At 37.9% G+C, this 121,896-nt stretch overlaps 1 protein-coding gene and 3 long non-coding RNA genes across 4 annotated transcripts in view; 3 read left to right on the top strand and 1 right to left on the bottom strand.

The window, feature by feature from the left end:
• Nucleotides 1-602: 602 nt before the first annotated feature.
• On the top strand, nt 603-16,740 carry CLDN1 (claudin 1). The gene is made up of 4 exons (XM_072807834.1): nt 603-1,000; nt 9,989-10,153; nt 12,309-12,393; nt 14,072-16,740. Exons 1-4 carry the CDS (start codon nt 778-780, stop codon nt 14,232-14,234), a joined length of 636 nt encoding a protein of 211 aa, XP_072663935.1. The 5' UTR covers nt 603-777; the 3' UTR covers nt 14,235-16,740.
• A 2,254-nt stretch (nt 16,741-18,994) lies between these two features.
• On the bottom strand, nt 18,995-62,377 carry LOC140622196 (uncharacterized). The gene is made up of 4 exons (XR_012021937.1): nt 62,252-62,377; nt 32,433-32,510; nt 21,698-21,807; nt 18,995-21,375 (listed from the first exon to the last, which is right to left on the bottom strand). It is a non-coding gene; the product is annotated as an uncharacterized lncRNA (long non-coding RNA).
• A 16,766-nt stretch (nt 62,378-79,143) lies between these two features.
• Nucleotides 79,144-84,232, top strand: LOC140622429 (uncharacterized). Its single transcript, XR_012022194.1, has 3 exons — nt 79,144-79,264; nt 81,776-81,841; nt 83,947-84,232. It is a non-coding gene; the product is annotated as an uncharacterized lncRNA (long non-coding RNA).
• Nucleotides 84,233-88,667: 4,435 nt separating this feature from the next.
• The window catches only part of LOC140622427 (uncharacterized), a 39,734-nt gene continuing 6,505 nt past the window's right edge, over nt 88,668-121,896 (top strand). The window contains exon 1 of the long non-coding RNA XR_012022192.1: nt 88,668-88,794. This is a non-coding gene — a long non-coding RNA (uncharacterized lncRNA). The remainder of the gene's footprint in view (nt 88,795-121,896) is intronic.

Below are 121,896 nucleotides of genomic sequence, written 5' to 3'. Positions count from 1 at the left end.
TACAACCCGTGCAGAAATACATGATTCCAGGAGAGACCACGAAGGGAAGAAGGCGACACAAGGAGGGGACGGTGGAGGGACGGATGAGCCAAAGACAGTCGAGTGTGTGCGAGGGACAGGAGGTGTCACGGGGATGGACAGCGAATGCCTTTTAGTGAGATAGCGACAGAAGTTGCAAATGAAACCGTGGGTCTCTTGAGGCCTCTATTTCTCTTCTGTACGGATTGTTAGTGTTTCCACGTACAGAGTCATTTGGGGGTAAATGTAGACTGAACCAATGGGAAGAGGAAGAAGAGGGAGGATGCAGATGGGAGGGGGCGAGGCCCTGATCCTTCCCAGGGGTCGCCCGGGGCGCAGGGGCGCGCGCACACGCACACACACGCGGGGTCCCCGCTCCCCGCTCCCCGCCGCTGCCCCCGTCCGCCGCCAGGGGGCGCTGCGCTGCGCTGCGGGCGGCGGGCGGCGGGCTGCGGGCGGGGGGCGGAGCTGCTTTAAATCGCGGCGCCGCGCGGGTCGGAGCGCAGTCCCGGAGCCCGCGGCGCGGCTTCTCGGTCCCTTCTCCGGCGCCCGCCCGACCCCGGCCCCGACCCCGGCCCCGACCCCGACCCCCCGCTTCCGCGCGGGCGGCTGGCCGCGGTACCCCCGTCCGCCCCTGCCGGCTCCTCCCCGTGCACCTGCCACCTGCCACCTGCCTCCTGCCACCTGCCACCTGCCTCCTGCCTCCTGCCTCCTGCCACCTGCCAGCCGAGCGGCGCGGGCGCGGGCGCCGGGCGAGCCATGGCCAACGCGGGGCTGCAGCTCCTGGGCTTCCTGCTGGCCTTCCTGGGCTGGGTGGGCTCCATCGTCAGCACGGCGCTGCCCCAGTGGAAGATCTACTCGTACGCCGGCGACAACATCGTGACGGCCCAGGCCATCTACGAGGGGCTGTGGATGTCCTGCGTGTCGCAGAGCACCGGGCAGATTCAGTGCAAGGTCTTCGACTCGCTGCTGAATCTGAACAGTGAGTCCCCCCCTGCCCCCGGCCCCGGCCCCGGCCCCAGCCCCGGCCCCGGCCCCGGCCCCCAGCCCCAGCCCCAGCCCGGGGCTGCGCTCTGGGGGCACTGGCCACCGCTCGGCCCTGCGGCATCCTTACGTGGTCCTGAAACTTCAGCAGATCAAGCCTCCTGACCATGCGCCTTGTCGTGAGGAAGCAGGAGCAAACTGTGGTTCTGGGGGGGAGAGATGCCCTGGTTTTTCCTCTAACTCGCAGGTGACACTTCTGCTCTAGGTGTGGTCTCCTCTCAAATCCCCATGAAAGTGGGGTGCAGATTGAGGGGGGAAGGCCAGCCTCCAGCCTGGGCTCTTAGGCTCTCCCTGAATATCCTTAAGATTCTGTGTCCATTGAAGGATGGTGGGGTTTGGCCAAGAAAACAATCCGCTTTGAAAAGTTTGGTGCCTGGTAGCTTTTCTGGATTCTACGATTCATACATGATCCTAAAGTCTTAGGTAGATTGTGAGGGGGGGGGGGTGGGGATTTAAATCTATCTTTACTATGAATTTTCATAGTAAAAGTTACATTCCTACGTGGAATGTCCCAACCTGCTGCTCACACTTGAGCTTGAATCTTTCAAAAATCAAAAGTGATTTTTAACATCCTGTAAGTATGGGGAGGCTCCTTTCCATCCTCTTCCATGACTCCTTGAAGAAGCCTCTTGAGATCCCCCTGGACGGTTTAGTTTTTCAAGCCAGGGGCCTGCAGAGGAGGCAGATTGCATAGTGTTGTTTTGGAAAAAGAAGGTGGATGGCAGATGGAAAAGGGTGACGGGAAAGAAAAGTTCTAAGCAAACTTTTACGAAGGAGAATGAGGGCACTGGAGAAGATGCAGCAGGGGAGACTCAGCTGATGAAGGCAGAGCTCAGCCAGGGAGGAAGGTAGAGAGAAATGGTGGGTCTTCTCCAAGCTTCCATCTTCCTTAATGGAATTTCTGGGCAGCACATGTCTGTTCTTCTGTCAAGTTGGAAAGAACTATGTAGAGAGAAATATTTCTCTCTTTTTAAAAAGATTTTATTTATTTATGATATACATAGAGAGAGATGGGGGCAGAGACAGAGGCAGAGGAGGGAGAGGCAGGCTCCATGCAGGGAGCCCGATGTGGGACTCGATCCCGGGGCTCCAGCATCGCGCCCTGGGCCAAAGGCGGACGCTAAACCGCTGAGCCACCCGGGGATCCCCAGAGAGAGAAATATTTCTAAGAATGATGGGAAGAAGGATGATAGGGTGGCCTTCTTACTTTTATTTTCTTAGGTAAAAGGTTTTGAGTGCCTTCTTAGAAACTCATTAAATTCCCACTTACTTAGGTCATAACCGTTCATGGCTGGAGTACCTTCCTTGAGATGCTACATCAGTTGTCTTGCCCCAGTGTCTCTCCTGCCCTGGAACTAACCTGAAGAAAAGCTTCCTTCGTCTTTGGCTGGATAAGCAAGCCTGTCCACCAGCCCACCTGGTGCACTGAGAGTGAGCCATTGTTGCCATTGCTCAAGCTTCCTTCCGTCGCCCTGTCCACCTCCTCTCTGTACTTTTGTCAAAAGCCATACAGCTGAGAGATATTAAATCCGTTCTGAAGCTGTTTAAACAGGTCGAACACCTGTTGGGATTTGGTTGGTCAGTGTGCATGGTGGTTTGAGTGTTGTCACTCCAACCTTTCAAAGTTCCCACATTAGGATCCCTTTTTACCATATATAAGAAGTGTATTAAGTACTTCCCTGTATATAATCATTGAATCTCTCCCCCACCCCATGAAAAGACAAAATGCGGGTAAGGAAATGGTGTCAGGCTTTCTGGGTGTCATGTCGAGGACTTGGCAGATGGAGAAGGTTTTAAGGCAATTCCAGAGGTCCCTGATTCTTCTGATCAAAACAGCTTATTTTCAATTTGGTTAAATAAGTTTCCTTTTATTTCTTTAGGTGACCAAATAGAATCCATTTGGGACCCCTGGGAGGCTCAGTGGTTAAGTGTCTGCCTTCGGCTTAGGGTATGATCCCGGGGTCCTGGGATGGAGTCCCACATCGGGCTCCCTACAGGGAGCCTGCTTCTCCCTCTGCCTATGTCTCTGCCTCTGTGTGTCTCTCATAAATAAATAAATAAAATCTTTTTTTAAAAAAGAATCCATGACCAGATTGAGCCATGCCATAAATACTCCCAGCAGGTCATCACTGTACATGATAATGTGTTAAAATGTTTTATTTTCATTTATTCCTAGTTAATATAGTTGTTATAGTTTTTGAAGCTGTAGCGGAAGAACTAAACAATACTTCTCTCCCCCATATGCATTTTTTTAACTGATTTTTTTAAACTTCAGATCAGATTCCTCTTTTTGTTTTGGTTAAAACCAGGATTTATTCAAAGTGGAGCTGAGTCCTTTCTCCCAAAACTGATTCCCAGAAGAGGGAGCCTTGACTCACAGGTGCTTTCCCAACCTGCCCATGACTCACTGGATGCCTTTTGAATGGAGCCCAGAGAACCTGTCTCTGTTTCTCTGCCTGAGCAGTGGTCCTCACTCTGCTCTGATGTAGAGACCTGGGTTTGGTGGTTTTGTGCAGTTTTGTGATTCATTGCCTGGTTTTGGTGCAGTTTTGTGATATCTAGAAGAGAACAGGATTGTCTTATATGTAAGTAGTTTTCCTTGTAAAGGGTTACATCTCAGAAAGTGCTTGTAGCTGATAGCCTGGCTAGAAGTTTCCTGAGATTGTTCCTTGTTCTCTTTGCCAGTGGGGCCCACTTGGCATCTTAGAGAGGAGAGACAGAAGCACTAGATGTGTTAAAAGCCCTTGATCGCCTGTTCTAACTAGTGTCAACCATAAAAAGCACATGACATTCATAAAAATATCTAAAGGGTGTTTAAACCAATAGAGGAAATGGGATACAACAGGGCTCCTTTTAGGTGGGTTTCTTGCAGAACCGTTTATAAAAATGTAACTGAGAAACTTCTCTGAGGGAGACAAAATGTTATGCTGCGTATTGTGAGACAATGTCATTTCCATCCCAAGTATGAGATGTTTATTTACACTGATGACTCCTGCAGCTGAGAGTTGGCATCTACAAAGCGGAGTGCAGTAGACTTTTTCTAGATTAAACTGTACATCTTGCCCTGTTGATCCAATTCTCAAACTTTTGGCAAGCTTGTGCTTATTTTAGGTACTTAGCCAATTGTTTCTCCTTGCTTGATTTTAATAGTTAGAGCTGTCCAAAGATTGGGCTATCCTAGGAGGCTGCATTGTGGGAGGTGCGCAAGCAGAGAAGTAAGCATTTTATAGGAATGTTGTAGGGAAAATCCAAGCACCAGACAAATGGAAGGTTAGGCCAGACTCTCTCTAAGTCTCATCTAACCTTGAGATTCTGTAATTTGTTTATAAGCTCCTCTAGCCTGTTCAACTTGCTTTGCATGAATCCACATGTGTGTAGGTGTGCTTAATGAGTATTGGTTGTCAGTGAGGTTTCCAAGCACTCTCCCCATGATGTCAGGCTCAATCAAAGAGACGAAATCACTGACTTGGATTTTAAACTTTTCAAAGTCTTGAAAACATAGGCAGAGAGGAAGGTACCCACTGACACTTCCCCAGACTGCATAATGCCTGCTACATCCCAAGGGTGTTCAACGGGCTATTAGTGTTCAAATCTGTTTCATGAACTAGTTTTGACTCTTGGAATGATGGAAGTAGAAGAAAACAATCCAAGCTTGAGATCAGAAGTTCTCAGTTCTGACCCTGGTTTTAGTAATATACATACTAACCAGCTATGTATTATGGCAAGCCACTTGATTTCTCTGAGCTGAAGAGAAATAAAATAAGACTTATTTTACAAGCCTTACCTATATAATAGGGCAGGGTAAGAGGAATGGGGAGATGAATCCACGATTCATCCATCCACTCAACAAACGGAAGCCAGGCCTTATTCTTGCTCCCAGGGATGTCACTCAGATGATTTATAAGGTGGCAATGGTGATTCCTTCCAGTGTCAACATTCTTTGTTACTAACTGCCGTGATTGAACATGAAGAAGCAAGTGGTGGGGTTTAGGTTTCCTTGATTGGAGTGATGAGTAAGTGGTACTATAGAAGCATAAATTTAATCACGAGGCAATTTCTCTAAGGAAAAAAAGAAGTTAGCAAAACCACTCAAGACATCCTGAGAACTGGCAAGTCCTGCCTCCTCCCAAACACTTCAGTTACTGACTATAGTGGTGTATTGAGGTCATACCCAGCGGCCACCAGCTTCTGCACCAGTACAATGGAAATCCTAACAATGCGAACTTGCGAGAAACTTTGAACTTGAGTCAAAGTGAAAAAGCCATGGGAGTATGGTTCTGTGACAGTCTGTGATGAGCTCATCTAACTGCGGAGAAGAAAACGTTTTAGTTCTAGTCACCCGATGCTCAGTTCATTTACTTGTCTAATACTTATTAAGCAACCACTCATGCAAAGGGGGGCTACATGAGGATGCAGATTTAATTAAAATTGCATACGACATAGGGTAATAATATAGCAATATGGCCAGTAAGTTGCATAAATGATGTCAGGTATTTATAGGAGATTCTAGTACTAATATAGTAAGACTTTTAAAAAACCATTAGAAAAAAAATTGACATTCTTGTCTGTGCTTGTCTTTCTACACTTATGTTGATTAACCCAACTGTAGTAGATCAGTAACTTCTTACTCATTTCTTGTCTTGTAAGTAGAGATCTTTGTAAGTATATTTTCAAATTATACTTTCAGGTTGAAAGTGGTGAGAACTCCTTAGGGAGTCTTTAATCTCAAGATTATCGGTCTAGCTAAATGTAATTAAAAGACTGCCTCCTCTCTCTACTGCTGAATAATGACGAGAAACAATACTGTCGGTTTTTGAATGTTTGCTAACCATTTTCTCCACAGACAACTTTAGTCAGTGATAATAATATTGTAGCGGCATCTCCAAATTTAAAGGGCCAGGAAAGGAACATATTTGCTTCTAGAGTAGATCTAATTAGACAAGCTCAGAGTTAAAATTCAAGGTTATTCTGTATCTCTCAGGCTCAAAATGTTATTTTGTGGCTTGCAAATATTTCTCAATTTCTCTACCCTGCTGAGCATCATTCCACTAGGAGAAAAACTTTCTCAGAAGCTCATCTGATGCAGAATTTAAAAATTTTTGAAAATTAAAAAAAAATAATCAAGTTAAGCAAAATGTGTGATCTGTTCCCTCCTTGTATAAGTTTCCGACGTTTAATGATTGAAATCAAGTCTGGCTTTATATAGCAAAATTTTATTTTGCTGAGGCATTTCTCAGTAGTATATCAAAGATTAAGCTAACCACAAGAGAGTATTTTTTCCCCTATTGTATTAGTGCAATTTTGAAAAAGTAAAAACATGTTCTAATTTGAATTAATTGAACACAGATTGAATAATCATGTAGCCTGCCAGGTATTATTCTTAGTGTGTTTTGGATAGAACAAATATCTGGCCCAAGACATCAAGGAGCTCACAATTACATATTTTAGATCTCTGACTTAAAAGACTTCCATAAGACCTTAATTTGAAGGATTCATCTGGTTCCAGTTTAAAACTGTGCAATTTAGATTCTATCTCTACATAAAACCCTCATAACTTGTAATACAACACTTGCTTACTCTGACTTTGTAATCCATTGTTACATATGCCTGACTAGTGAGTTTTGATGTTGTTCTAATTCTCAGCCTTTTTTTTTAAATATCCCTCCTCCACCCCTACATATCACTATAGTTAAGAGTTCATCTAACTGTCTCCAATGGAGCAAGATGAGATTTTGTGTTTGAGGTCCATCCAGTATTGTAAAATACAAAAAAAAAAAAAAAAATTTGTAAGTCAATGGATGCCAAAATGTAAATGAAAAATATTACTTTGCAAAATAATGCTATTTCTTTATCAGATTTTTAATAATAAATTTATTTTTATTGTTCAATTTGCCAACATACAGAATAACACCCAGTGCTCATCCCGTCAAGTGCCCCCCTCAGTGCCCACCACCCAGTCACCCCCACCCCCCGCCCTCCTCCCCTTCCACCACCCCTAGTTCGTTTCCCAGAGTTAGGAGTCTTCCATGTTCTGTCTCCCTTTCTGATATTTCCTATCAGATTTTTAAAGATGAAACACGGTCCCCTGATCTATATAGCTTATATGATTCCTAAGGATTTTCCCCCCCATTTTCTCCATTATTTTTTGTACATGATACAAATACATCACATTTTGTAAAGAAATAAAACATGGGGGGTTGTAGCAAACAGAACAAAATATCTGCCTCCCCCTCCCCTTTGGAAACTTTGTGAAAGAGGTGGAAAGAATAAAATGGATATGGCATGAATCCCCTGTGCTTTCCTGGCGAACTTGAAGAGAACAAGATTAGAGATGGGAACTGTGAATGTTAGATCATTCCAGGTGAGCACAGATGGAGCCCTGGTGTGGTTTATCTCTGTGCGCTCCCTGCCTGGGTGGTTTTATACAAGTCTGACTCATGAGACCGAGAGGCCCAGGAGACTAGACTCCTCGTGAGGAATACCTTGTGATCCAAGTGCTCAGACCTGCTGGGCTGGTGGCCTGCTGTTTTTATGTGAAGTGCAGATCAGAATAATTATTATAGGAGCTGGGTCAGGTTGGAAGCCCTACAACTCAAACAAAGTGGAAAACTTGGAGAGAGATCAGAGATTAACCATAAAGGTGATTAATAAAGGTTGGAAAACTGAACGTTTATGAGAAAAACAGCGGAAGTGGCCGAGAGATGTGGAAGACTGAATATATCTGAAGGATTATCATAGGAAGAATATTTACTAATTGTGTTCCTTGTACTGAAGGCAAAAATCCTGTTACCCCTTTTTTAAAACCCTACAATGACTTCTGACTATGCTTAGAATAAACACATAACACCTTACTGTAGCTTGCAAAACCCTGTAGGGCCTCTACTTTCTGATCACCCTCTAAATGCACCTCATTTTGTCACATTCTGACATCCTCCAGTAGAGTGGCCAGCTGTCCTCATTCGTCCAGGATTCAGGTTCTTCTTAGCAGGTAGGACTTGTAGTTTTAAAACCAAGACAGTGCCAGGCAAACAGACGGGCCGTCGTCTTATCCTCCTGGCACATGGATTATCTTTGTGATTTTTAGTTATCTCTTCTTCCAGCATTCTTTTGCCTGAAATGCTTTTCTTCTGAGTGGCATTTAGGACCAAATCTGAAATTTGTGTTTCGTATAAGAACTTAAGTTATTTCACTTTTCAATCTCCTGTTACGTAATGATTGTCTTTGCAAAGACTATTGGTAAATCAGAAGGAAGGACACGCCATAACGGTGGATTCTTTGGTACTTTCCTCCTCTTACCACAGTATTGTTTGTGATCCAAGGAAGAAGTCTTAGGCTAATCTTATAAGCAGCTTCAGTTCCCAGGAAACCCACAGTCCATGGAACATGTGTTTTGATTCAGCAATTCTTATCGCCTGGAATCTTAAGAGAAGTGTGTAGGTAGGGTGCATGTGCACCCACACAAGTTTACGGGAAGCTGGATATGTAAGGGGATATGTATCTGTTTTGCTGTTTACTTAAATCAAATAAAAATGCATCTTGGCTTCCAAAATATCTCTCAAGTACAGTAAAAAAAAAAAAAAAAAAGCTTTTGATTCTTCTTAGAAAGAGGTCATTGTGATTTTAGCAGAGATTGTCTGGTTATGGCAAGGATGTAAGTATTAAATTAAAATCGAATGTTTTAGAAACCTTTACAGTTCATTATGATTGGAAATGTAAGTTTTCAACCCCGAACATCATAGGACTGAGCTTAGATATCAATTTGACAGTGAGATACAACGCTTTTCCATCATGTCAGCCACTTTCAAAGACCATCAACAAGTAAGTTGTTCCAACTTCCTGGTTAGAGATATCATCATTCACACTTTACATAATAGAAACTTGGTCCCAAAGAATAATAAGTAGCTTACCCAAGATAGCACGGTTTGTTACAATGTAAATAATAGTTATGCATGCAAAAATAATTGTCACATGTTAACACTGTCAATAAGATAATGATCTTTATCTGAAGGAGGAAACAAATCTAGAATTAATCAAACTCATTTACCCAGAGTAGTTTCAGATCATTTTTTTTTTTAAATCTGTGCCTTTATATCACAATGATGGTGTCATGTTTATATTCCATAAGAAACATACTGGCATAACCTCCTGAAGCTGACTCTACCATGATTTAGTATACCAACGACAACAACAGGAAATGAGAAAATTAGTGGAATCTTGAGAAATACTGCATTAATTTATTGTCAGCTATTTTACAACATGACAGTTTAATAGTTTTGAATACTAGTGATATCTCTAGTATGAAACTACCCTGTTCCAAAGTAACATCTCAAAGGTTATTTTTCTTTGTTCTAAGAAAATAGCATTTATATCCCCCAGCCCCAACCCAGTCACTGGAGATGCAAATATTACTTATCCAGCCATGATAATCTTTGAGAAATTCATTACTTATCTTCCAAATTCACTTGTTTTTTTTTCTGAAGCTTGATGATTGGAGTATAAAGCTGTTGACTATTACCAAAGTATCTTGTAAGCCATTTTAATTATAAATGGTTTAACATTAAGGATAATGCATATGATTGTTATTTCAGAATTAAAATACTCTGTTCGTGAGGATTAAAGATGTATTAGTTCTGCTAAACCTATTCAACCAGACCATTAATTATTTTTCCAGAGGATTTGAAGTTCATATTGAAAACAAAATGTGAGGGCTGGAGGGCTTCTTATTCATCATGCAGCCAGGCATTTATTTTTCTGGAGTGGAAATTGTGTTGGTCACCTGCAGAAACATCACTAGAACTGGGGTCTCCTGACTCCTCGTTCTTATTTATCTTTTCCATTCAATATTAAAATATACATGGCCTTCAGTCACCCTCCTCTTGTTGGCCTAGGCATGTTTTTTTACGTGTTCTAAAATGTTTCCCACCAGGTACTTTGCAAGCAACCCGTGCTTTGATGGTGATTGGTATCCTGCTGGGACTTATAGCCATCTTTGTGGCCACTATTGGCATGAAGTGTATGAAGTGCATGGAAGACGATGAGGTGCAGAAGATGCGGATGGCTGTCATTGGGGGAGTGATATTTCTTATTGCAGGTAAGAGAGGCCCTGTCCCCCTTTCACCTTCCTTGTCTGTCTCTGGCATGGGTAAAGATATAGTTTTCAGTTTCTGTAGGTTTTGTTGTATTTGTTGTACCTGGATTGAATTTTTCAGTTTCTTTAAAATCTTGAAGACATAGAAACCTTAAGTCTAGTTGACTTTGACATTCTCAAATAGGATCCAAATGAAAAACTGAGATCTGTGCTCATGGTAGGCAGGTCTATTCATTGAGGTTCCAGGTGCCAACTGATTTGCTAGAACCAGTCTTCCAGGTGAAGAGAGATAGTTTCTATTTCACAAACACTAAGAAACTATTCTATAAAATTCAGAAGATTTCTGTAGTGTCTCCACAGGCATTATGTGGCAAAGATGGGGAGTTATGACAGAGGATGTGAAGAATGTGTGAATCGTACAGGTCTGTGAGGAATGGATGGAACTGGGATTTGGGGAGAAAAATGAGGACAACATTTCAGGTAGACAGATCTGATTCCAGAATAAACAGGATGTATTATAGATACAAGAAGAGAAAGGCCAAATGGAGTGGAGGTAGAAGGTTGGAATGACAGAAAATTAGGTTAGATGAGTTAAGAAAGAGAAAACTTTGGTAAAGGAATGAAATTACATTTTCCATAGAAAATACATATGTGTGGGCAGCCGGGGTGGCTCAGTGGTTTAGCGCAGCCTTCAGCCCAGGGCATGACCCTGGAGACCCGGGATCGAGTCCCACATGGGGCTCCCTGCTTCTCCCTCTGCCTGTGTCCCTGCCCTTCTCCCTCTCTCTATCTCTCATGAATAAATAAATAAAATCTTAAAAAAAGAAAATACATATGTGTTCGTTTTATTCAAGTGCTGATTGATGAGTTACATATGTGAACTTTGAGAAAACGAGTACCAGAAAAAGACATGGTTGGTTTCATTATAAAACCATATGATAAGGATTATATTAAATAATATAGTATGTATGTATGCATATAAAATAATAAAGGGATCAGTCTTTCAGTTCACTCAGATTAACTCCTATCAGGAAAAGCATGAGCAGCATTTTATTCCCAACCATTTGGTCCCAAAGGCCATGAATAAACATACTGTGTAGCATCCCTCCCTCGCTTGCCCTCTTATAACTCCTGTAAGTGACTGCAACACCCCCACTTCCATTTCAGGGACTTCCTAGGGAGTGAGGGCAGCAGGTTCCAGAACATTCTCATGGTCTGAGCAGCCAAAAGCAGTAGTGTTTTCTGTCAAGTATTAGAGGCAATTAGATTAGACTGGGTTTTTGTTTTTGTTTTTGTTTTTGTTTTGGGGGGAAAGAGGGAAAGAGGAAATAGCATGGAAATATTTAATCTGTTTATATTGATGACTTTGTATGATTACTATAAAAAGAAGTTATTTAATTTCCTTAGATAAGAGATATTGAGATACTTTATACTTCTTATAAATGATAGAAGTAATTATGTTGGCAGAGTAGTTTCCCTAGTAATACTGAAATAAGAGATGCTTGGAAATTGAGAGTAAGCTGTGTAAATTGATCCAGTATGGTACCTCAGCAAATCCCAAGGCAGTACCTGGTATGTCTGACCAGCAGGACAGTACGATTTGGGTGGTTGGATTTGTACTGAGACAGGTCCTGGTCTTCCCTGCTGTCTACTTGTTTACTTTCCTTTGACCCCACAGAAATGTAAATTTTGAATTTTGGTCAAGATAAATGTGGAAGGGTTTTCATCTTCCCTTTTGCAAGGATCTCTGTCTATACTAATACAGACATCGGTTTTATCAAAAGTTGCTTAGTACATTATGTGCAAAAATATCTTTGAAGATCTTAACTGTTATCAACCTGTTGAATTGTTTCCAAAAAAGCATTAATTGTGCCCATAACCTTGGACCGTAAATGAATAAGGTGACATGAAGAGTATAAACCTTGCCCAACTTCAAACTGATTTTTTTGTCTGTCTTTACAGAATATTTGGAATAAATCATGTCCGCATCTCGCATCTTCCTAAGTTAAAATTGTCTAAATTAAAACTGACTAAATTTAAAATGTCAGCACTGTTGATGAGATTTAATTCTTGTAAAATGCTTTTATATTTAATGGGCTGTGTATTTACGTTCATTGTTTCATAGTGATTAACAGTCTCTTGTTTTGAATTTCTGTAGGTCTGGCTGTTTTAGTTGCCACAGCATGGTATGGCAATAGAATTGTTCAAGATTTTTATGACCCTATGACCCCGGTCAATGCCAGGTAATGCTATTCATGCATAAAATAATTTGTTCTCTGAGAAAATACCCTTTCTGTCTCCTGCCAAGTCCAGCTAGTGCCATAACTTCTCAGATTTGCTTTCTATAACTTTATGAAATTTTAGTCAAACCTGAAGATAGTCTAAAAGGCCTGTGACTCATGTTAAAATGAGCTTCGTTATTGCTTTAACAGCCTATATTGATGACAAAATGTACTTAAAAGTAGAAAATTTCTAGGCTCTGTACTTTCCAACTGTGCACTGGATCTTTTTTCTTGTTCATTTTTTTAATATCAATAAAGATGTTAACATATTTAACATTTCTTTTTTGAGGTATGTCCTAATACTTACAACACTTAATTAAGTGATTTGTGTGTGTGTGTGTGTGTGTGTGTGTGACTTAACACATGGTTAATGATTGATCGAAAAAATAACACTACTGTAGGGGTTGATGAATAATACTTCATTCCCAATAGATTAATTTTATTTAGGAAGACACAATTTAACTTATTTATGAGAAAAGTAAGTTGAAATACACTTTGAAACTTTATGCTCCATCACAACTATAAAATTGGCTTTGCTAAAGTCATTTTTGTTTACATTGTGAGTTGTAGAAAAGAAAGAGCTGATTCTGGGCTCTCATGTAACAACAGTCTTTGACCAGGGTCAAGGCTCTTTGTCTCACTGTGTTCACATCATTAAAGCCTAATAACTTCATTCAGAGTCAGGATGTTAAGGTGTAATTATTGTTTGTTGAGTGCTAAGAAGAATCCCTGTGGTCAAGAGATAAGACATGCTTCTCTTCATATAACCGCCCTTACCAGGAGAACATATCCTGCAGTGATCATGGTCATGTTGGAGCCTATTTCCTAAGACTTACAACATAGGAACAGAAACTGCAAGAGGTCAATAGGCTACATTTTTACCAGTAATGGATGTGGAAGCACTTTATAAATTGCTTGGCTCTATATTTGTGTCACATTGTCTCCCATGATCCTATAAGCTGTCCAGTGAGGCAGGTGGAATTATTGTGCTTTAAGAGAAGCAGAAATTTAAGGTTGGGAGGTGGCATTACTAGCCAAGAGTGCAGCAGTAGAGAGTCTGCATCAGGACTCAGGGCCAGGCCTCCCCTGGTCTGCCATCATTCACAGAGCGTCTCCCCAAGAGTCCGGCTCCATACATCCACATGTATCAGCTTAATCTAGAATGGTCTATGGATTGTTTACAAGTTGTTTTTTATGAAGCCATACATTTCTGATTTCAGTGTGTAGGTACCTAGGATCAATTATTGAAAATTCTAATAGTCCCCATTGCTTGCCAGCAATTTATAGGACACCATTGCTACTTGGCAATAGCATAATTGTTAAGTTTTAGCCTGGGAATCATAAACATGCTTCACAATTGTTCTCCATGTGGTAAAGTCTTTGGAAATACTGTGTGATTAACCTGGTGCTGCCTGCCATATTGCCTGAGCTACTATTGCAAAGTATCTGCAACTGCAATGTAAACATTCTGGTGTATCTGTAGTCATGAACCTTAGAGTGCTTCCCCAAAGGGATCATGGGGGATTTTTTTTTCCCTAGTGGAAAAATATATAATGAATATTATATCGATTTCCTTCCTTAATTATATTACAAAAGTTCCCAGTGATTCATTAATGAAACAAATGCATTGTCTTTGCAGGTATGAATTTGGTCAGGCTCTCTTCACTGGCTGGGCTGCTGCCTCTCTCTGCCTTCTGGGAGGTGCCCTGCTTTGCTGCTCCTGTCCCCGAAAAACAACATCTTACCCAACACCACGGCCCTATCCAAAACCTGCGCCTTCCAGTGGGAAAGACTACGTGTGACATGGAAGCAAAAGGAGATGACGTTGTTGACACAAAGAGGAAATGGACATCGAAATACTGTTATTGACATTAAGACCTCAGACTCTTGACTTTTGTAGTCTGAACTGTGGTATTGCAAACAACAGACAAATGCAAAAACAAAACAAAAAACATATTTTTTTAAAATATGCATCACTAAAAATGCCTTAGTCTCATTTTATCTCCTTTCCTCAATATGGGAGGGAAGTCTTTTCCATTTTTGTTACTGTTTCCCACCGAGTAATCATCTCAAACATGGGGAGGGGGAGCTCCTTAAATATATATATAGATATGTACATATACATGTTTTTCTATAAAAAGTTAGATAGCAAAAACACTTATCATTATGTTGGTACCAGGATACTTAAAATATATCTAAAATAGAAAAAAATATTTAATTCTATATTGATTAAAAAAGCAGTTTATTGGCATATTTCCCTTCTTCTATATGGACATATATAATAGGTCAAATATAATTTTCCATCTTTCATCAGCTGTTAGTGTCTTCGACAAAAGACCTAACCTGCTTTACCAAGTATGAGGTTTTTCACTTCTTCATGTGCTTCTTTTATATTATTTTTATTACAACCTTATATCATGTGCTTTCATCGTTCTTCGTGCTTTTTTTTATGAGGCTGAGCTTAAATCTTGAATGTGATAACACATTTCATATGCCTACGATATCATTCCTGGGGTCAGGAAGAGTCTCTTATAAATCAGAGCTTTGGGAGCATGTCTTTCTGCAAGACCAGATGATCTATTCTTGTTGACCTTCCCACACGCTTTCTGTACTCTGACCTACAAGGCTCTTATTTGCTTTGAAAATATTTGTCTGATTGACTTGCTGTGTGCTGCTTTCCCAGGTGTTGTAACACAATTTTATTGATTGAATTTTTAAGCTACTTATCCACAGTTGTATATCCCTGCAAACTATCTTTTCTCCCCCACCCCCCCTCCACTGTATTGTTCTCTCATATGTAATTATCGTATAGTTTACCTCTTTCTAGAGAAAAAAATGGCTCACGTGTCTGTTTGTCTGAATGAAGTACTAGACTTCCTGTAGTGATAATCTGATGACAAGTATTCTCTCTCAGGCTGTAAGCGAGTCACTTAATCTTTCTCCTCTTTTCCCATCTGTCAAATTGAGATAATGATACTTAACCATCTGGTAGAGGCGGTGTGAGTATTAATTAGTTGATATTATGCTCATTCTTTGAACATGAACTATGCGTAAGTAGTGTTTTTATTTGCTCAATTGGCTGTTAAGTCACTGAATCAAACCTATGCACATATTTTTATATCGTTCAGCACCTTCCTTTCTTCAGTGGCCTATTTCCTTTCTCTGAGCTGTGTCCAGCCTAGCTCTTGGTTCTCTGCTCCATTTGAACAATTGCTCTTAGTTTTCCTATCTGAGAAATTGCTACTTCACTTGAGCAAGATGATGTAATGGAAAGGTGTTGGCTTTGGTGTCTGGAGACCTGCTTTGAGTCTTGGTGCTATCAATTACTGTGTGAGTTTGGGCAAGGCACTTGGCTGCCCTAGATTTATTGTCTCATCTGTAAAAAGGGGATTGTAATTCTGGACCTGCCTACCTCACAGGGCTGTTGTGGGGATCCGGTAAGATGCAATACATGTAAATGTCATTTTATAAGGTTAAAAAATAAAAAGTATACTGTATGGAGGAAAGGGTTAAGGATTTAAGTGCATCAGTTTGGGATTACTTTTCAAATCCCTGAAAAGAGAGAAGTTCTAAGAAATGGGTTTCTTGCCTTAATCTCTCATGTGATGGAAGACTAAAGTGAAATACAGCTTACTAAATGAAAAAAATTCTAAGGAAATCTTAGTTTCTTCAATCAGTATGGCCTGATGCTTTTTGTGGCTAAGCTTTTCTCCTTTCAGTAATGCAGACTTGACCTAGGACAAGTTTGCAGGTGTAATGGGTAAAACAGAAGTGTAAGCATCAGCAAAGCCAAAGTATGGAAGTTTTTTTTTTTTTTTGAATTATAATAATTTGAAGGGTATACAAGGTGAGTTTCTGTTAAGTGATGCTATCAGAGTTGTAGCTATTAGCTGGCAGTTAGCACCTCTCAAATAGGTAGTTTGGGAATAGTAATTCATAGTGAACCCACATCGGGGGAGTTATCCAAAGGACTGCATCATGTGATGATAAGAACCAGTAAATTTTAGTATGTCTACCGAACCTGAGACTGTATGTACCTAGAAGGTATAATTCAAACAGCCTTTGCTTCATACAAAGCTTCTAATGATGTCTGAGTATAAATGCATGGTGGCTACTAGTTGCTAAGCTCTACAGAGAAATTGATAGTCCAAAATGGCCAACAGAATTGTTACACCAGAATTTATCCAATTTTGATATTTTTGTACTCTGCTTCTGTGCCTGGAAACAGACAAATAGATATTTTGGAGTTTTGTAATGGGAATTTGTATAAAGCATTACTCTTTTTCAATAAATTGTGTTTTTTTTTAAGATTTTATTTATTTATTCATGAGAGACACACACAGAGAAAGGCAGAGACATAGGCAGAAAGAGAAGCAGACTCCCTGTGGGGAGCCCAATGCAGGACTCCATCCCAGGACCACGGGATTGTGACCTGAACGGTAGGCAGATGGTCTACCACTGAGCCACCTAGGCGTCCCAAAATTGTGTTTTTTAATAAAAAACAAACAAACAATAAATCCTTAGCTTGTTTTTCTGATTATTTCAAGATCACCATGCTTTGAAGATGATATGGTTTGGGATAGGATCTGACTCACTCTATGTTCCTAGGAAAGCACTCTTGTGCCTCTGGGCCATCTGTCCCAGAGTAGTTGAGTGACTCTGCCCACTTGAATGTCCCTTTTTTTCTCTCAAACTGAGTTTCTTTCTCATCAAGGCTAGTGATAGAAGAGAATGCCAAGAGAAGTTACTTTATTTTCCTCATCCACAAACAGGGGATATGCTACAAAGAATGACTAAATAGTAAAATAGCTGGAAAGCATTGTGCAAGCTTAAGCTGGTTGTGTTCCTCAGAAGGTGGAAGAGTGACAGACTGGAGGCTAGAAACCCATTATCCTTTTTGTAATGATTATCATCAAAACCACCTTGGAGGAAAGCAAGTGATGAAGCACATTTACGCACTATCTGAAAATATCAATAATTGATAATGCTTTAATTGTAATCTCTCCCTGGGCAATTTTCCTCTTAACAAGAGAGGCTTGTCCACAAAAATTGCAGCTCTGTGTGCAATTTCAGGCATCAGCAGACTGGGTGAGAGAGGGGCTAAGTTCTGTTGGATCTGAACTGTTAAGCAGTTGCATCAGAATCCCCACTTTTCCTGCAGAATTTAAATCTCTGGGGGTGGGGTCCAGGCCCATGATGTTTGAGAGCAAATAAAATGCCTAAGTGCTCCTGCCAAGAACTCTTAAGGGAAAAACATGGATTGTAAATTATGTCAAGTAGAATCCTCTTCTGGGTGAGCTCATCCTTGCTGGATGCCTTTATTCTGGGCACTGTTTGACTTTCCCTTTCCTCACGTAGCACTTCCTGTATGGATGTGTGTCCTGGTTCAGAGAAAACTCCATGCCATTTTTATATTGCCCACTTTTTCAAGCCTGTTGCTAATCCTAATAAAGTCTGTAGTGAATTCTCTCTCTTCTCCTTGCAAGCGCAGAGGGGTAAGATTTCTGCACTCCCTCCTCTCCCACACCAGACATACTCATGCCCCCAGCCTGCCCTAAAATCTCAGCAATTAGCTGGTACCATGGAAACTGACAGAAGTCATTACAGATTCTTAAGTTGTATGGGAGCAGCTTGTTGAATCCAAAAATAATCAAAACCTTCTCAATGCTCTAATCTCTGCAAACCTCATGGCATTTTGTATACTTGACTTCCATCAATAGGTTTTTCCAACATGGCCAGTATGAGCGATTGGACACGAGATTGGAACTTATTCAATTAATATTTACTGAATATCTATAGTAGGCCCAGGGCCATTAAATGCAGACAAGGCTAAACGATGTAGGAAATGAGTAAAACCCCCTGGGACTGAGCATGGTGAATGATGTTAAGTGGAAAGAGAACTGAACTAGCACTGGTTTGGCCATTGACTTGCCACAGTGAGCTATGGAGATCCCCATCCTTTTTTTTTTTTTTTTTTTTTTAATCTGCAAAATGAGGAGCTTGGCCTCATATCGTGGTGCTTATCTATAACAAAATCAGAATCACCTGTGAAGTTTTGAAACTACCCAATTCGAGGACCTACCCCAGATCACTGAAATCAGAACCTCTGAGAGGGAGGCCCCAGGTAGTAGCTTCCCAAGACATTCTATAATGCTTGATCTGGACTATAAACCACGGGGCCATGTCATCCTTCAGGATCAATGATGCTCAAAAACTTTCCTGGCTAAACACATACCTAAGTACTTCATAGATTACAATGTTGTCTAATTATCCTTTCTCCGATTTTGCAGTTTTATTTTCTGACTTTAGGGGTTTTTGTTACTGTTGTTTGTTTGTTTGTTTTGGTGAGGGGGGAAAGAGTTAAAGGGAGGTTATTTTCATAGACTGTTCTCATACTTCTTCAGTAAATAATCTTTTTTTGTCGTTTTCTATTATTTTTAAATTACCTCCCAAAATAATCATTAAGACAAACCAAATTTGGTTTTAACAAGCAGCCTTCTATTTAATAAATAATATTTTTTCAAAAGGATAAGTGATTAAAAAGCAGAGCCTGAGTTATTTTCTTCTGTTATGTGAAATTTTCACGAAAGTCCTTAGCAAAACCATAATCTTGATACGTTTATTTTAAATTAATTAATGATTTTATTTCATTTATTTCATCATCTCCACTATATTGTTAAGGCATTTATATATAAGAAAGAACCCTATGGAAAAAGAAAAGCATGGGAATGATAAACACAAGATTCAATGCAGTGTTACATGTGGAGGAAGACAAGTGGTGGGATAGGTGAAGAGCTTAGAGGCCTATGGATGTTGTTTGGCTATGTTTTAGTCATGGGTTAGTTTAGAGGGTTCACAGATATTCATTACATATAATTATTATTCTTTAAAATGTGCATTACTATATATTCAGGTATAATATAGCAAATGGTGTATCAGAAAAGACAATAAAGAAATATGTTGTAAAATGAAGAAAGTCAGTAAGCTTCCACTTTTATCCATAAAAGTGGATAGAACGGTGTTCCCATGGTCACATTCCATAGCAAGTTGGGAATTTTAGTTGCGCAGATGAGCACATCGCTGCCCATAAATAGCAGATTTTGCTTGCCTCGTTAGTTATATCACCTCAGCCAACTTACTAATGTCTCTCAGCCTCAGTAAGAATTTGTGTGTGACTTAACCCACACTTTTAGTAGGAATAAAATGACATAATATATGGGAATATCCTTTATAAACCAAAAACACTGAACGAATGTAGGGGAATATGGGTCCCAGGAATAATTCTCTTGGTAAAATGAAAGCCATTACCTTGACAATTTCAAGTGCACAGTTGATTGGGTAGGGTCTTTGCTCTGATTTCATATATTCGCCTAGCTCTGGGTCTGTCTTCAGGAATAATACACAGACTCAAAATTGCGAGACCCATACGACAGAATTAAAAAGCCAGGTTATCATTTCATGCACACTTCCTAATGATGTGACTTTTAAAAAATGATAAAACATAAAATGCACATGTAATAAAAATGCCTAGATGCAGCCACTTTACCATTTTACTTCTTCATGAGATGTTGGAAGGGAAGCAATTTTGCTGAGATGCTATCAGTTGAAACTATCCTTTCCTCAATTTAGTGCTTACTCTGTGCCAAATCCTGATCCAAGCAGAAATTACAGAGATGAGTAAAACATAGTCTTTGCCTTAGGGCCACTTTTTTCCCCCCAAGCCCCAGAATGACGTTCCCCAGGTGGTCTATATGAATGATGTCCCCTAGAGGGTATGCGGTGGATAGCCCAGAAGCCCACACCAGTGGCCTCAAAAAACAGAAATTATGAGAAAAATAAAAAAATAAATCAACAAGGATACAAATAAGGTTGTGAGAAAAACCTAGAATAACCACTAGGAATCAGAGAAGCACCCACAATTAATATTCTATTCATCGGAGTAGTAAAAGTCTTAAAACCTAAAAATACCAAGTGTTGGATAGGATATAAAGATAATGGCTTCTCATTCTCATAGATAAATTGGTACACACTATGTATTAGAGAACCAATTTTGAAATAGCTAAGAAAATTGATCCTTTCACTGTGATCCAGAAATACTAACTTGGGCTAGAAATCCCTGAATATCTTGGTGGCATGTATGATAGAGATGAGGCTTTTGGTGGTGAGTGCTAAGGGAGGCCCAGAGGCAGGGAGCATGTAAGAGCCTTGCAGGGTCTGAGAAAGCAGATAGAGAGGGAAGCACCTGACTGAGGCATTGCCAGGAATCTGCCAGGTGGGCAAAAAAAGAAAGACATTCCCAGTGGAGAGCAATGTGGGAAAAGATAAGAGATTTACACAGTGCAGTGAATGAAATGCGAGAGTTATGCCAAGTGACCCAGAATACTAAAAGCAAAAATGGAAAAGAAAATGTAATAAAGATGAGACATATGCAAAGATTCAAATTTCAATTAAGGAACTTGGGTAGGTGCTTCATGATCTACAAAGATTAAATAACCTTTTCTTCTGAGAATTGATGGGAAGATACGATACAAGCTCTAGAATTCGAGAAAATTTTACACTAGTCATCTTTTGATACCAGACATCTTTAGTGATTTTTTTTTCATAATGTCCAGTATTCACTCCCCCTTCTAATAAGAGCACTACAGTTTGTTTCAGAGAAACATCCTACATTACTCTCTGTAGGTATGGTTTGGATGGCCTGTCCTGCCACCCAGCAGGATAGGAACGTTGGTGTATAAATATTTACAATTTTTTGGAACATCAATATATTCCATATTCTTGGCAGAGCTGTAATAATCATGATGAATATTATTATAGAAGATAGAGGGAAAATAGCCAAGACTTCCTTAGACATGCATATCTAATTTTCCATCTCCATTCCATCCCTTGGAAGCTTGGTGTGTATAGTGGATTCTTCTTATATTATGATTCTTGGTCTTTCTCCTGAAGAAAGATATTTAATCCATTGGTAAACCCTGTCAACTCTACCTTCAAAATTCATCCCGAATCAGACCACTTCTCTCCCTCTTCTACTGTAGTCCAAACCACAATCATCTCCTATCAAGACGAGCAGAATAATCTCCCAAATGATCCCCTGCTCCCAGTCCTGGGCCCTATAGTCTATTCTCCAAATAGTAAAAAGTCTGGTCTTTTGAAAATGTAAGTTAGATAATTCTCCTGTCTTTACTCTTCACAATCCTCCAAAATTTCCAATGAATTTAAAATAAAATCTGACACTAGCTATCTTCCCATCCTCGTCACTTACCACTGTGCTCCTAAATCACATTGCTCCAACCTCTGGTTTCCTGGCCAGTCCTGTGACACAACAAGCAAGCATCTTCAATTTATTGTTTTGCTCCCAGTTTTTCTTTTCTCCTAGAAGAATCACATATCAGAAAAATCTTGTCTAATCATTTTCTATGAAAAAGTGCCCTATCTCTCTATTCCCTTGTCCTGCTTCATTTCTCCTAACATGACAAGAATGGCAGATGTTATATTGCATATTTACTCATGTGTTAGTGTATTGCCTGCCTGTCCCTCTGATTAAATACTCATGAAAGCAGGAGATTTATGTATGTATATCTTTATATACTCGTTCACCACTATATCACAGATGTCTAGGACCATAGTGCCCATCCCGTAGTAGAACTCAAGTAGTTATTAGTAAGCAAATTAATTAAGCAAGTGGATAGGGACTATAAGGCAGAGCATATGAACCAAGTTGAACCAATGAGACTTCATTCTTGTTTTACTCTTTATTATAATTGTGAGAAGGAAAAAAAATCTCTCTTTTTTCTAGAATTTACTAGATGAAGAAAGAAAAACCTAGGGCCAAAAATAAATAAATAATAAATAAAGCCCTCACTATGAGGAAAACAGTTCTGCAGGATGGAGAAGAACAGTGCCTAGTAACACAATTCCAGCGCCTAGATGCAGCCATATCTAAAGTTAGCTATAATTCTGTACTTTTGAGGTATGGGCACCAGTAAATTTCTTATTCTCTTAATGCCTTTGTCTTAAATTTTTGCCTTTTGCTTCTGAAAGAATCCTGACTAATTTAATCACCAACCTCTTAGATAGATCAAGGTATGGGGGGCATGTTTCACCAAACTCACAAAATTAATGATGGAGCCCAGACTTATGCTATAAGAATGTCTGAGTCCGAAACCTGGTCTTTTTTTCCACTCTGTTGCTCAGCTGGCTGTACAAACAGATTCAAACCCCCTCCTACTCATGATCTCAGGTTGTTGGACATTTATAAAACAGCCTTGTATTGGGGCCAAGAATCCTAGGAAATTAAGTAGATTGAGATGAAGTTTCTTGTGTTATTTAATCTTTTAAAATTTAAACTGCTACCTCACCATGGGGTAGTCTAGCTCAGAAAAAAGAAAAAAAATTCCTCTAAAGAAAATATCAGGATTAATCCTCTCAGTCAAACTATACATTCGCTAAAGAAAGGAAAATCGCTTTTATAAAGGCTCGTTTTTTTTCTCAGAAACTTGTAACATTCATGTTTTTTTTTTTTTTTCTTCTGCTGGGTTTATTGCACGTCATAAATCTTTTAATTCCCTGAATCCGGTTGAATGTAACTGAATCATTGTTTCTGTGCACTACTGTGGACCTGCCAACCCCCACAAGCTTAATCTTGGGACTGTCAGAGAGTCTACGAAAGTGTCCAGCTCAGTATCTGGCACATGGTGGCATTTGATAACTTCTACTCTTTAAAAATAAACATGAGTGTGTCTTTTCTATAGTAATGTGGAAGTTTGTAGGACACTTTTCCAAATTTTTGCAATTTTCAAGCTCTGAAACCATCATTTCTTTGGAGTCCCGTGGTTTCAATACATACTAGAAGAAGATTAAAATAAAGCTATAAAGGAGCAATCCCTACACTATATTCTGATTTTACTGGAGAAGAGAAAACATGAAATTTTGTAGATGTTAGATAAAATTCTTTTGAAGAATTTTTGTTTTATGTTTTAAGACTTTATGTTTTAATCCTCATTACTTTCTTACTGAATTTTTAAGCCATTTTCAAAAACTCTACTTAATCCAATTTTATGAAAAATGCAGTTTCTGGGTTATAGTCAAATATTTAATATACTAGGAGAAAAGTAAGTAACACCTGAATCTGTCAGAACCAATGACTTGGTTGATGGGATAAAATTAGGTTAAAGAATGTTTTTCTTCATGGGACGTCTGGGTAGCTCAGTGGTTGAGCATCTGCCTTTAGCTCAGGGTGTGATCCTGGAATCCAGGGATGGAGTTCCCACACTGGGCTCCCTGCATGGAGCCTGCTTCTCCCTCTGCCTGTGTCTCTGCCTCTCTCTCTCTTTGTGTCTCTCATGAATAAATAAATAAAATATTTTAAAAAAAGAATGTTGTTCTTCAGGTCTACATTAGAGTTGATCATTTTAAAATAAGGCATATAAGTAATATTTATTGAATATATAATGTGTATGAGCATACCAATTCGTATGAAAATACCAATTTTTTAACTCTTGAAGGAGAATATTTAGTCAATTGTTTAAACAGGGTGCACTGAAATGTTTTTACTACTAATGGTTTTTTAAACTCTCTATTCAGAAAGTATAAAATGTTATTGAATTAGTTCATATTGTGCATTGAGGTTTTGTAGCTCATGTATTCACTTTTTATTAATACATTGTGCCCTTATACTAATCAGCCTTTTATCAAACCAAAATTATTAATTGAATGCCCACAACAAACTATATACGATGTGCTCTAAACACTTACCTAACACTAACAACTTAACTTATTATCATTTTTTTTTTAATTGAACTGTCTGCTCTGACAATCATAAAGCCAGAACTTCCCTATACAAAAACTATGAGCCAGGGCTTTAGACTTCAAGTAGCTTAAAGGGTAGTGTTTTCAGTTAAAAACAAAACAAAACAAAACAAAACAAAACAAAAAAACTGCCCTAGCTGAAAAATCCTCCAGGGTGGGATAAATCTGAACAAGAACAAGTCTCAGAATAATACTCATCCCCTTTTGGTTTCTCCTTCATTGACAGCAAATGCTGTCAATTCCTTCCGGTGAAAACCATCTGAAATTTAAGACTTCAGGCTCAAATTGTTTCAAAAACCCCAAACTTGATATACAGCAATTGACTCAACATTTCCACCAGGAATCTAATAGAAGTCTCCAACAAAACATGGGCAAAAGCAAATTCTTGATACCGAAGCAAACCAAGTGAAAACTTGAGAAGGCCTCTCCCTTTGCGGTTTAAGTGTGACTGGTCTTCAGGGCGCTGGGCCAAAGTCTTAACTATACTTCTGACTGCATTCTTGTCTTCACACAGTAAATTCAGTCCATCATTGAATCCTGCTAAAATCTTCCTCAAATCTAACTACCTCTCACCACGTGACTCCAAGTCCCATAATCTCTCATTTGGACTACTGATGTTTCATGAGACCCTTTCAATGCTCACTGGGCTTTGACCCTCATCTACTGATGGACTAATTTCTAGGCAGCAGCACAATTATCTTAAAACCCAATTCATATCATATCATTCTTCTGCTCAAAACCCTCCATAGCTTTGACATCTTACTCAGAATAAAATTCCAATCCCATACCTTGATCCTTTGCCTATAAGGCTCCATATATTATACAACCTTTGTTTCCCTCTCTGATGTCATCTCTTCTCCCTGGATCCTTCTTTCTGAACCACAAATATCCTTCACATACAAAAACCATATTCTCAACTGAAGGACATTTACATTTGTCATAACACCTGACTACATAGCTCCTCCCTCAGATTCACCCCTCATTTACACTCAGGTTTTAGCTCCAATGTCACTTTGTTCAAAAGGCCTTCCTGACCAACCTAAATGCAACAGCATATAACCCAAACTCTAAACACTAATATCTTACCTGCTTTTTACCCATCATTCTTATCACAGATAAATTATATACATATCTGCTTGTGTGCATGTCTTTCACCTCTCCAACAGAATGCAAGCTACTTAACAGTGGAGGATTTTTCTGTTTTGTTCACTGTTATATTTTCGGTGTCTACAACTGTGCCTGGCCCAGAGTGGGTATTCAATAACTTCTTAATCAATTAATCATTAACTTTTCTTCTTTTCCTTTCACACTGTCCTAGAGTTTATTTCATGGATTCCTGACAAAAAAGAACTGGAATAATTCTGTATGTCTGATTTTTTTTCCATACCCCCTGTATAAGATGCAGTATTATATTTCTGTTGTAAGCTACTTATTGTGAGACGGCAGAGGTATGGAGTAAAAGATGAAATGTCCCACTTAGTTACATGTTTTTGTAGAATTCTAGGCATGAACTGACTACCAAGAAGGGAGCTTATGGGGATGACAGTGATGAGGAGGAAGGCAGTATGTTTTCTTTGCTCAAAATCCTCCTCCACATAGCCCTGAATAAGATCTTAGAGGTCAAATATGTTACAATCTAGAGGAAGCTGAATCCCTCCTCCAGCCTCCTACACAAGGGATCATCCCCTTTACCACCAAAGGCAAGAAACTCACCCATGGATGTCATGAGTCAGAAGCTCCGCCCAAGTAAACTCTACCCTCTGGAGTATCTTTCAGCACATTATGAGATTATACTCGATTTGTCACTAGAGATTTTTTTCCTGCCGAGTCCCCCCAAAATTAACATCCAGATCCTCTGTCAGTCTTGATCTTTAACCAAGTATAACAACTGTCAGCATTTCTGAAGCTCAAATCAGGCCCTACTCTCTCCGCCCAGCCTCCAGGCCTTGTGGCAATGTTGTCAGGGTTTCTGTGACTGTGAATCAGCTCCCAGAGCACAGGAAAAAGATACTGGTGTCTGAGGACCTCCTGGGAAAGACTCTTTTGTCATGAATGCACATGAGGGCTAGATTATGTGAGGCTTGTCAGTGCCGGTGGACAGTCATGCCAGTTACAGTTCAAAGAATGAGGAGCCACCTACTTTGACATGAGCTTTCTTAACTCTCTCTAACCAGTTCTGGAATCCACAATGACACTTATATAGCTTTATGATTAAGCCTCTTCCCTTTATTACTTTGTGACCTTGGTGAGGTCATTAACCCGCTCAAAGCCTCAACTTCCTCAGCTGTAATTGGGAATTGTGAGTACCTAATTTATTGAGTTGATGTTAGTATTAAGTAGTTACACTTCTTGCTCATAATAGTCACTCAATTAACCTTACCTACTATTAGTTATTCTTTATAATGGCATGGGGAAAATAGTATATAGGCCCTATCTTCTAGTATTCTTTGCTATCGGTTCAGCAAAAGCTTCCCCCTTAAATGTAACTAAAAGGTAAGATGTGTCAGAATTTGTAAAAAAAAAAAAAAAAAAAAAAAAATTGAATTATTGATCATTCAGATAAAATTTTTATATTTTGAAAATATATTATTCTATTAAAAGGTAACCAAGTACTTGAAGACATTCCACTTAATAGTATCATAATTACAAAAGACATTTTATTCAATTACTTAGACAATTTGGTAACTTTCAGTTACACTTATCTTTTCTTGGAATTATTATCAACATTTACTCTCCATGGTAACCCTGTGTCTCTCAGATATAATGAGATTGGATTTTTGCACAAGTGGGATGGTCCCGTCAATGTGTTACAGGAAATCATAATATTGAAGTCTTTTCTTTTTTTTTAATTTTTTATTTATTTATGATAGTCACACAGAGAGAGAGAGAGAGAGAGAGGCAGAGACATAGGCAGAGGGAGAATCAGGCTCCATGCACCAGGAGCCCGACGTGGGATTCGATTCCGGGTCTCCAGGATAGCGCCCTGGGCCAAAGGTAGGCGCCAAACCGCTGCGCCACCCAGGGATCCCCTATTGAAGTCTTTTCTAGTTCTGCAGCACAATCACCCAGATTCATAGGTTTTCAAAGTTTGATGTTCTTATGGAGGATCCTGAGATGTGTTCAGGTGTTCCCTGAAGTCAAAATCAATATGCCTTTTTGCCAATGGTGCAAAACTTCCGGGGTATGAAGGTGAATCAAGGCTCTGACATCAAATTGTATTCACAGTCACTGTATTCTTCTCTGCCACATCAGTTTCATCCATTCATCGAAGAATATCCTTCAGAAAGTGCTAGGAATTATTGATTCTGTTAAACCTCAACTCTTGGCAGTGTGCCTAGCTAACGTTCTGTGTGATGAAATGAGAAGTATGCATAAAGCACCTCTATTGCATGCCAAAGTATGATAGGTGTCTCAAGGAAAAGTATTTGTATGGGTATTTGAGTTGAAAACTGGACCAGCTGCTTTGTTCATGGAACACTATTTTTACTTGAAAGAATGACTAAAAGACAAACTATGATTATTCGAACTTGAGTATTAGGCAAATATTTTTTTGAAAATAAGTGAAGTGAAACTGTCACTTCACAGAAAACAACTAAGAGTATTTGTGGCCAGTGTGTGATTTGCACTTTCAAATGAAATTGTATATCCTTTTGCAATTTGTAAAATATGGATCCACCCCCAGGAGCTTGATGGCTTACCAATACTTAGACTTCTGATGAGATTGATTGTATTAACCAAGATGGTTTGTCAGTATTGTGGAATGAAACATACTATCCCCTGGGGAGATCTACATAACTTAGTGATCTTAGTTATCTACATGACTACAGTATTTTCCATCATAGTTATGCCAGTTTACATTCCTACAGACAGTGTGTAAGAGTTCCTTTTCTTCAATTTCTGGACTGATTGCTGGACTCAGGGCTTGCAGCAGTATGTTAAATAGATGTGTGGAGAATGGGCATCCATGTGTTGTTCCTAATTTTAGAGGAAAATTTTTCAACTTTTTACTATTAAGAATGATGCTCACTCTGAGCTTGTCATTTATGATCTTTGCTATTGAGGTACATTCTTCCCATATATAATCTGTTGAGCATTTATTTAAATCATGAAAGGATGTTTAATTCTGCTAAATGCTTTTTTGCATCTATTGAGATGATCATAAGATTTTTACTCTTCATTTTCTTAATGTGGTGGCCACATCTATTGATTTGCATATGTTGAACTATCCTTGCATCCCACAGATGGATCTTAGTTGCTCATAGGGTATCACCGCTTTAATGTGCTATTGAATTTGGTTTGCCAGTATTTTATTGAGGATTTTTGCATTTATGTCTTTTCTGTTTTTTCTTAAAGGTGGCAATCATATCCCCATTCTACTAGACCAGGAAAAAATTAAGTAATATCTCAGTCCTCTGGTATAAATCAAAATATCAGTATTTTGCTATAAAGCCTGATTAGTAAATAACTAATCAAGAACATCTTGAGCCCAAAAGAACATCCTATTTCTACCCCATAGAATTGATTTATGCACCTAGTCATAGGCAGGGGAGTTGAAAAATCTCAGGAATTCTCTGCAGGAGGAAGGCCTGTCCCAGGATGCTAACCCATAGGAGGATGCTGGAGAAAAGAATGGCTAAAGCCTGAGACTTGGTCAGGACCCAGAAAAGTGAAAAGGCTAGATTTTACATGTGCAATGACCTCTTTTCTCCAAATCACTGATCAGATAAATCACCTATCTCTCATGAGTAGGGATGAATGAGGGAAAGGGAAAGAGGTCAGGCTTCGCCACCCCCCCAAAAAAAATTCCAAAATGATAGAAGTTCTTTTATGAGGTGCTGCAGAAAAGCAAGCCAACAGAAAGAAAGATGCTTACCATACTACCATCTGGGGACTGTCCACGGACAGATAATTATTTTTCTTTTCTATTACCAGAATATGCCTTTAATTTAATGTTCTGTTTATTCCATTCAACATTTATTATATTAATATTTTTCATGGTTCTGCTTAGTCTCCATAATCATTATTTTGTAAGCTAATATTGTCCATTAAAAATGAGACATATTTTAGTTAAGTATTCTCTTAAAATACACATTTAAATTGTTTCCCATTTTCAATTTGGTGATGATCTTCTTGCATGTAGCCTCTTTCCAACTTTTAAATTTTCTGTGTTGCATTTACATAAATGGGATTATTGACTATTTTTATAATACTTCATATGTATTACTGAATTGGTATTTAACAGATGATGCACAAATGCCAGACTTTGGCCTAAACATCACGAGATAGGGGTCTCCAAATTTGAAAATAATGTTTTTTCAAGGGTGCAAATTTTTTTAAGTCCCCTCCCTACCTCAAATATTCTACACCTTTCTTTCTGTTATCTTCTTTCTCCCACTGACCAGCTTTCCAAAGCTCCAGAATAGACAACATCCCTTAGACTTTTGTGGAGTTGAATAAAGCTGGAAAACCGAAGCCAAAGTCAAGAAATTTTCCAGAGAAAGAGAATTGAACATTACTCTGAATCTACTCAGGAGCTCCACCCTTTCCTCTTTTCCTCTCCTGCTTCACTGTCCAATAAATCCTTTTGACTTGTGGATCTGCTTCTTGCTTCTTTAGAATGGCAAAATTCCTGATTGGACACTGATTGTAGGTATCAACTATCTTAGACAAAGTCCTGGCTCTATCTGTAAGCTTTTAATTATCTGCCAACATAGCTCTATTGGTTTTGTATATGTAGATCGCGAGTTAGATGTTAATACCATCCAAAAAAATCAGTGATCTCAATCTCAATAGTTTGATCAATTTGCCCTTCATATATTTTCTATCAAGACATTTATACCCTATTCTTCAGGTTCCCAGCACTGGCAAGTCACCTGATTTCCTAACTGATTTTCAATTATTTTCCTTTGAAGATGATCCAATTTTTTTTTATTATTATTCCTGGTATAGAAATACATCTCCTATAATTATCTTGTTGGTCTTTAGGGATCCTATGCAGGTCAGGAGAGCATTTGGGGACTTTTCTGACATGACTAATTGTTTAATAGCTCCTTTGTCTATCTCAAACTTCTCCTTTGTTCTAGTTTGATCGTATCCATATTGTAATTATCTATTCAAATCTTGCAACCCCTACACATATGTCAATTTTTTCTGATTCAAAAATTCATAGATTCGTAGATTCATAGATTTTTTTTCCAAAAATGTGGATGGAAATTTCAGTATAAATGAGATCTCAATATATACCAGGAAGGTGAATTTGTTTGGAATTCAATGTCATTAGACCTAATAAATTATGTTACTAAAATTAAAAATGGAAGGATTTTGTTGTAACTATGCTGAAATTTGCCCTATATTTCTTTGTAGTCCTTTCAGGAGCTAGTCTAAAAAGCTCTGCAGGGATCCCTGGGTGGCGCAGCGGTTTGGCGCCTGCCTTTGGCCCAGGGCACGATCCTGGAGACCCGGGATCGAATCCCACATCAGGCTCCCGGTGCATGGAGTGCATGGAGCCTGCTTCTCCCTCTGCCTGTGTCTCTGCCTCTCTCTCTCTCTCTCTGTGACTATCATAAATAAATAAAAATTTAAAAAAAAAATTAAAAAAATAAATAAATAAATAAAAAGCTCTGCATTCGGTAAGTACTTTAATATCTCTTTACTGAGCCATAGAGAGACTTTATCATTATACACTTGGACTATTATTAATAAATTGCTTCAATTATCTTGCTCACATTATTACTAAAGTTCAAAATTTATAAAATAATAGTAATGGAAGCATTTCATGTCAAGTTTCTGGCTCTGCATTGAGGAGTTAGCAGGCAACAGCTGCTGACAGTCAGTCTAGGGACTACTGAACTCTCCTGTCCATTCCACTTCACTCCCTTACATGCAGAGGCAGCCCCATGAAACAAGTCTGCAGCCATTAGTGTTTTGACCTGTGAATTCCTTAGTCACACCTTAGTCTCCACCTTTGTTCTGACACCTTGAATTTAAAACCCTATTTTTGGACTGCCTAATTGGCTCTTTATAGAAATTCTCAAAGTACTTTCAAGTACTTAATACACATACCCCCTCCCCCACTCCCCCCCACACACACTTCCCTGGCAATTATTACCATTACTTCTTGCTATAGTATCCTCATTTTTCTAGTGAGTTGGTCTTTATAACCAGTAAAACAATAGTGCTTTTCATCCTAAAGAGTGATCCAGGAGATGTATTATTCTGCAAATCCTCTGTTCTTCATTTATACAACTTGCATTCTCTTCTATGTCTCCTGATAACAATAACCAAGGACAATAATCATGATAACCCCAGCAGCAGCCAATCTCCATCTTTCTCTGTGGTCCAACCAATTACTGACCGCCTTTCCTTGCTTATTAATAATTGGAAAACAGTGTGGTCAAACACTCAGGGATTATTTTGAGTGGCAGCCTTATAATTCTGCAGAAACTACAAAACAAACCCAATCAATGAGAATGGTTAAAGTCATTCACAACACTTTTCTTCCTTAATTCTCAATCTAGTCTGTCAATAAGTCATGCTTTTTGTCCCCTCATAAATATACCTCAAATCATCTATTTTTTTCCATTTCTCTGCCACTACCTTAGTCTAAGCCACTGAACTATTTAAATACCTTCAAATACGCAACCCCTCACCTGTCCATTCCCACCTTCTTTGCCAATCCCCTTAGATCAGTCCCTCCCTCTTCCCATGTACTGCTTGACATCCTAGGAGGCTGATAACCAGGCTATGTGTCAGGTGGCTTCCCACTGGTTCTGCTACAGGAGATAGTGGCAGGAGATTGGAGGATGAAGGAAGAGAGAAACAAGCTATTTTCCTCTTCCTTCCCTACCATGGGCAGCCTCTCCGGCATGGTTCCAGCTTCTGCCGGGAGACCCCGGTCCCTAATCATGTTTACCACCTCCTTCCTTGGTCTCTTCAGTCCTGGCGTTTTAGAGACTTCTAGCTGTTGCTAACTCTGGGGTTACCTTGTTGTCACCGATTGTCTTTTTTTTTTTTTTTTTTTTAATTCTTATGATTTTTTTTTTTTTTTAAGAGAAAGAGCACATGAGCAGGAAGGGGCAGAGGGAGAGAGAGAATCTTAAGCAAGCTCCATATCCAGCATGGAGCCTCACATCATGACCTGAGCCAAAATCAAGAGCTTAACCCCCTAAGCCACCCAGGAGCCCCGTCACCTGTTGACTTTTCATCCACTTCATTAGCTGTCGACTGTCGGCCGACTCTTCCCAGACTGGAACTGTCAGGAGAGAAATCTGGCAAATATAATCAAGGAATTTTAGAGTCTAGCACTGTTGTCCTCTACTTCTTAAGACCAAGACTAACTCCAGTGGCGCAAAGTAACAAAGCTATTATCATAGATTAGGTGATGAATGTCCTTTGCAAGAGCCAAGACTATAAACCCACCTCTGAAACTGAATAAAGTCAAGTCAGAAGGAAAAATCATCAACAACATAAAACAACAACAAAAAAAACTGACCTTGAACTGTTACTCCCCACATAGACCACTAATGATTGTTTATCATGTGGATTCTCTCTGACATTTAACTCTTTCTTTTTGAATATGATGATTGGTGGGGGCATCTGCATCTGAGTAGACAGACTGCATGAAGGTAGATGCAGAGGCAGCAGTCCACAAACGGTGTTAAGATGAAAGTCTCTGGTGAGCAGAGTCTTTCTTCTGTTGTTTGTACAATTACTGAGCAAAGAGTACCAGTATGGGCTTCATCTTTAATTGCTAGACTTCTCTACAGTGCACACAATTCCCTTTCTGCAATCTTAGCAGTTTCTCAGCAATGCTGGTGGTCAAAAAAAGCCCTGTATCATTCAAACCCTTTGGACCACTGCGTAATTTTAAAATGCACGGGCTTTTATATTTATATCCCAAGAAATCATACTTTGAAAATGGCTAGTTCTTCTTTCCTCACAGACTTAATTTCCTATAAACTCATTGCAGCTAGGTTGGAAAGAAGCAAAAAGGCCTTGAAACTATATTCAATCAGATGCAACATAACATTTATAATTTGATAATTATGAGTTGGAAACATTATGGTCTCTTTTCATGGGAGCTCTGACTATATGACTACTTATCTTCAAGCTGAGTTTCTCAGAAACATGAATATATAAATATTTGGAAGACACATTCCAGTCCTCAAGAAGTTCAAAAGGAGACAATTTCACAAATCATGATGCCCAATTATTTTTTTAGAGTTACACTAGAAATACAAGAAATGTGTTAATGTGGTTTGCAAATGGTTGAAAGAGATCACATCTGGCTAGAAAATTTGGAAAGGATTTCCAGGAGGAGTTTTGAAAGGTAATTATGGTTTCATCATGAAAAAATAAGAACAACAAGAGCAGAGATATCCCAGGAATGTCAGAGATATTTGTGGGGAGTGCAGAATAGTCTATTGTCTTAGGCTTCTCCTGAGTAGAGGTAATCAAGCAACTAAAAATGAGAAAGGGATTGGGGACCATTTTGTCGAAAATTCAGAACATCAGAACAAACAGTGTACATCTGGTCTGATAGCCAATAAAGAAATTTGTAAGGCAAGATAACAATGTTTATTATCGTATTTTTGTTTCTTGCCATTTACTTTGCTGCCCAGGTTCAAATTCTAGAATACTTAGACATGAAATATAGCAACACTCAAAATCCAAGTATAAGACCTAGCCAATTCTTTTACTTAAAATATGAACATCTGGATTATTGCTTGAAGATTTAAGCAGCCAAGGGTTTTTGTGCCTTAAATTCTTTGGGCACAAAAGTAAATATATTCAGGCAGCCTGGGTGCATCAGTGGTTGAGCACCTGCCTTCAGCCCAGGGCATGATCCTGGGGATCCAGGATCGAGTCCCACGTTGGGCTCCCTGCATGGAGCCTGTTTCTCCCTCTCCCTGTGTCTCTGCCTCTCTTTCTGTGTCTCTCATGAATAAATAAAATATTTTTTTTAAAGGCAAATATATGGGCAGCCCCAGTGGCTCAGTGGTTTAGCACCGCCTTCACTCCAGGGCATGATTCTGGAGACCCAGGATTGAGTCCCACATCAGGTTCCCTGAATGGAGCCTGCTTCTCCCTCTGCCTGCATCTCTGACTCTCTGTGTGTGTGTCTCTCATGAATAAGTAAATTTTAAAAAAGGTAAATATATTCATAACTGTATGTTTGCACATGTGCTTAGTTTCATTACAAGCCATGAGACGTGTCAGAATAACTCAAGTCACATTCTCCTATTTCTCCTAAACATAAAGAGAGATTCAAGGGTTTTAGTTCAATTCACTTGATAGAGAATTGGGGAATTCCAGTCCTTTTAAGGAACTTCAAGATGAAAAAGAAGATTGTGTTCTGTATCATGTGTTAGAACATTCAGGGCAAATAAATACCTATTTTTTTAATCAGGAATTTAAAATTTTATGAGGGGTATCATAAATTCAGCTGCTATAGTGAATCCTTGTGGAAAAGTGGATCATTTATAAACAACTGCTTTGCAAAAACAAATACAGCATTTGCTAACCCAAATTTTCAAAGACATTGCTCAAGGTAGCAATTGTTTCTTCATTCTATCTTTTCTCCCTTTTTCCAAGCATTAAAGTAAAACAAATCTGTTTTCCTGCTTGTCTCTCTCTTCCCTTGCTAATCTCACCAAGGATTAACGATTTCATTAGTTTTTTTCCAACAATCAACATTTGATTTTTTGGATCCTCTCTACAGTATAATTGTTACCTATTTCACTGAACTCTGTGTCCTCTATCTTTTGTTCTACTTTATTTGGATTTAACTTGTTATTCTTTAAGAAAAGGAACTTCTTGAGATAGATGAGCTAGGGGTCATTGATTTCCTGCTTGCTTTCTTTTCCCTTTTTTTAAGATTTTTACATTTATTTATCCACGAGAGACACCGAGAGAGAGAGAGAGAGAGAGAGAGAGAGGCAGAGACACAGGCAGAGGGAGAAGCAGGCTGCATGCTGGGAGCCGGACGTGGGACTTGATCCTGGGTCTCCGGGATCATGCCCTCAGCTGAAGGCGACACTAAACCACTGAGCCACACGGGCTGCCCTTCTTTCTTTTCTAATACATAAATTTAAAGATAAAAATTTCCCTCTAAGCACAGATTTCCCTGAATCATCTAGGTTTGGGATCATAGTATTTTTTTTTTAATCATTCAGTGAAACATATGGTGTAACTTCCGTTTTTATTTCATTGCTCTGTGAGTTAATCTGAAGCTCTTTTTTTTTAACAAGTTTAAAAATCAAGTTTAATTAAAACAAGTTTAATTGAGAAAAAAAATATATGGGGCACTGTTGTAACCTATAGTCACAATGCTGTGCATTATATCTCCAGAAGTAGTTATCCTATATAACAGAAACTTTGTGCCCTTGACTCTGCTAAGTATCACTCCACTCTTTCTTCTAGAAGTTTGGCTCTTTTAGAATCCACACATAAGTGAGATCACACTGTTTGTCTTTCTGTGTCTGGCTTATTTAGCATATTGTCCTCCAGGCCTATCCAGGTTGTTGCAAATAGCAAGATTTCCTTTTTTCTTACGCTAAGCAATATTTCCTCATATGTATATACCACATTTTCTTTATTCATTCATCTGTCAATGAACACTTGGTTTGTTTCCATATCTTGGCTATTGTGACTAGTGCTGCTACAGGAGCTCAGGTATCTCTTTAAGATCCTGATTCTTTTGAATAAAAACTCAAAAGGAGAATTGCTGGATCATATGATAGGTAGTTCTATTTTTAATGTTTTGAAGTACTGTTTTCCAGAACAGCTGTACCATGAAGTTCATTGTTAAATTTTTTAAAATGTGACAATTTTTATTTAGCCAACTCTCTTTTAAATCATTAGTTTTTGTTTTAATAGCGTTTTGTCAAAGGATACACACTGCGATGTCAGTCCATTGAACTTTCTGAGATTTACTTAATGATATAGAATATAATCAATTATTATAAATGTTTTTTCGGTGATTAAAAAGAATGCACCTTTTGAAGTTTGGAGCTTAGTATTTAATGAATGTTAATTAGATCAAATTCTTATCTATATTTTTCAAATATTCATAGAGGAATTTTCAGTGTTTTGTTTAATCACTTTTATCTTATATAGTTTGAGTCTGTGTTTTTATACAGTGTGTTATTTGCATATGAACTTAAATTTATTATATCTTCTTTGTGAATTAAATCTTTAATCACTTTGAAGAGACTGTTTCTATCTCTAGAAATGTTTATTTTGCCTTAAAAGTCTACTTGTCTGATATCATAATAGCTACACTGGCTTTCTTTTGATTAATATTTGTATAATATATATTTTCCATCCTTCAACTCTCATTCTCTTATAAACAGTATAAAAGCTTTGTTATTCCAGCTTGATAGCATTATCTTTTAGTTGCAATATTTAGAATCCCATTAGATTTAATTTAAATTTAATGTCATTACTGATATATTTTATTTAAATCTTTATCTTATAATTCATCCCAATCTTTTTATTTTCTTTATCTCCCGTTCAGTTCATTTGAATTTTTTAGATTTTATTCCATTTCCCTGTTTATAGTAACAGGAAAGTTATATATTCTCTAACTCTTCTTCAAGATACTAGGATATTCTTTTAGAGATTCAAATATGATTCCTTGGTTTATAAAATCTAATACCCATTTGCTTTTTAATCTTCATCTTCTACAAACACCAAAGAACTTTTTAACTCCATTTAGCCCCTTCTGACTTAGATACCATTGTTGTAATGGTATGGTAAATACAACATTTCAATCCTATCTAGAGTATAAACTCAGAAGATACTACTATTAATCGGCCAGTATTCATTTATATTGGTGGTGCCTGGGTGGCTCTGTTGGTTAAGAATCCAACTCTTGGTGTTGGCTCAGGTCGTGATTTTATGGGTCTTGAGGTCAAGCTTGGCAGCTGGCTCCATGCTCAGTGAGGAGTCTGTTTGGAGATTCTCTCTCTCCCTCTCCCTTTGCCTCTCCCTCCCTCCATGTGCATGCTCACACTCTTTCTCTCTCTCTCAAATAAATAAATCTTTTTAAAAATATTCATTTATACTGACACCCATATTTTTAAAAATTTATTTGTAATTTTCTACCTATATCTATAGTCTTTGATTTGAGATGATTTTCTTTCTTTCTATTTGAAGAACATTCTTTCATATTTCCTTTACTACATGCAGATCCACTGGCTTTAAATTCTCTAATTTTGTTTTTGTTACAACGTCCTAATTTTTGTCATTATTCTTGAATGATAGGTCTAGAATTCTATATAGGTAGATATTTTCTTATACAAAATTGGATATGTTAATTTTTATTAAAAAGTCAACTGTTAATTTCTCTGGAGATTATTTTTTTAAAGATGTTATTTCTTTATTCCTGAGAGACACAGAGACAGAGAGAGGCAGAGACACAGGCAGAGGAAGAAGCAGGGAGCCTGATGTGGGACTCGATCCTGGAACCCCAGGATCAAGCCCTGGGCCGAAGGCAGGTGCCAAACTGCTGAGCTACCCAGGGATCCCTGAAGATTATCTTTTTCTGGCTTCTTCTTGATTACGTTTTCCTAAAATAACTGAATAGATTTATTTCTGTTTTCAGATTTTAAGTGGTTGAATTTTTCCTTTTTTGGTTGAATTTTTTCTAGTTAAATTTTTGAAACTAGTATTTCATGTTAGTGCATTATGAATAAACATAGCTGTTCATTTTCACTTTTGCAGTATTGTACTTTGATAGTCTTATATGTGATTAATTTTTATAAATGTTGCATGATTATTCAAAGGGAATGTATACTTTCTGAAATTACAAATATGAGTATGTATCTGTTTAACCATTTTATAATTTTGATTCTCTTTATTCTTACTTAGTTTTGCTTGTATTTGTCAAAGATTATGAGTCTTTCAGTACTATCATCATTTTATGTAATTCTAATTCTTTTTCCTTATGTTCTAATGTTATTCTATTCATAAAGGTTCTATTTAGTGTGGATTAAATATTTTTCAATATTAAATGATTATTTTGATCCAGCATAGTTCTTTTTGTCTTGAATTGCCATTATTTTGATTATTATTTGCCACCTCCCTTCTTATTTATCTTTGTCTGATTTATTTATTATAATTTTCATCCTTTTATTTTTAACCTTTGTATGACATTTTGCTTTAAATTGGTCTCTTGTATAATTAGATTTTATTTTATTTTTGAGTCTTTTGTTTTTCATAAGGAATCTAACCTACTTACATTTCTTATTTGTGCAAAGGCACAATATTTCTGCATAATACTAACTCACCAATGGGCTACTGGAAAGTAAAAAGGGTTCTCAAATATCTACCTGTTCCTTTCAAAATGGGAAAGCCTAGATTACTTGATATATTAAAATAAGTACTATCATATATTTAATAATATTTCTATATATTTGTATAGTAATTCACAATTTATAATGTATTTGTGTAAAAGTTACACTAATCATTATATAGAAAGTATCAAGCAAGATGTTTGTAAGATAACTCATGTTAAAACATTCTGTATTAGCCGATCTCTTATGATATTGCTCTGAGTCATAGTGTAAGTTCTTCCCAAAATCTTATGAAGTAAGCAGGACACTTCTTATCTGATTATATAGAAGAAACTGGTCACAGAAATAGCATGATATGTACAGGAATGCACAAATTTCAATAAAGAGGACTAGGACTCAAACCCAATTCCAAAAATCTCAGGTACATTGCTTTGATCTTGAAATCTGAGTTTTAGTTCTATTTTTGTAGTTTTTATTAATGCATATTTTCTCATTTAGATGTCACTGTATAACAATACGCTGATCTAGTGTCATTGTTCAAATTGAAAAAAATGATTATTTAAATAACACTGCCTAGCGTAAAGAGGCCTAAATAAAACTCATATTGTTTGTTCAGCTTCTATGAAGATAAATAAAATCAAGCTATGTTGTTTTCTAGTTTTTAATCCCTCTCAATTGAATGATTCTACAGTACTCCAACATATATGGAAAAGTGGCAACGAGTTCACAGAAGTCAGATGTCATTAAAAAATAATAAAATAAAGGCTGAGCTGCAGCCTTAGTCAGGCTTCTTAGGAAGGTGACTGGCATTAGCCAGCCTCTTCCATGGGGTTGGACAGCAGCTGGCCTCAGCTTTCCCGAAAGGACAGTAACAAAGTGGCAAGCTTTACTAAGACATAGAAAGGATTTCTTAATTCCATTTACTATCATGTTTATGGATGAGACATGCACAGAATCATTTTCTAAAAGTGATGTAGAGAAAATTCTCAGTGCTACAGGTTTCAGCTAACTTCAGTACTACTGTACGTTGAACATATAAACAAGCAGATGTTTTGATTGGAATATTTAAATACTTAAATGCTTTGAAAGCCTCTTCCTTTTTAGTTTAGTGCTATTTTAAAAGCCTAACTTCTCTGTGACAACTGGTCAGATACATGGAGAAAGAAATCTTAGCTGTAAAAAGGATGGCAAAATTAGAAAATTTCAATGCATCAAAATTGTCTCTAATGCTGAGTGCATGGTGCCTACAGTTCTGTTCTGATAGTATTTTCCCAAAAGTCCTTGAGGAAATGCTAATAGATTTTGTTTGTTTTTTGGGGTTTTTTAGATTTTATTTATCTATTCATGAGAGACATAGACAGAGAGGCAGAGACATAGGCAGAGGGAGAAGCAGGCTCCCTGCAGGGACCCTGATAAGAGACTTGATCCCAGGACCCCAGGATCATGATTTGAGCTGAAGGCAGATGCTCAACCACTGAGTCACTCAGGTGCCCCAACTAATAGATGTTCTTATAAAGCAATGGTGAGAGAAGTATTTTCCTTTTATAATTAATTTTAATACCGTATTTAAAAAGTAACAAAGATATTTTGTCTCTTTTTTTTTCTTTTTTTTAGAATGAGAAAGCAAGACAGCACAAGCAGGCAGAGAAGGACAGAGGGAGAGGGAGAAAGAGAGAATCACATGGATCCTGTCCCTGGGCTCAATCTCAGGACCCTGAGATCATGACCTGAGTGGAAATCAAGAGTCAGACATTCAACCAACTGAGACACCCAGGTGCCCCTGTATCCTTCTATTATTTGAAAATGCAATGTCTTTTATGTTTATCTTGAATACTTACAATAACAAATTCTGTGGCTAAGAGGAAAAAACTTTAAAAAAAAATCTTAAGATTCTCAAACTGTGACCGAATGGAATAAGCAAAAATCAAACTTCCCCAAATTCAAACTAAGCAACTAGACACTTTTTTTTTCTTTTTAAAAAAGGATGGGGGAAAAATAAAAATAAAAATAAAAATAAAAAAGGATGGGGGGATAAAAGGTTGGTGGGGATAGTGGTGGTCTTTCCAAGATGTTAAGTATTGACAATGTTGTTTGAAAAAGCTTAATTCAAGTCTATCAGCTTATTGCTAAGTACTTCATTTTTTTCTCTTTACTATAATGGAAATGTATATAATAGGATTTTTCATATTGGGTACTCAAATAAATATAAAATATTTTGGATTCTCCATTTTCCTTTGTTATAAGGGAACACATTTGAAAATAAACTTTTATCATTTATTCCAACAATTCAGTTGTGAAATCATTTTTAGTGTCTACTGTATTGAAAGTATTTATTATAGCTCAATGATTCTCTGTTGGGTTTCTGTCAATACATTATAACATTAAAAGTATTTCTATGGTCTGAAAAGTTAGGAAAATGTAACTGAGATGTTGGGAAGCATTTATATATAGGAAAGAAAGGGGGAAAAGTATATATGAGTTTATGTATATACACACACATACACATACACACACTTTGGAATCAGACAGTCCTAGACTTAAATTTTAGTTCTTCTAACTAGCTGTATGGTCTTGGACAAATATATTAACTTACCCAAAAACCTTTAGTCTTTCAAGGAACACAAAGATACTACAAGTGGGAGCATTGCCATGGACTCTCAGGATTAGAAGCAACATCAAGATAACTCTTTCAATACTTTGATGCTGGAATATTTTTTTAATGACATCTACACTTCAAGCAATATTGCTTGAAGTTCACTGATAGGTCAAGCATCTACTGATTGAAAGAGCTATGAAGAGAGTATCTATCTGTAAGACAGTTATTGAATGTATCATATCATTCACCTTTCACAAAAATGATATTATTATTATGCATTTAGGCTCTAGAAAACTAGATTACTTGATCTAAATCATAAAAGTGAGAGAGTAAATATACAAATGGACAACAGCCAGACCATATATAAAAATAGACCTCCTGATCCACAACTTGCAGCAACTTGCCCAGGAAATCAACTTCTTATCAACAATAAACAGTCCAGAAAGCCAGCCTGCTATAATGGAGACTTGTAGGAAGCCAGATTTTTATCTCTAGTAATAATCCAGGAAGCTAAACAATAACTCCTATAATAATTGACTCCAAGTGACCAAGACTCCATTATTAATTGACAGCTTCCTTAATTTTTCCCACTTCCAACTTAAAACCAACCAGAGAAAGTCAAATATGCACCCCTAACCAATCACATAGGATGCCCTGCTTTCTAGTTAGCCCATTTGTAGCATCCCTAGGTCAATAACCTACAGCCATGATACAGTTGAAGTCTTCCATTTTTTTCTGCTGTAAAGCTTTCTCACTCTGCATGTCTTTGAATCTCTATCAGAATGCAAGTGATGGGATCCCTGGGTGGCGCAGCGGTTTAGCGCCTGCCTTTGGCCCAGGGCGCGGTCCTGGAGACCCAGGATCGAATCCCACGTCAGGCTCCCTGCATGGAGCCTGCTTCTCCCTCTGCCTATGTCTCTGCCTCTCTCTCTCTATGATGACTATCATAAATAAATAAAATTAAAAAAAAAAGAATGCAAGTGATGTTGGCTGACTCCCTTGCTGTAGCAAATTATCAGTAAATAGGTTTTGCTTTTCTTATTTAGTTGGTCTTCATTTATTTGCACAAAAGTTAATAAAAAGTATGATTTAAGAAATTGTTGTATGTGTACAATAGGCTACCTGTGTGAGAACATTCATTGTGACATAGTTTATAATACACAAATATCCACTAATAAAAGACAAATTGTGTTACAGCTATATACCAGACAACTTTACAATAATGAAAAATGAACAAACTGCAACTATAGACAGCAACATGGATGACCCTTTCTTTCAGGGAAAAGATATTTGTGATTATTAGGAAGGTACAAACAGGGTGATTACAGCATGCCAGCAACTGCAATTTATTGACCCGGCTGGAGGTTTCATTAGATTTTCTTCATTCTCAATCCAGACTCCTTGGCTAGAATATATTCCATTCCTAGAATAAAATTCACAATTATTTATTGAACTTGTAGTTTGGGTGCAAAAGGTATGACATATTCCAACTCCTAGGAGATAGTTTCTTGTTTTATGGTAAGAAAAAAAAAATATTTTCTGGGACCACCACTTCCCTCTAAACTCCACTCCTAAATTCCTGTCACAAACCAGATTTATGCATTTCCCATGGCCAGAGTTTTCTGCTCCAGAGCTGCTGGGAAAGAATGACCGCTAAACAAACTTGCTCTGGGACTCATCTAGATTCCTAATGAAATATTTGTTTCATTTATTATTGAACATAGGATTCCAACATAAAGCTACATTCTAATGAGCAATTCTTGCCTTATTAGGAATTTTATCTCCATCATGAAGAAATTCTCTACTCCTCATGTATTTTTCTCATCTTCTTAGTCTACATTCTCTGAACACTCAGAAATGCAGGATCTTGCTTCCCGAAAGTTAGAATCAGCTACGTTAAGATCCATTTCCTCTCTCTTGATCTTGGCAGCATCTGGGATGTTCTCTGCCAAAATTCCAGGCAGCTGTGTAAAACATGGTGCTTGGGAATGAACAGACACGTGAATTAAGTGTGTGGGTGCTTTTTCGGTGAAAATTTATAGGTTTCCCTTTTAAGATTCAGATTTATAAGCAGCATGGATAATAATGTGCTTGGTATAAGGTTATAATTTTATTCAAAAATGCACATCTAATGCTGCAAAATATTATCAAGCTTTCACATTGTATAAATGTCTTCTATGACTTATGCAATAATTACATTTAGGAATATTCACTGATTCTGATGATTAACTTAATCATACCAGTTTATTTTTTTTAAGATTTTATTTATTCATGAGAGACACACAAAGAGAGAGAGAGAGTCAGAGACACAGGCAGAGGGAGAAGCAAGCTCAATGCAGAGAGCCCAATAGGAACTCGATCTCGGGTCTCCAGGGTCATGCCCTACCCCGAAGGCAGGCACTAAAATGCTGAGCCACCCAGGGATCCCCAATCATACCAGTTTCTTGATGTGTTGGATGGTTTGTCCCTTTCTGTTGCCTCAACACTAATACTTTACAATCTTGTGAGCTTGCACTCTATTCTGGTCACAAGGCTATATGCAAAGTTGAATAAGGTACAACACACATATGTCACTTTTCCTTTTTTCTTTAAAGATTTTATTTATCTATTCATGAGAGAGAGAGGCAGAGACACAGGCAGAGGGAGAAGCAGGCTCCATGCAGGGAGCCCGACTTGGAACTCTAGCCCACGTCTCCAGGATCACGTCCTGGGCCAAAGGCAGAGCTAAACCACTCAGCCACCCAGGCTACCCCATATGTCTCTTTTCTAAAGATACTCATTCTACATCCAACAACTTCCAACTTTAGCTCTGACAGTGTAAAGAGCTTAGAAGTTACCACTCCTGTCCTTACAACAACAACAATGACAAAAAGATAAGCAAATTGAAAATCAATTATTTTTCTTGGACCCATCAGAAAAGTGAAATAACAGGCAAAATTACCACCCTGGAAAGACAGATAACTTCAGAGAGAAACAGCTGAGCCACTTACCTGAAGTGGAAGGTACTAAGCTAATAGGAACCTCTACTTTTTTAATGAATTGCTAGAGGCTGAGTATAAATGAGCTTGAGAATGAGACAATCCTGGGAGTTGCAGCCTTGGGAGATTCCAACATTTTTGTAGGTTTTACTTCCAGGTACCCCACCAGGCTCTTAAGTTGAAGATCCAAGAAAGATGCTCTCATGTCTTTGACAGAAGGAAGGGAAGTATAATCATTGTGAAATATACAAACATTCCCCAATAACAAAGGCCTACTCTCAAGGGGAAAAGACTATTAGAACCTTATTCCATTTGAGGGAGATCATTCTTTCCACTCCAATTCCCTCTAGCCTTCCTGTATCACCTGAGTGGGGGGAACTTATATCACTGAAGAAACTCTCATGAAGGTCATGGCCCAAAACAAAGACCCATTGAAAGACTGAGATTTAATCATTGGATTCTAGAATGTTTCCCTTCCCCCACACTTTACTACCAACAAGCTCCAGCATAATAACAGTGGATTAGAACTGAAATTGCTACAAAACACAGGCTCTTTCTGAGGAAAGTACTTAGGGAAGCCCAAAGTCAAGACAGGAGACAAAACAAGCACAGGACAGAAACTGGAAGCCTCTGGAACTTACAACTGCAACAAGCATTAAAAATAGTCTAATTCCTAGGTAGGTTAACATAAATCCTTACACTAAAGTACTGCTTACCTCACTTCCTATTGTGTGATACATGATATCCAGCTTTAAACAGAAAATTATAAGATATGCCAAAAAGCATGAAAATTCAGGCTAAAGAGGCAAAACAAGTATCAGAACCAGACTCAGAGATACCCCAGATCTTGAAAGTACCAAAGAATTTAAAATAACTATGATTAATATGTAAGACTTTAATGGAAAAAGCGGACAACATGATAAAAACATATGGGTAATGTAATCAGAAATATGGAAATTCTGAAGAATCAAAAGTAAATAATATAAGTAAAAAATATTGTTACAGAAATGAAGAATGCCATTGATGGTCCTATCAGAGACTGGATATGGGTGAGGAGAGAATCAGTGAGCTTGGCAGTATATTAATAGAAAATTCCCACACTAGGGCAGCCCAGGTGGCTCAGTGGCTTAGCGCTGCCTTCAGCCCAGGGCCTGATTCTGGAGACCTGGGATCAAGTCCCATGTCGGGCTCCCTGCATGGAGCTTGCTTCTCCCTATGGCGCTTGCTCTCTCTTTCTCTCTCTCTCTCTCTCTTCCCCCCTCATTAATAAATAAATAGAATCTTAAAAAAAAAAAGAAAGAAAATTCCTACAGTAAAAAGCAAAGAGAGAGAGAAAGCAAAAAGAATTACACAATCACCCCAAAACATTCAAGACGCCAAACAATTTCAAATAGTGTAAAATGTGTGTGATTGTAATACCCCAAGGAGAAGTAAGCAAGATGGTAAATTGTTCATGTATGAGGAAAGATGTCAAGGTCCACTCTGATGGCACAGAGGAAGCCATAGAGCCTTCCTTAATGAAACAGAAACAATGGGATCCCTGGATGGCTCAGCAGTTTGGTGCCTGCCTTTGGCCCAGGGCATGATCCTGGAGACCCGGGATCGAATCCCATGTCAGGCTCCTGGTGCATGGAGCCTGCTTCTCCCTCTGCCTGTGTCTCTGCCTCTCTCTCTCTCTGTGTGTGACTATCATAAATTAAAAAAAAAAAAAGAAACAAAATACAACAGATCAAAAATGGGATAAGGAGATGTGACAAGATTTCTTTATTTTTCAACACATTTCACAATCTTTTTTTTTTTTAAATTTGCAAGTGAATGGCTATAGGGGCCTGCTAGAGTAAGAGTCAGAGGCTTTCCTCATGATATCTAAGGTTCAGCCCACACAGGTTGGGCCAAAGTTTTATAGCTTTGTTTGTGCAAACACCTGCCATCTATAACATTCTTCTCTGTTCCCTCTTGCTTTTCCCTATCAAACCAACCTTCTCCAGAGACAGAATAATAGCTAGGATGAGGAATAAAGGAAGCTACAAAAACAAATACCTTGCCTGGGCCTTTCTTAAGCACCTTTGTTATCCTTTGAATATACAACACAATCCTTAGCCATACAGTTGAGAAGAGAGTATGAGTTTTTCCAATATTATTATATCCTATATAAAGAATTTCCTTATCCAGATCCCTGGCCTGAGTTTCAGGGCCTGCTAGACTACATTATTATTGAGCATAAAGTAAAGGCTTTTTAGCAGCCTTGTTGAGAGTGGCTTTTGGGGAGTTAAGACAGGCAGTGGTGCAAGCAGGAAATATAGAAGTTCATATGAAGATGAGGAGGGTCTGAGCTAAGACAGTGGTGATGTTGAGGACAAGTAGACTGAGGAGGGAGAGAGGCCATGGGGCCAGAATGAATGCTGGGCTGAGATAGAAAAATAAGGTTATATTTGAGGGCTTTGTAAATGAAATATATTTCCTAGCAAAGGCACATTAGTATTATTGTTTATAGGAAATGAGACTTACAAACACGAATGGAACAATGATGAAGTAAGCCTAGCGAGATCTGAGTGTATATTTTAAAGAGTCAGAGAAAAGTTTGCCAAAGGTAAGGGCAACGGGTTATGAAAAGCCACACAGGTTTGACGTATTTGATTGAACCTGATGCCACAGACAGAAAGGAGCCAATGGAGATGCTTGAATGACATCAGGCAGCAATTTGAAGGATGAGTAGGAGGAGGGGAAGTTGGAAATAGAGATTAAAAAAGCCTTTGCAAGATCTCAGGCTTGTAGGGATCAGCATTAAAACCAGGTAGAGGAAAAAAATCAAATAAAGAAAGAAAGAAAGAAAGAAAGAAAGAAAGAAAGAAAGAAAGAAAGAAAGAAAACCAGGTAGAGGAAACAAAGACATTGAAGAAGACTCTAAGATGATCAAAAGCACACAACATATACCTCTATACCTCGGTTTCTCACCTCTGAAGGAAGAGTGGTAAGCCTATTGTCACATCGTTACTATAAAGCCCAGAGCAGCAGTGCAGCAGAAAGCATATGAGTACACAATAGAAACCAGACTTGATGAGTTAAAATCCCAACTCTGCTACCTACTAGCTGAATATCCTTGGGCAAGTTGCTGACCCTCATGTGCCTCCATTTCCTCATTTGTAGACTGTAACTTCAAACAATACCTACTCCATAGGCTTGCGTGAAGGTTTATGGAATGTGTATATACAAAGAACTCCATTCAGTGCATAGTAAAGGCTATGTAAGTGTTGGCTATAATGATATATAGAGAGAAAGTACCTTGCTCAGCACCCATGCCCAATAATTGATATAGCTTATATTTTTGAAATGTAATAGTTAGGAAAAAGTATAACAGGTAAGGACTTAAAGCCCACTAGTTTAATTCCACCTGAGCCTGTGCCTCTAGGACTCCCATTACAGCATCCTTGTCTCACACTTGTCTAGCTTCTCCTTGAACAATTCCAATAGCAAGGAACTCAGGAATGTGCCCAAACTCCAGGGGAAGGCTCTCTGCCTTAACCTCTCTCTGGCTTCTGGCTAATAACCCTGAGTCATTGCCCAGTTACCCTCATTAGAGATCATAAAACCAAAGCAGACCACAAAAGGACCCTGCCCTTCCAACAATGGTTGCAGCCCTATTTTCTGTAGCCTGTGAGTCTCCTAGAGGCTGAAAGGATCTGCCTCTTTCATTTTCCCTGTGCAGGTCTGTTGGACATTGAGTTTGATCCTCTGTTTTCTATCACAACTCTATGAAAAGTATAGACTTCCATATCCTTATCTAATTAAGCAACTTTCTGCTATACTAAGCGAAGATGATTTATGTAAAAAGTCTAGAACTTGGTAATTGAAATAATTCAATAAATACTTTCTGAGCATACACCAAATATTAGGCACTGAGTTAGAAGATGAGACTAGAATTAAATAAAATGTCAGCCTTTCCTTCCAGGACCTCAACTCCTGTTGGAAAGACAGACTCCTATGAATAAATAAAATGTAGGGCAGGTTTTGAAATCAATTTGCCTCTAGACTTTCCCTTCCAAGACTCCTGATGTTCACTTCTCTTGCCTTATTCCGACAATGGCCACGCAAATCCTAGAACAGGTAAAAATAATAAGATTTGCCTGAGAATTTGAATATCGACAAGAATACCCATTGTGGTCTTTAGCTTGGAGCATTAGAAATACAATTTTAAAAATGTTAGAAAATATATGGTTGCAGTGACATTAGAAAAGTTATGAGTTTCATTTGGGGAAATGTTTACCCTGAATTTAAAAGCTGCACTGAATACCCAAAAATTCTTCTTCTACCATTTTATTTAACTTATGAGAAAATTGAAACCAATACCAAGGAGAGACTTGCCCAAAGGTGTGTGGGTGGTATGCCAAAGCAAGAAGAGGTAATGAGGTGACAATGGGGCATCTATGAAAAGCTGTGCTACAAACATTTGGAAATCTGTATCTAGTGTACAGGTCAGAGCCAGACAGGTTGTGATGACATCTCTTGAGCACTGATGTAGCTAAAATTCTGCCAGTGAATTAAATCTCCACAGGGCAATTGTTTAGAGAGGGGAAATGAGAGACAAAGGCTGAGTTATGTGGTAAATAATCATGTTTTGGTGAAAGAGGGAAGAGAAACTTGCAAAGTGGCAAAACAAATTTTCCTGTAAAGTAGAAGAAAAGAGGGTGAGAAGACTTTCATAGAACCTCAGAGATACCATATCTCTAAAAACATTTTTTTTATTTTTAAAGACTTTATTTATTTATTTACAAGAGACACAGAGGCAGAGACACAGGCAGAGGGAGAAGCAGACTCCCTATGGGGAGCCCGATGCAGGACTTGATCCCAGGACTCTAGGATTACAACCCGAGCCAAAGGTAGAGCTTTCAGAAAGAAATGAATTGTCAACAAATCCAATCATTTGGATAGGCCCGGAAAATCGTTGACTGAGAATTGACCAAATGAAGTCCCTAAGGTATTTGGAAGTCATTTCAGAAGAGCAATGACTGCAGATGCCAGAATTCAAGGTACTAAATTAGGGATTGAGGCTTGCCTTTCATAGTAGCAAGTGTTATTATCACTCATCTCTTTGGACAGGCTAACTGGGAAGACTGGGGCAGGACCTTTGACCTGCTGCCAACATAGAATGACTACTCTTTACCTCAAAGGGAGAGCTTCAGATTTTATAGAGCTTGATGCTGCTCTCTGCTACCAGATTGCATGGCGCCTTTATTTTAAAAGACCCTTGATTGCTCTACCTAAAGTTAATCTGTATTCTTTTTTTCCTGGAGGTTTCCAACTGGACCCGTAGGTTCTATTACCAATTGGTGGTATTTTTTGGACTGAGGATACTACTTAAACCTTGCTATTATACTCAATTAATAGCCTTTTGCTGGACTCTGTGTGTTAGGCCCAGTGCCACTAAAAATATAGAATTTCATAAAGCATACCCCCCCGACTCATGGCAAAAAGATGCACAACAAATATCCAATGAGTTTGTACTGATGAATGCAAAGTATTGAAAGCACACAGAAGGTAGAGATGAATTGCTTGAAAGTTTGTCAACAGAAATTGTATTTTCTTCAGAGAGGCTCCCAGTCCTGGTCCTCCTGCTCCCTTTGCCCTCCCCCTTCTATCTACACTAAGCTGTAGCAGTTCGTGGGTAGCAAGTGTTTCTATACAGGTGGAAAGACGTCATTTTAGGAGTACATTCCTGATTTTCTTGACTTGCCAGTTAATGCTCCATCTGACTCATGATGCCACAGGTATTTATTGCTCAACAAGCCAGGTGTGATAGCTCTAGCAGATCCAAGTCCCACAGCCATAATAAAGGCTAGAATTTTCGTTTAGTAAACAACTTGGTCTGTAATTTGGGGTTTGTTTTCTTACTTGATTGAGCTGTTGCCTAGAAATACCACCTTTTCAAAACACATATTTTACTATAAATTTATTTCTAGAAAGTCTGCCAGCTTAACTGCAAAATTTGGAATAGATTTTCTTTTTCTATTTTCTTGAATGTCTAATTAGATGCAGTGTTTCTTAGGATCTTGTAGTATCGGTATAGGAGTCAACTTTAAAATGAGCTAATCTGGGCCTTCTATCTGATCCTTGAATCAGGTCTTCATCACTTCTACCATGTGGACATCTGGCCTTCCAGTCACTCAACAGTGGGTGGCATGTAACTAGATTTATGATCACTCCTTAATACTGGGCTTTCTTTATGAAATGGCCTATTACTTATTTTGTGTGTTATGTTTTCCGGATTTTAGAGAAGACGCCTCATCATAGCAATCCTATTATCTCAATGTTGCTCAATTTTCAAATTGCTTTCACTTGCATTTCCTCACATGATTCTTAACATTACTGTGAAGTGGACAGAACTGGTATTACCGCCATAGTGCCAGGAGAACAGCCACCCAGGTCCCCAGTCCTATTTTTTGTGTACTACCTCATACTACAATGACTCTCAAAATCTTTTTCCACATACCCACATGACTGTCTCAGGGACCTTTATTAGCACTCAGCTTACACTACTGCAGATACCTCAGGGACAAATGTTTAAATTAATCTGAATTCTTCAGTGTGGTTTATGGAGTTGACTAGGAAAAAAAAGAATTATATACTCATGCTATTGTTTCTCACCATCTTTGTGAGAAAAATAGCACTATTAATTTTCCACTTGGGAATACATTTGGATCCTTCAAGAGGTCAAAACTTTTAAAGAGTTGCTGGACTTTAGGCCAGGAGTCCTTTCAAATAATATCCACCGTCGATTTAGTGCCTATTCTGTGGCAGTCATTGCGCCAAGTTCTCTGTACACATCACCTCCCTTCAAGATGAGCTAATGACCACTCTGTATTAAGTGTCATTATTTCTATTTTATAGTTGAGAAAACTAAAGCTTAAACGGTTTGAACAACTCACCTAATGGTGGCTAGCAAGGGACTCCAGGTTCTGGGACTTAAATCTAGACTTATTCTAACTTGAAATCCTGAGCTCTTTAGCTGCTATGTTGGTATTTCTTAAAGTGTGTTGTCCACACCATGTACCTTGAATCACCTGAGTTATCTGTCAATAAATCAGTTTCCTGGACCTTTTCCCAAGGCTATTGAATGGCAATTTATGGCCCCCGCATCTTCATTTGGAACAAGTCTTCATTTGGAACACTAAGGTTTGAGAACAATTCCATTCTATGATCCTTCCTCTAAAACACTTTTATAAAGGTGAGAGAAGGATTTGGAGAAGCTTTGGCTTCATTGTACACATGGGTGCTGCCACATAGTTATAATTCTGACCAGTGCTTACTGGGTTTATAGGCATCAAAGGGTTTGTACTTGGCTATTTTGACACTGCACAAGATGTCATGAATAAAGTATATGGAATTAGAATATGGAGAGTTTTTGCTGTTTTCCACCCCTATGTCAGATACAACGAAGATACATGAAGACTTAAAATTTCAGAACTTTCTGTTTTGTAGAAAGGCTGCACAAATTTTTAAATGGCATCTCTTCTTCTTGTTACAAGGTCTCTATAAGTATGTTCTTACCATTCTCCTAGGCTATTCCTGCTAAAGTGCTTTCTCCAAAAATGGGGAAAAGAATGAGTAGACCTCACTAAACCACTGAGGAGTGTTTATTGAAGAGAGATTTTGTAATTTGCATTTGTCAAGACAGTAGTGCAATGTAGAGAACACAACTCCTCCAAACTTTAAGAAATATACAAAAGGAAATGTCAGTGGGGGTGAGACATAGGATGCCACAGTATCTTCTGGGTTTAGAAACACATTCAATATCATACATGAGAAGCCTTCATAGTGAGCCCATCTGCCACACTTCTCTGCGACTCACCAAGCCCAAGGGCAGTGAAACACACCCAGTTGGTTGTTTTGTTGATGTTGATTATGAAAACCCGTTGTAATTTGGGTACAGTGCACTTTAAAAGGGAGTGGAGAATATATTCAAAAGTTGAAGTGGAAGGAGATCTTACTCTTCTGTAGATATACATGGATCATCTATGTATCTATGTATCTATCTATCTAATTATCCTATCAGGAGGGCTGCCCTGTGTAGTAGCATACACCTCATTTTTACTGATGAGAAAATATGACTCTGAGAAATAAAGGCAATTGCCCAACCCAATATAGCTAATGCCAGAGTCAAAACAATAATTTAAGTCACTCCAAACTGAGGGCATTTTTGTCTTCAAGAAACTTCCATGGGAAAAAAAAAATAATTCTTCAAAGGGGGATGGAAAATATAAATTACCATTGTGAGTGCAGGACGTTATTGATATCATTATGCCTCATGTTGAGGAGCTTCATTCCTTCTTAAATGCTGAGGCCTGTGCTAGAGACTCCATGATAATAAACTGTAAAAGATTTCCTGCTTCTGAATGTTTTGAGATTAAAAGTGCAAACCCTACTTGCGGGGCTATGTATTGTTTTCATTTCTTTTCCGTGTGGGTGGTCTGCTCCGATTCCCAAGACCACCACTATCGCAGAGCTGGAACGCTGGCTGATGATGCACTAGGGAATTTAGAACTGTTGTTTTGCCTTCCAAAACAACAGCTGAGCCAGCCAAGCCCAGGTCAGCAGGCACACAAACACACACACCTGCACAGAGATTAGCCTCCAGCTTTAGCTCCACCCACTCAATCCCTTCATCAAAAGGAGCTCCCCTTGCCTTTCCGAGGCTCCCGCTCCCATCTGTAGACATCTAGAAATGTATGCATGCTGACATCAAGACACCAGGGACAGGGTTACAAAAGGAAACCCCAAGTCAGTGATCCAGATTTCTCAAACAGCAGCCTGAGCATAGGATCAGAGAATTTACATTTCTCAGTATAGTTGGTTCTGTTAGCTTGAAAATGCATCTACCGGGGATCCCTGGGTGGCTCAGCAGTTTAGTGCCTGCCTTTGGCCCAGGGTGTGATCCTGGAGACCCTGGATCGAGTCCGGTGTCAGGCTCCCTGCATGGAGCCTGCTTCTCCCTTCGCCTGTGTCTCTCTGCCTCTCTCTCTGTGTGTCTCTCATGAATAAATAATTAGTCTTTAAAAAAAAAAAAAGAAAGAAAGAAAATGTATCTACCCCAGAATCAACTTCTGCTTTTCTGTCCCAGGACTCCTGGTACGCAATAAGCACAAAAAACAATCCTGCCATTCATAATGATGTGCTGCTGTCTGGCTATTTGACATGTGCCGGGTGTACTCAGCAAATCAGAGGCAGGCCTGGAATATGCCCAGCCTATGGACTCTAATTTTTTATTTCAATTTATTGTCTGTGCAGCTCTTTGAAGAGAAGGTCTACCAATAGCTACCCATAGAACTTTCAGAGTGTGTCACTTGAAAGCAATGCTCTTGGTAAATAATGTGCAGTCCCCAGAGGAGATCCCAGGTTGCTGTGGGAGTTAGTCATATTTCAACATTCCACGTGAGGGAGAACTAACTGAAGAGTGGTGAAAGTACCTCTGACATGTTGGTTTTAGACAAACTTGAGTTGAAAAAAGGCAGTTGTATTTTCCCTTCTTTTGTTTGCCCCAGTGAACTTTTGTTCCATTAGAACTGTTCTTTCTTCAGACTCTGGCATCTGCTGTTCAAACCACCCCCTCACGCTCAGACATGTTTATGAACTTTTCTCAGAAAATTCTGACGTTACCTCTCTGGGAAATTTTGTCAGAAGCTTTTCCATGTGGCCAGACTTAAACGAACTCACAAAGACTTTCTAGCCACCCAGGGCCTCCTTCAGAGGTTGTAGTGATTGGGGTCAAGGTGGTCAATCTCCACCTTTTAAAAAAAGCAATGGAGGAACAATAATGATCTTGAAAAATCAGTCTTGGGCTTATTCTTACGATACTCTCCCACGAAAGGTGCAGCTTGGGATGTATATAAGCTCACCCTAAGTTCAGAAATTCCACTGGGAATGGAGAGAAGAGGTGAGTAGCCTCAAAATGTCATAATAGAGACTAGGGGAAAAGGTTAAGAAAGAAAAGAATATAGCGGGGCACCTGGGTGGCTTCCTTCATTAAGTGCCTAACTCTTGATTTTGACTCAGGTCATGATCTCAGAGTTGTGAGATCAAGCCCCACATTGGGCTCTGTGCTGAGCATGGGGACTGCTTAAGATTCTCTCTCTCCTTTTCAAAAAAAAAAAAAAAAAAAGATTATAGCAAAGAAAAACATAAGCAAGTGTTTGGGGACAAAAGCCAAGCCATAGGGATAGCATTGTAGAAAAGAAAGAATAACTCATACCTCTTAAATAGCTATTATGATTTAGGTTCCTAGGGTATTTAGGGAAAACACTTTAAGCATAGACTCTAATCTAATTGTCATAAGGAAGATTGAGTTATTTCCCATCACCTACCCTTCTGGTTCATCTGTTGAAGTCCTAAACCCCAGTATCTCAGAATGGGGACTTCCTTGAAAATAAGGTCATTTCAGATGCATTTAGTTAAGATGAGGTCTTTTGGATGGACCCTAATCCAGGATGGCTGGTGTTCTTATATAAGGAAAAAATTAGTTCTAGATACCCCAAGAAGGAAGACAATGTGAAGTGACAGGGAGAGGACAACTAACTACAAGGAACATCCTTCCTTCACAGCCCTCTGGAGAAATCAACCCTCCTGACACCTGATTTTGAACTTCTTGCCTCCAGAACTATGTGGCAATATATCTCTTTGTTAACGCTGCTATTTGTGGTACATTGTTTACTGCAAGCCTAGCAGACTAATACAGAAAGTGTAAGGGCCAAGACAGGCCACCTCAAGATGAGCCACTTCGGCATGAAGATTATTTTGAGTTAAAAGCAATCAAAACCTAGCAGATTTGGAAAAAGCTCTTCACCACCCCACAACCACCTGAAAAGAATTGGGATAGAGGACCTGCTCATTTTGCCTGTCTTTGAAATTTCCATGTGTCTGTGGATTCCTTGTACATACAAAACTAAATTTGATTTTGTCCTGTCATGTCAGTTTGATTCTTAGTCCACCTAGAAGGACCTTGAAGTGCAGAGAAAATTCTTCCTTCCTCCCTGTTATCGTTCCACACAAGAGGAAACTAAGGCTTGAAAAGGTGACTCAGGCTCACTCATAACAAGTGAGTTGGAATTTGAACAGAGATCTGCTTGAACCCAGAGTCTCGTAGTTTTTCCTGACACCCATTTAGAGCTTGATGCTAGAATAAAATATGGCCCTCTTTGAAAAGAACATGATAATTCTGTAGTTTTCAGATGTTTTGGCTAGAGACACCTTTGTTCACAGTGTAATGAAGAAGTTCTGTGCACTAAAACTCCAGTGGGTGATTGATGTCAGCCTCTTGTGACTGTCTCAAGTGACCTCAAGGAGAAATAAAAAACGGGAAGAACTGGAAAACCATTAAGCAGATGCACAAGCAGTATTTTTAAACAATCCGAAGTGATAGAAACACAATGTGTTCAGATGACCTAAGGGTCTTTGTCCTGTCTATGCGGTGGAACAAATTATTAAAACCGTAAAAAATTAGATCATCTGGTGACATGCAAGGATTTGGAGAACTGCTTGCAAACACATATACCCCTTCCCCTTTTCATATATAATCCCCTGTAGCTAACAAGCTGTGAAGCAGTTCTTCAGAGCAATGAAGCAATCTGAAAGACTATCTCCTGGGCTATTGCCCCCAATAAGACAACAAATAAAGAGTTTACTAACCCACTTTGAGGTTGATTTTCTTTCAATCGACAGTTCACTATGTAAAGCAGCTAATGGCAAAGATGTTCCAGTTGGAATGGGGATGATGCCTATGATCTGACCTGTTCATCCCTCTCCCCATCACCACACTGATCATCTTTAAGAGGCCCATGAAACCCACTGCTCAAGAACACTGCTTGGAAAGCACTATATATAAAGGGATACTAATGGACACTAACATAGTACTAACATTAGGCATACCACAAGAGAGCAAAAAAGGTCATTATTAACTGTTATGAGATTCATCATATAAAAGTAGACATCATACCCTGGGGTACATAAAGATGCAAAGCCTTAAAGACGTCTCCACTTCAGGTTGTTGGATTATGTCAGAGAAGAAAGAGCACTAGACGGGAGGAAATGTGCCACTTACTAGCCATGTGAGGTGGGCAAGTTCTTCCCTCTCAGACTCTCTTTCCCTGCCTGTAAAGTCTAGGTTATTGTGTATGACCTGTGTACCTCCCAGGCTCAGAGAAATGACCAATGGTGTGAGAAGAGCCTTGCAAATCATGGAGCAAAGTGACCCAACATGATGAGGATTTCTCTCTTGCTGAATTCTCTAAGTATAAAAAAATTCTGTTAAGGAGATCAATACTCAGTCAAACATGCCGAGGAATCAGGGAGGGACCTTGGGGTGAAGGCTCCTGATTCCCAAGCCAAACCAGTACAAGTTGGGATAAATATCATGCCTGGGAGAGTCAGCACACTGTGAAATTATGAAGTGTGATTGTTAACTGGACCATTCTGCACAGGCCTTCATCTCTGCATTCAGTATTTTCTTTGAAGTCCATGACCTTCTATGTGTCACTGAACTGCTGAATGACTACTCTGAACTGAATCAAGCATCCGAGCCCACCCTGCTGATGTAATCAGACAAGGTTCACCCCGCACAGTCAGAGTCCCTGGTCTGCATTCAGCCTAGCAATTCAAGTGGAGCGCATCGGGGCTATTAAAACATGTAAGAGCTGCACTCAGGCATAAGCCGTAGACCTCAGGAATAAGAATGACCAACCTATGATTCGTTTTTGTTCTTCTAGTCCTGTTGGAAACTCTTGGTGATTCATTTATTTTTAATGGGGAGTTCAACTAATACTCAGCTAATAACAATGAAAGGGCACCATTTCACTTTATGGCTAGATTTCAAAAATTCTAGAATTTAAGAGGAAGGGAACTTAGAGGTCACTTGGCCCAACTCTCTCATTTTATAGCTGGGCGAACTAAGATCCCAAAAGGGATACTGACTTTTCAAAGTTCGCTCAGTGGGTAAGCAGGAAAGTACGTTTTAGAAGTCACGTCAATGATCTCCCAACCTCAGGTTGTATTTATGGACTATCAAAAGAATGAGCATATTAGTATTATGGGGCTGCTGGGGAGGCAGAGACAGTGAGATCTCATTTGCACAACGTATTTGGAAACTCAACAACCACAAAGACGTAGAAAGTGCCTAAGCATGTGGCTCTGTGCTGGGCATAGAAATTGTAGGTTGTGTTCGCTAACGGTACTTGTGAAATAACGTTTTAAATATACATTTCGGGTGGATGCATATATCAATAAGCTTAAAATAAAATATTGCACAGCTCAATATTAGTGCATATATATTCATAAATTGCCACCTGATGACTTAGTTTGTGACTTCCAAACTTTGATAAATCACATAAAGAGAGCTTCTAAGACATCACCGTCATGCTAAATGAATTATATAAAAATGCAGCTTCTTGCTAGAATGAATACCCCTCTATGTGGGTAAGTCTTCTCTACGTATGCATCCATGTATCTATAGAATACATCTCAATGGCACTTTAGGAAAATCTTTATAAAATAAAGTTTCACTTCTTCACATTTTATTCCAAGAAACTGAGATGTGAAATGACTCATTTGGTTCTTACACTTGCTTGCCACATAACTATGGGCAGATGCCTGAACTAATCTGCACCTTAATTTCCTCCTGTGTAAAATGGAGACAGTAGCTCTACCTGCCTCATAGGACTGTGCTAAGTGAAATAATGCATGGAGAGCACTTTTTAAGGATGAACTCCCTTTATCATTATCCGTTAAGTTCACACAGAGCAAAAGTAGTGTGCCTAAGACCGCAATCTGTGCTTTCTGCCTCTAGTTTCTCTGCCCTTCCATTCTTCTGCTTTTCCTTTTAGTCTTTGTCCCACTGAAATGTTTCGAATTCTCAGTAGTTTGTGGCTATGTCTTCCCTCAGAGAATTTCTTCCCTTCAATTTGGGGCATCAATGCCTCCCCATTTCCATTTTATTATTTTTTTAAGATTTTATTTATTTATTCATGAGAGACAGAGAGAGATAGAGACACAGGCAGAGGGAGAAGCAGGCTCCATGCCAGGAGCCCAACATGGGACTTGATCCCGGGACTCCAGGATCGCGCCCTGGGCCAAAGGCAGGCGCTAAACCACTGAGCCACCCAGGGATCCCCTCCATTTTATTTTAAATGAGACTTCATTTTAGAAGTAATTTAAACTTTTCTAAATATCTAAATAATTAAAGTATTGCCAACTTTCATTGTGCAGTTATAAGCGATGATCTGAACTCTTGTATTTTAGAAGGAAATCATATTTTACAGTTTTGGAGTATATTACCAATATAAGATGCTCTCATATCCATTATTTAATGTGATTTTCACAAGAACCCAGTGAACTACATACAACACACCTTTGATGGTTGAGGCCCTAAGGCCCAGAAAAGTTAAAGAACTGCGAAGTATCAAACAATCCTAAGTGGCAGACTGAAGACTAGAGTCTAGTTCAAGCACCGTGAACTCAAATTCCTAAAAAGTCTGTATGGGAGCAATACAACAGGGAACAGTGAAGTCTGTGGAAAAGTAGAGAGCTATAAACATAGAAATAAGTGTTGGCTCAATATTCCCTGACCTTCCAATATTTAAAGAGAAGCCATAAAAAATTTTTTAAAGATTTTATTTATTTTTTATTTGTTTTTAAAGATTTATTTATTCATGAGACACACACACACACACACACACACACACACACAGAGGCAGAGACATAGGCAGAAGGAGAAGCAGGCTCCATGCAGGGAACCTGATGTGGGATTCAATCACGGGACCCTGGGATCACGCCCTGAGCCAAAGGCAGATGCTCAACCACTGAGCCACCCAGGCATCCCAAGATTGTATTTATTTATTCATGAGAGACACAGAGAGAGGCAGAGACACAGGCTGAAGGAGAAGCAGACTCCCTGAAGGGGAACCTGATTCAGAACTCGATCCCAGGACTCTGGGATCATGACCCGAGCTGAAGGCAGACGCTCAACCACTGAGCCACCCAGGCATCCCTCAGAGATATTTTTATGTGAGATCCAATTGTTAAAACATTTTGAATTCCAAATATGACACATCCTTGGGCCACCAGAATGCAATGCTCAATTTAGACTGATAAACTCTTGGCCACATACCCTCTTTCTCCTGCCCGGACTGAATTTATTTCAGAATATCAAAATGTGTCTTTTTCTCTCAGGCTAGAACATGCCAAGTCAACTTTTTCTAAACTCAAAACCTAGACTCAGATGTCTAACAACCAAGTCAAACTTAACATAGCACTCCCTAGGCCTCTGAATGATACCACCGTCCACCTGGTTTCTCACATAGACACCCTAGGAGCCATCCTGGATATCTGTCCTGCCCTCACATCCCACATGCAACATAGAAGATTCTGTTATTTGTCTCTGAAACTAAGCCCTAGTCCAGCTCCGTCTTGTCATGACAAACTGCCCTGGAACTACATTTAGTTCTACTTGTCCTGTGACAGCAACACTCTAACTGCTCACTCTGCCTCACTTTTGTCCCCAAGAATTCATCCTCTGTACAGCAGGGTGACCATTTAAAGACACAAGGCAGATGACATCACACACACCTTTGCTTAAACCTCTTCAAGGCTTTCTCTCCAAGCAGAATAAAGCCCTATGCTGCCCTGCGTCGTCAGGTTCCACCCTAGCTCTTTTGCTTCTTCTCTCACCGTTGGTTGCTGGGCATCATCCACATGGACGTTCTTTTGGTCTCGCAGACACCCCACACTCACCGTCTGCTAAGACCTTCGCTATTTCTATTTCTTCTTCCTAGACTATCCTACTGGCCCAGCTTACTGAGTGATGCTATGGCGTAAGAGTGCAGGCTCTGCTGCTGGGCTTCCTAGTTCAAATTCCAGCTCTGTCGCATCGGGCAAGTGGTTTCATGTCTCTGCTTCAGTATGCTCGTGTGTAATATGGAGAAAATAAATAACAGGTCCTCCTCCCAAAGGGTTGCCATGAAGCTTGAGCTAGCTCATAAAAGTAGAGAGCTCACAGCCCCTTGCACACAGTAGGCAGCCGGTTTATCTTCAAATGCTTTCTGCGCATCACTCACTGACTTCCTCTAACTCAGGTCTCAATTAAAATAGCACCTCCTCAAAGAAGCCTTCACTGATGGCCTCCTGAAAGAGCCCCCCATCCCAGTCTCTATCGCATTACTTTTTTTTTTTCAATAATACTTCTCAGTAGCTGACCTTTCTTATTTACTTATATATCTACATGTTTTTAGAACATCTCTCCCCATTGGAATGTATGCATGCTCCAAGAGGACAGGGATTCTATTTTTTCAAATATTTTTCTCTTTAAGCAATCTCTGCACCCAACGTGAGGCTGGAAGTCACAACCCCAAGATCAAGAATCACATCAAGAGACTTAGACAGCCAGTCACCCAGGGAGTCTATTTTTGATAAGCACCTGAAATGCTGAATTCAAAATGCCCCCATACTAACAAAGGTGCCTGGCACATGGTGGGTGCCCCACAAAGATGTGTTATGCCTGTCCTCCCTACATCATGGACACACAGAGGGTGCTTAGTGAGGATTTGCTCAAATGGATGACACTGAAATCCATTTAAGCATACTTTCCCACTTAAGAGGAAACTGACCCTTGGGAACTTTAGAACAGCCTGTTCTTGATTCCCTAATAAAGCCCAATCATCCCATTAGAATGCTACCCTTCTTTCCATAGTCAAGTCGGGAACAAAACAACATGCTAGGCTCTTTCACACATTAGACATAATTGCAGCCTGAGTGTTTGATGCTATGAAGAATTCTACGTAAGAAATGTGTTCTTAGGCTTTCCCACTTTATGTTACAGGACTCTAGTTTTCCACAGACTTCAAAGAGAAATGCTAAATTATTCATTAGTAAGATATTAGCAATAGGAAATCTTCCTCAACTAAGACCTCTCCATCCGCAGTTGCTATTACTCGGAGATGTTCTAAATTATATTTGAGGGCAGTATCTAGCTTTCAAAAGTGCCAGTGACTGTATCTGGTTCTAATAAAATTGTGTATGTGGACGTTCAGCAGAGGATTACAGCAGGAAGGACATTATGGGTCCAACCCCTCATTTAGCATAAGAGCAAATGAGGTCCAGAGAGGGCACTACTCAGAGTCAAGACCACATTCAGGTGTTTTTGTTTCCACTCCAGGATTTTTTCCACTATCTAAACAGAAATCGCATATTGTTTCTTGTTTCCCCTTTTGCCACCCCATTTCTTACAATAAAAATTTTCAAGTAAATGAAAAAAAGAAAAGAGAACAGTGTAATGAGTATCTTTTTGCCCATAATCTAGATTGGACAATTGTTAATATTTTGCTATATAGACATAATCAATTTTTTTGACTGGATGATTTTTTTTAAGATTTTATTTATTCACTCATGAGAGACAGAGAGAGAGAGGCAGAGACACAGGCAGAGGGAGAAGCAGGCTCCATGCAAGGAGCCCAACACGGGGCTGGATCCCAGGACTTCAGGATCACGCCCTGAGCTGAAGGCAGACATTCAACCACTGAGCCACCCAGACGTCCCAACTAAAGTGATTAAAGGTAAATTATCCATAATGCAGCATTTTGTCTCTGTCATATGTTGCTAAAAATAAGGATATGTCCTTATGTAACCACAATATCACTATAATGCCTAAACAAAATTTAGAATAATTCCTTAACATCATCTAATACCCAAATCATATTCAAATCCTTCCAAGTGCTGTCATAATTTCACTTATAGCTGGTTTGTCTAATTGGGATCCGATCAAAGCATTGCCTCTGATAGTTGTTTTTTTAACTCTCTTTTAGTTTAAAGCATTCTCCCTTTTAATGTCATCACATACTATTTTAGTTTATTATCTGATTTTCAAAATACTGACTTGTTAAAAAGACAGGCAAAGTATTCTGTAGAATGTCTATCTTCTGTTGGCATAAATCTTCCTTATTGGTGTTTGATTTGTTCCTCTATCCTCCATATTTCTTATGAACTGGAAGTAAGATCTAAAGACTTGATTACATTCACATCAAAGTGCCTTTATTTTTGAAGATAGAAATTAGCAGCCATTTCCCTATTATAATTAATTGAACAAAACTCTGAGATTGACTTACAAAAAATAACAGGAAAGGCCAGCAGATGATGTGGGAAGGAGGAGACTATCCCAATTATATTACTGCATTCCAGGGTCCGGTATTTAGCTGTGGTCCTCAGAACTTGAACGGATTTCAAGGGACACACAAAGGGAATGGAATGCAAACCAGAATGTTACCTTTATGATTCGGAATGAGATATGTATTAAAACTACTGGAGTATTAGCATTGGTAAGACTAGTGTATTTCCCCCATAGGCAGGATTTTGGGAGCCTATTTGCATATCAGAATCATCTAGGACTCTTAAGAAAAATAGCACCCCCGTAGGTTCTGATTGAATTAGACTTGAGGGAAGAGTGGGCATTAATACTCCTTAAAACCTCCCAAGGTGGTCCAACAATGTTACCAGTGCTGGGAAGCACTGCTGTAGGTAGGTCTAAATGAGAAGCCAAATTGTAATCAGAAAGTTGTTTTGGAAACATAAAACCAGAATCTGAGACGTTAGTGATAAGAATAAAGAAAGTCTGAAGAGACAATAGCAGCCAGTGGTATTCCAACATCTGTGCACATAAGAGTCATTGGAATATGCTTACAAGGAAGAAGAAAGAAGAAAGAAGGAAGGAAGGAAGGAAGGAAGGAAGGAAGGAAGGAAGGAAGGAAGGAAGGAAGGAAGGAAAAAGAAAGAGAAAGAAAGAAAGAAAGAAAGAAAGAAAGAAAGAAAGAAAGAAAGAGAAAGAAAGAAAAAGAAAGAAAGAAAAGAAAGAGAAAGAAAGAAAGAGAAAGAAAAGAAAGAAAGAAAGAAGAAAGAAAGAAAGAAAGAAAGAAAGAAAGAAAGAAAGAAAGAAAGAAAGAAAGAAAGAAAGAAAGGAGGAAAGAAAGGAGGAAAGAAAGAAAGAAGGAGGAAAGAAAACCTAGAAAGCTGGATTTCTGCTTTCCACTTCATTCTCCTCTTCCCATCCACTAGGGTGGCGCCCAGATGCAGAGGCTACTTTAGCAAACAACAAAGGTGGCTCTGATGTAGGTAATCCAACTCCTCCCCCCTACTAAGGAATACTAGTCTGTATCCTCTGGGCTACACTTGCTCTGAGGAGTAGATAAAACCAGTGTTGTTCTCAAACTTAAGCTGCATCGGAAGGAATTGCAAGGCAGGTTGAAACTCACCCCTTTCCCCTAGCTTCTGATTCAGTGCGTATGGGTGGAGCTCACAGCTGGCATTTCTAACAAATTTAAGGAAGTAGTTCCTGGCCCTGGGAGATTTTGCCTTCTAGGGGACATTTGGCAGTAACTGGAGGCATTGGTGGGGTTTTGTTGTTTTGTTTTTTTAAGAATTAACTTTTATTTTAAGATTTTATTTATTTATTCATGAGAAACACAGAGAGAGAGAGAGAGACAGAGACATAGGGAGAGGGAGAAGCAGGCTCCATGCAGGGAGCCCGAAGTGGGACTCGATCCTAGAACCCTGGGATCACACCCTGGACCAAAGGCAGATGCTTAACCACTGAGCCACCCAGGCATCCCTAAGAATTAACTTTTTAGAGGAGTTTTAGGTTCACAACAAAACTGAGTGGAAGGTACAGAGATTTTTCCCTGGACCCATGCCCCACACATACATAACCTCCCCCATTATCAGCTACTCCACGCAATATTTTGTCATTAGAAGCTCCTCCTTCTAATTTCTTTCATCTACCTTTAAATCTCAGGCTTTTGGAGATCTCTTCAAAGAACATCCCTCCATTTCTTCCTTTTCGGAATCCTTTACATAGCTCTTACGTGTAAAGAGATTTGTGTTTTCAGTATCTACTCTTGGAAGCATTGCCCTTGTAAGTCCTAGTCATGAAATAATTGCTAGTTTTGTTCAAAACTGTTTGGAATGCTTTCATCTATATAGCAATGTAAAAAAAGAACTTAAAATACAATTATTTGAGACAATAATAGTATTTACAATCATATTTATTCTTTTAATTTTCCTGATTTTTTTCTTATACCACAGCCATAATACTGATTTCTTAAAGATAAGAAACATCTTCTTAAAATCTAGTGCACATATCTATGTTAATGTTAGAGCATGATGTTAGGTTTCATAAAATGAGAAAGGGCGGAACCTCTTTTGGAAGTGAAGAGCTCTTTTCAAGGAGGCTGGAGAGCCAGTCCTACAGGTTTGAAGACAGCCCCTGGGGTGCACAGGCAACCTCAAAGGACCACAGGATTTGAGGGTTATAATCATGACATGCCTCCTCCAAAGGGCAAAATCAAGGCCTGACATTTTTTTGTAACCTTGAAAGAGAGATTCCCATTATGATTTATTATTGTTCTGATTTACTGTTAATGCTGATTTATTGTGGCACCCACACTTCTTGGAATGAGTGAGAAATAAGTGTTATAAGAGCTTGTAAAATCACACCAAGAAAAACACAATCTAGTAAATCAGGTCGATAGGTGCCCAGTGGGAGAGATTGACCATTATACAAGTAACTGAAACAGACGGAAAACCCAAGTAGACGCAAGCTATGTATGAATACTCAGAAGAGGCTTCACAAAGGAATTGCTTTGAATGGTGTTGGGATTTGAAAAGGTAGAACTGGTGAAGAACACTTTCGGCTGAAGGAACAGCAAAGATCTTTAGGTATCTGAAAATAGATAGTACAACAGTGCAAGAGTTCAGTGCATCTCCTAGAGCTGCTGGGGCTCCGGTGACGAATACAGAGGCTTAGTGGAGAATACGATGGAATTTCTCATTGCCACGAACTGAACAGTAACAGCCATCTGACTATCAATGCTCATTTTAAGAATGATTCCGAGTCTAGTTACATAGTGGAGGATCTCAGTGGGTAGGTTGGTTTAAGGGTCTCTAGACACTGTTATTTTTTGTGCTGCATCCCTAGGATAGAGAGGAAGGGGGGTGAGATATTGCAGGCCCGGGTCTCTCCACCCTGGAAATCGAGTTGAGCTCACTCTTAAGGAACACAGTTAAAGCCTCACCTCTGGGTAGGACTACAGTTTGCACACTTGTTATGCCAGGGAGTATCAAAGCACAGTCTTCCTGTCTTCATTATTCGTTGGGTTGTTCATTTTGAGGGTTGCTTTCTTCTTTAAATCTCTTGCTTACGTATGCATGTTACATTAAATGGAATGTTGCTAATCCTTCAGATCTCAGCTGTAAATACATCTTTTTGAACCACTGCCTATTGACTTCTATCCCAAATGGGTTTTTTTTTGTGTGTGTGTGTTTTGTATTGTTTTGTTTTGTTTTGTTTTGTTGTTGTTGTTGTTTGACAGGATTGGGAATCTGTTCATCTTGCTGATTCAGGGAGATAAAGCAGGAGGACATCCAGTCATATTTTTCAAGAACCTTCAACGTAAGCAGGCTCCTTGTCCAAGTAGCCATCCCGAGGCAGCCGAAAGAAGCCTAGTCAGCCACCGGCTTTGAGCAATCCCAGGGGTGGTGCCCTATAACAGTGGTATTCTGATGATGGAATCAGCTGAGAATGAACTCCCTGAAAGATCTCAGAAAGTCTGATGTCATTTAAGATCTCAATTATCCAAGTAAAAGAAGAAGAATGTGAAGTGGCAATTTCCCGTCAGCTCCTTGGCACAGACCCCAAAGGTCTGAATGTGCCACAAAAGGAAGCAGTTCTTCCTCTAATTCAATGATGTTTCCTTCATCAGGCAGGGTTATGTGAGTGGAGTACCTTAGATATATTAGTGGATCTTTAGGTCAGAAAGGATTGCTGGAGATCAGATCTGGTTTCAGCCTAGGTCCTCATATAAAATATTTGGGAGCCCTCAGATGGAACAGAGGAGGTCTGGGATGGAGGGATCACAGGCTTTTGAATCAGAAAGTTGGTGTTGAAATCCCTCAGCCACCACACCTAGCCATGTCACTCTGGCTTAACTTCTCTGAGTTTTACAGGAAAATGGAGCTTGGGGAAAGCAAGGTATGGATGTCCTTTGTAACAATATGGTTTCAAAGATCAAATGACATAATGTATCTGAAAGTGCCCCGCAGGCCAGTGAGTTTCAAACTTTAGTATGCACACAAGGTTACCCAGAAACTCGTTAAAATGCAGATTTTATTCAGTAGACGGTCTGAGGGGGCTGGGGAATCTGTATTTCTACCAAGTTCCCAGGTGATATTCTGTGAGGCTGGTCTATAGAGCACATTTTGAAGAGCATGGTGGTAGAGAGTAAAGCGTCAGATAAGCAATTGGTTGTTTTTAGCCTATTTTAACAAGTTTTCTGGGAAGGATATTCTTTAGTCTTTACATTTTTTCACTTCTTCCCCTTCTTCCCCAAGCCAGCCCCTCAACCCACACACTAGTAATTATACAAACGCTCACTTAATATAATGAATCCTGCTCAAAATGATAACCAACAGTTTTCACTGAAGAGTAGGCTTAGGGGAAAACTGGGTTTTCACTATGTATTTATGTACAATAATTCACAGTTATCTCTGAGTACATCAGATATTTGAGAATTATGACAAGGACAAAAAATTTTTTTAGCAAGTACTTGATAAGTTGCCAAGGAGACGGAGGGGATTTTATACCAAGGGTCCCTTGGAAATCATTATATGATATTTTTATATCATGTATATTGGTGTAATCTGTACATTTGTGTGATATTAAATATAAAATTTTACCATTTTCAGGACATTTTCTCATATGTGACCTCATTTGTTATTCACAAAAGGGGAAGATGGGCAGGTATGATTAGGCCCATTTTACAGATGACGAAACTGGAACTCAGAGAGATGAAATGAATCGCTCAAGGTTGTACTCAGTTGCTACAATACTAAGACAAAGTCCCACTCTTCTGATTCTGAATCCAGTGCTCTTTGCTTTGTGTCCCTGTCCACAGCACGAAAAAAAAGTTATGGTGTGGTTCACTGAACCCTGCTTATGAACCAGGTTCCAGGGAGCAGAATGTGAAAAGTGTCGGATCACAGATTTGGTTACTGTATGTTCACTCTCAGCAGGGAGCCCAGGAACATGGGTATCTTGCACACAAATCACATGAGAACCTACTCCAACTGAATTTTCAGATGATTAATTTGCTTGTTCCATTTCCAGCCAAGAATGTAATGTCCTTTTCGTTTTGGAATGTTTACAGACGGGAGTTAGAGCCTAGGGGGGAGGACAACTTGATTATTACAATCATTTCAAATGGTGTCTGGTTTTTTACTCTTCCAAAATATTCTTCTCACCTCCTCTGTGATATGCCCCTGACTGCTCCAACTCATAGTGATCTCAAACTCTTTTCCCCTGTTCGTATGAACTATGTTGTGAGTAACACTTATAAGGCACTTGGCATCATATACTGGTATTTTGCCTGTGGTGATGTTATACGTGTGTGTGTGTGTATGTGTGTTTCTGTTTGCTTGCCAAATGAAACTGAGAGTTCTCTGAGAGCAGGGACAAACATTTTTCACGTTTCATCTTCTATTGAATGGTGGAAATGAGAAATGGAGATATATGGTGAAAGCTATATTGAATGTGGAGTCAGATCATCTGGATCAATTGCTTATTAGCTACGTAATGCTTTTTGAAAGACTCTGAAACTCTGAGCTTTTGCTGTCTCTTGTAGAATATGAGAATATTAGTACCTATCTCATACTCTTGTCATGAAAAGTAAATGAAATAATCTATGTGAAAGTCCTCTGTGAACTCATTAAGAGCTGTATGAATGTAAAGAACGTATCTGTACTTACTTTTAGAAAAATGTGCATTAAATAGGAGTCTGCGGGCACCACCAGTCATATATAATGCATTTGTTTCCTCCTCCCAGAGCACTTTATATTTTTATGTCTTGCTATGCAAAGAAATATAGCCACATGGAAACAATATCATTAATTGCTTTTGCAAAAGTGGAAAAGATAAAAGATCTATGATTCAAGGAAAGCTGAGATAATCCAGTTACCAAAAATGTTCATTATGAGCTGTCTACATTGTTGTTTCATGGACCCCAGATCCTAGAAGTTCACCTTTTGCTTAAGAAATTTCCTTTTATTTTATTTTGTTTTATTTTTAAAGGTTATTTATTTATTGGGGGGTGAGAGAAACAGTTCATGAGTGAGGGGAAGGGCAGAGGGAGAGAGAGAATCTCAAGCAGACTCGCTGCTGAGTGTGGAGAGCCTGACTAGGGACTCGATCTCAGGACCTCGAAATTATGACCTCAGCCAAAATTAAGAGTCGCACGCTTAACAGACTGAGCCACCCACGTGTTCCTGGAAATTCCCTTTTAAATTCCCAGTACTTTGGACTATTAAGAGAAATGGCATAACTACCAAAACCTCTAAGGAGAGGAAAATGATTCACTCTCTAGAATGGGGATGCTAATATACGCAGAACACGTATGCCTACCAGCTCCTCTGAAAGTGATTCTGAAAACCCAACCAAACCTTCCCTTTCTACTTATCTGCTTTTTGTTGGTACCACATCAAAATGTTTCCTGTTTCTGCACCCAAGACCATTCCATAGCATTCCCTCCCCTCTCTTACCCTACCACTCATGTAATGACAGTTGCCATGTATGGAACATCTTCTAAATATCATGAGCTACATTGATGATCTTCTTATCTGACATCTTCAAATATATCTTGTAATAAGGTGCTCATTGTCCCATGTTGTAGAAATCAAGATCCTAGGAATCAAGTACGTTGCTTACAGTCCTTTGTGGATCAGGGTGCGCCAGAATTCAAACTCAGTCCCTGTGATACTTTGCCCTTATTCTAACTCGCCATATCCATGATTTCACAAATTTAGAACCATTTTTTCCCTAATACTCATGAAACTTACAGCATAACTTGAAAATGTTTATCCCTGTGCTCCAAATCCTGTATATCAACAACTATATACAAATCACAGTTTGGGAAACAAATCTCCCAAAGGCTACCAGTGTTCCACAAGCACACTATCCTCATAACAGAGAAGACAAGAGTAGCCTGTGAGGGAAAGTCCAGGGAAGATGAAGCCCACACCCTGTCTACACACTCTCCACCTCCCAATTTCCTTTCAACACCTGCCCAACTCACCAGCTCTACCCATCTACTTACTCCATTCTGGAAATTTCCACCACCACCCAGCCTCACCTTTCAGAATCCTTTTCTGTGTGTGGGCAATTCTCTTTCATGTCCAAACACATCAAAGACCAAAAAAAGCAAAGTAAATATAACTTTAAAGAGCATAGGGGTTTGGTTGTGCCCAGTCTATAAACTACTTGAGGAAGAAGATATTTCCTTATGGTGGCGGGGGAGGGGGGGCGCTGCATATTCTTCTTCTGGACATCAGAACACCCTAAGCTGTTCACTCCTAGAAGTCATTCTGGCCTTGGAAACAAGACCTTATTCCCTCTTCTGGTTGCTTGGTAGTGTGGAGGAATGAACACTGAGCCAGCCACAGTCCTCAGTCTCCCACTTAGTGGCCTTGGGTCATGAACAAGTGATTTTGTAGCTCTATGCCCCACTTACTTATGAGTAAAATGAGGAAATAATTTTTAAAAGTGTTTTTTTGTGATACTTAAATGGAATAACGTGGATAAAACGCCTTGCATAGCATTTGGTAGAGTTCTTATCAAATGCCATTTCCACTTCCAGTTTCTAAAACCTGGCTATTATTGCTGGTTCCACTCCACAAGAATACTTGTCTTCTTTAGTTACATTTAAACTCTATTTCTTTCTTTGCTCAGTGAGAAGCACTGTCCCCATGAAGACCTCTCTATGTTATGTTGGCTTCGTTGGCAAGACCTTTATGCCAAATACCTGACTTCTGAAGAACTTGCCATTTTGCCTCTGGCCTATAAGAAGCTAATTTAAAAGCAGAATTTATTTGACTTATCATGAATGGTTAAGCCCTTTCTAACTTAAAAATCCAAAATTCCTTTCTGATAACCTATTCAAGGATACACCATGACTCACAGGAGACAAAATAATTCACATGTTCAGTAGTGACAATATCCACTCAAATATCTGGCAAAATCTTAACATTTATCAGCAGGAATATAATGGCATATGGAGGCTTATGATACCATTCTGCTCTGATGTGGTTTGAAAATTTCCCTGCTAAAATGTAAGAGGATTATTTTCTTTTATAGATTTCTAAATTACCAGTTGAATCACTCTAAAACTACAAGTGTTTGTCCTACTACCTCTTACCTCCTACTCTCTCCAAAATACCTTCCCTTGCCCCCACTCCTATTCTTTATTTGGACCAGAACATTTATTTACCTTCCTACTTAAGTGAAGCAATTGACTTGTCTCTAGAGCCTGCACATATTCTTTCTCTTCTGCATGGCATGCTGCCCACATTCCTGGCCAATGAATGGAACCACTTTTCTTCTGAACACTGCTAATGATTGTTTCTTCCATGAAGGGTTTGCACTGGATGCTATGGATTGAGTCTAACTCTGTGTGGTTAGGACATATAAGGATGTGTGCAATGTTTCTATGACAACCTCTGCCTTCTTTGTTTTTCCAAAAGAATCGGTTCCACTTTCACTTTAGTTTTAATTTCCTCGAGAACAAAGACGATGTTTTCTACTTCCTTAAGAATTTGCCACAAAATCAAATGCAGTGTCTTCTACAAAGTGAGCCCTGAGGAGATGTAAATTCAGAAACGTTTGTTTTCCTGTTTGGAGATCTGAAGAAATCTGTGACTTCTCCAGGAAACCAAAGTGACAAATTTCATATCATTAAGACCAGGGTAGAAGTGATGTGGGGGTCTGATGTCTAGAGAGCTTATCTGAGAAAGGCCATTTTCTGACCTTATCTTTCCTTTTACTTTAAATGTGGGAATTTGTTTTTGATCCCATCTCGTTACTATAGTCACCATTTGTTCCTTTTTCTAACCCCTATTCCTGCTGATTTAATAGCTGTTAGCAGAGAAAAGAGAACATTTAATATAAAAATGATAGTAACTTGAAGGTGCTTAGAAGGATTTGCTGAGCAAAGAATTGAATTGCCATCATCAGCACCCCACACAAAACTCTTGTTTTCCTTTGAGAAAAGGGGAGTCTTCTGTAATGGCATCGGGAGGTAAAGCTACATTTGGTATATTGACTATAAGGAGAAAAACACTCTCTGGAGAGGGCAAGAAGCAGTAGAGCTGTAAAGGAAAAAAAAATAAACTGTTTTCTCAGGCTGCTGCTACATGCCTGGTCAATCGGGGAAGTCAGATTTCTGATGAACTCTGAAACCCTTAAGACTTTGGTCCCAAAAATCCAGGCAGGAAAGACTAGAGAAGAATATCTACTCTACAAAGATCCCTTCAAATATAAACTCTGACTCTCATATTTTAGAATAAAAATATATTTCAGTAATTTTATTATTAGGAAGGAAAAAGGGAGAGAGAAAGAAGGAAGGAAGAAACATTTGGGAAAAAAAACAAGGAAAGAAAAAAATTGAAAAAGAAAGAAATAACTAAGGACTAGTAAAGAGAAATTGGCTTCTCTGTTCAAGAGAAAAGAATGAGAGAGAGAGACAGAGAGAAAGAGGGAGAGAGAAAAAGAGAAAGAGAGTGACAGAGAGAGAGAGATCTCCTTGGAGATGATTTAAGGTTAAATAAATAATTAAATTAAGTAATTCAAAAAATTATGTTCATGGGGCTCCACCTATAGGCATAAAGATTGTCTTTCAGGTCCTTAGTCACCAAGGCCTTTGAAGTGACTGCATTTCTGACAGTTTAAGCCTTGGAGCAGAATTAAGAGGGTTATACTCTCCCAGGAAAATGTGTTATACCCTGCCCTGAAAATGAGATGAACTACTTAGATTATAAATATTGAATATCTGTGAAATCACTACTGACTTTATTTTTAAGAGCTACATGAAAAGACCTTGTATTATTGAGACACTGTAATAAAAACTTAACAAGACCACACACTCTAGAGGCCATATTAAAATACGATTTTTGTTAGGATTTCTTTGGAGCCCATTTTCTGCCGTGCTGGAAATAACCAATAACCATAAATATTTATAACAAAATAACATCTTTTATGGAATGAAGATTTTATGAAGCCATTTTTTATTAGTTAATCCTATGACTAGAGCAGAATTACAACAATTACCATCCTTTCAAATGAATAAATGTCAAAACCAAGACACAAAGAGAGACCATTATACTAATTTGAATGCAAATTAGTGGCTGAGGGGCAGGCTTCACATTGACACAGAACTGAAGAACTCCCCATTGAAGAATCAATCCCCTTAGTTGCCTGAAAGTGCCTGAAATGTTTTTCTCCCATTTTGCTTCTGAAAATTATAATGATACATCAAGGCTCAGATTGATCACAGCGTTTCCATCATATTTCCCTGATTTTCAGACTCAGGAAGTAACACTTTTTCAAATCTATATTCCTATCATGCTTTACCTATACATACTCTTTTATGATCCATTTAATATTTACATGTGATGATTATTGAATTTATATTTAATCTGTGATCTCCTTGTGGGCAAGAGCCCACATGTTCTTATTTCTTGGCTGTCCCAAATATTCACTGGGATGACAAGGGGTATCATTGTCATCCCAGTGAATGTTAGTGAGTAACTAACTCACTACAGGTGAGTTACTTCATTTACCCTGAGTGTCTCCTACAAAGCTTTGCATAGCTCTCTCTCCTCTGTTTCATCTTCCAAGTCTTTTTACATGGTTAACCAACTTGATAATAAACTCATGTTTTACATTTTTTCCTGTATCTACTGTATCCGTCAATGTTCTCTAGAGAAACAAAGCCAATAAAATATCTGTGTGTGTGTCTACATTCATAGTGAGGGATGGGGGGAAGAAAGAGGGAAAGGAGTAGAGATTTAAAGGATTTGTTGCGTAATTGTGGGGGTTGGCAAGTTTGAATTATGTAGAATAGTCCAGAAGGCTGGAAATGTAGGATGGATTTCTATGTTATAGTCTTGAGGCAGAATTTCTTCTTTGGAAAATCTCAGTTTTTGCTCCTAAGGCCTTAAACTAATTGGATGAGGCCCACCCACAGGTAATGTCCCTTAAAGTCAATTGACTATAAATGTTAACCACATCTACAAAATACCTTAGCAGCAACATCTAGACTAGTGTTTGACCAAATAATTGGCACTCCAGCCGACCCACATCGACACATTTTAAAATTAACCATCATATCTACCTTTTCTCAGTCTCTGGTTTTAGAATAATCCAGGCTCAGAATTTGGTAATTAATATAAAAAGAAACCCACTATCCTGGGTTGTGTGTTTTTTTTTTCCAGCAACAGGAGGTCAAGGAATTGGCAGATGAGAGCTTCAAATGTCTCCTTGGATGTTGAAGACCTCAAGAGTAAATCTTTGGGGTGCCTGGGTGGCTTAGTCAGTTCAGCATTTGCCTTCAGCTCAGGTCATGATTCCTGGGTCCTGGGATGGAGCCTCAAGTCAGGGTCTGGTTCCCTGCTTCTCCTTCTCCTTCTGCTGTTCTCCCTGTTTGTACTCTCTTGCTTTCTCTCTCCCTATCAAGTGAATAAATAAAATCTTTTTAAAAAGAATACATTTTTATATTGAGAAATAGGATACATAGTTTGGAGCATAGGCTCCACAGCTAGACTACAGGGGTTCAAATGCCAGTTTTGCCATGTACAAGCTATGAGACTCAAAATGAGTTGGCTACCTTCAATTTGAATGATTTTTTTTTGTTCTTTTCAGAATGGGGATAATAATGATGTCTTCCTCATTGAGTTGTGTAGGAACTACATTAAACCATATAAAATGCTTACAACAGTGTCTGTTACATACCAAGTACATAACAAGTGTTACCTGTGGCAGTAATTATGAGAACGATGAGCATGATGTGATGATGGTGATGATGATGGTGATGATGACCTTTGACAAGAACAGGAGAGAGTTATTCAGAAGATAAAGCTTTTCATCAATAGGGCCAGGAGATGCTAGTTTTGTGGAAGCCTTGTGAATAACACAGACAGATGGTATGAACCTGAGAGGAACCAAACTTCTGAAGAAGAAAGAAATCTTTGAGTTATAATTCTTCAGAGGAGGCAGGGAAAACACTTCACCTGAGCTTCCTAGAAAACAGTCTCAACACTTTAGTGTCGAGATAAACAGGAATGTGAGATATGTTGGAATTAGCCCAGATAATTTTTCAGAAAAAGAGGATTTAGACCAAGTGGGTAGCATTCTGAGAACTTCAGAATGATGACTCTTACTTAAAGCTTTCTCTGTGGTTGGAGCCTGGTGGCTCAATCAGCTAAGCAATTGACTCTTGATTTCAGCTGAGGTCATGATCTCAGGGTTGTGAAATAGAACACACACACACACACACACACACACACACACACCTGCCACCTCCCCAGGGACTCCAGCTCAGCAGAAATATGCTTGAGATTCTCTCCCCCTCCTTATGTCCCTTCACCCCCTCAGTGCACAGGCAAGCACTCTCTTTAAAAAACTAAACTAAATTAAAATAAGACAAAATGAAACAAAATCATTCTATTTCTCTGTTGTAATTAAAGGAAGTGAAAACAGGAAGGTAGTGTGCATGCGTGCATGTACATGTGTATGTACATGTGGTTGATAGAGAGAGGACAAGCCACATGTACAGGAGCATAAAGAAATGACTCTTTCTCAAGTAATTACGGTCATTATTATATTTGAAAAATGAAATTGAAATAATATTTTCAATTCAAATCTTGCCTTTTCATTTAATATTACATCTTGATTATTTCATTATGCCATTATTCTTCAAATTTATTATTTTATGAAGGATGTTATATTATACCAATGTTTCACAAGGTCTTTAAACCAGCTAGATATTTTCCCATCTTAAATCATATAATTGATGATAATTAGATAAATTCTGATCACATTTACAGGATAATTTTCTTCAGTAGTTTAAATTGTTTCCAAAGCTTTAGGTTAAAAAATATCTTGTTATTTTTATTGAGTTTTGATTTTTAGGGAGATTGAAATTTTATTCTATATGTTCAATTGATAAGGCATATTTTTTAATTTTATATCTTTTGCTTATTATTCAGTAAGAGAATTAGAGTATTTTTTCTTGATATAAATGGGCTTTTTGTGTGCTGATTATATGGACATTTCATCCAATATATGCATTCCAAATATTCATTCCTAGCCTGCATTTTTCTTTTTAATATCATCTATGAAGTTTTAATACCAATCTTCCAATTGTCTGTCCAAACATAGTGATATTTTTACATACTGATTCAATTTATTACTTTCATATTTTGTAGAGCCTCCTCTGTCTTGTAAAGGTAAAGGCAGAGGTAATTGTGAAAGATGAGTAAAGATAATTTTAAGGTGTATTTTAATGTTATAGTAAATAGAGTAGTGTGATAGCTTTATGAGACCTTCATATATCACTCAGATCCTAGTCTGAACATCTGTCTAATGCAGAAAGCAGTTGAATTTCTGGTATGTAGTTATCATTTATCAAATTTTTTCCCTATATTTTCTGGCTTCTTCTGTTAGGTTATTTCTATTTGAGTAGGGGGTATATATTCCTGGAAAATCTAGAATTGATTTTTATGTTTCAATTGAGTAATGCAGGCTCATTTTTTAAGAAAATTTATAATATTGCTTTTGAACTGGACTACACTTGTTTGTCCAGGGGTTCTATACATTACTGAAGGTATAACAGTCCCCTTTCTGTTCATTTCTGTCTCTGAAAATACCACATTTCTGTTTGTGTCACCTTAAAATAAATGTGAAAAACACAGTACCAATTAGGGACTTAAGCATTGTCTTAGCATTGCACCTTGTAAAGCTTTGTAGTAATTTCTTTGTAACCCAGAAATGGCTTTATTGCTTCTATGCAGCAGAAGGTCCCTATCTCCAGGGAGGCAGGGAGAAGGGTACTAAAATTTCTTACCATTTTCTTGGTTGACTCTGTTATTTTGTTTTATTGACATTGTTTTAACTGCTGCTATCATTAATATTCAATATCAAAAGCACTACAGAAGTCAAACACAAAAATTTACTCTGCTTTTGTAAATTTCTGTCTTGTTTTTACTTTGATAAACGTGCAAACAGAAATGCATGTCCATATCAAAAAAGTAGCCATTTCCCTTTTTCTTTGACAAATACTATCTGGTTGAGATGTCACTCTCTGGTATTTTTTTTTTAACATTTATCTATTTATTTGAGAGAAAGAGTGAGAGGGAGAACAGGGGAAGGGGCAAAGGGAGAGGGAGAGAGAATCCCAAGCAGACTCCCTGCTGAGCATGAAGCCCAATACGGGGCTCAATCTTGCAACCCTGAGATCATGACCTGAGCTGAAACCAAGACTCCATGCTTAACTGACTGAGCCCCCCGGGCACCCCTTGTCTCGGTACATTCGTGACTCTTCACACTGACAAAACAACACTTATAACCTAATGGTCACAGTGTCTGTGGCAGTGCATTTAGAAAGATGTTTTCCATCTGTGGGTTTCTACTTCTCTATGTGTAAGCTGAGGCTATGTCTACCCATGGTTCTTCACCACAAAATGGGGAAGAAAAATGAGATAACGTCTGGGAGTTAAATATCTAGAACTCACTGTCCAGTAAGTATAGAAGAGATCATTGGGTATGCAAAATAAAATAAAAATTATTTGTTTTTTAATCAATGAGACAAAGGGGAGAAAAAGGGGATGAAACATTAACTTCCATTCATTTATTCATTTATTAATTCATTCAAAATGTCATGGACAGCCTATTCTATCCCAGGCATTGTATGGAAATTGGAAAATTGAAAATTATATAGCCCTTTACGGAACTATCTAGTGGGAGGAACTGATATAGATACAAAGAACTGTAACAGAACACATGATGTGATAAGATTGAAAGTGACTATCACCAGTACAGGATAGGAAAATAGTTGTATAAAGGGAAAAAGGAAGTAGGAATTTGTTGCAACTTTGCAATTTTATTATGTAAAGCTATTGGCAATACATTAATCTCAATGATAAATGAGTAGTTTTGCTAAGCAACTTGTGGAGTTTTTTTTCAATTACAATTATTTCTTGGGAATTTCTGCATCCTTTCATCACCTTTTTAAATCACTATTGCATAGAACTGCATGATATGATTTATCTTTTGAATGGGGTATGGGTGTCTGAATACCCAAGGTTGCTAAGCTCATAGATTTTCCAAGAATGTATGGGAATGGAAAAAGGAAACAATTTCTAAATCTTTGACTTTCAAATAAACTTTTCCCTGAAATTGATTTGCCCGAGAATGATCCTATTGTCTGAAAGTCCTGCTTGCCTCCCCTTTTGCAATCAATTCATCAATCAATCAATCAATCGCCATTCACCTATGTAACAGCAGAGAAGAGCACCTCTCACCAATCCTTATTATTCACTGTGATGCAATTGCCTCAAGATAGAAATTATTTTAAGGTGTAAATCAAAAGATAGTCGGGAATGTGTAGCCTCTGGAGGGGAAGGGGACAGGAAGAACAAGGCACAGAAAGTTTGTTTTTTAAATATTTTATTTATTTATTCAAGAGACATAGAGAGAGAGGCAGAGACCGGCAGAGGGAGAAGCAGGCTCCTCACAGGGAGCCCGACGTGGGACTCGATCCCAGGACCAGGATCACTCCCTGAGCCAAAGGCAGATGCTCAACCACTGAGCCACCCAGACGCCCCAAGGCACAGAAAGTTTTAACAAACTGAGAGAGAATATTGATTTTATCATGCAATTGGAATAGCTTAGAATTGGTTTTCCCAGTAATTTATATGCTGTTTGAACTGAAAACAAAGTAAAACATTTTGGGCACAAATACAAGAACTATCTTTGCTATTTGGATTATACGGCAACCATTTTCTATAAATTGAATGAGTGGATTTACAGCACCTAGATTTAGATGAAGATGTATTTAAAGCATTTGCACAATATTAAAAATATCAGAAATCATATATTTTGTAATAAAACATTATTTTCTTAAACATTTTATTTATTTATTTATTTATTTATTTATTTATTTATTTATTTTAGAGAGGAGTAGGCACGAGAGGGAAAGAGAATCTCAAGCAGACTGCATCCTGAGTGCCAACAAAAGGCTCAATCTCATGACCCTGAGATCATGACCTGAGCTGATCTCAAGAGTCCGAGGTTTAACAGACTGAGCCACCCAGGAGGCCAACAATAAAACATTATGATTAAAATAAAGTCGATGTCATAGTTTCTCAAAGGGAGAGTAAAGGCTGAAAATAGGCCAGGGAGCAAGTGAAGAAATACAGGCAGAGGGTATGGAGGTGAATGGGCCCTAAGCCATGGTTATCTCTGGAGCTGGAAGATTTGGAAGGAGGGCGAAGTGTCCTGAGTAGGGTGAGTCAGGAGAGAGCTTAGTAGTGGGTAAGTGGGAAGGGGAGAAAATCAAGGAGAGGGAGTGTTCGGAGGAGGGGAAATGACGTTCAGGTCAAGGTTATACAGCTTTGTAAAAATGCTGGCTTACTGTGAGTGAGATGGGAAGCCAGTGGAGCATTGTAAGCAGGAGAGAGACAGGATCTGATTTTCATTTTAAAAGAATCTTTCTATCTGCTCCTTTAAAAGCAGATCACATTAGGGAGCAAAACCCCCGGACACCTGTTAGGAGGCTGTTTCAGTCATTCCCATAGGAGATGGTGATGGCTCAGAATGGAGGAGGTGAGCAGTGTTGGCGAGCTTCAATCTTCGTATGTCTTGAGACTACAGACACAGTAGGGCCCTACGAATTTCTGGCAAGTTGAATAGAGGATATGAGAGAAAGTGTTTCCAATTAAGCCTTCTAGAATTTTGGCCTGAGCTCCTGGAATGATGAAATTTCTATTTTCTGAACTGTAGGAGGTGGAGGCAAGGACAGGTTTAGAAGAGATCAAGAGTTTGTTTTTCAGGTCATGGGTAGAATGCATATAAGGTACAGAAAAAGAGATGTCAGCAAGCATCTGGAGGTCAGAGGAGGAGCCAACGAGCTTGGAGCATAAATCAAGTGGAGAGTCGCAGATGTTGAATCAGAACCAAGAGGCCAGAGGAGGTCACCAAGGAAATGAGGAGGGATGGAAAGAAGGTCTTAGGATTGAGTCCTGAGGAGGTAAGGAGTAGGAGGAGATGAACAGGAACGAAGTCTCGGTGGCCATGGAGGAAGGGAGACAGCTAGGAGATCGCCAGGTTTTGGAAAGTAAGAGACATTAGTTTGCTTTCACATCTTTACCATTTTTCACTCGTATTTTTAACAAAATGAAGCAATGAACATAAATCTTTGTGAACATATGTATTTCCTGAGGATTCATTCCAGAAGTAGAACTGCTATGTCAAAAATAAGTACATTTAGAAATTTTATAGAGTCTGCCAAACTGCCTTCCAAGTCGGCTTTACCAGTTGATTCCTCTTCTAGAGTGTTTGAGAGTGTTCATTTCCGCGTGTTATTACACACTCTTAGTATTTCCAAACCTTAAAAATAAGTAAAAATACCTGATTTTGGTTTGCATTTTTCTGATCAGTGTTAAGCCTGAGTATCTTTATCAGGTTTGGTCCATTTGTATTTCTTCAGTGAATCCTGGTCCAAATCATTCACCCATTTTTTATTGACTTGTTTTTTTATTGATGTGTACATGGAGAAGCACTTTTATATCCTGAATGTAATTTCCAGTCTGTCACTTGTTGTTTAACTTTGTTTATGGTGTCTGTCATCGCAGAGAAATTGAAAATTTTTATGCAGTTAAGTGTGTCAAACCTTTTCTTTATGGCTCTGGGGTTGTGTTTTGCTTGGATTTTCCCCACCATATGGTTATAAAATTTACCCTGCATTTTCTCCTTAACACTTTTATAGTTTTGTGTTTTACATTTACCTCTCTAAGCCATAAGGAATTTATACCAATATATGGCTTGAAGTTGAAAATGACTATTTTTTTTTCAATATACATAACACATTTTGGTAACACCATTCATTGAATACTTGCTCTCTTTTCCCCACTGATTTGAAATGTCACTTTAATCATCAGCTTAATTTCAATATCTTTCATGATTTTTTTTCTGGCCTCCGTGTGCTATTCAGTTGGTCTACAGATCTATTTTTGCATAATTTTACATATTTTAATAACTATTATTTTATGATACTTTTTAACCCTTTAAATAAGTTATTTACCTTATCTTTTGAGGGGTTATTGTTTCACATTTTCCCTTTCATTAAAAAACACAAGAACCGATTTGTAATGTTCCAATATACAAATAAACATTTTTGAGATTTTCCTGGGATTTTGTTTAAATCAAATAGCTAAAGTTGAGAAAAGTGTGCATATTTATAATAATGACTCTTCCTTTGATAAGCATAGCATACCTTATCACTCTTCCATGTCCCTTGACAGAGTTCTAGAATTTTCTTCATGACTGTCTTACTCACTGTCTTACTCACTGAATGTTAAACTTATTTCTAGCTAATTTACAATTTTTCCTAGAATTTTATGAGAAGGGATATTTTGAAAAGGTGTCCAAATACAACTGTAAGAGGAGAGCCACCTAAGTTTTTATAATGTTAACTCTATTAACTGGGCTTCAATATTCACATAGCATTTACAGTAATTAGAATGTGTCTTTGGGTAAATTTGCTGGTTTTTCCGATCCACTGCTTGTCAACTTACAGCTGATGGTGTAATAAAACAGACCACTAGATGGCAGAACAAGCCATCTTTCCTGGAGTTGGGTAAACATTTTTAGACAAGAAACAGATTCACAACCCCGGTGAGAATAAATTATTTTGTAGTCCACAATGCCCTAGCATACACTGGTGATTTATAAAAAAGAATCAATATAAATAGATCGATGATCCCTGACTCCAAAACAATTGCCATAAATTATACTTTATTAAAGTCCTCAAACATGGTGTGTTTTTTTTTTCTTCCTTGAATTCATCTTTCTCATTCCACTGCAGAACTTTAGGTATTCTGTAGAGTTCAGTTTTTTACTTTCTGCTTCGTATGGTTTTTTTCTACCTCCAAATAACTACTCCAGAGTCTCAATCGTCATCTCTGTGCCCAGAACCCAACTGAATTCATGACTCTGAACTCACTTTTATCCTCAGGTGTCATATTTTCAAGAAAGAGTCAACATGTTTCATAGGCTACATGAGATTTTCCTCCTCCTCCAAGGCAGATGGGTTGTTGGTACTTATTTTCCCCCAGTGATCATTTGGCCAATACTTTTTAAGCAGCAGACTATATCTCCTTAGTGGGCTGGGAAATTAATTTATTAACTGTGTCTACCAATATAAAAAATGAAATATAGTAGAAAAATGTTAGAGTGTAATGACCATAGTAAGGGAAAATATCCCTTTTATGAGATGTTTGTGTTAGCTAAATATATTCGTCTATTTGAGTATGTGTACTGGATGGTGATAAAAAATGTGTTTTTTACTGTGGGTCATAGTCAAAAAAAAGTTTGAAGAAGAAAAATAGAAACTGTACTGGAATCTCCCAGACTTTACCTTATCCAATATAATGGAGGAACCCAAGGCTCCACTTCCTGAAATGTAACAGATGACTTGATGCCTAGCCCTTCGGTCTTTGCACAAATATTAAACTCCTATACTATGCCTCTATGTGCACAGGACCACGGAATCTACCAAGGGTTTTTCTAAAGATGTAGAAGTCCTCACCTCTCTATAGCTGCTCAGGTATGTCAAGTTCTCTCGTGTCTCCTGCCATAATTAGCTTCAGAGTTCCTGCGTGCTGCACTCTAAGCACAGCCATTGGTGTCTCCTTGCCTGACTTCTTTACAGGAGTAGATCTAAACCCTATCCATGTTGCAGTCTCACTGGACATTCACTTCTATGTCTTACTGTCACTTAAAAGTGAATACATTTGAATCTTAACTCATTTTATTTGTCCCAGATCAGCTCATATCTCGATTTTTATATTATTAACAGCTTTATCTATTTGGTAATCACTTAGGTAATCACTTAACATGACTATTAGGTTAGATGCTAAGAACATTCTCTTTGGACTTAGACGAATCTGTCTTTGAGGTGCCTGGTAGTTTCAGTAGTTTCAGTAGTTTCAGTGACCACCTCTTGATTTCTGCTTAGGTCATGATCTCTTTCAGATCCTGGGATCCAGCCCCACCTTGGCTCTGTGCTCTACACTCAGCAATGGGCTCTGAGTTCAGCATGGAGTCTTCTTGAGAGTCTCTCCTTCTCCCTTTGCCCCTCCCCATCTTAAATAAATAAATAAAAATCTTTAAAGAATCCTTCTTTGAATATCAGCTTACCACTTTCTCTCTGCGTGTCTGTATGCAAGTTACTTAGCCTCCCTAACTCTGACATCCTCATTTCTGCACTGGATAGAATGATGGTGCCTATGTTATAGAGGTATTGAGAAGACCAATGCTATGATGCTTTCAAAGCTCTTAATGCTGTGTTTGGCAAATAATGAGAACACAGTAAATGTGAATTGCTGTTTTTAATAGTAGTGGCAGTGATAGTAGCAGCAGCAATCCTGAAAAAAATCAACAGAATCCTTTATTCACTTTGGTATGATCTGAATTCTCTCTCTTTTTTTTTAAATCTAAATTCTTTTGAGTTTTTGATCCTGCATAGTACCTAGCTTAATGTCTACTGTATGGAATGTGTTCCATAAGGTATGCCTGTGATAAATCTTTTTTATTTCAATATTCCATAATTATTCATTTTATTCAACTAATCTTTTAATAGTGTTTTCCTCAAGTACTTATTTTGCCTTTTAATTAGAGAATTACTTTTTCTAAAAATGCTGTTTATATTCCACAATTTTGTAGTGAAAATTGGGAGGTATTAGTGTGGTTCCTTAAAAAAGAAAAAAAAAAGGAAAACTATATGCATGCCTTGTGTTTATAGAGATGAGATTAATCCATTTTTTTTCATTATGAAGTTCACATTATAAATGTAAAATGAGAAGAGTCAGAGCCTAAATGTTGTAAAACTACTCTCAAGTGACTTAGAGGTTTTCCCCATCCCCCAAATACTTGATATATTTAGAAAAATTTAAATTATCTTGTTCCTTTACATTCTCAAGATATTATGGCAAGAATATGCTTTCAATGTAGCAGAAAAAGAAATAAGATATTTGGAGACACTTTGTTCCCTACGACATCCCTACATCTAATTCAGTACCTGGCATGGTGCTCAACAGTATTTACTGAGGGAGAATGTAAATAAATAAAAGCAATCACAGCCTGGACTTGGACTTGCTAATTAATATCCTGGCAGTAGTGATTTACTTCTAGAATATAAAATGGGGAAAGACTACCTTATAGGTCTAGCATCATGTAAAATGAGAACTGTATGAAAGCGTATGACAGATAGTAAACATTATCATTAGTTTCCTCCTCCCTTTTGTTGATGTAATGATAAAACTTATCTACTTAAATGGTTGGGTTAGTCTTATTAATAGAGGTTTTAATGTTTTGATAAGGCTATAAAAGTATAAATGTAATTCAAGACTGCAGTGTAAGCACTGAATATTACTGCTAGCTCTAGAAAAGGATTTTAGGCCGTCTATCCTATTGCTTTATTTCATAGATGAGGGAACTGAGGCACAGAGAGGTAGAGGTGTCTCTTTCCCAAATTCCTACAGTAAGTTAATAACTTCAGTGGATCTACATTCCAAATATCTTAATTCCCAGTAAAACACAAAATAATCTTCCCTCTCAATCTCTCTCTCCCTCCCTCTTCCCTGCACCCCCACTCCTTTCTCTGACTCTTTCTCTCTCTCTCTTTCGTTTCCCGACCTCTCCCTTTACCAGGCAGCTTCCCAAGCTTGGTGTCAGATGATCATCGGCCAAGAGGGACCCACGAGAAAAGCCAGTAAGACAGCAGGCAAAGTTAAGACACAGCATCTGTTAATGTTTTACTCTCATGTTAAACATCAGCTAGAAACTTAGGAAGAGCTCTCTGGGGTGGCCAGAGTTGTGCAGCTCACGTGCAACACATGCCAACCACTCTGGCCTTTGAGACTCTGGAGCACTGATGGGAAGCTACAGAGAAATGCAAGAGTGAGCAGTTAATCAAAGGGCTTCTCCATATGTTGCTGGCACCTATGTTCAATAAATCTTTAGTCCTTGCATTTGTTCCGTGCTTAGATTATTTCATTAGTTTTTTCCCTTCAAAATATTTATTTACTTGTATTTATGTCCATTATTTCAACTATTTGTCCCTATATTATATTTTTAAAATATTTTAGTCATAAAAATAGTTTCTAAGAAATAAGTAATTTATTTCTGTTCATTTAAAACTTTATCTTTTTATAATTGTATTGATGTTTTAACTGAAGTATGTTTTGCTTATTTAACCATCTCCCTTCTTCAAATGTTTAAAAAAAATCATTGGCATCTGTTAAAAAAAAGATGTTTGTAAAAATATATATATAGTTGATATCATCTTTAAATATTATTGTTTCTATTTAAAAATCAATAAATTATCATTAACCTTCAAAACTACTGAGTAGGTAAAGTTATATCATCACTCTGAGAATATTTAATATATTTAGGAACTGAAATCTGACCTGAAAGAGTGTAATTAATTATATTTTTAAATGCCAATCATGGGGGACCTGGGTGGCTCAGTGGTTGAGCATCTGCTTTTGGCTCAGGTGGTGATCCCGGAGTTCTGGAATCAAGTCCCATATCGGGCTCCCTGCAGGGAGCCTGCTTCTCCCTCTGCCTGTGTCTCTGCCTCTCTCTCTCTCTCTGTGTCTCTCATGAATAAATAAATAAAATCTTTTTTAAAAATGCCAATCAGTTAGTCAGCCTACTGTTCATTTCTTATTTTCCAGGCCCATACTAAAGTCTGTTACTGTAACACTTGTTACAGAAAGGCTTCATAGTGGGTATTTTTGGCTCCATATTCCAAATGAGTAAACTCATATTTAAAGAGGCCCAAATCACATGACTAATGAGAGGCAGGGTAAGATTCAAATCCAAGGTATTTGGGGCTTCTTCCATCATCTCATGAAGTCTCAATCAACTAAAAACTTTCAGCATTTATTTAGCAGTGGCCATGTGCTAGATGCCGTTGTAGGTATCCTCTGTTTTTCTCACACCACCTCACTCAAGGCATTATAACAATCTGAAACAGAATTGCAAAGGTCAAATTTACCTTCTGTAGAGGGATGTTGATCATTTGAATCTCAGTCTGATTTTAAATACTCCATACTTCTATAGGAGTTCTTAGGAATGTGAGATAGAATTCAAAAGGCCCATTAACCTGGATCAGAAAAAAAATCATCATTTTCATACTAATATTTAATAAGACTTAACACTGTCATCAACTATGAGTCATGACTAAAAAGAATTACAGTATTACAGACGTCCAAGGTAGCCGAAGGTGTCCAGGAGGTAAAAATGATTAAGATTCAAAAACTTCCATACTGACTTTCAAAAAAGTCATTATGCTTAGCGTTGGGGTTCATAAATCAACAGAAAAACCTACCCCAGTGAGCTCAGAGACTTTTTAAGGACATAGATGTGCAAACATTAAACACAGGCAGAGTTCTTAGGGGCTGTAGTGGAGGTGGTCAAAGATAAAATCACCAACTTTATTCCAGACAGCTCCCCAGGAATAGAGGCAACCAGGAGGCATTTCTTTTTCTTTTCTTTTTTGTAAGATTTTATTTATTTACTTATTTGAGACAGAGAGAGAGCATGAGCAGGGGGAGAGGGAGAAGCAGACTCCCCGCTGAGCAAGGAGCCCGATGTGGGGCTGGATCCCAGGACCCCGAGATCATGACCCAAGCCAAAGGCAGATGCTTAACTGATTTAGCCACCCAGGTGCCCCTCAGGAGGTATTTTTTAGGAGTTTCTTGAGCAATATCTTTGGGAAGAATAGCAACCCACCCTGCAGCGACAGTTCAGGCAATAAGTACGAAATCTTGGTAAAAAGAGAAATTGTGCAAATGCACTGAATGTGGGTGGCAAGGAGTGTTTGGAGAACTGAACACTGTGCAGGACCAGTGGGCTGCAAGATGCATGGGAGGCTGTAAAGCCAGGCAGGGCCTGGTCATGCTGGTCACTCCGCCTTAATACAGTGTCGAGTTTCCAGAAGAGGGGAAAGCTTTGAGAAATATCTATTTCCCACAAGAAATACCAACATGTTTAACAAATAAGTGATCGGGGCTGATCTCTACAAGTCTTTATTATTCCCTGACTGTAAGCCTTGTTTTGCTTCAAGCCCACCTTGAGTTTCAGGTGCTTGGTTTCTTGGAGGGGCAGCAGAGATAGCTGAGGTTGACGAGATGCCCCTGAGAGAGAGCGAGAGAATGAGAGCAGGGTCCTCTTAGTGTGGGGTCTTGGGCTCTGGAATGTTAACCAGATGTTCAGACAGAGCTCCAGTTTGTTTTCCTTCTGACCAGAGTTCTCACTTTGTCTGGGAACAGAGGCTGGAAACGAGGGGGCTTGCAGGAATTCTAGGAGCCATGAAGGCAGGGACATGAAAGCGCTGGCTCCTTAAATCTGGACTTCCGTTCCAGATACCAGTGCAGATCTTCCCTCACTGCCCAGAAAGCGATCCACAGCTTCAGTTGGAAAAAATAACCTTTTCCAAAGCTTTGAGGCAGCGCCGGTGGGACTAAAGTTGGGACAGAATGGGCTTGTGCACCAGTGGGGGCCAGAGATAAAATTTATTGAGTAACAGCCCTTTCTGTGTGTCAAGCACGATGCTAAACATTTTACAAACATTAGGTCATTTTTTTTGCCTCACAGTAATTCCATGAGGTAGGTATTACTTTTCCTAGTTTGCTGATTAGAAAGTTGTGCTTTGAGAGGTTAAGTGGTTTCTCAGACTTCACCCTACAGTTTGCCTGTGTAGGAGCCAAGATTTATACTCAGCTCTGGCCGACTCCAAGCCCGTGCTCTGTACAGCAAGAGGCAGTTGTACATAGTGGAAAGAGCACTTTTTAAAGAGTCAGCCTGGATCCAACTTCTCACTCTGCCACTTAATTTGCTGCGAAACTTCGGTTAAGCCATTTCCTCTTGTCTCTTGGATTCCTTATATGCAGAATGGGATTAATAATAATTTTATTTACCACAGATACTTCTTGTGGAAACCAATTGAATTCGTGTGTATAACAGAGCTTTTGATGTGGTCAAGTCCTATGTAAAATAATTTACACATTTTTAATTTCCTTCAAAGCCTCAGTTTCGGGGATCCCTGGGTGGCTCAGTGGTTTAGCGCCGCCTTCAGCCCAGGGTGTGATCCTGGAGACCCGGGATCGAGTCCCACGTCAGGTTCCCTGCATGGAGCCTGCTTCTCCCTCTGCCTGTGTCTCTGCCTTTCTCTCTGTGTCTCTCATGAATAAATAAATAAAATCTTTAAAATAAAAAAAAAAAAGCCTCAGTTTCTTTACCCATAAATTTGGGATAATACCAGTGCTGCATATCTCACAAGGATGTTGGAAGAAACAACTAAGATGATCTATGGGGAAGTACTTTATAAGCTGTAAAGTATTATACAAATGAGGTAATGTGCAAGCGATCACCTTATAATTCTAATAGGCTGTAAGGGATTACAGCGATTACTGCCAGTTCCTCTGAGACTAATAACATGTATCACTGGTTAATATTCTCTTGCTTTTATTAGGTTCCTTCGATTGCTGTGGCATATGTATGTTCCAAGGAACTTGGCATCGGACTTCATCCTATCCAATTCTCCCCCTCCCAGCCACTATTCAACAAGATGACGCTGCTATGAAAGCAGCAGCCTGTTCCTTGAAAGACCTGCCCAAGTCAGAGCTTCATGTATTACATATCCTAAGATCCGCACATGCATTAATACTATAAAAGAGGTTTTGTGCGAGAGACAAATACAAACACCATGAGGTCACTTCTTCCAGAGTATAACAGGATGCAGACTCTTGGAAGAAAATAGTATAAATGTCCTTTCGGAAAATTTTGTCTCTGAGCTCAGAACACATTATAAATTTTTCCAGAACCCTCCAACATACAGTACATCAAACAGAGTGCCTTTTCTTTTCTTTCCTTTATTTCTCTCTCCTTTTTTTTTTTTTTCTCTCTCCTTTTAAGTACTATTTTCAGAGAAAGGAGGAAAAGCTAGGAGGAGCTTTTAGTGGCTAATGATAGCCAATGTCAGTTTGGCCCTTTGACCTCATAAGGTTCCACACTGCTTGCAGAGAGAACAGTGGGTCCAGGATCAAGGTCTCAGTCCCACTTTCCCAGCTGGGTGAATAGTTCAATTTTTCAGCCCTCTTCATCTGCCAAGGAGGTCAGTATGACATGCCATTAAGTAAATATTGAAGTGGAAATCAGGAGAGCTGGGTCTATTAAATAAGTCTACAAATAATTGTAGTATGACAAAATAACTACTTTTAATGAGGTCTGCTAAGTTCCTGACATGACTTGTCAGAAACTTAATAAACAGTTTTCGAATGATGAAAAAAAAAATAATGGTATAAAATACTCAGTAACCAGTAAGCAAAATTTCAATGGAGGCATTCTGCTCACTGTGCTTATAGATTTCTGGAGGCTCTGGCTGTAGCATATGACTTGTTTCTGGACCAAGAGGGCTGACTCCAGAGAAGGTGTAAGAGCCGTGAGTTGCACACCAGTGATTCCCTCCACTATGCAGTGCTGCCTCCTATGGTGAGTGAATTATCCTCTGAGCCTCAGTTTCCCCATCTGTAAATGAATCTGGAGAATCTAGTCTCCATCCAGCTCTGGAAGGTCACTTCCAGCTTTGTGAGTCTACTTTTCTAGTACAACGCATAACATTCAACCCTAGACCTCAAATATGCAGTAAGCACTTAAAGCCAAGTCCTCGCTCCAGGAAGAGACATCAAACACACAAGAGGTTGTATAGTCTCTCCTGACAGAGTAGAGCCATCATTTCCTTTCATGTCTTACTGAAGCATTAGGCCATTTGATTAACTGTTGACTCCCAATCCCAGAAATACTAAGTAGTAAGTTGACATCATTTGCTCTCATTTCACACCCTGGGTAATTTATTTTTATTAATTAGCATTGATAATTGATTATTACTTCTTATTATTGATGAATAATTAAATATTAAATTTTATCAAAAAACTGTAATGGTTGATCTTCAGTCTTTTCTCTCTAGACCAATGATTTTTATTCATAATTGTACATTAATGTTATGCAGCTTTTAAAACAGAGGGATGGTGGGGTGGGGTGGGGGTGTCTGGGTGGCAGTCAGTTGAGACTCGGCTTCAGCTCAGGTCATGGTCTCCAGGTTTTGAGATCAAGCCCTGCACCCAGCTCCTTGCTCATTTTTTTTTTTTTAAGATTTTATTTATTTAGCCATTAGAGACAGAGAGAGACAGAGGGAAAGAGAGAGGCAGAGACACAGGCAGAGGGAGAAGCAGGCTCCACACAGGGAGCCCGATGTGGGACTTGATCCTGGGTCTCCAGGATCACACCCTGGCCCGAAGGCAGGCACTCAACTGCTGAGCCATCTAGGCATCCTGGCTCCTTGCTCATTGCAGAGTCTGCTTGGGATTCTCTCTCTCTCTCCCCTGCCCCCTCCCCCATTCTTAAATAAATAAATTTTAAACAGAAAGAAGGATTTGGGGCCTATTCAGTGAGACTCTGATTTAATCAGGGTGGAGTTGGGCATTTTTCTTTTTTTTTAAACTATTCAAGTGATTCTACTATGTAGTCAGGGTTGAGAGCTACTACACTAGAGCAATATCTTAAATTTTCTGTGCAAATGAATCAGTTGGGAATCTTGTTCAAGTGAAGATTCTGATTCTATAGATCTAAAACAGTGTCTGAGATTCTATATTTCTAATAAATTCCCAGGTGATGTTGATGCTTTGACCCTTGCCACTAGGAGTATGGTCCATGGACTAGTAGCATTGGCATCATCTAGAAGGATGTTAGAATGCAGAATCTCAGGCCCCATCCCAGATATACTGTGTTAGGATTAGCCAGAGGAACAGAACCAACAGGAGAAATATACAGATAAAGAGATTTCTTTATAAGGAGTTAGCTCATGTGACTTTGGAGGCTGTCAGGTCCCAAGACCTAGGAGAGCCAATGATACAGTTCCAGTCTAAGGCCTAAGAACCAGGATAGCTAATGGTATGGTTCCAGTCTAAAGGCCAGCTGGCTGAGACTTGGAAGAAAATGTTTCAGTTTGACTCAGAAGACAGGAAAAACCAGTGTCCCAACTCAAGGCAGTCAAGGTTGGAAGAGTTCCCTCCTACTCTAAAGAGGATCAGTCTTTTTGTTCTATTCAAACTTTCAAATGATTGGATGAGGGCCACTCACGTTAGGGAGGGCAATCTACTTTACCTAGTCTAGGAATTCAAGTGCTAATCATATCCAGAAATACCACATAGAAATACCCAGTATTATATTTGATCAAATACCTGTCCACCCCTTGGCCCCGTCAAGTTGACACATAAAATTAACCATCACTTCTACTGATTCAGAGTATGTGTGTGTTTTAAGATATTGTGCATATAATGCACAAATGAAATATGAGAAACACTGAACTGTAATAATAATTCTCAACTATTTGTTCCATTGACTCCTTTACACTCTTAAAAATTATTGTGGATCCCGAAGTACTTTTGTGCTTTTGTTTATATGATTATATCTACTGATATTTCCTAGATTAGAAATGCAAACTGGGGGACAGTCCCAGTGGCTCAGCAGTTTAGTGCTGCCTTCAGCCCAGGGCCTGATCCTGGAGACCCCGGATCAAGTCCCACATTGGGCTTCCTGCATGGAGCCTGCTTCTCCCTCTGCCTGTGTCTCTGCCCCTCACTCTCTCTATGTGTCCCTCATGAATAAACAAATAAAATCTTAAAAAAAATTTTTTTAAAGAAATGCAAACTGGGTTTTTTGAAATTATTTTAATAATTGTTTTAATTTAATTTTTAAATTGTTATTTTAAATAACAACCTATTATATGTTAACATAAATAACATATTTGAATGAAAAATAACCATATTTTTGAAAAACAAAAACTCTGTGAGTAGAGTAGCATTGTTATACATTTTTGAAAATCTCTTTAAAGTCTGGTTTAATAGAAAGCAGCTGGATACTTGTCCTGGCTACTTGCTTCTGATTTTATTATGTGGCAGTATTGTACATCATGTAGACTCTGGAAAACTGCACTCTATTCCCATAAAATAATGAGTGAAAAAAGACAAACAACACCTTAATATTATTGTAAAAATGGTTTTAATCTTGAATACTCCCTGAAAATGTCTCTGGGCTTCCAGGGTTCTCAGGATGACTCTGTAATTACTGTTATAGAGACAACATAGAGAATCTATACAACTCCTTCCAAAACAGACAACTTTGGATCTCATCAGCAAACATGCCACAGTTCTACTGAAAGTTGGGGCAATTATAGCATTTTCTGGAAGAAGCCAGCCCCTTTTTCCATCAGCAAATTACATGGTACTGACAGCAGGTTCAAAGACCAATGATTTGATTGTCAGTTTTGCAAGCTTACTAACCCCTCAGCACTGAGGGGTTGAGTTTTCTCAACCTCAGCACTGTTGATATTTTGATTCAAAAAATTCTTTGCTACTGGGGTCTGTCCTATGCATCGGAGAAAGTTTAATACCATCCTTGGCCTCTACCACTAGATACCACCAACTTTTCCCTATTGTGATAACCAACAATGTCTCAAACATCACCACATGTCCCCTGGAAGGCAATATTATGCCTCCCTGAGAAGCACTGCATAGATTAAGGAAAACAATGGGAGAGCTGAGGGTAGGATACAAGTTTTGGGCTCTGAATTTTGTCTTCTATGTCTTCTATGGAGCCTTTAACTGAAATAGGGAATAAAGGGGGAAGAAAACTTTTAAGAGGAAAGACAACAAATTCAAATTTGTGGTGTTGATTTGGAAATATCCAAGGTCTCTCTCCACATGGTTGAAACATGAATAGAGTCATAAAAGGAACTGCTACCAAAGGACGTTCTCCAGAGACACAATGTAACTTTCAGAGAACATCCTGTGATTGGATATAAAAAAGAAATTCTTTTCATTTGTTTATTATGTTCCAGACACTTCATAACACTTCTTATAAATTGCTGTGATTCTAGTCAGTGTGACCTTTTTAGCATGAGAAACTGTGATTGAGAGAAATTGAGTAACTATTCAAAGTAAAAAACTCATAAGTCAGACTTTGGAGTCTTAGGGCTTTCAATAACCCCTTTCTTTCCTCTCTCTCTTTTCTTTCTTAAGTTCACCAAATATAAATGGCTGCCATGTTGTAGGAGATATGTATCCTTCTGGTATACACTAGGGTAATGGAAAGATAACAGTCTTTGTCCCTTATGGAGCTTTCAACCACACAGCAAAGACAAAAAATTAAACAAGGGATAGATACTAAAGTATGTTAATTGCTATTGTCGAGGAATCACACACAGTGCCATAGGATCCTGTCATAAGATGCTTATTCCAGTTTCCAAAGGGGACGAGTTCAGAAAAGGCTCTATATATAAAGTGGCATTTAAGAGAAAATCATTTTTTAAAAGATTTTTAAAATTTATTTGACCGAGAGAGAGAGAGAGAGAGAGCGCACACAAGTAGGCGGAGCAGCAGACAGAGGGACAGAGAGAAGTAGGCTCCCCATTGAACAGGGAGCCCAATGAGGGGCTGGATCCTAGGACTCTGGGATTCTGACCTGAGCTGAAGGCAGACGCTTAATGAACTGAGCCCCCCAGGTACCCGTAAGATAAAATCTTAATGATGAGTAAGAATTAGAAGAAGAAGAGCAGAATGAATTCTTGAATCTGAGTGAATACTCTGTGTAAAGGATGCCTCTCTCAATTTTTTGCTGTTTTTTTAAGTCTAAATTCTTCTATTTTCTTTCATCTTTTAGCTCAATGACATTAATAGCATTTTGTTAAATATAACATGAATACGTGGTTATATTTATTGAAAGTACCTTTTTCTGAATTTCCTTTAAATTATAGCAGGAGAAGCAGTACAGTGTGGTGAAGCTTTGAAGCCTAGATTCAAGTCTCAGATCTATAACATTCTGGAAGTGAGACATTCAGTAAGACATTTCCCTCTGAATTTTCACTTGTAAAACGGTAACAGACTATGATAAAGACCGTATAAGATTATATATATGGAGATGCTCTTGTAAACATAGACTTTTATTAAAAACTAGACTCGTGTTCTGCTAGGGGAAAGGATCAACATGAGGAAAGTCAAGAAATGTGAACACAAAAGTCATGTTTGAGAAAAAGCAAATAATTCATATTAGTTGGAGCCTTGAGATTTGATGCAAGGAAAGACTGAAAAGCAAGTTTAATCAGTATGGTTGTGGGTCTTAAATATCAGAGGGCTTACTAAATTTAATAGGCAATTTATCCCATGTAGATTATCACTCTTTACTGCTTTGACACCAGAGCAAGAGCCAATATTCTCTGGGGAACTTTATTGCATCTGGAAGTATCTATGAAGCCTTTATAAATAACTATATATTATATGCTGTCATTTTCACAACTGATTCAGAAGCAGTGTAAATATTTCTTCAATTTCCAAGTATGCTTGATTTGAAGTTGGGCTCTAGAAAACTGCCTAGCAGATGCAGTAACATTTCTAGGGTGCAGAAAGAGAAATATAAATAGTAAGCTAAATTTGGAAATGTTTTAAGATTTTTCCAGACTGTGATATGTAGTGGTCCTACCAAGCTGTTTGGTATGGGGACCGGAGGTGAGAGGGTCACAACAACCAGAGCCTCAACTGACCTTGGTGAAGTTGCACTATGATAATGTAGGACACTGAGGTGAGCACAGGTGAATATCTGGAGAAAGCAGCTGTGAATCAAGAGTCCCCAGAGAGAGGACACCTAGAGGCCATAGAATGTTCTGGCCCCAGACACAGAGAGATGATCTTATTGGAAAGAACCTCTTAAGAAGATGTATAGTCCAGGAGGGAGGCATTGCCACAAATTCCGGGGTAGTTCTCATTCACAGGAGACCAGGAATGCATCTAGTGTTGTATAAAGAACCCAGGTCCTGTAGGCAGAACATGTGCTTCTGGGGTCTAGTAACTATCAGCTAAAATCTTCCACAGGTCACTTCACCACCCTGAGACTTATTTTCAGCATCTGTAAAATGAAACAAAATCAGAGCCTTATCCATAAGGTTGTTATGAGAAACAAATAATATTACCTCTTAAAAACACTTCCATGCATTTGAGGTATTATGGAAGATATAAGCTGCAGATGGGAGAACTCAATAAACAATGTTATTAAAAACAGGAAGTGATTGATTTTATTTTAACTTTTTAATAGTATATATGTATTTTCAGTATTTGGAACACATTGGCTTCTTAGGATCTAAGCTACCCAAATTTTATCCTAAACACCCATAGTTTCTTTCCAAAAAAATTAGAAGAAAATTCCCACTTGAAAAGTATAATAAATCTCAAATAAAAAGATAATTCAGTAATTTAAAAAGAGGAGCATGAATTGATGGCTCACACTACATGTTGAGCCAAACCCAGGATTCAAAATGCCCAACATACAGTCCTTGCACAAAGTGTGGTTTAGAATTCTCCACCAAGGAGGGCACTTGATGGGATGAGCACTGGGTGTTACACTGTATGTTGGCAAATTAAATTTAAATAAATTTTAAAAAAATCAGAATTCTCTTTCCAATGAGAGAGAGGAAGAGCCTAAAATTCAGAAAGTATTTAAAATTAACTTTAAAAGACCCTTCCATTCCGGGAATGTACATTCATTTTGCTGCACTTCCTTCACTGTGAAGTGATTTTCTGGGACAGTCAGAACATAGGGCTATAATATTTTCCATCAAGAAGCTAAATGTCTGGAAGTGAATCTTCTGAGACAAATAGTATAAGGCATTTATTAAAGTTTTACATGCCCAGTCATACTGCTCACTAGAAAGCTTTGACTATTTTAAAGTCTCATTAGTCCTAGAGAATGTCCACTTACTCACTGCCTTGCCAACATGGAATATTTAAAATCTTTCTTTAAATTTTAAAATTCTACTAGAGTAGAAACAGATTCTTACTATTATATTTTGCATTTCTTTTAAAATAGATGGATTTTTAGCTTTAAGAATGTTGATAAATGTTGTGAATAAAGCTATTTGGTCAGAAGGTATTCACATTCTTCACCTACAAGATATTTACAAATCTTTCCTCACCCTTTTGCAAATAGTATGGAAGTGTCTGTTTTCATGCATCCTGAGTATTATGTTTCCCAATCTTTACCTCAAATCTTAAAAAAAGAAAATCTTGTAAGAAAAAAGGTTTAACTTCTTTCATTAGTAGATATTTGAATGAAATTTGGATAAACATTTCTAAAAGTTAACTTCTGAGAAATAAAAAGGGAGGGAATTAGACTATCTGCAGAATGAATTAATATCTGGGATGGGTAGGATTGAAGGTAAATATAGATAGGAAGTTCAAGGTGAATTTAAAAGGTAGAACTTTTTTTAAGATTTTATTTATTTATTCATGAAAGACACACACACACACACACACACACAGAGGCAGAGACATAGGGAGAGGGGGAGAAGCAGGCTCCATGTAGGGAGCCTGATGTGGGACTCGATCCCAGGACTCCTGGATCACACCCAACCAAAGGCAGATGCTCAACCACTGAGCACCCCCAGGCATCCCCAAAAGCCAGAACTTTTTAAACCAAGACACAGATCATATAGTACTACAAGAAGCAGAATTAAGAAAATGCAAAAGCAGAATTAGGAAAAACAATAAAATGGAGTATCTACAATTTGTTCCTGTACCCGATAACTAATAAAAGAAGGGTACAATACTCCAGTACTAGATTCCAGGACCTTTTCTTCTTTCATGATCAGATGCTATGCCACTTTCCATTCTGCACTTAACCCTTGATTTCATTTCCATCTTGTGACCTCTCTTCTGCCCTTTGGGCTTGGCATGGGAAGTTGGATTCCTTGGCTTTGAACTCTGTTGAACACTGAAGATTTGACTCATTCTCACCTTTTCAATTCCATGCTTGGGTAATATTCTGTGGGTCATAACTTTGCCCTTATTTCAGACCACAAAGTTCATGTGCAGCACTCACATTGGGCTGCCACAAGGGCGTATTGGATAGTTTGGGTAAAGGAGGTAGTGATAAGTAAAAGCATGGGACTTGTTGATGGAAAAAGACTACCTGAGCCTTACATCTTTTCTTCATTTGTATTCAGACATATAGATCACAGTGACCCTTAATGTAGTAGTTATCTTTCACAATCCCCAAACATGACGCTGTTTCTTCAACACATGATATTCTAAATGCAAACAAAGGCCTTCAACCACACATTTACTCAACTAGATCCTTCAAGATATAGCTTGAATATTACCTCCTTTATGAAGCCTTCCTTGGTTCATCCAAGCTGTTAATTATTCTCTTCTTTGTCCTTCTACAGTTGTTTAAAGAAATGAATAGTAAGTGTTGTGTCATTTTGTAATGTTGCCAATTAAATATCCATCTCCACAATACCTCAAATTCCTTCTGCTTTGCAAAACCTAGAAAACTGCCTTGCATTTCATAAGCCCTCAGTAAATCCTTTCTAAATAAATGCTTAGTGATGCCAGTGACAAAAGCAAAACAAGAACTATCACCTTCATTTATTAGAATGGATGAAGTAATTGAGGCATAAGAGACATAGAAGCCTGCCCAAGGGTCACCCAGCTAGGCAACATCAAGTCTGAGACTCAAGTTCAAAGTCTCTGAAACTCATCTTGGGAATATTTTTTTTTTCTCTTCAAAATACAATCTTCAAATCAAAATGAAATAATAGAAGACTTAAACAGGGTAATCATAAAGAACTAGTGGCCAAAAGCTTAGACATGCTGCATCGGGGCATGAAAAGTGCTCTGTGTTTCTAGTCCCAAAGCAGACATTTCTAAGGTTAACATTTTACTTGCATTTAATTACATATGAGAAAAAATTATATTCTCCCCTGAGCTTGTGCTGAGGGATGAGGTAGTAAACAGTCTGTAAAACTCAGGACTTGTGGCTTCAAGGAAGTTTCAGACTGGTAAAAAGATTCGCAGATTAAGAATCTTTTTTTTTTTTTAAGTTTTGCAAGTCTGTTATGCATTTATGGCTATGTTCACTTTGTATAATGTTTTATATGTATTTTAAATGGAAATTCCTTTGGAAAGCTGTACAAAGAAGATTAATCTAATATTTCTCCCACTTCACAAATTAAGGAAAAAATGCAGAGGTTATAGAGCAACCCAGGGCCAGAGTCTTCATGTTTGGATCTTTCCTTGGCTCACTGATCTGGATAATCGGACAAAGAGCTGTTTTATGACTATGCTTCCTTTTCAGTCCACGTGCTTTGCAGGCTCTTGTTCACTGCAATAGAGCATATTCATTTGAAAATGTCTGTGCAACATTCAGAGTGGAGCTGGTGCTCTCACAGCGTGCCTTTGAAGAGCAACAGCCCTCCAGCCTTCAAACAACATCCCCACATTGAGATTAAAGCTCTGCCATTGATCTCTCAACTACTGCTGTCCACTCCCTGATCCCCCAACCCCTGCATGTCTTAAATTTCCTTTCAGTGAACTCATAGGCATAACTTGTCCCAAGACCCAACATAGGTACCATCTTAGACCTATTTTCCATTCTAAATCCAATATTACATCAATCCTATTGCTTTTCCATTCTATATCCAATATTACATCAATCCTATTGCTTCTCAGCACTTAGCCTTTCGAAGCCATCCTTCCTTTCTTCCCGTCTGTGACCGAGTTCAGGTCACAGTGCTTCTTTTGGGCCTCCCGCCTTTGTTCTTGTCCCACTCCAACCAGTTCTACACAGTTCAGCCAGACTAACAGAAGTGAGACTGTGGCTATTTTGATGCTTTAAACCTCTTCAGCTCTTTCTGGTTGACATGTACCTTCCCTCCTACCTCACCCAAATTTCTTTTACCCATTGTCTAGGACAGATTTCAGACACCTTTATATGACTCAGGAGACCTTTGTGATTTGTCTCTGTGTCTCATCACCTTCATTTTTCCTCAGTCCTTTTTATGCTATGTGTTCCATCCAGACTGAATAACTTACAGTCCCTTGCTGCTCTCCAGCTCTGTTCTCTGGCACGTAAATACAACTTCCTCTACTTGGAACATCCTTTTATCCTATTCCCCATCCGTCCTTTCTCCTTGCACTTTTAGCCTGAATAACTTCTATTTATATTTCTGGCCTCAGCCAACATACCAATTCCTTCAGGAAGCCTGGTAAGCCCTTTAAGCTGAATTAGGGCTCATGTGCTGGGCTCTTTGACAACTGATATTTACTCCTAGTTAATAATACAAATGGCATTGTCTTAAAATTGCATGCTGTTTCTTCTGTTATACTATCAGTGATTTGAGTCCAAAGATCATGCCTTTTAATTTTTTGGGTAAGTCCACAACAGTTAGCATGATTGCACATAGTAGGCCTTCAATAAATATTATTTGAAAAAAAATAAAGGGATCTAACTAGTGAATAAAGGGTTAATATCATGGAAGTCTCAGTAAAATGGAGTTATATTAAAATTATGTATATAATCTAGGAGGATTAACATATTTAGAAAGATTGATGCCCTTGCCTAGCACATCTCAATATCAAAGGTTAGGGGACTTTGATCACCTTATAGAGCCTTTGCAAATGTTTGTTTTTACTGTTTTTCATTGGGAGTAGAGCTGAAAATCACAGTGAAGCTCTGATGAACAAAGCAGCTCAAAAACAATTCTTGGCATTTTTCTCAATGTCAGGTTTTACTCCGACTTTGTCTTTAGATGTTATCAGCCAGTGGAACCCCTGCCCAAAGTGTTTTGGCACTGGCTAAATAACCACATTTTTATTAAATGGAAAATGAGTCAGAGTCTATAAATTAGTTCCTGGTAATGGTTTAGGGACATGCCTTTCCAACTTTAGCATGCATAAAAATTCTAGAGAAGCCTGGAGATTCCCTAGTCCTCACGCTCAGATACTTGGGATGTGTCTCATGAATTTTTATTTCTAACAAGCTCTCCAGTGAAGCAGATGCTAGCAGTTCACAGACATCACCTAAAACTGGTTAAGCAACAATCAGCAGTTATTTATTGAGGGCATACAGTGTGAGAAACACAACAAGTAGGGCAAGATCCTGCCAAAAGGATATCCAATCAATTCTACAAATATTTATTGAGTGTCTATGTGCCACCAAGTGCTGGCCTACACACTGGATTCAGACATAAATAGAAAGTCGTCTCTGCTCTCCAAGGGCTCCCCATGTAGTGACAGAAGCTGACACTGGTTAATGAGATTCTGATACAGACTACGGTTGTTGAGATAAGTAATTTGGCTTTAGCAGAGCACGGGCTAATGCATATGATGGGCAAAAATAGAAAAAGGCCTTTCAGACCAGAGCAGGAAGGGCTTCAAAACTCATCTTAAGGAACATGTTCATGCTTTTGTTTGCCATGGAGAAAAAAAGTTTTGGTGTTTTTTTGTTGTTGTTGTTTTTGTTTTGTTTTTTTTTTTTAGAGGGGGTATAATATTAATAGTTTTTTGGAACACTGACAGTAATTTCTAATAGCAGTGTTTGTTCATGGTTATATGGAGATACTGAGAATAGAGACAGAGACTGTAAGGAGAGGATTGCTATTGCTCCAGCAAGAAGTAATGAAAACATAAAGCATGGAATGGTAGTAAAATTGCAATTTGAATACAAATATACAGCCCTCTTCAGGCACAGTGATAGAACTCCTGGGGCTTTTCGTACTCTTCAAGAATATTTCAGGCCCTCTGAAGGCCTTGTAAACCAATTTGTTGGTTCTTTCTTCATGCTGAAATAAAGGGAGAAGTCAAATCCATTTTGTTTATTAATGTATTACCGCACATAATAAAGTTCCTGGAGGCACATGGGTGCTAAATAAATATATACTGATTGATTGCCATACTGGAGAAGGCCCTACGTGTCACCTAAACTCAGCCATTTATTATTTGTTCATGAACAGTGAAACTGGGATGCCTGGGTAGCTCAATGGTTGAGCATCGGCCTTCAGCTCAGGGTGTGATCATGGAGTCCTAGGATCAAGTCCCACATGGAGCTCCCTTGGGGTGCTAGGATCAAGTACCACATTGGGCTCCCTACAGGGAGTCTGCTTTTCCCTCTGCCCATGTCTCTGCCTCTCTCTGTGTGTCTCTCATGAATAAATAAAAAAAATATTTTTAAAAATAAAAAAATAAACAGTGAAACTGAGACCAAAGAAAGAGGAATTTATTAAAATCATACATCTGGTTACTAGTAAAAGCATGACTAGAACCCACATGTCTTGACTTCTAGTCCAGTGCTTTTAAATATCACAGCAAGCACCAATCAGACTTCTATTAAAATTGATACTGTGTTAGGGATAATGAGTTACTCCTGCATGACCTCATTGTTTTCTATTTGTCTGCCACATGCTATGGTCGGCAGATGACAACTCATTTAAGTCATCTGCTTCCAGCCAATGGCATTCCTGACTAAAACAATAAAATGTGTTTTTCTCCAATCTGTATCCCTCTTCAAGTGGTTTGTTTTTCTCTATTCTGTATTTCACTACAAGTCATTGCAACTTAATTCCACAAGCCTTTCACATGGAGAAAATAAAGTGGTTTAACAAGCAAGAACTGCTGAGAGATATTAAATTCTCAAACCACATCTTCAGTGAAAAAAAAAAAAAAAACTAGCACATGGAAAATGCACTGGAGACTCTTGGCCAAACCTTGTAAAATGCCTCTGTTGTGAATGTCCCTGGCCATGTCCCCAGTAAAGCCCCTCAATAAAAGTACTGCCCTCCCCCACAAGATGTGTTCTGGAGAGAATAAAGAGGAAGGGAACAGTAGTACTGGAATTCTCACGGGAAAATTGGCCAGGTTCCTACCATTTGCAGTTCTCCATCTGTGCAGTGCTGTGGTTATATATAGGCTTCACAGTAATATAGAGCTTCTCATATCTAAGATAATAAAAAGCACTGGGTTATAATTCCAAAGTCATAGATGTTGTCACTACTGACAGAGTGTGTGACCTCAACTGTACTTTGAGCTCATTTTTTCATATATTAAAAGAAACAGTAATGTCTCACTGATTCACTAAGAACATTTCAGAAGAAAATGTATATGAAAGTACGTGGAAAGTATATGGAAGTTTTGAAACAGTCATGTATTTAAACATTTACTAAGAAAAAATAATATTTACCTAGATTATTTCTATTATTGTCTTATCATTGATTGTAGGATATGAAGGTGGACAATCTTTTTAGTAATTTGTCCAAGGCTTTTTAGTATATGTTTATGTTTCCTTTTAACATAGATATCTAGTGCGATAAAATTCTCTTTAAAAATCACTCTAGTGGTATCCTACAAATGATGAGGATGTTTTGTTTTTATTCAATTCAAAATACTTTCTAATTTCCTTTTTGAAATCTTTAACCTCTGTAGGCTATTTAGAAATGTATCTTTTGCAGATATCGTTCATTGATTAATATCTAATTCAATTCCATTTTAAATTTAATTTTATTCCACATTAACATATATTATAAGGCTTGAATCCTTTTAAATTTGTTCATATTTGTTTTACAATCCAGAATATAGTCTACTTTAGCAAAATTTTTGCTTATAACACTTCTGTCCTTTTTAGATAAAGTGTTCTATATATGTCGGTTAGATTAATTTGCTTGATAGTTTGAATCTTATATACATTCACTGAGTTTGTGTCTACTTATTCTATCAGTTATTGAAAGAGGTGGATTAAAATCTTCCACTAAATGTGACTTTGTTGATTTCTCCTTACCTTCCTATCAGTTCCTTTTTTCTTCTTTCATTTTGAAGCTATGTTTTTAGGTACATAAATATATAGGATTGTTGTGTCATTTTGATTAATTTAACCCCTTATCATTATGAAATAGCCTTCATTTTCCCTGGTAATATTCTCTGCTCTGAAACCTAGTATTTCTGGTACTAATGTAACCATTACAGCTTTCTTCAGATTTGGTATTAGCTTATTAAATATATCTCTGTCATTTTTTCTTTATATTTAAAGTTAATTTCTTTTAGGCAGCATATAGTTGGCACTTATTTTGTATCCAGTTTTACAATCTCTGCCTTTTAATTGGTGTACTTAGACTATTTATATTTAATGAGATTGTTGATATTTTCAAACTTAAGTTTTCCAGCCTGCTTTTAGTTCCCTATTTGTCTCATCTCTTCTTTGTTCTTTTCCCTTCATTTTTCTGTCTTCTTTTTGGTATTTATTATGATTCCTTTTTCTCTTATTTGTTGTCTTATTAACTACAACTCTTTAGTTTGTTATTCTAGCAGTTGCTTTACCTTATTACAATCTACACATTCCAGTAATATTATACCATTTCATATATGAGAACTTCATAAAAGTATAATTCCACTTCTCCTCTCCTGGCCTTTATGTTATTGTGGCTATACACATTATTTATACACATACTATAAACACCGATCTACATTATAATATTTTTGTTTAAACAGCTAGTTATCTTTTAACTAGAATTAAGAGATAATCTCATAAAATTACATGTATTTAACTCATATAGTTACATTTCTAGACTTCTTAATTCCTTTCAGTGCATATAGTTGTTTTTTTTTTTTCTTCTTGAAGAATTTAACATTTCTTGTGCACATCTACTGGCAATGAATTCTTTAGCTTTTTGTACATTTCAAAAAGCCTTAATTCTGAAAGATATTTTTACTAATTATAAAATTTTAGGTTGACATATTTTCTCTAAATACATTCAAGATGCTATAGCACTGTTGTCCTCTTCACATTGTTCCCTAACAGAAAATTTCTGTTAGCCTTCTTTGTTCCTCTGTACATAACTTGTCCTTTTCCTCTGGACTTTAAGAAAATTTTCTTTTGTTATTGGTTTGGAGCATTTGATTAGTATGTCTTGGTATAGCTGTCTTCATGATTCTTATGTTTAAAGTTTACTAAGCTTATTGAATCTGTAAATTTATAGCTTTCATCAAATTTGAAAAAGTTTGGTTATTATACCTGCAAATATTCTTTTTTGTCCTGTGTTTTCCCTCTTTTGGGGCCTTGAATTATATGTAAATTCAGTAGCCTGACATTCTCTATAGCCCGCTGATGCTGTGTCCTTTTTATTTTTTTTTTCCTCTTTGCATTTCATTTTTATAGTGTCTATTGAATTCACTAATATTTTCCTCTGCCGTATCTAATCTTTCATTATTCTGTACAATGTATTTTTCATCTCAAGCATTGTAATTTTATCCCTAGAAATTCAATTTGGGTCTTTTAAAAATATCTTCCATGACTCTACCTAATAAAATCACGATTTCCTCTAGCTTTTGAACACGAAACAATTATAGTTATTTTAATGTCCTTTTTAATAATCTTAAAACCTGTGTCAGTTCTGGTTTGGTTTTATCTTCATTATGGATCATATTTTTCTATTTTATTTTGTTTTGGTCTGTAGGCCAGATAATGTTTGACTGGATGCCAGACATTGTAAATTTTACCCTGTTGAGTGTATGTTATGAGTTTGTGTTCCCCAAAAAAGATATGTTTAAGTTACAAACCCAGTACCTCAGGACGTGACCTTATTTAGAAAAATATTTACAGAGTCAATCAAGTTAAAATGAGGTCTTTAATGTGAACACTAATGCAATATAAGTGATATTCTCATAAAAAGAAGAAATTTGAACACAGAGACAGAAATCCACAGAGGGAAGACAATGTGAAGACACACAGGGAGACACCCTGTGAAGACTGGCCTGAAGTGATGCATGTTTAAGCCAAAGAACACCCAAGGCTACCAAAAGTAAAGAGAGAGGCATAGAATAATTTCATCTCTATCATCTTCGGAGAAAGCACAACCCTGCTGATCCCTTGATTTCAGACTTCTAGCCTCTAAAAGTGTGAGACAATTTCTATTGTGTTAAGCCACACATTTTGGCACTTTGTTATGGAAGCTCTAGGAAATGAATATAATGCTCAATATTTTGTATTCATATAAACATTCTTGACCTTTGTTCTGATACGCTAAGTTAGTTGCAAATAGTTTGATCTTTTTGAGTTTTGCTTTTAAGCTTTTCTAAAAGAGAGCAGAACACTATTTATTCTAGAGCTAATTTTATCCTACTACTGAGATAAGACCTTTCTTCTATGCACTCCACCCAGTGCCCCATAAATTAGGAGTTTTCCTAGTCTGGCTGTGTGAAAAAAGGTACTTTTTTTTTGCCTTTTGTAAACTCCAAGTACTATTATTGCTAATCGTTTCAGGTGTTTTTTTTTTTTTTTTTTCCCCCTGGCCTCAGGCCATTTACTCATAAGCATTCATTTATTAGTACTCTGCTGAATACTGGAAGGAGACTGCAGCTCTCTGGAGCTATCTCTGTGTATAGCTGTCAGCTCCCTGGCTCTCTGCCATGCAAACTCTACTGACAATGTCTTCCCAGACTTTCAGCTTGGTCTCTTCAGTCATGGAGTCTGTGGGCTCCTTTGGTGCCATAGCCTGGAAACTCTCAAGGCAGTAAGCTGGGGCAATTGTAGTGCTCATTTGCTTCTCTAAGTGATTGCTGCTCCTTATTGCTGAAGTCCAGTGTGTTGAAAACGTTTCACTTTTTTTTTTTTTTTTTTTTTTTGTCATTTCTTCCAGATGCTTAGTTATTTCAGATGTATGTGGTAGAGGGAGGAAAAGCAAATTTAGCCTTGTAACTACAGTGGCCAGAGTCAGAATGCAATCTTTGCTCTAGCATGATTGATCACTTTGTTTTCATTATTGAGTTTGAAGAAATTTCTTTCAACTTTATAACTCAGTATTGGATACATCAATAGATAAGGACAATTCAAGGTCATATCAAGCTTTCGAAATTGCCTGATATGTTTTACTAGGTTACATAATTGTATGATCAAATAAGTACTATATTACATACACTGACTTATTGATGGAAAGATGTAGATTTGTCACAGGAACACTTTGTGCTTCAGGCCATTTCTCTGGGTCAAAGGCAATTTTGCATGCTGTTTCATCTGGAAGCTTTAGACTTGTCAGGGCAAAGTGAAACAGAAATGCTAAGACATGATTCCATATGTTGGAATATATCACATGAATATTCACTCACAGATGTACTTGTTATTGTAGTACTGCTACAGATTTATCCCACTATACAGAGATATATTATGACACATTCTATTTTTGCACAATTCCTAACCGAATTTTTAAACAATGATGATATTTATAATCACATATCCTGTAATATTAGTTACCTATGTTTTTTATATTAGGTATATTTCTGTAAGGAGAGATTTCCTTTTGTTCAGGTGTTGATGAGAACTTACATGTCTGTTGTATTTTACACATCTGATGTCTGAAAGAATTTCCTACTTACTATCTTCTGTAAGATGCATTTCATACCTTTCATACCTTGTTTTGCCTTCTACTCTGCTGTATGCCATGTGCTGAGTGTTACAGGATGCATTTTTATGGCAATATGAGCTTTGGTCCTGCATCTTTATTCTTCATTGCTGGATGGGTGGACATAGTTGTAAGAGTTTGCCTAAAAATCACTCCAAGGGAAATATTGGCATTAGCTTACTTTTTCTTTTAAAGCTTTTAATTTGGAAATAACTTTAACTTTACAGAGAAGTTTCAAAAATGGAAATTGTAAAAGAACAATTGTATATACCCTCTGCCCCAAATCCCTTATTATTAATATTTTACCCCTTTTGCTTTATTATTTTTCAGGCTTTCTCTCTTTTTCTGCAATTATTTACTTATTTATTATCCCATGAGCTCATGAACTTCTTGAGTGCACATTTCTGTGTGTCATTGTACATGACCCTATACTTTTTTTTAGCACTTCACCTTCAGGAGTAACAAATTGTCTTCCGGGTCACTTTGACCTACCCCAACATTGGTCCATCCATAATTTTGGCAGCCCCAATTTCTGCTAGTGGAGATGGTACTAAAGGCCAAGATCTTTGTGCTGGGAGTGCTCATTGCTAATGGTGTGTAGCACTTAAATATTTTTAACTGAAGTAATGGTGTACTGCATAAATACATTCCACTGAACCCAAATTAAATGTGTCCCCAACTCAAATTCCCCATGGCCACTCTAACACCACACTTCATGAATGGAAGTGTAAAAGGAAGAAATGGAGCGGAGATAAAATTTTGTAAACTTTATAGCAACATAAGACCATAGGGTCACAATGCAAGACCTCCTCCTAAGCATCAGGAAGACTCTATAGAAAGTTTTCCTTTATAAGCTCCATGGTAAGTTTGCCTTCATCTGCTGAAAAGTTGATTTCATCCCTTATTATATAGGGAAGGAAAATGTCAAGACAAGAAATCTGGAAAAAATCAATAAAATTAGATCAACCAATGGATTTTTATAAAGAATGTTTATTCCACATTTGTGGATTGCTGTAAGCTCTTCACAGCTTCTTACTGTTCACCATCTTATCTTTTCACAATGGATCACTTTTCATCCAGTATTTTATTGACTCTTGCATGTTCAAAATTACTAAGAGAAGATAAAAAACTTGAAATTATTTCATAACAACACTATTATGCAAAAATATGCTTTTATGAAGTTTATGGTGACAAGAGCATAGGCTTTGGGACCAAACAGGCCTGTGAACAATTGTTAAATAACTACTGCCAATCAGAAGGAAGTAGTTCAAGGCCTAGGGTGCCCACCTAAGATGTCCATCACTTTGCCCTTTATAACCTTCAAGATGATAGGTGTAACCATTGCTACTCTGTCAAAATGCTGTGCAATGAATACAGGAGTTAAGAGTAAATGTTTAAAGACATTGCACAGCATTTTGACAGAGTGATTTCATTTCTTCTGGAGGTGTGATAAAGCATGGAGCCTATGTTTTGTATATCTTTTTTCTAGAAATTCATTTTAATTTTGTTTTTCTATAAGCATCAGTATTTGACAAATGGGGAGGGGTTCAAACAACAAAAATGTGGTCCTGTACACAGAAACACAGGGTCAAATGGTCCCCAAAGAGCCATTTTTTTCTAATATATTCTACTACTTTATGATTCTATGAAGCATCGTTATAAAAACAGCAATTGTCTAACTCTCACTTCCCTCTCCACTAAGCAATTTATAGGTGCACAGGAAAACACAGCTTTCGCCAAAGTTCTTGCTGTTTGCCAACCAATTTTGATTATGAAAGGCTGTCTGGGCTCTAGTCATGTAGTAGCTAATTTGGACCTGTCCAGACAACATCAGAAAAGGAATTATGAGGCTGGCTTTGGTACGAAGCAATGAATAGAACACGTGCTATGTTTCCAGTTATTTCAGAAGAAAACTTTCTTTAATTCTAGTTCAGGAAGCCATGCCAAATTTCCAAAGGGATCTGCTCGTTAGTGTTTAATGCAGACAGAGTGGAAAGATATTCTTGACTAAATATAAGAGACCAAGTTGCTCACATGCTCTAGCATTCAAGAAATTAAAAATGTATGGATATTTATACTTATGGTGCCTACTCTGAGTTCTATACAAAATAATCTTATTTTAGTGTGTAAAATAATATGAAGACTTCTAGTTGGCATAGGTATTACTTAACAGAAAAAACGCCAGACTGAAATTTAGAAAACCAATTCTAGGTCCATTTCTGTCAATTATACTTAATTATCTACCTCTTCAGGATACAAAGGGAACATACGTTAAGTGAGGGAATTAAACAGATAAATCTAAAATGCCTCCATTTCTAATGATTTGTGTTCCAAATTATCTAATATTCTGTTTCTAAAAGGGAACATTTTATTCTTTTTATTAGGCTTTAACAGTAATTGACCCATGTGCCATTAGAAAATAAGCAATTAATCAACAACAAAAATAGCTTAATCATTCTATTTTTAATTCTTTCTAAACTAAAGCCCAAAATAAAAGTACCCAAAAGTGGCCCATTTTTGTGATTAATGTTGGTGTTGGTGTTACTAACCATTGCTCATAGGTTACATGCTCATTCTTTTTTTTTTTTTTTAAGATTTATTTATTTATTTTAGAGAGAGGAAGAGAGAGTGTGCAAGCAGAGGGAGGAGCAAAGGGAGGGGGGAGTCTCCCCACCGAGAGGGAGCCCAACACAGGGTTCAGTCCCACAACCCTGAGATCATGACCTGAGCGAAAATCAACAGTAGGACACTCAGCCAGCTGAGCCACCAGGCGCTCCTGCATGCTCATTCTTATAGTAGAAATGCATTCAAACAGATGTCAGAACAGGGGGCAACCAAACATGTAACTTGTCCTTGAAATTCTCCAGGAAGCCAAAAAAAAAAAAAAAAAGGCCAGAGAGTCTACCATACACTGATGGTAGAGTCACTGGGTGCCATGCTCTCAGATCCTTTGGGATCAGTTGAGCTACACTCATCTTCATTTAATTGGCCCTTGAATGACTGCTCTCTGCCAGTTCCATAAAGACCGGAGACTACATTTGGATCATCATCCCCCTCAAAGAAGGCATACAGGAACGTTTTTGAGATCACCTCAAAACACTCACTCCCTTCACTTGAATTAGTGGAAGAGAATTAAAGAAGGACACTGAATCAGCAAATTTAGCCAAGCTGCTAAGTAGTATAGTTATCATATTCCATGCTCCCAGACCAAGCTACAAATAGAGAAATATAATTTATTTTTAGATGAGGCCCCCAGAACCCAGAGAGGTGAAGCAAGTTTATAAATAATTCATGATTTAAAAAAAAAAAAAAGTAACTAAGGCAAGCTCAAAGACCCCTGACACCCAGAGTAGTGTTCTTGCTACAGTGTAGGGTGTGGACCAAAGAAAAAATTCTGTCTCGGCCAAAATGTCACTCCAACAAGTACCAATATCACTCAAACAAGTGCTCTCAGGGTCCTTGATTGTTTATTGCAAATCCTCAATTTTCCTGTGAAGGAGCCAATCTGTGTTACTACTCCAGCCAAGGTGACCCACCCTTTGGCAGGTTCACCAGAATCTTAAGGGTGCAGTTACAAAGGGCTTCTGTTTACAGTAGAACCATTCAAGAAATCTGGTTTTACTTTCACAAACAAATAAAACTCTTTTTGCCTAGAGAGTGTGGATTAAATATTTACTTATTTATTCATTATAAATGAGAAATAGTCAACAGAAACCTTTCTCCACTGGGTGAAGAGCAACTTTGTGCTCTACTTTTCTGGTTAGTTTGAGCCTCTATATTTGACTTCTCCCTGGAGTTGCATGAATAGGCTAATCTTCCCACATCTGACCTCCAGTTCACCTCTGAAGTTTTGGGACTATATTTACAGTGTCTGATGTGGAATTGAATCTATCTAAATACTGTCCATTATCCAGTAATGTATAGTGAGTATCTATTTGGATTCTTGCAATCCTTCTTCCAGATTAACAATTCAATCTATCTTCTGTATCACCAATATTATTTTACTGAAATGTACCCTTGTGCCCTAAACTTCTTAATAGGATATTCTGAACTCTTTACTAAGTGGCCCAAATTTCTAGGTCCATTTTCTGTCTTTTGCCTCTACCATCCATATGATCCAATAACACAATACTAAGCATTGTTATTCAAAATGTCTTCACATTTTATATTTCTATGCCTTTTATTTGAATATTTCTTTCTTTGCCTGCTATAAAACTTTTTCTGGTGGCCAATCTAAAATGATCAATCTACACTGTATTTTTTTTTACTCCTCTTCATTAGCAAAAATTAGTATCTTTTTCAAATGTATTTCCATAAGAGTTACACTTACCTTTATAAGTGTGCATGTGGCTGCTTTTTAGATAGTTTGAACTCCTTGGGAGCATGAGCTAAATCTTGTTGTCATTGACATCCTCAATGTCCTATATGGTATTTGATAAATTGAATTAATAAAATTGACCAGCTATTGTGAAGAGATCTTGTGGTTGATCTTTTTGTTTGCATATTTGTTTTTGGTTGGTTTAAGATCAATACAGCTAAAGAAAATATAAATAACACTCACGAGCCTACCAAACAGATTATAATATATCATATGTGCTTCAGATTTTTTTAAATAAAATGTTACACATCAAGTTGTAATACCATCCCAAATCTCAATTCTCTCTCTAGAGGCAGTCATTCTGTGGATTTGGTGCATATGCAATTAACATTTTAATATATTTTCTAAATACATACATGTGTCAATAAGTGAAATATGTTACTTCTTCTCTATGTTTTTAAAAGCATTTATAAATGCTACTAGACTGCATGGATCCTTTTTCAACTCACTTTTCCACTTATTACCTATAAATGCCCATTCTTACAGTCTAAGTTGTTCATTTTCACACATGGTTTTCCCTCACATAAATGTATCATAATTAATTTGGTAATTCTTCAGCCATTCAGATGATTTCTAACTTTTCACTTTTACAATCAACATTTTAATGAGCATCCTTGAAAATGTCTTCTTGTGGACAGATGTAAGAATTCCTCTAGGAATTATATCTAGAAGTGGAATTCTTAGGTCATTTTCTAAGGCTTATTTGCTCTTCAAGGGAATTTTATAAACTAGCAGTATGTAACATAGTCACCACACCAGTATTTGCCTTTTTGTATTTTTTTTTTATTTTTGGTCAGTATTATGGCTTATTGTCCCTTCTAACTTTCCTGGCTTATAAGTAGTAACTCCATGGATATGATGCCATCAGATCCCTCCCTGAGAACAATGACTCTCTGAAGTATTGTTTATTCACTTGGTCTCAACAAGTTTTGTTTTTGTGTTTGTCTTGGTACCTCTGAAGAATTATCCTTTCCCATTTGCTGCTACTACACCTCTATTGCAAGCTAGCTATGGTTGATCATCCTATATAATCCTTATAGTTCCACTTTTGTTGAGTAGCCTGAGATCAAACATTATCAGCAGATATCCCTGGACTGAATTCTTTTTCCTCTCTACTAAAATGTGACCAGATTCTGATGCTCCCCCTCCTACCTCATTTCCAGTTCCTGCTCTGCTTGCTTTCCCCACCAAGAGTACCATGGAATACCCATCTACATTCCTGTCACACTTCTTCTGGGCCCTAACAGGTCACTAGCCATTCCCTCACTTCTCCATTCCCCTGATGTTTTCCATAGCCTTTTCCTGACCAAAATCTGGCACTCCCACAATGATTAGCTGATTCATAATCTTTTCAATGTCTGTTCTTTGGAGCCTCTGGGCCATGGCCCAGGAACAACAAGATTCCCGCTGCTGCCTCCACCCACTTTTAGTCATCAACAGCAACCATGGCTCTCAGTGTATCCAGCCTACACAGGCTCCTGACACTCATGTCCTGGCAGTTTAAACCCCTATGACTTCCAGGGGTGTTGGTCTTTTAACACCTGGATAAAAAATGTGGGTGGAGTGCACATACTGTGGTTCATCTCAGACCAGGCACTCCCTAGGGATGACAAATACCTCTAGGAGACTCCAGTTATGTGCCCCACTGACAGTCTCTAGAAGGAGTAATCTTATAGTACACATATCCTAGCTTCTTCCTCCTCTCCCCTCCCCCCATCCCTACCACAGATGGTATCTGCTCCAACTTGACAAAACCACTGGGTGACCAGATACATATAATTTCTGTGGCCTGGTTTCCAAAGATATCTAGGTCATTGGTTTACTACCCTGGCTGAACATTAGAATCACTTGGGAAACCTTTTATAAATTTACCAATACCAAATACCTTTCCTAAAGATAAATGCTTAATGTTTCAATGTAGGGTAAAGTATATATATTTAATAACCTCCCTCTTCCAAGTGACTCTAAAAACACCCAGCACTGAAAATTGAGAATAGAAAACCATCTAAAACATACAGTTAACTGTCTAAATTAACATAACTTTAGGGAAATCCAGTCCAGGAAGATGAAGTTCCAGATGACTTTATTGTTTGTTTCAAGAACTATCACCCAGATCCATTTATTTGAACAGCAGACTACTCAAGTAGCTCTCCTTACACCTTCTTAGGACAATAGGTAACTTCATTAAGTTTATCAGAAGATTGTTTATTCAAGACTCTCAGCCCCTTTTTGTCTACCAACCCTAAATTGTTATGGCACAAACTTATCCAATCTCAAGTTAGCTCGACATTGAAAGACTTGCCTTAAACTAAACCTCCAAATCCTCATATAAATCTCATCCTTGCCTTCTCTCTCTTTGAGATGCTACTGTGACTGCCAACATATTATGTTATTATTATGTTAAGCAGTAAACACCACTTTCTTTTTTCAAGAAGTTACTTTGGTGGTCAAAAGGTTATCTTAGTGGTATTTCGAAGGAGTTGACAGTAGATAGGTCACTATCTGAGGCAATTTATTGTCTCTCTAATCAAAGAGACCTGGAGACTTTGGTCAGCTGAAGGTAGGTGCTAGACCTAAGACCTCATGTTGTAGAGCCAAGGATCATGGTCACAGCAGATCATGTGCAATATAAATATGCTGAGGAAGCTGATAATCAAGAGAATTGAACAAAAATACACAGAGAGAAAAAGCAATGGGAAAAAAAGTGTGGGCCCTGAGAGATGGTCTTCGCAGTATCTGGCATTCTGCTGTGTGTAAGGCCCGAGTATAGCACTTTATTTCCTCACTTGGAAATCTGGTTAAGTGCTTGTGGTATTATGGCAGGGCAGGTAACTACCCATATATCTATGTACAATGCAATACTTGAATAATTAATGCATAATAATAATTCATGAAATTACTTGAATAATAAGTTATTGTTCTAGGGTATGTAGAAATTTCTAAGGCACTTAATAAAGATTGACTTTAAGCTTTAAAATAACCATAGGAAATAAATGTATTCATCTCCAATTTACCAACAATTAAATGAATGTCCAATATTATAACTAAAGTTGAGCTTGAAAAACTTGCCCAAAGTCAGAGAGCAAGGTGAATGAGCCTGACCAAGTCCCCAGTCTCCATATTATCATCCACACCTTTGTAGGGCTGTTCATCTTACTGACTGAAGTAGGCAGGAGGTCAACTCCACAAGAGGATAGATCCAAAGTTCCAGCATGGCTGGAACACAGCAGTTTGTAAAGCCATGCTATGAAGAGGAATTAATGGAGAATTATGAGGGTTAATATAACTTTATTCTTCATGGCTTAAAACATCCCCAAAGTTTCAGATCTGATGAAACTTAATAAATGGAATATTTTGGCTTTCAAAAGAAAAAAAAAACAAAAAAAGGGAAAAGCTTCTTCACTATTACTTTCTCTTAATGATTACTAATGCTTTTAGCAGCTGCCTCTATAACTGCAGTAAGTATCCATTTGAAAAAAATAATTCCATTGTTTTTGAATGTCAAGGAAATCAATTTTTTTCTGTTGGAGTGTCTTTCAGTCCCAGTTAACTATACTAATACAATTAATTATATTCTTTTTAAGGAATGAATGTAATACTAAGACTTCTTTATGAATCAAAAGAAAAAAATAATGTAATTGTACTATATTTAACTCTACTGTAGTCTTTTATCCATAGTGATTATAAGTACTACAAGGCAATTATGATTAAAATGCTTTCTAGTTTTACATCTTTCAATCTTAATCTCAACAGTTTCATCATCTAGCTAGTATGATCAGCTGTGAATTTCCATTTTCAGTCTTTGAGGTTTAAAGCATAATGGTCGGCTAGAGCCATCCAAGAGCAAAGGGGAACAAAAGTTACCTCCATTTTTTTTACATTGATATTATTTCAGTAAATTACCCCCATGGAATGATTATAAAGATATTTGCTTTTCTTTTCAAACACAGCCTGGTATCATTAAAGATCTAGTAGAATCCAATGTTTCCTTAGTCTGTTTTTGTTACAAATTCTTACAGCTTTAATAGGAAAATATTGGCGCAGTCATGTGTAAACTGTGCATATTTCTGTGCTCTTTTAGAGCTTTCAGAGACTTGTTTGCTATTCAGGCTTTATCCGTTCATTCATCTACCTCAGCAAAGTCGATCATCTACCAACACTATTTATTTTTCAGTGTCTAGCCATCCTGTCTGTCCTGCCCATTTGTTCATCCATCAAACATGTTTGGGAAACAAAAACAAATAGATTGAGGTCCCTGTCTTGAAGAGTTAAAGGAAAGAAGACATGCATATGAACACCTATTTGTAGGAACATGATACATGAATTTGAGAACACAAAGGGACAGAATTCACTACAGTATTTTGGAAATACTGAGGAAGATATGCTTAATATTGACAGGATAAATTAAGAAAAATTTGTTAAGGGAATGTCAGTCAAGTTAAGTTTTTCTCCTTTTTTAGTTTCTTATCTTTTTTTACTGAAGTATAATTAGCATGTAACATTATGTTAGTTTCATGTCTACAACATAATGATTTGACACTTGTATGCATGGCAAAATGATCACCAAAATAAGTCTAGTAAACATCTATCACTATATGTAGTTACAAAATTTTATTTTTTCATGGCAAGAACTTTTGAGATATCCTCTCTTAGCAACTTTCAAGTATGCCAAACAATTTTTGAGCTACAGTCATCATGCTTTACATTACTTCCCCTCGACCTATTTTCTAGCTAGAAGTTGGAAAGAGAAATAATAACAATTAATATTTATTGAGTTCTTAAAATAAGCCAGATATGTTTGAAGACTTAACATGCACTAACTCATTTAATCATCTCCACAACTCTATGATCTAAGCGGTAGTATTGTTCCATTACCTCATTTTATCTTAAATGTGGGAAGATCGCATAGTAGTTCAACAATTAGCCTTGTGTCACTTAGCTAGGTATCACAGGAAATCAGAATGGGATTTTCCCTGCTTCATTTTGACCAATAAGGGGCCAATAAGATAAATATTAGTTACCAAAGTATAAAACAAACCCCTTCCTATCAAATTTTTTTTTTTTTTTTTTTTACATGAAACGATACCTGGGCTATGGGATCTCTTGGACAGAGCAAAAATAAAAACACCGAAAGAGAAGGTGTGATCATGGGATTTCAGAGAATTTTCTATGGAAATACATTGTTATGCTCTAAATCTTTATCCCATCCATTTGGTGTAGGGAAGCTGTGAGCTTCTTACTGCAAATGTAGGGGGAGGGATTTCAAGACAATAACTAAAAAAGCTTTGGAATGTGTTCTAAAAAATTGGGCATTACAAAGCACTGTGCTTGTCTCTTTCCTGAGAAAGCTTTATTAGGCTGTAAACTAGGAATGCTAAAGAACAAAAACAGGCCTGGCTTTGGGGGTAAAGCCTGGACAGGGCTTCTGCACTATGATCCACTACTGCCCAATGGCTAAGGGATGCTTGACTTTTTCCAAGAGTCAGATAAGGGTCACATGAAAGAAAGCCCAGCAAAGAGTCTGTCCAAAGGGCCCTGTCCAAAAAGTGTTGCCTGGAGGAGGGAAAGGCAAGAAACTCTATGTATAACCCTGGATAACCACATGCCAAAGAAAGAATTACCTGGAATAAAGATGTCCAGGGCATTTAAGAGAGTGATCCAGCAAAGAATTTCCACAGAACTCACAAAAACTTCATCAAAAGAAAGATTTGAATCTTATCATTCATATCCATAGAGCAGAAAACCATCCCATCAAGTAAAAAGTGTCCTACTTGTCATCTTTCCTTTTTTTCTTGCTTAGACTCTGGTAGGAAAAGAAACCTATAAACAGCTAGGGAGTAAGTGAAAAAGCCAGAGCAGAAGGATCTTGTCACCCTTGGCTCATCCCCTTCCCCACTGTAGGTTTCCAGCCTCAAGTATCCCAGAACTTGGCCAGGAGAGCCATCAGCTGCTGTATCAGGTGCAGGAATTTCTCATATCTTGGACAGGCAGACATAATGTCCAAGTTGAAAGTAACCATAAAACTATAGCTGAAGAATTGAAGCCACAGGGGCTATGTATGTTCATCCAGGACCTGGGAAGACTTACCTCACTGATGAAAATTTACAGAATAGTGGGAGACACACATACAGTTTATTTCATTGATGTCAAAGGTTCAACAAGCAAGGGATACTAGTAAAAGTTAGAGTCATTGTTCCCAACTGTCCTGGTCCCTGGGAAAGAGACTGATCTCCAGATGTTTGTAAGGGCAATATCAAATGGCAACTCTGGATGAATTTCCATGTTTCTCTAAATCTGACTTTTCTGCCTAAAAATCCTGTTTCTTGGAGAAGGAATACTGAACCCCAAACTAGGTAGGATCAGAGCGATTTCAGTCAAGCCTCTTGTACATCTTGGTAATTCACTTAACATCTTATCTGCAAAATAGAACAAAAATCTGTCTTCCCTACCTTAACCCTATGCCTAACTTATAGGGTTAGCTTGAAAAGCAAATGACAAAATTTGGTAGGGTAGTTTACACAATGCAATGATGTGTGTGTGTATACCCATATGGATAAAACTTAAAAGAGAATTTGAAATAAAAATAAAAGGTAGAACAACATGCATAGTATAAAATTTTGTACAAATTAAAATACCCACCTGACACAAAAGACCACTATCTGTGTATTGCTCATGGAGAGATATGTGCATATACAGTAAGTGGGCATACATTCAAGGTACATGTGTGAAAGTGCATGAGGAAAATGGTCATAGAGGACTTAATTTTGGACAGAGGGTATTCATTCCTTTTTTTATAAAAAATGACAAAATGTTAACAGTTATTAATACCAGGCTGTGAGAACTCAGAAATTTATGTTTTCCTTTGTCCTTTTGTTGCATTTTTTGGAAACTTTTTTTTTTAATAAAATCCAGAATCAGAGAAATACACATGAAGAATGAATTAAGAAACAGATGTGACAGTGGTGGACAAATTGTAAAAAGCTTTAAAAACCTAAGGTACTGTTCCAAATATATTGTAACTTAAACATTTTTATTTTTTATGTAAGTACAGTTGGCATACAATATTATATTAGTTTCAGGTGCACAATATAGTGATCTGATAATGCTATATGTACACAGTGCTCACCATAATAATTATAGTTACCATCTGTCATCATGCAATGTTATTACAATATTATTGACTATATTCCTTATGCTGTGCTTTTCATTTCCCTATCATAGTTTTAATTTTGATATTTAAACCATGTCTAAGGCCTTTTTTCCATTCTATTATAAAAAATAACAAATATTAGGAAAACTCCTGAAATATATGCTTGAGAGACTAGTTGACAACTTCTGAGTGAAAAGCATTTTAATTGCAAAAGCTAATATATCCTCTGTGAGTTAGTTACATCTGGGCATCTGTGCCATGCAAATATTAGTCCAAGTGTCTAATCGTGGGCCTCTATTTTTGAACACCCTCTTCTGAGCTCAAATCATTAAAGAAATTTCATACTTTATAATGAAATAGCATGCCCTTTCTTCTGTATTAAGAGTAATCAAGATTTGTGGAAGATTCATAAAACATAAAACTAATATGTGCCATGCAAATATTAGTCCAAATGTCTAAGTGTGGGCCTCTATTTTTGAAAACCCTCTTCTGAGCTCAAATAATTAAAGAAATTTCAAATTTTATAATTAAATAGCATGCCCTTTCTTCTGTTTTAAGAGTAATCAAGATTTGTGGAAGATTCATAAAACAAAGTTGTAAAAAATTAAAACAACCCATAATTCACTTTCCAGAGATAATTTCCTTCAAGTATTTTTCTATAAATATACAGTTGATATTATTGTTTCAGGTATGCTTATGTGTTTTGTTCTTACCTCAGCTCTGACACCTGTCATTCAAATTCCGTGAAAGCATGCTTTTGCTATGGGTATTCCAGTGTAGTTGACATCATTTATCTTATATTTTTCTCTTGATGAACATTCATATTATTTTCAATTTCTTATTATTAGGTTTAACATCCCAATGAATGTTCTTAGTTAGAAATATTTCTGCATGTTACTGACTACTTTTCCTTAGAATAAGCTCCTAAATGTATTATTATTAAAGAAATGTAAAACCTAAGATATTAGAAATATCTGAAAAATTGTTCTCCCCAAAACTACAGTCCAGGTCCACAATCCCTTATCCATAGAGTTATATATGTTTTGGAACTTAGAAATTTGGGGATTTTAGAATGGTAATAGGTTACATTAACCATGTAGTGGGTAACATCCTTCTTTAGGTATAGAGAAATGCATGCAATCAAACATATTACTATCTCTGTAGCAAAATGCATTTATTCTCATTAGGTAGAATAAATAAAAACAATAAGTATCCTCCTATCAGTTCAATTCCGTTTTGCTACCAAAAAGCTATGAAAAATTTTTAAACGTTGGAAGTGTAGATAAGGGACTATAGATCCATGCCAACTCGCACTCCTTTTCAGTGTGGATAGGCATAGTAATTCATAGACTTTTCAGCCACTATTAGTTTCAAATTTACAACTTGATAAGCAAAAGTAGAATATTTTAAGGATTTCGACACTTTTTAATATGCATTCATTTGCATTATCTTTCTTTTGGTCTACCTATTATGTCTTTTGGTCTTTTACTGTTGAAGCATCCATTTTATTAGTTTACAAGAATTCTTTATATTAAAGATAATAATACTTTGTATGTAATATATGTTGAAATTTTTCACAGTTGATTGCTCATATATGATTTCAATATTTACAAGTATGTAATTAATTCTACTAATCTCTTACTTTGTAATTTAGTTGCTTTTATGTTTCTGAAATTCCTTCCCACTTCTAGATCAAAAAATGACTTTTATTTTTCCTTGTTCCCCTCATGGCTATCTATTTTATTTTTAACTTTGATTCTGCTGGGGGACGCCTGGATGGCTCAGAGGTTGAGCATCTGCCTTTGGCTCAGGGAGTGATCCCGGTCCCGATATCGAGTCCCACATTGGGCTCCCTGCATGGAGCCTGTTTCTCCCTGTGCCTATGTCTCTGCCTCTCTCTCTCTCTGTGTCTTTCATAAATAAATAAATAAAATAAAATCTTAAAAAAAGAACAACAACTTTGATTCTGTTGGAATTTTATTTGTTATATGTTTAAAAACTGGGAGAGATTTAAAATTTTTATTTTTGGTATTAAAAATGGAGTTATTTCAAAGGACCTTTACAATCTAATCTTAGGCTGTCTTGGCATGTGTGTAAACCAAAGCCCCCAGGTGTTTGATTTTTAATCGGTTTAATGGAAAAAGAATGTTCAAAAACAAAACCTGAATGCACAGATGTAAGATATTTGCAAATGTAAAATTCTTACAATTTGGTATCATTTATGAATATTTGTATTATCAATTCAAATTACACTTTATGTTTTCCATGGATTTGATTCAGCTAAGTCTGGATAATAATAAAAATTCCAGCTCCACACAAAATATCAAAAATAAATCTAAATCTTTTTTTTTTCCAACTCCTACTCTCAGTTTGCTCTAATTTTTGTTTTCTATTATTATTAATATCACCTGACTTAGGTTGAGTTTTCCCAGAAATAGTCTCTGAATCAAAGATATGAGTACAAGCAGCATATTCGAGAGGTGATTCCAGGAAGAACTGCAAGGGAAGTGAGGTAGGGAAACAGTAAAGGAAAGGAAGCCTGTGAAGGATGTGTTCTGGAGCATATTACTGCCATAGCCAGTTGAGGCTCAGTTCTACTGGAGACATCTCACAGAATGGAGAACATACCTGAGTTTTCTTACAACCAAGACCTAATTTTGCTCTTTTTTCCTTTCCTTCACCACATCCTACTTTGGGTGTGTAGTACCATTTTCTAAGCAATTGCAGTAATTATCTCAGTAATATCTCCTCTTCCAGGGGTTCAGGGTCTCCCTACTTCATACAATTATTTTTCATGCTCCAATCTACTCTTTTAAATGGACGACTGCCATGAGCAAGAGCTTCAATAGTTGACCATTCTCTGTAAATAGAATATAAACCTTGAGATTCAAAGGCATCTAAAAATTGCTGTCATCTCTCCTTTTAGCTATATGTTACTGCTTCTCAAAACATATGGCCCCCAAAAAACTGGGCTCCTTTCTATTTTCAAAGTATGCTCCATTTTTTCTAAAAATGTACATCTTATCATATTCTTTTATCTCCCTAGAATGCTCTTCTCTCTCTCACATATCACTGTACTGAAATCCTACCGACCCTACACAGTTCAGCTCAAATATTTCCTCTTTCATGAAGGTCTCTGTCTCTCCTAAGCTAAAAATAATATGGTCCTTTGGAATTTCTTAAAGTACAAGTCATCTTTTACCTTGAACTCTGTTTGATTTTATGACTTCTAGGTTGTCCTTTTTGGAGACAGGGTCTATTATTTATTCTTTCATTCTCCATTAAATCAAGGAAGTCCCTTGCACATAATAGACACATAAGAGATATGTATTATTATGAATCTTGCTAAAGACAAAGAACTCAGAAACAACAAGAATTGTTTTCAGATATTGTCAGAGATATCCAGCCAATGGACTTAACTTTTTTCTTTTGTCATAGAGGATGATGAAAACAAATTGATGGAGGTTACAGGGGCCATGGAGATTGAAAAAGAGGCCTTCCATAAGTTTTTTGGCTGAATAAGCTGAATACTTGTTACATTTTATTTATTGATGGATTTATTGGCTCCTTCAATTAATTAGTCAATTGATAGTATCGATATATGTCAAGCACTGTTCTAGTTTCTGGGTAGATAGTGGCAAACAAAATATCTGATTCCTACCTTTGGGGAGCTTGTAACTTAGTAAAGGAGAAACAAAAAAATAAACACAAGCATATACATTGTGGTCAGTGCCACTAAGAGAAATGGCAGTGTGACATGCAATATATTATCACGGGGGTTTTTGTATTAGGAAGGCAACAAAATTCCACCTGAGAAACTAACATTTAAGTTGGCAATTGAGGAATGAATGGGGGAGAATTTCAAAGAGAGAAAGAGTATTATGGGGGAAGCATCTGAGATCTGGACAAATTTAAGAAAGTAAAAAATGTCCTGTAAAATTGAATAATAAGTAGGAAAAAATTTGTGAAAGATAAGGCTGAGTTTGGCATTGGCTAGATCATGAATTACCTTGTAGAATAATCAAGGATTTTGTGTTTTCTCTCAATTTCGGTGGGAAATCATTGAAGAATATTAAGCTGAGGAATGACATGATCATATTTACATTATTTTAATAATGTTAGCCGTTGTGTGGAGAACAAACTGGAGGTAGACAATCATGAAAACTGGAGACCAGAAAGAAGACTATTGCAATTTACCAAGTGAAAGATGATGATGATTTGCTCTAGAGTGGTGGCCTGGACTGAAGAGAAAAGGGTGAATTAGAGATATATTTTTAATTTAAAATAGACAAAGATGAGTGATTAGCTGTTGGTTATGAAGAAAACTAGATCTCAAGAATAATTTTAATTTTTTTTGGTTGAGTAACTGGGTGGGTATCGGTGTATTTAATGACATGCAGAAGATGAGAGAAGTCAGATGAGACTGAGAGGAGAGACTTGAGATAAAGAGACACTTCCTCTTATCTCTGGTATTCCAAAAACAATTTGGTCAGATCTACCCAGTGGCTCTGTCTTTGTTGTCTCAAGTTTCTCCAATTTGCCTTCTGAGTATAAAACTATTTGTTCAAAGTCCATCCCTGACCTTTTGTTGAATTTCCACTGTGTTTAGACCCATCTTCAGACTCTATAGGCCTGCTGGATTCAGATTCAGATCCTTTGCTTATTTTGACATATAGGCTAGAAGTAAACAATATCCTCTTCTATGGAAATCTGAGCATATCATTAATGAAATGGAAAGTAAAAGCAAAGCAACTTCTAACATCTTGTGCAGTTGAATGATACTGATATTTTCAACTT

Source organism: Canis lupus, chromosome 31 (assembly GCF_048164855.1).
Source record: "Canis lupus baileyi chromosome 31, mCanLup2.hap1, whole genome shotgun sequence".
Lineage (NCBI taxonomy): Eukaryota > Metazoa > Chordata > Mammalia > Carnivora > Canidae > Canis > Canis lupus.
The sequence above is the reverse complement of the archived record's forward strand: the minus strand, read 5'-3'. Positions and strand labels throughout refer to the sequence as shown.

What these genes read in the sequence shown, in the direction of transcription:
- CLDN1 (XM_072807834.1), top strand. Translation starts at nt 778, where the DNA reads ATGGCCAACGCGGGGCTGCAGCTCCTGGGCTTCCTGCTGGCCTTCCTG. An exon ending in AGTGATATTTCTTATTGCAG is followed by an intron (nt 10,154 to 12,308) that starts GTAAGAGAGGCC and finishes GAATTTCTGTAG; the next exon opens with GTCTGGCTGTTTTAGTTGCC. An exon ending in ATGACCCCGGTCAATGCCAG is followed by an intron (nt 12,394 to 14,071) that starts GTAATGCTATTC and finishes TTGTCTTTGCAG; the next exon opens with GTATGAATTTGGTCAGGCTC.